The 112,897-nt window shown below is 42.3% G+C and overlaps 10 protein-coding genes across 18 annotated transcripts in view; 3 read left to right on the plus strand and 7 right to left on the minus strand.

The window, feature by feature from the left end:
• The first annotated feature begins 574 nt into the window (after positions 1–574).
• LOC119011071 (calcium-binding mitochondrial carrier protein Aralar1-like) lies at positions 575–10,296 on the plus strand. Of its 2 annotated transcripts, none has more exons than XM_037083886.1 (18): positions 575–680; positions 1,457–1,510; positions 2,441–2,586; positions 3,752–3,867; positions 4,272–4,411; positions 4,530–4,676; positions 5,573–5,711; positions 5,834–5,927; positions 6,092–6,176; positions 6,285–6,366; positions 6,482–6,640; positions 6,725–6,777; positions 7,100–7,180; positions 7,699–7,839; positions 7,931–8,069; positions 8,588–8,746; positions 8,848–8,938; positions 9,268–10,296. In XM_037083886.1, the coding sequence occupies exons 1-18, from the start codon at positions 669–671 to the stop codon at positions 9,476–9,478; spliced, it is 2,049 nt and encodes a 682-aa protein (XP_036939781.1). In that variant the 5' UTR covers positions 575–668; the 3' UTR covers positions 9,479–10,296. The 2 variants fall into 2 exon arrangements, with proteins under 2 accessions (XP_036939781.1, XP_036939782.1); XM_037083887.1 differs by lacking the exon at positions 575–680 and adding an exon at positions 873–897.
• A 362-nt stretch (positions 10,297–10,658) lies between these two features.
• Positions 10,659–17,934, minus strand: LOC119011072 (dynein, cytoplasmic 1, intermediate chain 2a-like). 4 transcript variants are annotated; one of them, XM_037083889.1, is made up of 17 exons: positions 17,778–17,934; positions 16,029–16,137; positions 15,811–15,943; positions 15,215–15,299; positions 14,727–14,789; positions 14,385–14,512; positions 14,207–14,296; positions 13,883–14,045; positions 13,696–13,795; positions 13,437–13,562; positions 13,176–13,322; positions 12,964–13,077; positions 12,735–12,868; positions 12,483–12,627; positions 12,249–12,389; positions 11,883–12,008; positions 10,659–11,714 (listed from the first exon to the last, which is right to left on the minus strand). In XM_037083889.1, the coding sequence occupies exons 2-17, from the start codon at positions 16,134–16,136 to the stop codon at positions 11,613–11,615; spliced, it is 1,905 nt and encodes a 634-aa protein (XP_036939784.1). In that variant the 5' UTR covers position 16,137; positions 17,778–17,934; the 3' UTR covers positions 10,659–11,612. The 4 variants fall into 4 exon arrangements, with proteins under 4 accessions (XP_036939784.1, XP_036939783.1, XP_036939786.1 ...); XM_037083888.1 differs by having other exon boundaries at positions 15,215–15,350; XM_037083891.1 differs by lacking the exon at positions 14,727–14,789.
• A 1,003-nt stretch (positions 17,935–18,937) lies between these two features.
• and3 (actinodin3) lies at positions 18,938–28,637 on the minus strand. Of its 2 annotated transcripts, none has more exons than XM_037084732.1 (5): positions 28,539–28,637; positions 20,832–20,895; positions 20,591–20,635; positions 19,923–20,071; positions 18,938–19,825 (listed from the first exon to the last, which is right to left on the minus strand). In XM_037084732.1, the coding sequence occupies exons 2-5, from the start codon at positions 20,893–20,895 to the stop codon at positions 19,169–19,171; spliced, it is 915 nt and encodes a 304-aa protein (XP_036940627.1). In that variant the 5' UTR covers positions 28,539–28,637; the 3' UTR covers positions 18,938–19,168. The 2 variants fall into 2 exon arrangements, with proteins under 2 accessions (XP_036940627.1, XP_036940626.1); XM_037084731.1 differs by lacking the exon at positions 28,539–28,637 and adding an exon at positions 21,272–21,305.
• Positions 28,638–28,697: 60 nt separating this feature from the next.
• Positions 28,698–40,621, plus strand: pcyt1aa (phosphate cytidylyltransferase 1, choline, alpha a). 2 transcript variants are annotated; one of them, XM_037084729.1, is made up of 9 exons: positions 28,698–29,066; positions 31,944–32,057; positions 33,189–33,288; positions 33,485–33,601; positions 34,067–34,218; positions 34,459–34,537; positions 37,057–37,199; positions 37,308–37,496; positions 38,208–40,621. In XM_037084729.1, the coding sequence occupies exons 2-9, from the start codon at positions 31,944–31,946 to the stop codon at positions 38,424–38,426; spliced, it is 1,113 nt and encodes a 370-aa protein (XP_036940624.1). In that variant the 5' UTR covers positions 28,698–29,066; the 3' UTR covers positions 38,427–40,621. The 2 variants fall into 2 exon arrangements, with proteins under 2 accessions (XP_036940624.1, XP_036940625.1); XM_037084730.1 differs by lacking the exons at positions 28,698–29,066; positions 31,944–32,057 and adding an exon at positions 32,628–32,779.
• A 301-nt stretch (positions 40,622–40,922) lies between these two features.
• On the minus strand, positions 40,923–53,506 carry LOC119011531 (AP-2 complex subunit mu-A). Of its 3 annotated transcripts, none has more exons than XM_037084726.1 (13): positions 53,339–53,506; positions 51,763–51,884; positions 47,344–47,609; positions 46,896–46,978; positions 46,327–46,332; positions 46,002–46,137; positions 45,144–45,288; positions 44,813–44,830; positions 44,147–44,266; positions 43,832–43,967; positions 43,634–43,731; positions 42,944–43,055; positions 40,923–42,164 (listed from the first exon to the last, which is right to left on the minus strand). In XM_037084726.1, the coding sequence occupies exons 2-13, from the start codon at positions 51,834–51,836 to the stop codon at positions 42,030–42,032; spliced, it is 1,329 nt and encodes a 442-aa protein (XP_036940621.1). In that variant the 5' UTR covers positions 51,837–51,884; positions 53,339–53,506; the 3' UTR covers positions 40,923–42,029. The 3 variants fall into 3 exon arrangements, with proteins under 3 accessions (XP_036940621.1, XP_036940622.1, XP_036940623.1); XM_037084727.1 differs by lacking the exon at positions 53,339–53,506 and adding an exon at positions 52,150–52,168; XM_037084728.1 differs by lacking the exon at positions 44,813–44,830 and having other exon boundaries at positions 53,339–53,503.
• A 747-nt stretch (positions 53,507–54,253) lies between these two features.
• Positions 54,254–70,030, minus strand: LOC119011530 (segment polarity protein dishevelled homolog DVL-3-like). Its single transcript, XM_037084725.1, has 15 exons — positions 68,901–70,030; positions 66,864–66,933; positions 64,034–64,149; positions 63,417–63,529; positions 62,698–62,830; positions 61,875–61,965; positions 61,694–61,763; positions 61,318–61,457; positions 60,689–60,765; positions 60,237–60,304; positions 59,950–60,099; positions 58,195–58,326; positions 57,608–57,775; positions 57,246–57,449; positions 54,254–55,568 (listed from the first exon to the last, which is right to left on the minus strand). Exons 1-15 carry the CDS (start codon positions 69,059–69,061, stop codon positions 55,210–55,212), a joined length of 2,052 nt encoding a protein of 683 aa, XP_036940620.1. The 5' UTR covers positions 69,062–70,030; the 3' UTR covers positions 54,254–55,209.
• Positions 70,031–70,837: 807 nt separating this feature from the next.
• copb2 (COPI coat complex subunit beta 2) lies at positions 70,838–77,458 on the minus strand. The gene is made up of 22 exons (XM_037083714.1): positions 77,300–77,458; positions 76,702–76,839; positions 76,467–76,553; positions 76,178–76,304; positions 75,893–76,041; positions 75,559–75,705; positions 75,205–75,304; positions 74,959–75,101; positions 74,611–74,810; positions 74,389–74,499; positions 74,208–74,296; positions 74,008–74,114; positions 73,756–73,899; positions 73,443–73,573; positions 73,109–73,316; positions 72,737–72,847; positions 72,435–72,649; positions 72,172–72,310; positions 71,878–72,015; positions 71,691–71,768; positions 71,419–71,571; positions 70,838–71,280 (listed from the first exon to the last, which is right to left on the minus strand). The coding sequence occupies exons 1-22, from the start codon at positions 77,300–77,302 to the stop codon at positions 71,185–71,187; spliced, it is 2,814 nt and encodes a 937-aa protein (XP_036939609.1). The 5' UTR covers positions 77,303–77,458; the 3' UTR covers positions 70,838–71,184.
• A 1,002-nt stretch (positions 77,459–78,460) lies between these two features.
• Positions 78,461–97,300, minus strand: LOC119011202. The gene is made up of 12 exons (XM_037084144.1): positions 97,152–97,300; positions 95,387–95,532; positions 93,704–93,887; positions 92,096–92,181; positions 89,505–89,919; positions 86,933–87,090; positions 86,358–86,536; positions 85,531–85,632; positions 80,862–80,964; positions 80,235–80,413; positions 78,662–78,763; positions 78,461–78,529 (listed from the first exon to the last, which is right to left on the minus strand). Exons 2-12 carry the CDS (start codon positions 95,496–95,498, stop codon positions 78,476–78,478), a joined length of 1,674 nt encoding a protein of 557 aa, XP_036940039.1. The 5' UTR covers positions 95,499–95,532; positions 97,152–97,300; the 3' UTR covers positions 78,461–78,475.
• Positions 83,052–88,343, minus strand: rbp1.1 (retinol binding protein 1, cellular, tandem duplicate 1). Its single transcript, XM_037083718.1, has 6 exons — positions 88,204–88,343; positions 87,875–88,063; positions 86,933–87,090; positions 86,358–86,536; positions 85,531–85,632; positions 83,052–83,748 (listed from the first exon to the last, which is right to left on the minus strand). Exons 3-6 carry the CDS (start codon positions 87,003–87,005, stop codon positions 83,698–83,700), a joined length of 405 nt encoding a protein of 134 aa, XP_036939613.1. The 5' UTR covers positions 87,006–87,090; positions 87,875–88,063; positions 88,204–88,343; the 3' UTR covers positions 83,052–83,697.
• Positions 97,301–100,261: 2,961 nt separating the features above from the next.
• Positions 100,262–112,897, plus strand: part of clstn2 (calsyntenin 2) — a 149,545-nt gene continuing 136,909 nt past the window's right edge. Inside the window, exon 1 of the mRNA XM_037083713.1 lies at positions 100,262–100,416. Within this exon, the coding sequence (XP_036939608.1) occupies positions 100,341–100,416 (76 nt within the window). The 5' untranslated portion in view covers positions 100,262–100,340. The remainder of the gene's footprint in view (positions 100,417–112,897) is intronic.

Here is a 112,897-nt window from a genome sequence, read left to right on the forward strand (position 1 = left end):
TGCTGTCTGGGTTACCCTGGGCATTAATAACAGCTAAATTGACCTGTTCCTGTGCTGTTTTATAGATGTTTCATCAAGGACAGTCAAACCGGTTGGCTTAAACTTAGTCCCGCCTCTGATGACGCAGGGAGCCAATCACAGTTCACGATTAATCGGTGGCAGTTAAGGTGGCCAATCAGACTCCAGGGGTGGCCCGCGGCAACCACTCCCCCCCTTTGGTTACGCCTCTGCATCTAACAGATGATGTAGGCGATGGTGCAGTGCTTTTATTTTGTAGAATGGTGTGTTACTCTCATGCAGAGGTTTAGGTGCTTATTCTTAAACTAACGACATGTATTTCCTGTGTGTGTGTGTGTGTGTGTGTGTGTGTGTGTGTGTGTGTGTGTGCGCGCGCGCGCGTTACGTATGGGGAATAGGATACAGTGTTCCTTCATCACATCATAACCTCATTATTACACTCTTGTAATTGATGATTGATGATTCAATGAAATAAACGGGACTGAATTAAACTTGTTATCGCTATTATTATCGCTTATATTTTTTATGTTGGCCTTTTGTTTTGAAGGGCTGCTCGGTTTCGTTTTCGTGCCCTCGCTCTACTACACGCGTGCACCGATGGCCTGCGTCGCTGCGACTCGCTCGCGCACTGTACGTGACGTCAAACCAGCATGGCGGTCAAGGTGACTTCGGCATCGCTCTCGTAGCGATTTTCAAACCTTTCTTTTTGCGCATATCTGCATGTCTTCCGCTCGTTTTCTTGTGTGGGACTTGTGCCGGGTAGACGGCGCGGGGCTGTCCGGGCAGGGCGCCTCGGATGCGGTGTGGTCTGAGGCTCTAGCATCACTGGGCTAGCCGCCGCCGCCCGGCTGGCCTTGATGAGGCATCCACAACCTCAAAGTTAGCGAGATAATGCTAAACCGCTATCGGACTAGCTAACACTGCTGAGATAACAGAAAACAAAAACAAACAGCGACTCTAGCTGAAGTGTCTCTGTCGATTTGCTCTCGTCCTCTGGTTTTGTAGCCGTTTCAGATCTTAACATGTCATTGCCACGGTTTGTGTCCTCTTCCTGTGTGTGTGTGGTTTGTGCTTGCTAGCCGGCTACCCCAGTTGTAACCTTACTTTGAGCTAATCTGTAGGTTTAGCTTGTTTTCTAGTCGATTGCTTTTTGGGGGGGTTGCCTGCCTAAACTCGTTCGACGTGATGTTTTTAACCCAGGTGTAGTCGTGAAGCCGTGATGTAGGTTATATCAGGCAGCAGCTGGCTGTTTCTCCTTCACAGCAGTTGCTGTTTCAAGGAGACTTGAACCCCAAAGTAGTTTGCTTTCATTTCTGCTTCATGTTACTTGATGCAGCTTGCTTTGTTGCTTTTTTTTTTTTTTTTGCTCGTGTGACAAAACGCACCTTCGCATCATGTCTTACTGTGTATTGTCTTTTTTTTTTTATTTTTTTTTTAGGTGCAATCCACCAAACGTGGGGACCCGAGTGAGCTGAAAGCAGTCTTCCAGAACGTAAGGTTTGATTTCATCCTAACACAGTCGGATTCACGTGTTTCTGTAGTAAAGCTCGGTGTCACACATACTGTATCTTCTACATATCCGTGTAATCAGCTGGTTGTAGAGAGCAGCTCGCCCCAGACTGTCTTCACTGAGTGAATGAGCTTGTAAGGTTGTCATGAGGTTTGAATTACAGCATTAGCCACAGTTAAAGGTCCAGCACAGGCTGCTGCTGTTGCATTAAAAACACAAATGACTGTGACTGAGTGGCCTGATGGTGAACATATTCATAAGTTTGCCTCACGTTATTGTCGAAGCTTTAATATAATGTTTGTTGACTGAGCAGCAGCAGCAGCTGTTGATGGAGGGATTGTTTTTAAATTCAACATCTGCTTTTCTCAGTCTCTGCTTTAATCATCATGTCATGTAGAGGGAAAGATTCTGTCTGGTTTACAGGAAATATGAGCACATTGTCTTTTTATAAGTAGATCAGTTGATAGAGCATCAGACATTTAATGTGAGAGTCCAGGTTTAAAGTCCCTGATCAGGCTGAATTGGCAGTTGCAATAAGCGGTACGGTCTTTTTAATGACCATGAGATGTTCACGAGTGACCACAATAAAAAGGGATTTGGTTAACCTTCACCTTGCTCCACTGTTTACTTGCGTGGCGAGCGAGTGACCGGCTGTGTGATCGTCGTGTGGGCCAGCAGTTGTCTGTACGCTGATGTGCATAGGTCAGATAGCTCAGAAGCTAAAACCATAAACATCAGTGCGTGTGTGAATGCTCATGTGTTTTTAAGTATGGGCCGGTGTCATTCTGCCATGTCACTCCGACACTGCAGGACCAGTGACCTTGGTTGTGCAGTCGCAGCATGAATCCCCAGCACAGCTAGGAAACTTTGGTGGCTGTTTATTGTATTATTTGTCGTTGTGTGTCTCCTCAGTATGCCAGTGTATCGGACAAAGATGGAGAGAGGTTCATGACCCCGGGAGACTTTGTCCAGAGGTATCTAGGACTACACACGCAGATCCACCACAACCCCAAAACTGTACAGCTCATTGCTGCTGTGGCTGACACCACAAAGGACGGGTACGTACTGAAACAGAAATGATATACACACACACAATTACACACAGCTTATCATCACTAATCGACAGTTTGTTGAGCCATGTCTGATCAATGCTTACAGTTATAGCCACTTACAGATAAGATAAAACCCCCAGTGACACCCATTTCCCTGACTGCTTGCTTACGAGGCAGTGTTTATTTTAGGAGCTACTCTAGTTTTCGTCAAAGAAATGTCAGCATTTTTAGTCAAATTTTGGTCAGTATATCGGCTGCATGTTTGCAGACTTCTTCAAACAATCCAGTCAAGTTTATCAGGCTTTTGTGTAGTTTGTACCCACAAGAACTACCATTACAATCACACTAGTGTTGAAACAATCAGTTGATTACTATCCCTGCCTGGCCTTAATGCTAAGAAAATATACACATATATCTCACAAATAAAATGCTGTGTAACTAAGAAACAACAGTTTGACTAGATAGTAACCAATACAATGACGTTTTTTCTGGTGAAGACAAGTGAAAATGGATTGAGCATAATTACAAGCTGCTTGTAAACTAACGATGTTAGAGCAGCAACATGTAATGCTCCTTTAGACACATTTCTCCCATGTGCTTCACTACAACAGCAAGACAGTGTTGTTTCACTCACGTGCTTTGAAGGTGACGTAAGGACGTCAGACCAACCAACAGTGGCCTGAATCAAGTTTCATTCATTCATCATTTTGTGACGGCAACCGCAAAACTTTTTCCTTGAGTAAAACTGGCCTCCAGCCAGGCGAAGCCAGCAAGGTTGGCTAACAACTTTGACACAGCTGACTTGCCAATAACACTGACTTGACATTAATAAATACTGGCTCAGTTAATATTAGAAACTCACCAGGGCAGTAATAGTAGAGTGGTTGTGCAACTTCAGCTCTCCCTTCAGATTGTGTGCTTACTTCCCACTTAATCTTTAGCCACAAGTCATCTCTCTGTCTCTTTTTACTGCACTGTGTTTTTCCTTTTTTGCCAACCAAAAGCATTCACGTTGTCACTGACTTTGGGGCGGCATCACACGTCATAACTCACAGTGTATTTGTGATGAAATTTAACTGTTTGAGTATTATTTGAGTATTCCTTCCAAAGTGTTTAACAGTTTATCTTTTTTGTCCCCCCTCTTCCACGACATGCACACCAACAACTGCAGGCTCATCTCGTTCCAGGAGTTTCTTGCATTTGAATCAGTGTTGTGTGCACCCGACGCTCTCTTCATAGTAGCCTTCCAGCTGTTTGACAAGACCGGAACTGGAGCCATTTCGTTCGGTACAACACAATTTTTCTGTATTTTTGCATGAGCTTTGATTTCAGTTTGCGCTAGTTCAATGAAAACAACAAGTATGACAGTGTAAATGTTTTACACTTGTAAAGGAAATCCTCTAGTTTGATTGAAGCACAGTGAAGCCCTCCCTGATGTGTTTGTGTGCTGCATCATCAAGGCGGTGCAGTGTGCGGAAAGAATTTGCTAATATGACATAGTTAACCAGATTACTCTGCGTCTAAGTCATTACACATGGATCTTTTTTACATAATCACTCATGCACTGTTTAAATCCAACTGAGCTTTCTTTCTTCTGTCACACACAAAGCTTTATGTTATGTCATTTGTCAGGAAGTTTGATGATTGGTCCTGTTGGGGAAAAAAAAAATCTATTTGTATTTGTGCTGCAGAGAATGTGCGGGACATCTTCAGCCAGACCACAGTGCACCACCACATTCCCTTCAACTGGGACTGCGAATTCATCCGTCTGCACTTTGGGCACGACGGCAAGAAGGACCTCAGCTACCTCGAGTTCACCCAGTTCCTGCAGGTACGTTGGCTATATACGGACACCCACTGATCAGTGTCAAGTTTTTCACTACGTCTTTGAGGTGACTATATTTACACTCAGCATTCTGGTGTCATGTGTTTTTTTTTTTTTTTTTTAGGAGCTGCAGCTGGAGCATGCACGCCAGGCATTCGCCCAAAAGGACAAAGGCAAGAATGGCGTCATCTCCTCCATGGACTTCAGTGACATTATGGCCACCATCAGACACCACATGCTCACACCGTTTGTGGAGGAGAACCTTGTCTCAGTGAGTGTTTTTCTGCGTGAGGGGAGCTAACTGACAGAATAATTTGTCACCACCGAGAATATTCACATCTAATACAAGAGTGTTATTTCCAGATAAGCACAGATGGTCCAAAAATAATTTTCATAGCTGGAAGCTCCCTCATTTCAGTTCAAACTAAGCTGTGACATCTCCCACTTTCTGGAGTAGCAAATTGTTAATAGTTCAAGTCAAACTGGGACAGAAGGTTTTTCGTGTGCCCCAGAAAACGATAAACAATACTTATATTTTGATCATTCGCAAGTGGCAATAGAACTCACTCACAGGTTATGAAAATACACACACTCAGCTGAAGTAAATCCTCATCTGCTTCCAGTCTGGGGTTATTAGCCTACAGGACAATACTGGCCACTTTCACCTCGGGTCTTTCTAATTTGAATAATCTTTTAATCTTTGCTCAGGCTCTGCTCAGCCCAGCTCTCTTGTGTTCAGCTTTTTCTACACATTACTTTAATTTCGGACACTTCGTGACAAAGCTGCAAGTGGTTTTATCCCGATTTCCCTTAGATTCTAGTCATATAATGGTTGTAGCAATAAACTGTTTTCTAGGTATATTTAGATTGAGATTTTCTAAGATGGTTGTCCTACCAGGAAAACCCTGTATTTTTGCAACTCTACACACAGTTATATACCCTTCGTCTTAGGATTTGCATCAGAGGAATACATTTGATATGCAGTTGAAATCTTTTTGGACAATATCTTTCCTGTCAAATTTTTGTTATTTAGTCCATCTATGCATGAAATTAAAAAAAAAGTAAATCAAGTTCTGTCTCTGATGATAGTGCACCTTTTAATATTAAAAAAAAAAGAAAAATTTTGGTCGGATCAGTGCCAGACGTCCTTTGCCTTTTCTCTTCCAGGCTGCAGGTGGCAGCACCTCACACATGGTTAGCTTCTCGTACTTCAATGCCTTCAACTCCCTCCTGAACAACATGGAGCTGATCCGCAAGATTTACAGCACACTGGCCGGCACGCGGAAGGACACGCTCGTCACCAAAGGTGCTCAGATTGTTACATTACCATGATGTTGTATCTTTCACAGCTAAAATGCTTCAGGAGTGTGTCATAAATGTCAGTGTGATCATAAAAGGTCATTTTCTTTTACCTCTTTCTCGCTGCAGAGGAGTTTGTTCATGCTGCCAACAAGTTTGGTCAAATCACTCCCATGGAAATTGACATCCTGTACCAGCTGTCTGGCCTGCACTCCCCCTCTGGGTAAACACTCACACTGCAACTCTGATAAATCATGTGATAGTCAGTGTGGCCCAAATCCTCTAATTCACCTCCGTTTTCTTCATGGATATTTACTAGAAAATATAATGATCTGTGTGAGGACGGGGATGTAGATAATGGGGAATTTAACATCTGTGTTTTTTTAGGCGCCTGAATCTTAGTGACATTGACAGGATAGCTCCATTAGAGGAAGGATGTCTGCCCCATCACCTGGCTGAAACCCAAAAACAGGTAAAACAAGGATTTTTTTCTTTCTCCCTTTCTCATGGGAAACAAAAATGTACATAATTGTTTTCTTAATATTAATTCACCATATTCCCTTGTGTGTTTTCGTATCAGACCCATGGGGACCCTTCCAGGTCTGTGTTGCTCCAGGTTGCAGAGTCGGCCTACAGATTCACCCTGGGCTCTATTGCTGGAGGTGAGTTATAATACAGCCAAAGACAGATGGCTGGCTGAAAATGCAGCTGCAACTGACATATCTAATTTAAGGCGTAGTATTTATTCATATTTATACTGCGTGTGTGTTCACAAAGCTACGGGAGCGACGGCCGTGTATCCCATCGACTTGGTGAAGACTCGTATGCAGAACCAGAGGTCCACGGGATCCTTCGTCGGAGAGCTGATGTACAAGAACAGCTTTGACTGTGCTAAGAAGGTGCTTCGTTACGAGGGCTTCTTCGGCTTCTATAGAGGTAGGACTGTCGTACTCCTGTCTGCCCTGCAATACTAATGAAATAAGATTCTGCTGCCACTCAATCCTCCATGCTTCCCAACAGGTCTGGTTCCTCAGCTTATAGGTGTGGCACCTGAGAAGGCTATCAAACTCACAGTAAGTACACAACGCATAATAATCTGCCGCCCGCTAGTTGCTTTGTTTGCACACAGTGGTAATAATGGGTTGTTTACAGTGGAGTTGTCGACAAACACGTGCACAGTTTAATTAATTAAAAGCAAATCAGTGAAAAATTCTCCACCAGATTAAAAATACAGCGAGAAGAAGCTTAAATCCAATTTAAAAGTTTACAGGATAAAAGACATCACATTTACTAATTTAGGGCAGATTTTACAAAAGCAAGACGACACTGACTGATTCTCAGTTTTCCTCTGGATTGTCTTTGGTCTCATGCCGGCTCTGTGTTTGCGTCCAACAGGTTAACGACTTTGTAAGAGACAAGTTCACTGACAAAGACGACACTATTCCTTTCTTTGCTGAGGTTCTCGCCGGTGGCTGTGTAAGTGTCAGATTCATAACTATTTGTATGCCGCTTTATCTGTTTGTGAATGGATAGAAGAACTCAAGCCTAGAAAAAAATGCACATTTACCACCTTTAGGTAAATGTGCCTCCCTAGATGTATGTCGTGCATGGAGTCTGTTTATCAGTTGTATTAACTTGCTTGCAGAGTTGCAAGTGACATTACTAACAGTGGACTGCAATGCTGATTGCATCCAGAGTTAAACTGTCATTGTCCAACGCAACATGTTTTGTTTTCTGTTTTTGTTTTTTGATAGCGTTGTTCATCCTTACACACTTTGGCCCAGCACACCTTACCGTCCGGGGAAATGGCAAAGTAAATGATTGATCAGGATCTAATTTTTTTTAATTTATTTATTTTTTTACTATTGACACTTACAATGGATAAAAACTTGGCTCCCATCCCTCAGCTGCTTACATGTGAGATGCAGAAGCAGTGAATTATTTTCTCTTTGAATTAATTGTGTGAATAAGCTCCTCTCCTCTCATTTATCCAGGCTGGAGGCTCTCAGGTGATCTTTACCAACCCTCTGGAGATTGTGAAGATTCGCCTGCAGGTGGCGGGCGAGATCACCACCGGACCTCGAGTCAGCGCGCTCAGCGTGGTCCGTGACCTGGGCTTCTTCGGCCTTTACAAGGTAACTTGTCATTGATCGAGTATTCATGCACTCCTTGCTCTTCTAAGCACCGTCTCATACAACTGTCTGACTCCCTTCTCTGTCTAACCAGGGTGCTAAAGCATGTTTCCTGAGAGACATCCCCTTCTCAGCCATCTATTTCCCGGCGTACGCCCACCTCAAGTCCCAGTTTGCTGACGAACAAGGCAGGCTGGGAGCTCTGCAGCTTCTCACTGCTGGAGCGATTGCAGGTAAATTCAGATTGTGACAAAAAACAGCGTGTTCTGAATGTGCTCGTTCGGAACATAATATTTTATAAAGGACTGCATAAGAGAAAATGTTGCCATTCAGCTGAACCCATGGCTGTGAACTGGATCATTAAATGCCAATAAACAAGCTGGTTAAAGTTCTTACTGACCTCCCCTTAAAGTTGCTATAAGGAACTTCAATTTTCTGTTGATTCTGGCAGCCCCTGGAGGCAAAGTGAAACAAATACACTTTGTTTTAGTGTGTTACAGACCTCTCAATTCATCTGCAGATAACAGCACGAGAAATAGTTAAAATTTCTTGCTTATCTGACCCAATGACAGGAATTAAGAATAATAGTAATACAGAAATTGACAGTCTTCTTGCCGATGGTCTCATTTGGTTATGATCAATATCAAAATGAGACTTTAAGATAACCATGTAAAAGCTCCTTTTATGTTTAAGTCATAGACTCCTGTTTTTCACAGGTTTGAAGTAACATCTGACTTCTTCCATTTCCCAGGTATCCCTGCCGCCTCCCTCGTGACGCCTGCCGATGTCATCAAGACACGTCTGCAGGTTGCAGCGAGGGCCGGACAGACCACTTACACTGGGGTCATCGATTGCTTCAGGAAGATCATGAGAGAGGAAGGGTTCAGGGCTTTGTGGAAGGGAGCTGGAGGTGTGTGTTTGTGTGCAGCAGCATGAAGAGACACAATGCATCGCAGGTCGTTTTTGCATGTAAAAAAATATTGAATCTTTTTTTCTCTCTCTTTTCTCCAGCTCGTATGTGCCGGTCTTCTCCTCAGTTTGGTGTGACCCTGGTGACTTATGAGCTCTTACAGCGGTGGTTCTACGTTGACTTCGGTGGACAGTAAGTTTAATTTTTTTTACTGTATTTTAACATACAGTAACAGTTTTCAGTTTAACTGAAACATTAACATGGAGAGAGGTTTGGGGAGCACATAAGAGAATGGCAGGTTTAGAGTACCCTGGAAGGATTAATGGCCTGTATAGAAAATGGCCTGATGCCATATTTGATTTCATTTTTGCATTCTGTTAAATGGGTGTCATCTGCAGTACCTGTTATTATACCCAGTCTGCTGGACATATTTTAAGGTTAATTTTAACTACAGTTTTTTTAATATTGGAATTGGCATTACATCTGTGTTATAACCATTCCCTTCTCTTTCCTATCTGCAGTCGTCCAACAGGATCTGAGCCCACACCCAAGTCCCGCATCTCCGAGCTTCCTCCCATCAACTCCGACCATCTCGGAGGCTACCGCCTGGCCGCAGCCACCTTTGCCGGGGTGGAGAACAAATTTGGCCTTCACCTCCCTAAATTCAAGTCCTCCGGCGTGGTTTCCATTCATCACCCGGAGCCGGTCACTGCCACACCACCTCAGGCCTAGTACGGCTCTGAATCTCCATATCACTTTGCCATCCCTCTCCTTCTCTACCAGGAGCCAGACACTTAGATAGATACACGAACGAAACACACACAGTTAAAACACACTCCACACATAGGGGCCGTAACAACACCAGCCCCTCCCCAGGGTGAAGGTGTGGATCCACTGGTCCCCCGCAGCCAGTGATGGAGGTGGAGCGCTGGCTGCAGCTGTGGATGTGACGGAGCAGACGGCGTCAGGATCAGAGCACTGACTGTGTTGTATCTTCAGTGGCTGTACGCTCCTGCCATCTCCATCTTTTGTGTTCTTTTGTCTAAAACGGAGCTCCAGGCCCCCCCCCCCCATCTCTTTCTCTCTCATGAGTAGCTGATATGATTTTTATTCTGTTTTCTGTCTGATACTCAGTGTGAGTAGGACTTCTCTTATTGGACGGTGGGGATAGCAAATATTAGATTGGTCAGCATGGTGTGTGGGGCTTCACCTTTGATTAGTCCTGACAAAGGGGCGATATACTGTACATATTGTATAACTGTACGGAGGCAGCACATCGACAGGAAGCAGTGAAGAAAATGTTACAAGACAAAGATCTGTAACATTCGGTCAGTATCATTATACAGCACCTATAATGTTACGGCAGCGCGGGGCCTTCTGGTCCTGGTCTCTGAGAATCTCTCTTACTGATGTACAGAAATTTTCAATTGAGTGTTTTCTTGATAAAACAAGAATCATGAGCAGAGAATTAGGTATTAATAAATTAAATGTATCTGAATTCAGTCATTGTATTTTATTGAAATAAATCATCCATATGGTTTTAATTTTAACAATATGTCTTTGAGTTTTATTCCAATGGAAAAGTGCAACCATTGACCGTATCAGAAACAGTAACAGGAAAGAGTACAGTACAGTTAAGTCTAAGCAGAATACTGATCTTGTTCAGATTATATCAAATATGGTTGCTACAGTGCATCTTTAAGCTCATTTGTAAATATTTAAAGAGAAAGCATTTGAAGCTGAAGTTTTGTCTGGTGAGGTTGGACTGCTGCATCCTGGAGGGAATGGATGGAACTGGATGGAAAAGGAAACTCAAATCATGTCCTGTGATAAAGATGAGTTTCCAACCTCAGCTTTACATCTAAAACTTCATGTAGTTTATTTAATCCTCTTAAAGAGGACAAGTCAGGAAACCATTTGTTCTTTTTTTTACTACTCGTTACACAGATTCAGAGTATAAAAACGAATCACCTTTGGTACAGAAAAAAAAACATCACTTTTTTTTTACTGTACTAGTGTTGATAAATTCAAGGCAAGTATAGGAACAGATTTTGCCTGGTACAAAGCTTGTAGTGCGAATTTTAGGAATGTACTACTCAAGCTCTTAGTACAAAGCAGCATTTCTTGAAACAATACACAAAATATTTAAATAAGTGCAACCACCAGAATAAATATTAAATATTGTAGTGGTTAAAATGTAAGAATGACACACCTCTGCACAGGCCAGAGTGAGAATGTGTAAGCATATAAGCTGTTTTTTTTTTTTTAATGTCATCAAATTCAAGTACTGCTGAGGATAGAGAGGATCTGATAGTGATATGTCAGCTTTTTCTCTTTTCGCTCTGCTGACACACACTTTAAAAAGCCGTGTGCACAAGTGTGTCTGGAAAAATATTAAAACATGTAAAAACACTCAAATGGTAATAAAAAGGTGCAGGTACAAAGGTTTGCATATTTAAAAAAGAACTGAGTTGGTTGAGGCCTCAGGAGAAGAGCAGTTTCTTGGAGCCCTGAGGATGTTATCAAAGCTAGAAGTTTAGAGTGGACAGACACGTCTACATATGCTGAAAAACACATCCCTGTATATCCCTCTGTCAGCCGAACTTTCAGTCACTTGACTTCTGTACAACTACTGCTACACCTGACGTTCATTGTTCCTACAAAATGTACTCTAAAACTCTTCGAGACACTTTTCAAAACACTTCTAAAACTCGTCTAAATCTGTCTTTTCTATCCCTTCTAGCTCTGCACGTCTCCTCAGGCCAATTCATGTTGTCGTGGGTGGAAAAGCTGGAAGCCAGTGTCGTGTAGTGTGCTTTAGGTGTGTTGGTGTATGAGCAGGGCTGTCAGTGTGGGGTTCGGAATATCAGACGTTGGCCAGTTCCTCCGCTTCATCTCGGTTCTCGTTGATCTCGGCCAGCGTCCTGACGAAGCGCGTCCACTCGTCGGCCTTGGGCACGCAGATTTGCTGCAGAGAGACAAAAGAAGGACGCGTCAGAAGGTGCGTGAGGCAAGATTTTGAAAGAGTGATGTCAATATCTGAACCAAAATCGTTTGTTTTCAGATGTATAACTGAGGGAAGCTAAATCTAAAATCTCATTAAAGCAGGATAGTAATATATGGGATGAAATCTCACCTCGCCTACATCATAGACCTGCACCTGCCCCTCCGAGTCCCCGGTGGCAATCTCTTTGCCAGAGTGAGCCCATCTCACACGGTTCAGTGCTGAAGCCCCGTCCACAGACACACTAGCAGTGGGAACCTTAAAAGACAAACAAATAAAACACCAACTTACAAAGAGGCAGATTGACAGATGGTCTGCAGGGGTGCCAGTAACTTGTTCATGCTGCAGGTGCAATAATCCTAGGAAATCTAGCTCATGATACTATATGGATATTTTCAAAGATCTTCTACATGAACAACAACCCTTTAAATAAAAGCAAAATGTGTCTCCTTTATTGGTTGAAACAAAGGTCTTTCACTGCATTGCGTATGTGCATACTTCTGTATCATTGTTGAGGTTCCACAGGTCCAAGCGTCCAGCCAGGTCCACACATGCAAACAGAGCAGGGTGAGTTGGAGACCACATCGCATCGTAGACGTAGTCACAACTGTCCTCGAACGAGTACAACGGACGGGTGCTCTGAGCAGACGAACAGGTGGAGAAATGGATCAGAGTTAACAAACATCACCAGTAGTGCAACTAAAAGAGTGATTGTAACTTTAAATGTGTCACCTTAGTGCTCCAGAGTTTGACAGTCCAGTCAAAAGAGGAGGAGATGAAGAGATGAGAGAAGTCGACAGGTCCTCCAGCACTGTGACAGCTCAGCCCGGTCACCGGACCGTGATGGCCCTCAAACACCTCAGTGATTCCCGCCTTACTGTAACACACAGCCATGAAAACATCTGTCAGGACAGGACTTCTAAACAAAAATCTGTCCTGAGGAAATAAAACTTGCACTGAGGACACAGGTCAAACAGGACTCACCTGCCGTGGCGACAGGCTGTGTAGACAGAGCCGTCCTCGCTCCCCACCACAAAGTTGTTCACGTCAGCCAGAGGAAAGGCCATGGAGGTGACGGCCACCGCTTTGCTCTGTTTGAACACCAGCTCCAGACTGTCCTGCAGGGAAAACATGCGCAGCCTTAAACACTCCGACCAAGCAACTGATATTCACGACGGCGTCCCCGTTCATCGTCCATACAAGTTGAACGTACCTGCGGCTGGGAGAGCATGTCGAGGCTCCAGGAGCACATTTTGCCATCAGTGGAGATGCTGATCAAGTTGTTGGCGTTTTGGGTTCCGACCACGTTCACACAGTAGACTGGGTGCTGGACACAGCAGAGGAGGACAGACAGAAGAGTTAGACCTGCACAAGATGAAACGCCGTGTGTGTTAACAGTAAGGAGTGTGAGCTCCAGTGCGTCACCGTGTGTGCAGCTGCAGACAGAGGGGTTCTCTGAACGGGGGTGCGTTTGTTGCTCCTGTTGTCCCACAAGACAATCTGTCCCGAGTACGTCCCACCCACCACCAGGTTGGGGTGAAACTTTGCAAACCCGGCTGACATCACCTCTGACTGGAGGAAGAAAGAATACGATTTAAATGTATCAGCTTTCGCCTAAATCTTTGTTGTATTAAGCTTAAAAGAATGTCTTTAATGCCAGTGGTTTGTTGGGCTGTGGTTTTGTACCTGGCAGTGGAAAATGTACTCAGGTGTGCCTTTCTTGTACTTCAAGTTCCAGACCAGTGCCACTCCGTCGGGCTCATGGGGAGCATCCTCATTATTGTTATATGAAGCCACCAGCAGCTCCGGATACTGAAAGGTAGATGGATGTCGTTTTTAGATGCAGGAAGAAGCAGTGACACTACGAGTCAACACAAAGGAAAAAATAGAGCCCAAAGGTTCAACAGGAAGCGGTTAAAGCTCCTGTGTCTGCGCTCTGACCCACCTGAGGAGACCAGTCGAGACAGGTGACCACTCTGTTTTTAGTCCAGCGATCATCCGCAAACTGTCTACACAGAACCAGCTTTGCACCGGCCTGCAAGTCACTGGAAGGGACCGAAAGAAAAGAATTATCAACCATGCCTATCCAACTACCTATCTACAGAAAGTGATGTTTTTCTCATGGGCCTCACCCTTCCTTGTCCTCCAGATCTCTGCCGCTGTAGTCGAAGCAGACGTCCACCTGCTCGGCCAGAGCTCTCTCCACAATTCTGCTGCCTCGCTCGAAAAATGACAAGAACTCCTCGGAGTGCAGAACCTGCAGCTTCTCTTCCTCTGTCAGCTCTTTGGGACCGTCTACACAGATAATACAGTATAAGGGAAATCGGGAAAAATACACAAGAAAAGATGTTGCGTATTGCTGGAAAGATTTAAACCGGTTCAAACTCATTATTTAAGGCAGACAGGAATAAAGAAAGGTAGTAAAAGCAAAACATTTTAAGCCATTTCTGCCTTACCCTCCTCCTGCTGTTCACCCTGTTCATCTTTCTCCTCCTGGCTGTCCTCTGCTGGTGGAGGAGCAGCGACCTCCTCATCCTCTTCCTCATCTAGAACACACACGCAGATTTGATTGAGTTTTTATTCAGTTCCGATCCAGTCGGGGAAGAGGAGAAATCGGGTTTGTTTTTGCCTTACCTGCTTTTTGATCGGCGTGTGTCAGCACCTCGGTGGGTGTCTGTGTTTCTTTAGAGTAGGACACCATTTCCTTTGGGACAAACTCCACCTGGGTCACTTTGGACATGCCCAGCCTCACAGCGCCACGTCTACACACACACACACACACACACACCATCGTCGAAGTAAGCACACACGCAGATTTGCGATACAAATCAAGAACTGAATGCAAATTTGACATGAAGAGACATAAACGATGATATACAGATAAAATACTAAACACATTTAGACAAATCTAAGATGGAACCACAAAAAACTGAATAAAGCTGGAAGACAAGCTAAAGGAGAGAGGAGGAGCAGTACCCCATGAGCTCAGAGTCGGAGTGGAGTTGCAGAGTAGAGGGGTCAGGATCCCAATGCAATGTCCTTATACAGCCAAACCACCAGACGGTGTTAGTAAGAGAGAGACAGGACAGACAGAAAGGAAGAGGAAAACAAGAGGATGAAAACAAATGCAGAACACGGGCAAAAAGGTGAGACGTTAAAGATGGGGAAAAACAGCAAAAAGAGAGGAAGAAAGACCGAGATAAGAAGTAGAAGAAGGAGAAGAAGAAGAAGAAGAGGAAGAAGAAGAATTGAGTGCATGTTAATTGAGAAACATCAGCGTGCCGGTGAAAAGGCAAAGAGGAGAGACATGTCAGAATTCATCAAGAATATTTCACGCGTTAATAGACAAACACCTGGGCATGCAAGTACAACAAAACATTACATTAAAAAGCAACCCATCCCCATCTCTCTCTCTCTCTCTCCCGCTCTCTCTTTGTCTCTCACACACACACACACACACAGACCTTGGTCCTGCGTTTCCGTCGCCAGAATCTTGGCTTCCTGCATCGCTGCCCACTGATTTGTTGGAGGGAGACATGGGGGCGGGGACTAGGTAGTGAAACAGACACGTATCTTCTGTTACTACCCTCAGGGGCTGAGCTGTGGTCGCGTGTGTGTTTGTGAGTGGGATGAATGTGTGAGTGAGTGAGTGAGTGAGTGAGTGAGTGAGTGAGGGTGAGAGTCAGTGAGGGAGGAAGTGAGGTATGGAAGAAGTGTGTCGATGAGTGAGTGAGTGAGGGAGTGATGCATGCAGTAAGGAGGGGGTAAAAAAACACAAAAAGGACAGACACAAGGGGGAGAGAAGAGAGAATGAAAATAAATGGCAGGCAAGGTTTAGGTGTCATGCACAACAGTTATATCAAATGTTCAGATATTGTGCGAGGTGGGGGTGGGTGGCGTGGGGGTGAGTGTGTGGCAGTGACAGAAACCAAGCCAGACAGCAAAGTTAGAGGTGACATTTATAAAACACTGCAGATCCATCAGGAAAACGACCAGAAAGTGATGGGAGATAAGTGAGGGTGAAAGGTAAGTAAAAAGACAAGAAGCATGCTGGTTTTACCGTGAGGTATGTCAGGGGTGATGCCGACGCTCTGCAGCAGAGCCTCCGCCTCCCTCCTCTTCCTCTCCAGGTCCGAGTCTTCGTGGCCGGCAGAAGAACCGCCGCCCGACTCGGCCCCGCGCTTCGAGTCTCCCTGCAGAGCACAGGACAGAATAAAAACAAAGCAGCGGCCTGGCAGGTTCTTCAGCTATACATGAAAATGCAAGCGTTCGACTTACATCCTTCTTCTTCTTCTCCTCTTCTTTTCTCTTCTTCTCCTCTCGAATTTGAGCGATCCGCTGTTTCTTCCTCTCCAGCTCAGCCTTCAGCTCACTCTTGTCAGACATGCTGCAGGAGGAGAGACATTGCAGAGGACAATGAAGAGGCTCTTTGAGAAATGCTCCACTGCTCGCTTTTGTTTTTCCCCTTTAAATGTTGAGCAGTTATTTGATTTCACTTTATTTCATATATTTGCTCACAATAAAATGCCCTGACCAGGACCCTAAACTAAATTATTAAGTTTACAGGTGTTCAGTAGAACTACAGTAAACCAAAAATTCAACTATCAAAACACAAAAACACATATCCCAATTTCTTATTATTCATCTGGAGGACCAGAGTTAAACCCTGACTGTTGGTAACATATGTACAAAATGTTCTTGAGCATTGCAGAGTCTCATAAGCAGAGCCGTTACTGTTCTGTGATTTAACATGAAGTCTGGGATCCCTGAAATAAAACAGTATTGTAATAACATTATGATAATGGTTTTTAATTTCCTGTGAGACCATGTGAGCATCCAACAAACGATTTATGAAAAAGCTCCAAGGAAGAAGATGGTTGTCTAATTGCAACGGCTTTAAAACTACACTGCAGATCTATTTAGGAGCTGAAATCATTAGCTGATGACCTGGTTGATCAAAAAAAAAATCAAAACGAAGTACTTTGATAACCGACTAAGTTATAAGCAATATATTCAAGCAAGAGCAACGCACACAGTCTGCTTTTTATCAAATGTGAAGCTTTTCTTTGTCATACATGATAGTGATGGTAGTTTTGGGCTGTTTGTTGGACAAATCAGAGCATTTGAGACAAAGACAACAATTATTATTATTGCAGAAGAACTCAGCAAATCAATCTGGTTGGGTGCCTGTGTTAGAAAGGTGCATTCAAGGACTGCAAGGTCACTCAACACACATCAGAAACTCTGCACAGCAACAGCATACATCTGAGTTTAGGGAATTTGTGCTTCGCCTTGTGACTTTTTCAGTATGGAAACCACATCTATCAGTGCTGCAAGATCCAGATTGTGATGTTGTGACTGTGCAGCATCAGGAAGTAGCCCTGGGCCTGTCATCCTGGAAACATGTGAACACCGAGCAGCTGTGGATAACAAAGTCCTCTTTATCTGCTTTCTCCATAATGTCACGGCTAGCCATTTATATTGGGAGTGTATCATTCCAGAAATAAAAACACTAGCTTAAAAAAAAGGTAAATATGCCTGCTTTATTATAAATGCTGAAAACACATGTTCGTTAATTATCATGTTTTAGCTACAAGTTCAACATGTCAGCTGCTAATTTACAAACATTCATATCCAAACTAATCCTGACAAGATTTGTGTCGTGAGTGTCTGTAACAAGATGATCCAACACCTCTGTGTCAGATAATGATCTAACCAAGCTATCGTGTTCACTTCCCCCTCAGTTACTTCATTATAATTCCATAATGTACTGAACGCCTCACGTTATGGGTCAAGAATGTGTCAAACATTTGTACAATCTCATTAACGGCTAACTACATTGTCGGCTAGCTAGCTATCTAGGTAGCTGCGTTAGCATGCTAATCTCCATGGCAGCCGGCGGGCCTGCGGTTATAATAAGCGACTAACGGGAGCACCGCAAAACCAACGCCCGACACTGTCCGCTGCACCGCCCCGCTCACCGACACGGCTAACATCTACACGGGTATAAAAAGCACGTCAGCATACCTGATATCAGATGTTGGACTCAAGCAGGCAAGGTGACAAGAGAATCCAGTTTCCTGCGCGTTTAGTGTGAATAGAAGTGATGATGGTGGAGCCTGATGATGCTGGAAGAGGACAGCAGTTTACTTCGCTGCCTCCTTCTTCTTCCCCGGCGGCGCGTCGCACAACAACCGCTGCGGTGGAGTATCACCGCCCCCTGCTGGTGGAGGGTGGGAACTGCACCTGTCAATTATTAATTTCTGTTTAACACATTTTAATACGTTTTACATCAGTAAAAACATGCCTTTAGTTTCACCTATTAAGGCTACATTTCGGTTATTATATGCAAAGTTTATATATATATAGTTTATATTTACACAAGTACTGTTCTTAAGTGCAATTTTGAGGTACTTGTAATTCCATTTTCTGACATTTTGCACCTTCATAGCAACTTCATCCCATTCTGGAGGAAACTGTTAGCTGATAGCTTTAGTTATTAGTTACTTTGCAGAGTGAGATAACTAATATAGAATTTAAAATCATCTAATAAATGTAGGTATTATCAAATATTAAGATATCCGATGCACATTAATGCATCACTTATTATAATCCAGCATCATAAATATTATTCTGAGGTAGGCGGATCTGCACTTTTACCTTAATTGGGCTATTTTGTGTATATTTTTGTATTTTCTAATGCTGTTGCACTAAGATTTTGAATGCAGTATATTGACTGTTAGATGATGGTATTGATACTTTCAATGTAAAATAGTAAAATATTAGAGCTCTTCTATTATTACTGGCTCGTTTGAGGTGGAGTCAGTTTTAGCTGCTCCTGTCATTTATTTCTTAATATTTGATGTATTTTTTTTCTTCATCTTATAAGATACTTTAACTGCACATATTGGAGAAATGTGACAACAAATGTAATGAGGATCATTAGCTTGTTTGTTTCCAACCTATTTGTCAAACAAATGTTAAGAAAAAGTAAATAACAATATACTGCAAAGATGCAATTTTATTTTGGCCCTATAGATAAAAACCTCTACAGTTACCAGTGTTGTTGGCCTTCTAAATGTGTGTGTAGTTGACAGTTCCCTGTGTGATTTTATTATACCATTTATCTTTTCCTATGCCAACACCACAGAACAACACAGTAACATAAATTATATAATCACACATATTTGATACCATAATCATCTTTTATTGTTTCTGTTCCATGCAAAAGGTGTTTATTGTGCATCATAACCACTCGTACAAACAAACAGAGAAGAACGAGCGGTTTTCATGTCCGTCCTGAAAAACATTTGATGATTTTGCACGTTTTGACGTTTTTTTCTTTTTTGTTTTTTGACGTGGAGTTGCTCACAGTCCTGCCTTGGTACGCTCTCGGGGTTTTTGTTTTGCAGTCTGACTTACTCTTCGGGAGCTGGGTTGGCATACTGAGAGGGGTCATAGAGGTCACGTTTGAAATCATAAGGGTCAAAGTAAGGGTAGAGGGGTTTCTGGGGGGCTGCTGCTGCGGGGACACTTTCCTCTTTCACCACTTTCTCTTCCGCAGGTGCCTCCGGTGCAGGCGTCTCCTTGACCGGGCGGGGAGGGTGATCGATGAGGCAGTCGGGGTCCCAGTATGGGTCGCAGTCATACTCCATAGCTTTAGCAGTGACGGCAGGAGGGGGAGGTGGTGGGGCAGACTTTTTAGGAGCAGGAGGTGGTGGTGGTGGTGGGGGAGGAGCAGCAGCTTTTATCTCCTCCTCTGTTTTGGGCCGGCAGGCGGGGTTGTATCGTGGGTCACACAGCACTGGAACAGCGCCTGTTGGCAGATAGACGATCTGAGGTTTGCACAGAGGATCTTTGGGGTGACACAGATAGATCCTCTGGGCGTTCTCCAGGGGGTCTGGTGTCGGAGCAGGCGTGGTGGGAGGTGGAGGAGGCTGGGTGGTGGTAGTCGGGGCTGCTGTGGTAGTCAGCACACCCAGGACACTTTGGTAACTGGAGGCATCCGGGCCATAGGTCAGCTCCAAGTGACGCATCTGCTGATACAACATCCTGATCTTGTCGATCTCATAGATCTGAGCAGAGAAACATCAGAGAGGGGAAATAGTTTAGCTGAATTGTGAGATCAGAGTTGAAACACAATGTAAGAATGTCAAGTCAAGCTCAACATACTCCTTCAATGTGTCCAATACTGTTATAGAAGCGGTAGTAGGACTGGAAATCAGGATTGCCTCGATACCATTTTGGGTCAGCGCTCCTCTTGGGTCGAGAGTTAGTCAGGAAATCGTGAGCCTGAGCAGAGTCGATGCTGACCGAACTCCCTGTGGAGGAACACAGAACAGGGTAACATGGAATCTGTTATGATTTAAAGCAACAACATGTGATTTCCTGGAGTAAGAAAGTTGATTGTTGACTCTCAAATACAGACAGCTTGAGTCGGAGTCAAAGATCTTTCTCCAGGAAGTTTTACACTTAAAATTTGGCAGGTACTTCGTTTTTTAGTCACTTTTTTTAAGCCCTAGGAAGGAGCTAGTGGGATTATGTAAAGTACATTTACTCCACAACTTACTGTAATTTTTACCTCACATCTTTTGTCTGACAGCTTTAGTTACAACTTACTTTCCAGATTATATGTTTCCACTCTTTCTTTTCCAATAAAACACATGTATCATCATAAATATTCATATAAAAACATCATACATGAAACTAAGATAACTTTAACTATCATGTCTTAAATCGAAATTTGGTTTGTAACACTACTGTGTATGATTTTATCTGTTTGATTTTTTACTTTCTATATCTATATCTTACAATATGCAAGAAGGTGGTTAATTACATACCTCCAGGATTCTTAACTTTCACCAGTGATGTTGCTTCGAGCAAACCTGGAGGGACGCAGATCATTTATTAGATTCTAATCCAAACATCACTTCACTCTGCAGAGTATTACACAGCAACTAAAGGAGGCGTTCAGCTCATGACCAGTGATATCAGCAGCTGCAATCCTCCATTCAATCCTCATTCAAGATTTTACTGGTAAAGTTTGAGCTCCTGCAAAAAATGCAATCAACTCAGACACACCTGGCAGTAACAGCAGGTAGCACAGCGCCCTCGACAGGGACACCTGGGAAATCATCCTCAGCATCTGCAATTGCAATATCACACAAAACCCTGATTATGTTTGTTATTTTAGTCATTATTGAGTCTCTCACCACTGCTGCTTTCACAAAAAGAATATTAAAAAGGATCCATACTGAGTGTTATCTAATGTCCCGTGAAGTCATTTCTGGACCGTCCATGTTTTTTAAATACAGCAGCTGTCTGTTATTTAATCACAAACCCTTTTGCTGTAACATTTGCAGATTATCGTTTAAATGTGTGGATATTTTCTGCATCATTGCATGCAAACTGCTAAAAATTCAATGCAAATGATGCAGAGCAAAGGTTGCACTATGTGAACACTTCTACTTTCAAACCTGCCATGGCTTCAAAAGTGAAATATAAAAACTAAACCTGCTCACCTGCTGTTGCATCTCCCCAGTCGTGGTCTAATCTGCTGCACAAGCTAACTTCTTCCTAAATACTGATGTTTGCAGTGGGGACTTTTCATTGGCTGCTGAGCTGCCAAGTAGGCCGACCTCCACCCCTCACGCATTTTGTGTTGAGACGTGGAAGAGCTCATTAGCACACTGAGCAGGAAACAGCAGTTAAACACACAACTTCAAACAAAATGTGACTCCTTGTAAAGCCACAAGAGTCGGCCCTACAACAGCAGGACACCGACTGGGTGCACAGACTGTCCAGCTCGTTCTATAGAAGTCAGAGTCCTGGATAAAGCTATCAGTGCATGTAGGTATAAAGCATTCAAGAACACAACATTTTCCTGAGCTGAATGTATTTTTCTGCTGGTTTATGCACCAGATATACAAGATTTGGTGACATGCACTGTGCTACGGTAGCCTAACTCTTGACAAAACATGCCTGGCAGGTAAAAATTAACCCTCTGTCCCAAAACAGCTGGATATGTCCTTTCAACTTTGGTCTCGGCCAGCCAAAAAATAGAGGGGGGAGCCGTGTCAACTGCTGTTTAAGACCCCAAGAAATATGCAGGAATTATGGGCTTGAACACCAAGTCGATGCAGCACAGTCTGGGAAACATTGTGTGGAGACTTCAAAACGCCACTTTTATTAGTTTACCTGTTAATGACTCATAAACGTTCAAAATAAAGTTAATATGTGGATAAATGTATGAAACCAGAACCACGTTTCCCTTTAATACTGTGTCTTTCCTGTCTTAGAATGGAGTGTATAGTCCTTTTTTTCTAAACATTGAAATGATATGGATAGACTATTAATCAATGAATCATAAAATATAAAACTGATTGCTATATTGAGAGCAGAGGTTGAGTTAAGAAGTCTCACAGCCTGATGAAAACAAGCTGCTTTGTAGTCTGGTGGTACAGCAGATGTATCTTTTTCCATGCAACCTTTATTTAAATCTTTAAGAATCATTGAGGACACTTAAAACAAACCAATGCACGCAAAGATGATCACAAGAAAAGCTGTCGCGTCTAACAGTTATAGAGGCCCACCTTACCTTTTCATACAAGACTTCAACTTCTACAGAGGAGCATTAGAAATCTGACTGCAAGCATCACAAGTTGGCGTGATTCGTGGACAGGAAGTGATTGAAACCGCCCAGAGTGTCTACAGGGCGTCCGTGATATCTGTGAGATCATATCTGTTTTGTTAGCAGCATAAAGGGAGCACAACAAGCATTTTATTATCAATGTGTTGTCATAAGCTGACAGCATTGCTGGACTCCTTCAGTCATCTTAACCCATAAAATGTTTTGACTGGCTCACCGACTAGATCACGAAATCGAACGCAGTCCAATGTGCACCTCAGCTCAGACAGGCTCAACATTTCTTTAGCTGACTGATATTTGCTTCATTACATTCTTTCGACTGGCCCGCCTGCTCAGTTGTTTGTCATTTCAACAGTGGAGCAAATTCTATCCTGCAAACCAGCAGGTGAGGCTGCAATCAGAGGAGACAGGGAGTCTATAGCACTCGCACCAGGTGGCTAATGGTGAAGATCATACTGTAATTGCTCTGCACACATGACAAAAATAAAAGGGTGAGGGTACCTGTTACTGTCAAATGGTATACATTTATGTTAGCTGTACTCGGAGACAAGCAGCCGCCTCGTGAGATAAATCAAGTTGTTTTACAGAAGGTGCATTAACATCATGTAATGCTGTGACGGTATTATTTTTTCCAGGATGAAATGTGTCAGACTTTCTTATATTGTCAATGTATAATGAGTTATAGAAAAAAAAACAAATGAAGCCGTGAGTTTAGTGCTTGTTAAAGTGAATCTGGATGAGTTTGACAGTCAAGTAAAGAAATGAACTCTCAGAGGAATTAAATGTTATGCTGTAATGTCTATAAAAATTGGTTTACAATGAGATTCTAAATCGTATCTCAGTCTTTTGTGGTGGATAAATGAATCACTGATTGAATGTGACCCAGAATCATCCTCCTTGGTGGCCTTAAACACTTCTTAACAGCAGAAAGTCACCTTTGATCTCTGTTCTTTATTAAAGTCAAACCCATCATGAAGGAGACCACGCGCCCGCTGCATTACTGCAACATAAAGCAGCGCTTGTTGCACAACTTTACCACCTCCAGGGTATCAATTATCTGAGCCTGTGCCCCTCTGATCTTCAAGTGAAATTACACCTTGTCCTGGAGCTCTCTGCAGGACTCAAGAGTAATGTTTGCAGCTCTATAGCCTTCATTCCTCAGCTACATGGTGCCTCTGGGCTGTCCTTCCTCCTGCAACTCAGCCTTGACCGCGAAACACGCCACGAATATCAGCCACATTACCACCGTGCATGTTTACGTGTCAGAGCTCCTTCAAGCTTTGCAGATAGTTGGATGAAACCTATATATAATATGCACACATGTATTGCAGTAATCCCTCAAATGTGGTTGTCAAACCCATGTGACAAAGATATGTGACAGAGACCGGATACAATTAGTAACATAATACAATTTAGCTATTGTCTAAAATGCCATCAGTGCACTAATCAGTCAACATTACTGGGAATCAAGTTTACATTAAGTAAATCTTTCTCAGCATTATAATTTTTATAAACAAAGTTTTCATATGTTGCATACTGGACACCATATAGGCTGATACTGATGAGCCAATATCAGCCAACAGTACTGACTAACCAAAACATCAGTTCGGGTCAAATAGGCCTTTAAGGATTTTACATGAAGCATGTGATTATACTTTGATTGTTTTTAAAGACTAATAAAAGGGTGAATTAACCTCTGATTTGCATTCATAAAGGATTGTGGTCACAATTGTGGACACACTAGCATTGCTGACATAAAACTTGTTACCTGTGCAAAAATTCCCAGCAGCACTGAGAATCTCCCAGTGGCACTGGCAGGTAGTGGCACCGTATGCACTACCATTTACAGTTTTAGAGTCTGGAAGTAGAGCAAGTATGAACAAGGCTGGATGTATTCGACAGGACAAACGAAATACTCTGGCAACGCGCACAGGGGAAGACAAAGACTTTATACCATATGTGTCAAACTGATCCAGTAAAGGGCCATGTGGCTGCAGGTTTTCATTCCAACCAAGCAAGAACACACCTGATTTGGATCAGGCGTGTTCTTGCTTGGTTGGAATGAAAACCTGCAGCCACATGGCCCTTTACTGGATCAGTTTGACACTACTGCACATGAAGAAGGGAGGCGCAGGTGAAACAATCAAGGATCAGGGATGACGTCAGACCGGTGACACAAGAGGAAGTGCAAGTGACCTGAAATGAGAGGAGAGTTACCTTTCAAAATAAAACATGAAATTCTCAAGACAAAAAAACCCAAGACAGGACATTCCTCATTGCGGTGTGACACAAATGAGTAAAACCCAATACTTAGATTTAGCGAGATCTGTGCCACTTGAGGTTGCCATTATTTCTTTATTTATTTCTTCTCTTCGGGTGTGCAAAGAATCTTGGGATATGTGAGGGCGCTAAGGATGCATCCTCCAGAAACAGGTAAAAGGAGGCCACATTTGTGCACTGCGTTTGAAGGATCCTTCGGATTGGGACAGCCTTCGTGCAGCGTTGGAAGGATGCAAACCCTGAATTGAGACACAGCAAGAGACACACAACAGAACACACAGCAGAGGCACAGGTAACAAAGGTCAACATGAAAAAAACCCCACTTTCTAAGAAAGACATTTATCTGGCCTGATTTTACATCTTTTAGCTGACATTACACCACCCTCACAACTTTCACACAGAGACTGCAGAAAGTCAAAAATATCACACCAAATAAAAACTGAAGCAAGAAACAAGTGATACATTCAAAATACAATATAGATAAGGCATTGTACAAACATATTAAAGAATATTCTTTTTACATACAAAAAACATGCTGTGTCACTCTGCTGTGAGGTAGAGGAGACAGGAGCATCTGATGCTGTGACACACCCTCATGGGCAGGTACAGTTCAATCTCAGCCGCCCTGCTTTGATAGTCAAAACAAAAACCGGTTGTACAGGAGTTGGACAATTCATATAAAGGAGTATTTTCACGTTGAGCTGTTTCTACATTTCTTAAAGTAAGTACATGATTTTGATTTTTTGAATGTGGTTTTTGGCGGGATAGCAGGAAATGGGATGAGAGAGAAGGGGGATAACTCAGAGCGAAGGGGCTGCAGGTCAGACTTGATGCAGGAATCCGGAAGTTGAATTTACCTTTTGCCTTTTAACCTACACCTTTTAAGACATCATTATTATTGAGTATTAAAATCTTTTACCTGGAAAATGGCTTTCAAGACATTTTAATACTTTTAAAGGGCCTTAATTTTCACTAAGCTGATTTCTAAACTTTTAACTTACTTACTTAGTTTAGTAAGTAAGTAAGTAATAAAAATGATTTATAAAAGCACATTTATAACAGTTCACACTGACCAAAGTGCTGTACATAGTGCATTCAATAACTTTACTTTTTAGCTCCCGCATACACCCTATATATTTACTAAATAACACATTAATTAATACTTACGTTCGATGTAGTCTTCCGTATCCGCTCGATGATTCCCGGATGTACACCTCTCACAAGATGGCGACGACGGTGGGTAGTCGAGATAATAGTAGTCGAGATAATAGACAACACTCGTTGGTACAATTCTTTTGAATTTGTGGGAAGAAAAACAAATAGTCTTTCTAAACAGCTAGCGTGAGTGTATCACATAGAGGAAGACGGGTTACACGGACCGTGAAGCTCGTACTCCACCTGTCGAGAGCCACGTGTTCCACGCGTGTTACTTAGCCAACTACACAAAAACATAGGTTGTTGATTAAAATCAAACCAGCCTGCTGATTATTGATTTATAAATATGGGTTTCAATTGTAAATGTAGATAAATAAATGAGTTATGAGTTAAATAAAGTGAGTTGTTGTAAAATGCTTTTTTTTTAATCAAATACCTTAAGTGCTACCAGTGCTAACGATAAGAACACACAGGTACATATATGTTGATGTTTTTTCTTTGGGGGTGGGGGGTTCATGCTATGCGGGTCCAGGTGAAGTCTGAACAAATGAGTCTTGAGTCTTTTGCAGATAATTAAACTCATGTATCTCCATGTATCTGCAGGTTTCTGTTGAGTGTGTTGGTTATACTGGTCGAATCATTTTTACCCATGAAACTCATGTATCACTAAAATGTATTATATTTATTTATCTTTTTATAATTTATTATACTGCAGGGCTCTGTTGAGTATGTTGTTAATACTGGTTGGATCATCTTTAGTGTTGAGTTTGCTACCATTCAGTTAAAAGTCACAAACCAAACATTCTCTTAGATAATGTAACCCACATGTATGTGTTTTTGCTCTTTACATGGTCAGGATGCCTATGGAGGTACTACCCCGGTACAAGACCCTCAGGGCTACTGCACTGACCATGTTCAAACTCAAGAGGAGGCCATGGAGTTTGAGTCTGCAGATCCAATATGGTAAAAAATTACTTACGGAAAAGTATTTTCAGTATTTTACTTGAAGGATCTAAATATTACTCACACCACTGTTCATTTGTTTATGATTGACTAGGCAAGTGACTGCTCAGTTCTTCATGGTCACTTTGGACGACGAGACACCGATGGAGGTAGATCAGCTGGAGCACAGGTATTTAAGTTTTATCGCAACAATATTTCCTCAAAGTATTAACTGAACTCTATTAATTACTTCATATTACATTGAGAAGTAATCATGATACGATCATCTGTTACCAGTTACCCTGATTACCTGTGGAATATTTCAAACACGTATTCTTTGAGCACTCAACTTTATTGATAAATAGACATTTCTATATTTCTTTTGCAGTTCAGTATCTTGCGCAAGGGAATTGCGGGGGAGCCAGGAATCAAACCAAGAAGTGCCTGATTACCCCCCGGACACATCTGGCTGATGTCTAGATCAAATAAAATATAATTCCCAATTTCCATCCATGAGCACAGTGTCTAATGTCAGTTAATGAGTCATTTTCCATTTTTCGTTCTCTGATTTTGAAGCGAAATATTGGAAACGAGTCGTTATCGATTTTCCAACTGGCCAGAGGAGTGTGGGGTGAGATACGCTGAAACAGAGATTTGATTTTCATTAAATGTGTTGGTCCTCCTGTAGTATGTTTTTCCCCAAGACATTATGTGAAGTCTTGGCCTCAGAAAAAACACGTCTTGGTCAGCAATATCCAGGCAAGAGCTTGTAAAAACAAACTCTATGCTATGAGCAGCTAAATGATTGTGATGAAGTGAAATGATGATAGTAGTGAACGACTGTTGATAGTGCTGATTGGAGTCAGAATCTTGTGCTGTGTTCATAATGGGTTTCACAGGGTAGAAATTTGTTCTTTATTCATAGACTCCACTCCCTTTGCTGGGTATGGCAGAGGTGCAATTATTTCACGTTTATTTTCAGTAATGTTCAAGTGGTAATAAACAGCAACAGGGTTTCCATGTTACTGATTTTAATTAGTCATTTTTATATCCACTGGTTTTACCTACTAATAATGACAATCATGGGGACAAGAAAATTAACAAAATCTGCAAATCATAATAAAACACTGCAACTGCCTGGCTGGCTTTTTCATAGAGCAGGTCTAAACTGTACTCTTTAATTTAATTAAAAAAAAAACTTGTATACTTACATCTACACAGCTGTATGTGCGAGGAAACAAAGAACATATATACCTACATATCTTATGATTATTATTATCATTACTATTATTAGCATATATATACCAATAATAGTAAAGATAATAATGGTAATCATATATATATATGTGTATATATGTGTAGTATGTATATGTATATATGTATATGTTCACTTGTACTGCACCTAAAAAAAAGGGGGAAAAAAATAAAATATATATATTAATAAAAAGTGGTGTTGGCACTAGTGTTAGTTTGCTGAGCATCAAGAGACAAGCAGCAAGTTTTCACTTCATCATGCCATGCTCTCTTATATAGATACATTGTCATTAATTCAATACTCACTATGATTTAACTGGCATCCAAATACATTTGTCAAACAATCAGAGAAAGACATTCAGGACATGTTGTGTTTTCGGTGAGATGTATATTTCAGTCATCTTTATATCTTTATATCTTTGTGGCATACTACTGTATGTGGTGCAGATCAGTGAGCAGAGAGGCAAGAAAACATTCTGTCAACATTATAAACATTTGATCTGAAATACCTTTTTGGGGATGCTTTGTAAAAACTCCAGTATGACGTTGACGTACGGTCCATAATCACCAGATGGACGTGTGACGTGTGAGTGACGTGAGATCCTCCTGCCACGCACAGAACCTCCACTAGGTGGCAGCACGACTCAACGACACCGGAAATGTCCCACTCGGTTTGTCAGTTTTGTAGTTCCTGTGTAGTTGACCTGTCAGCGTTGTAGTACAAGCTGTCACTGCTGATAATTTGTCCTGTCCTTCTGGTAGTTGCAGTTTTCCGCCAGCGACACAGCGAGCTCCAGGGCGTGGGGGCACACGGGATTATTCGTACTTAACCGTTGTTGCTGGTGTCAGCTAAACGAACGAGCTAACGGCTAAAGTTAGCTAACAAGCCAGACAGCCTGACAGCTAGCCTGCTAGCTAGCTGTCGACGGTAGCTAGCTGGGGTTTTTTTTTCCAGTTAGCTAGCTAACCTGCTGGCGGTACGACGCTAGGAAGCCGCCCACTCCTGCAAAGCAGCTTTCCGGACAAAAGAGTGAACGGTAAGTAGGTAGAAACTTAGAGTGACGGTCCAACGTCAGCTAACATCACTACCAGTGTTGTCTGTGTTAGTTAGCGTATTGATTTTAAGGATTTTTTTGCCTGAGGCAAAAGCGTCCCTTAAGCCGGGCTTTGACAGTTCAGCTGCAAAACCAGTCCCACCAGTACAACTCCTCAGTCAGCTGCTGTGGTTACTGGTTTCGCTTCTGTCACTACTTTTGATAACTTTTGGCATATTCCTGTCTCTTTGTGCTACGTTATCCGTGTGACCATTTGAAATGTAGGATAAAGCAGACATTGGGAACATTGTGTGAAATGCAGCTGAAGCATGTGGTTCTCAAAGTGTGGTCCTGGAGCCGCCAGGAGGCCAGGGATGGGTCTCTGTGGCCCAGCAGCAAAATGGACATTTGGTTTCTTCTCTTCATGATGTTTTATCTGTAATGTTAGTACAGGAAACAGAGTGCAAGTGTGACTGTTTGTCCACACTGTTACACCCACACACTACAGTTTAGAGTCAGTACTCAGAGCTGAAACACTTAATGATTAGTCAACAGGAAGTTAATTGGAATCTAATCTGAGCTATGATTAATAAGTAATTTATCAAGCATAATGTCAAACATTCTGTGGCTCCAGCTTCTTAATTGTGTGGCTGTTCTTTATTTAACATGATGTAAAAGAGAACATAATTGGGTTTTGGGCTGTTTGTTGAAACAAATAAGCAATTTGAAAACCTAACATTTGGCTCTAGTGGTCTACATTCACTATTGTCTGTTTTTGCAGAATTAATAATTAACTTCTAATGGAGAAACATGGTAAATAATTACCTAAGTTCTTGTAGCTACTTCATATCCAAGATGTATTCAAGAATAACGTGAGATTGGGGTTTTTTGAGAGATATGTTTTTATCAAGATAAGGTTTGAGGGGCTATCATGGCCCTCTGGTTAGTCGAGAATTGGCACTGCCTTTTTGTTTCTTTCTTATTTTAGCAGCCTGCTTCAGTAATCATGGTATCTGCTGCCCGTGTAAATCTTCTCTGTCAGAGTGTGAGAGGCCTGCAGGGCTTCTCACTCAGTGCTCAGCTGTTGCCAAGAGAATGAGGCAGGGAGTTGCTTGTGAAAGTGCCCGGAGTCGGATCAGGTAACTGTCACCGACGGGAACGTGTAGATCGTGTCGTCTATGTCTGGCGCTCATTGTACTGAGTCACACTGTAATAACTGACACAACAGCAGAACTATAGCCGAGGGCATTTAACACTTGAGAGAAGGCAAGATATTTCAAAAATAATGAAACATCCCTTTAATGACCTTTTGGCGTCATTGTTTGTGGTGCAGTGGTATGTGTGGAATGGGGCAGAGCCCTTACCCATAACACAGGAGCCCTTGTAATAGGATATCAGCGGGAGTTTGTATTCTTCCACTAAATTTGGACAGATAGGGTGAATGTCACATCATCACTGTGGATGGGATGTTTGAATGTGTGTCAATTTTTGCTCAGCACAAAGTCATGTGAGATTTCAGAGACTATTTCAGGTCCCAGTTCAGTTCTGCCAGGAATCACAGGACAGTTTTAGAGCCTCATCGCTGAACTTCCATTCCAGGTTTATTTGGTTCTGCAGGGTGAATTAACTGAGAAAAAAACAACTGTTGTGATGACTTATTTGGATCCGTATTAGCCAATACTGAGGTAGAAGCTAGTAAAAATCACATCATCATACAAAATGATTAAAAACCCAAAGTAAAAATACATTAAAACGAGGAATCTGCAACAATAAAACTACACATGGCAACCAAAAATACATCTATAGTGAGCAAAACCTTTGATACAGCTTAAAAAGTCAAAAATAAATATAAGGCATGACCAGGAAAGTTATTAATGAAAATATAGTCAGATATTATGAAGCAGCCCTTCTATCATTCTATCACTTTTAAACTCTTTAAAACAGTTTCACTCATTAAAAGTGTCGTTTTCTGATGGTGAACTATTTAATATTTACGTCCCTCTTTTAAAAACGGTACATGACCTTGATACATGCTGACTATTAAAGCTACAGGTAAGTGATTTACTTTTTTAGACGGTGTCTCTCAAGACCAAACTATTCTCATATGAATTCAGAAGATGATCAGCAGATCAATCAAACATTAGATTGATGAGTTATTTTTAGTCGTAATAAATGATATCCAATATATATCCAGCATCCTACACATTAAACAATTCAAAGGTTTGTTTTTGATACACTTGCTAATGGAGTTTTGTATGGCTTTTGAGCAAATGTACAAATTAATGTGTGCAGTCACAAGAAAGTAATCTAGCTGGCTGTTACGCACAAACAAAGCCAGATGAAGTCTGGCGAAACAACACGGGAACTCTTTTGCCAAATCTGATGACAGCGTGATCTCAGCCACACTCAATTTATGAAAAAGACCCACAAAGAATCTGGAGCAAAGGCAGGACATGGTTAACTTCTCTATGTTTAGAAACGACATGTTTCATGTTGAAACAGGTGGTGATTGCTTATTTTCTTTTAGCTGACCTTTATATGTTTGCCAGCTAACTAAACCCTTTTTATATCCAGTGTGTCCTGGTTGTTCATTCAACCACAGGACATACTTCTCTAATTCTCCCCCTGTGGCATTGGGTCAAAGTTGACTGAATATATGTCATCTGACATAACATCACTGCAGTCTAGATCTGCAGTATGTCTGTACAATATGTTATGTAACACTTACTTTAATTATGTAGCACAGAGTTCATGTCACATTCATATCACGGCACATTTTTTAGAGAAGATTAGTGTCTGTTTTTCCCTTTTTTAAAGATCAAATTACTGTCTGTGAAGTCTGCTGTGTTTTAATTGCATTTGTTTTGCCCTTTGACACAGATGGAGGCCCAGAGCTCCAGCGGACTGCTGCTGTCCAGAAAGAGGAGAAGAGATGGCTCCAATGGGGAGACCGAGGAGGGAGAGAGGCTTGGGAAAATCCCCAGATGTACTGTGGTGAGGCAGCTGAGTTTGTCCAGCATTTTCTAAATGCTCTGTGCACGTATGTACATGCATACCTGTGATGTACTGATAAGATGAAAATGTAGAACTTCGTATCTCACAGTAAACACGATAAACATCAGGAGTTTTTAGCGAATCTGCGAGGGTTGTAACGGTACACAGATGGCACAGTTCAGGTTTTGTTCAGCAAGGAAAAAGTAACAAAAAATCCTGACTTCAAGGCTAGGTATTATTTTTCATTTATTTCTAACAAACAGTGGAGCAAGTTTTTTTTAATTCCAATTTAAAAGGCAATAAAACACATGAGCAATTAAATAAATTGGCTGTAAGAGGCAGTAAAAACAATATCAGGCAAATAACTATTTGCAGATTCTAAAGAGGTTTTGTATCTAACTTACTGGAAAGCCACAGTAACAGTAAAGTTTTATTCCCTGATTCAAATGAGCAATTAGCAGACCTCAGGTGTTCAGGACGCTTGTTCCACAGGTGGAGAGAGTTGAAAACTTAAGCTGCTCCAACTTGATAACAGGCCATTTAAACCCTGAACAAACACTCTGGCATAGGTCGTACTTTCATGCAGGGCTGATACAAAACAAATGCTTGCTAAGTGCTTCATTAATGTCTTCAGTCCTGTCAGCTTTCATATCTAAAGGCTGCCTGAAACCAGCAGGGCGACATTTTCTTTATTCTTTCTTTATTTTTTTTGCCTTGCTCTGGTGATTGTCACACCTCGTTGTTACCGTCTGTTATATGTTACACACAACTGTGAAACAACACCGACACGCCGTCCTCCCTCCTCCAGTCTTTTTGTATTTTTTTCTTAGTCTTCATTTATTGTCTTGCTTTTGTTGTTTTAATGGTGGTTGGTAAGCAGCACTTAGATGCATTACCACCACTCACTGGATTGGAGTGTGGATCAGAACAAATATGATTCCGCCCACTGACATTTGACAGATGCGGTCATAATTTCACAGCCTGCACTGACAAATATATGTACCGTTACACCCCTTGAACCTTTGTTTACTACAGAGGCTGTGTGCATCATGTGTCAGAATTTACGTTGTGTGATAATAAGCGTCTTTGATCACTGAGATCTTCGTCTTCTATTCGTATGGATCCTTGTAGGGATTGAAGCATCCCGCACCTTTCGCAGATGAGCTGGAGCCTGCAGATGGTAAACCCTATGAGAGAGTCACCATGGAGCAAGCCAAGAGGGGAACACCACGTGAGTCTCACTGATGCCTCATGGTCTTATGAGTTCTTTAATGTTTGACTTTCTCCTCCTGTTTGTAACACATTCTCCCTTCTTTTATCAATATTTTATATCGTAGTATTAATTTCCTCTCACAGTACAAATCTAGATTACATCTAAACAAAAAAATATGTTTTCATCGCTGGATGTCTCGTGTCTCTCCGTCCAGCTGACAGGCCGGTGCGGGTGTATGCAGACGGCATCTTTGACGTTTTCCACTCGGGTCACGCCAGAGCACTCATGCAGGCAAAATGCCTTTTCCCAAATACGCACCTCATTGTTGGAGGTAAGTGTGAGTCTGTCAGGGTTTCACAGCAGTTTTATTAGCTGCTTCTGTCGTGAGTGTGAAACTCAAAAAAAAAAAATCAGAGATCAGTTGAGTTCCAGTATGAGTCTCATGACTTCTGACATCAGGGAAAGGTTAGATAACTGATACTGTATCAAGATAAAGAAAGCTAACTGAGGGATACTGTGAGTTATTGCTAGATATTATCAGGTCTATTTTGTACTCAGGAAAGAGAAATGGTGCAGTTTTTTATCGCAGTGCAGAAAAAAATAAGCCAAAGTCACATAAATGTTGACTACAGTGTTTTCTGCTTCCCCTTACGCCATCAGTTAAGTACATTTCAATCTTCAAAGATTCAAAAATCCTCGTACTTCCTTTTATCTTTTAATTTTGTTAAGAATTGAAATCACATTTAAGGCATTCAAGCAATAATTTCTGCATTTTTTCCCTTGTAACTATTTAAAGTGTGCAGTGATGACCTGACCCACAAATACAAGGGCTTCACAGTGATGAACGAGGACGAGCGCTACGATGCCATCAGACATTGTCGCTACGTGGATGAAGTGGTGCGAAACGCTCCCTGGACGTTAACGCCGGAGTTCCTCGCAAAACATCGCGTGAGTGGATGAAATAGAGAAATACCCTGAATTTAAAGGCAGAAATTATAATAAGAGTCGCTCAGTCTGTTAAATAATTGGCATCTTTAGTTGAGAGACAAACACTTTTATGCAGAATAGTCACCGTATCTGAACCTCTTTAACCTTTTTTCCCTGCGTTTTTTTTTGTGTATTTATGTTTTTGTACATTTTGTAGATCTGAATCTACTGTGTTGATGTGTGTTGTCATCACCTCACCAGATTGACTTTGTGGCCCATGACGACATCCCATACATCTCAGCAGGCAGTGACGATGTGTACAAGCACATTAAAGAAGCTGGTGAGTGTCAAAGTAACCAAGAGTTGTAGTGTGAGGCAGAGCGGGGCTGCTGATGACTTTGTCATGGTGCTGATGTGTTGTGTCCACATGCAGTAGTTGTGCAGTGGGGTGAAGAACAGAAATCAGTGCATGCAGACACACATGGGTTACATACAGTGGGGCAAATAAGTATTTAGTCAACCACCAATTGTGCAAGTTCTCCTACTTGAAAAGATTGGAGAGGCCTGTAATTGTCAACATGGGTAAACCTCAACCATGAGAGACAGAATGTGGAAAAAAAAAACAGAAAATCACATTGTTTGATTTTTAAAGAATTTATTTCCAAATTAGAGTGGAAAATAAGTATTTGGTCAGCTACAAAGAAGCAAGATTTCTGGCTGTCAAAGAGGTCTAACTTCTTCTAATGAGGTCTAACGAGGCTCCACTCGTTACCTGTATTAATGGCACCTGTTTTAACTCATTATCGGTATAAAAGACACCTGTCCACAACCTCAGTCAGTCACACTCCAAACTCCACTATGGCCAAGACCAAAGAGCTGTCGAAGGACACCAGAGACAAAATTGTAGACCTGCACCAGGCTGGGAAGACTGAATCTGCAATAGGTAAAACGCTTGGTGTAAAGAAATCAACTGTGGGAGCAATTATTAGAAAATGGAAGACATACAAGACCACTGATAATCTCCCTCGATCTGGGGCTCCATGCAAGATCTCACCCCGTGGCGTCAAAATGATAACAAGAACGGTGAGCAAAAATCCCAGAACCACACGGGGGGACCTAGTGAATGACCTACAGAGAGCTGGGACCACAGTAACAAAGGCTACTATCAGTAACACAATGCGCCGCCAGGGACTCAAATCCTGCACTGCCAGACGTGTCCCCCTGCTGAAGCCAGTACACGTCCAGGCCCGTCTGCGGTTCGCTAGAGAGCATTTGGATGATCCAGAAGAGGACTGGGAGAATGTGTTATGGTCAGATGAAACCAAAATAGAACTTTTTGGTAGAAACACAGGTTCTCGTGTTTGGAGGAGAAAGAATACTGAATTGCATCCGAAGAACACCATACCCACTGTGAAGCATGGGGGTGGAAACATCATGCTTTGGGGCTGTTTTTCTGCAAAGGGACCAGGACGACTGATCTGTGTAAAGGAAAGAATGAATGGGGCCATGTATCGAGAGATTTTGAGTGAAAATCTCCTTCCATCAGCAAGGGCATTGAAGATGAGACGTGGCTGGGTCTTTCAGCATGACAATGATCCCAAACACACAGCCAGGGCAACAAAGGAGTGGCTTCGTAAGAAGCATTTCAAGGTCCTGGAGTGGCCTAGCCAGTCTCCAGATCTCAACCCCATAGAAAATCTGTGGAGGGAGTTGAAAGTCCGTGTTGCCCAACGACAACCCCAAAACATCACTGCTCTAGAGGAGATCTGCATGGAGGAATGGGCCAAAATACCAGCAACAGTGTGTGAAAACCCTGTGAAGAGTTACAGAAAACGTTTGGCCTCCGTTATTGCCAACAAAGGGTACATAATAAAGTATTGAGATGAACTTTTGGTATTGACCAAATACTTATTTTCCACCATGATTTGCAAATAAATTCTTTAAAAATCAAACAATGTGATTTTCTGGGTTTTTTTTCCACATTCTGTCTCTCATGGTTGAGGTTTACCCATGTTGACAATTACAGGCCTCTCTAATCTTTTCAAGTGGGAGAAATTGCACAATTAGTGGTTGACTAAATACTTATTTGCCCCACTGTACGTACATGGTAGTTGCAGGTAAAAGAAACACAAATACTTGACAATACCTGTTTTAAAGGGTTATAAGGGGTGATGATTAAAGCTCTGATCACACAGAGACTTGTCACTACAGGTGCAGTTGCATTCAAAACGCCTTAGAAAGAACAGGGTGGACCTACACCTGTGGAGTAGGTCTGTGTTAAACTGAGCGATCAAGTCTAACTAACGGTGTGGTCACGCGCTCATGCTGAAAAGTTGAGAGAATTTTAACAGTTATGTGCATCTTAAAAGTGAGCAACTGACAATATGTCTCAATGTGATCGACCGTTAAAGGTGTAATTTAAATATATATTGTAAAAACATGCTGATGCTGAATTTGATGCCAGCGACGTATTTCAAACGTGTTGGAACAGGAGCACCAAAAGTCTGGGAAAGACTCATAAAACACCTGTTTGGATCATTCCACAGGTAAACAGGTTCACTGGTGATAGTGTAATGATTTGGAATGAAAGGTGCATCCTCTAAAGGCTCAGGCTTTCCCAGGTCAGATGGGGCGAGGCTCACCACTTTGTCAAACACATGATCGTATGTAGAGAATATGACGGGAACACTTCATCCTGCCGTTGTCAGTAAATACAGTTAATTTGCAGATAACTGCATTACAATCATTTGTGCCAGTTTTATCTGCTGGTTAGAGGTTTGTCTCTTCAGTTCATCTTCACCTCAGGCTGATGGACAGAGTGTAATTCTAAACATCTGAGCTTTTTAATGCCCTCCACAGGTATGTTCGCTCCCACCCAGCGCACAGAGGGCATCTCCACCTCCGACATCATCACACGCATAGTCCGGGACTATGATGTGTACGTCAGACGCAACCTGCAGAGAGGATACACAGCAAAGGAGCTCAACGTCAGCTTCATTAACGTATGAAACTTGTCTTTGGTTTGAATGGATGAGAAGAGAGCTTATAATGTAAACGTGGCAGTTACAGATTTCTTAACTTATTTTTGTAACCTGTCTTTCTCTTTTCAGGAGAAGAAGTACCACCTGCAGGAGCGCGTGGACAAGGTGAAGAGGAAGGTCCGTGACGTGGAGGAGAAGAGCAAAGAGTTCGTCCAGAAGGTGGAGGAGAAGAGCATCGATCTTATCCAGAAATGGGAGGAGAAATCCAGGGAGTTCATCGGCAACTTCCTGCAGATGTTTGGCCCTGAGGGAGCTCTGGTGAGGATGCTGGTTTTGTTATGTCTTTCGACATTGTTTAGTCCGGCAGTTTTGCAAAGAACACGCCCTTTATTTACACCGTAGTCTCAGAGGTAAGAAGACTTGCGACTTACCCTGACTTGCGTAACAGTGGCCTCTGCGCTGGTATGAGCTTAATAACCACTCACTTCCTTGAAAGCATGAAAAACATTCACACACCTAGAAACTGATGGTATGTTTACAGAATATGCAAAGCACTGTGCAACTGTACTGTCAGGTCACACACCACCAGCTGATAAGATTTCATAGATTTAGTTTGATCTGATTTTGTTCGTTATGAACATTTCTGAAAGAAAGTGTGTTAGCAGAGATGTTTGTGAATCCAGTTTTCCGCCCCAGTCTATCAACAGCTGCCCAGATCTGTTTGTCGAGTTTTTTTTTTTTTTTTATCCATATGAAAGTAAAACGGCATCCGCAACCAATTTCTCAAAATGTCTGACAGATTATCTCTAAGAAGCAGATGTTAAGCCTGTAATCAGTCACTGCAGGGTTTTATGATGAAACTCACCATTTGTCAGTGTGTCTCCATATCACAATTCTGTTGCATTAGTGCAGAGCAGAACTTGCATAATGTTACTAAACTACTTCTGCTTCTGCTACTTAAAAAAAGGTCTGAAGCGGGGTTTGAACTCCTCCTGTGTTTGTCCTCATGTTTCCGTCTCACCTCCACAGAAACACATGCTGAAGGAAGGGAAGGGCCGCATGCTGCAGGCCATCAGCCCGAGGCAGAGCCCCGACAGCAGCCCCACCCGTGAGGAGCGCTCCCCTTCTCCCACCTTCCGTCTCCCCTTCTTCACCAAGACCTCCCCGCCCCCCTCGCCTCCACCCCACCACAGCGGGGCCCGCGGATACCTCATCAGCGAGGACGACGACGAAGACGACGAAAACTAGAGCGCGTTTGAATCCTTCGCTTTCGTCTTGGGGGGGAGAGGGGCTGCAGTCAGTGCTACTGGTTAACTGATCTGTCGAGTCACGTGGTTTTCATCGAGCTCCTGCTTCCATTTTCCTTGTTTGTTTATGATTTTACTTTGAAATTTAGCACTTCAGTCACGTTCACTTAAACAGACAGTTTCTCCACCGCTCTTGTTTTTAACAGTCCTCATTTTTTCTTGTGTTAACGGTCAGTACAAGTTACCACTAGTCACCTGAGTTCTTTGAAAATGAATCTCATTTATTTCAGTCACTTTTGATGTTATTAGTCACTCACTGGCACTTAGGAGTTTTTGCAGGGGTTTACACTCGGTGCACTCTTCCGCCTGTGACGGTATTCTTGAGGTTGTCATTGTAGTTGAAGTTTTTTGTTTCTGTCACGGCTTTAGTGGAAGGGCTCGCAGGTTTTTGGTCACTTGTTGGAACAGCACATGTAGTTTGGTGAGCTGAGACCTCACATCAGAGACACTGCTGGATTTTCTCCAGGGGAGCTTTTTCAGAGCAGAAAACTGGACTTTACAAAAGATCTGCTCACGTGGGGGCAATATTCTGCTCGTATTAACAAGCAACCAACCTGGCTTTTTCTTTCTTTTTGTCTCTTAAATAACAGGGAAACTCCAGATTACATCAGATCTGAGAGTCGAGTGTTAAATGTCTACTTACAGCCGCTTTTCCCCACGTTCGTCTGCCTGCTTCGGGGGTTGTCAGTGTGTGTGTGTGTGTGTGCATGTGATGTTTGTGCGTGCAAGCTCTTACGTCAGCATGTTTGAAATGTCTTCTGTCATCATTCTCCACCTCGTGACAGATGTGGGTTCAGCTTTGACTTGACTGCATATAGTAATAAATTTGCTTTTAAATGTTCTTTGTCTGCTGACAAGATTCGGTCTTTGGAAGACTAGTAGTTTGAAACTGGACGCCTTTCCTGTGGCGTGAAGAAAGTCATGCAAGGACGACCCGTTTTAAATGTAGAAAATACTTATTTTTGTAGATTTCCTCTGTCCTTTCTTTGTCCTGTGTACAGATAACGATCGCAATCGTCCCTGTTTAGAAGTGCTTTGACAGTCGGAGCTGTGAATCAACATGAGCAAGGCTGGAGTATTTTTCTGCATCACCTGGGCCTGTAGGGAAGTAATAATATCCATCTGATACACATGATGACAATAAAAAGTATTACGTTTTTCACATAGCAGAGACGACCTGAGATCTGTCTTACTGCCCCACTTCTTATCTTTCGGTTAGTTGGAGCACAAACGGGATTGTTTTCTGAATACGGCCTCCTCATTGGCAGCACGCAAACAGCAAAATGTACAAGCCTGTCCCAAAAATATACCAATCCAAAGGTGAACCTGACGTGTCTTTTGGCAGACACGACTGCAGCATGAGGGGTCAAATAAAAAAAAAACAAAACTTCAGATCAACATTTTACGTAGCTACCTCCTCTTTCCCTAAACTGGTTCTGTTTCCTGACATGAGCACAAGGGACGAGCATTATTTTTCCTCTCTGATCGGAACCATTGTTGCAGCACCGAAGCAAAATGACTGGGTCAAATATTTCAGATTTTCTGGGCTCGGTGCGTCTCGTCTCAAGCGATCATAAAAGCTTGTTTTGTTTCTTGTACAACTGAAAAATGAAACATCACAGGTGGATCTGAAGATGTAACACAGTACTGTCAGATGACACTAACATAAATGCTGACGGATGTCGGATTGATCTGTTCCAGGCTCGGTTTCCCAAAAGCACTTGTGGTTTCAATCAGCCGACAAAGACTGCCTCTATTCTTGTGGGTATAAATCAGATTTTAAACGTTGGGAAATATCTGAAAAGGATTACCACAGTTGTGAAGTTGTGCGTTTAGTATTTAGCAGAGGAAATCTAGCCTAGATTCTGGTGCTAAGCTACTTTTGGGAAGCCTCGCCTTGATTCTCGTGGAATCTCTTCCCTTAAATCCTCAGTAAGCGCATGTCCACGTTACGATTCAAGGTGGCAAAGACTCGAGGCCGATGACGGCCACTACTACTAGATACAAATGTAAATGTTTTTAACAGCAACTGGTTTAAATCATGTCTTCTTTTACTGTTTGCGTTTATTTTTGTTTGTCTTGTATGTAGAGAGAGAGCAAGACAGGAAAAATGTATTAAACATGTTGGCCAAAGCATTTTCATGATCTTGACCAGTCATTGTCTCCTATAACTGCTGAGTAATGAGCTTTTGTCTTCCATCGCAGCAATCTTTATAATCTGTGGGCAGTAACTGACATTTTATTTATATAGTTTTTAAACAGTTATATTTGTCAAATGAATAGACAGGATGAAAACTAGACTAGAATCTCCCAGAAGCCATTGTTCCGACACCAGCCCCGCCCTCACGTCAGACAATATGAAGAGGAAACTGTGACACAATAGAATTATGGCATCCTTAAAATAATATGAGAAGAATGAAAACACACAGACAGAGCGTAGAGGAGGGGTTGGTTACATAGTCAGATTTTATTGGACAGAACGGTCACCAGGGCTACAAACATGAAGAAGCAGACAGTGACGAGGCGAACACCAGGGGGAGACCTCACCTCAATGCAAACACACTCCCAGAGCCAGTTTTCCCCACAGCAACTCGGAATCAAAATAGTGTGACAAAAGTTGATCTTAGTGCTTAACGAACAGGAAATTTGAGTCACGTACAAGCTTATCGGGATGACGGTCAAACCTCAAAACTGTCTGGAATGTTTCCCCCCGTTGTTTCAACTTTACTTTGACCTTAACTCACTGAATGCTGGTAAAACTAACCGCGGAAAAATAGCCATGGAGAGAAAACGATCTTCGGTTAAGTACAAAAACAGCTCGGCCACTTTCAGTCCCTTTCTCTTTCCTAACTGCCCGTAAACGCTGAGATGAGACTTTAGATCCAAACTGACCGTTCCCAAAAAACACAGATCAAATATCAATCAAGTCCACAATACAGAATCAGACAATGCATCTCAATTTGAAAGGGGAGGGGGGGGAGACTCTACTCAGACAGATTCATACACAGGAACTATATCAGGATTCCGCTTAAACCACAACAGCTACAAATCATCTTACCAGTGAATAGCTCTAGGAATTTGTGGGGGCGTCTAAAGTAACTGGAGACAAAATAGTGGAACAATAACACTGAATAAACACAACAGGGCACCCTTTTAAAAAGACACCTAAAGGTGCCTCCAGTCCTCTCCCCCTGGTTCCCTCCTGCATCACGTGTCTTCATCTCTCAGACACCAGTTGGTTTACAGGTTTACTCATCACTACGAGATATATACGATACAATGGTTCACATTTTGCATATATCTGTGCATTATATCATATTTACTTTTTTTTTTTTTTAATGATGTAAATTCAATCTCCAACACCTAGTTAGGAAGGGGTGAGGGGGTGGCGGTGGATGGAGGGGGGAGGGGAGGGGCTGTATGAGAGAAGCTATGAGGACCGAGGGGAGGAGAGAGACAAAGTAGGAAGGGGCAGAAGAAAAAAATCTTAACAAGATAGATGGGAGGAAAAGTGGTCAGTTCGCTGCCCGGAGGAGATGAACTTTTAGCAGCGAGTTTCGTAGATGCCGGAGCGGCCGATGTACCGCACCCATTTGATGACGTCGTGGTCACTGTAGTTGAGCTTAGACTCAAACACCTTCAAGTAGCGCACCTTCAGACCGGAGGGAGCGAAAGGAACCTGCGAGGACGGAGAGAGGGAGGTTACCAGGGTGTCTACAGGTATCAGACACTTTAATTCAATGCTTTTTGGTCATTTTAACCAAATTCAAGAGGTTTTTTGTTTCTGACCAATCATCCAGGCATCTCTTTCTGTAAAGTGTCTTACAAATATTAGTGGTCGTGGGTTTTTGGGCATGTTTCTTGAGTGTAGTTGCGTTGCTGGGCTTGCTGTCATGACTACGATCTCTCCTGTTGCAGGATCCGTCTAACACCATGATCCCCCCCCCAAAGATCTGGCAACACTGCTTGTAGGTATTCATACAGGTAACCAGCAGTAGCATATCTTAAAATTTAGGTTAATCTACACTTACCAGTCGACAGTTAGGTGCAAGTATGAAGTAAAGACAGTATTGGATTCACAATCAGTTTTTCCGAATCAAAATTAAAAGATGGAGAAATGAGATTCAAAACCTCTCAAAAATCAGTTTCCTCTAAATAAAAATAAAGTTTTAAATGCATTGTAAGTATAAAATGTAATTGAAGACATTGTTTCGTTTTCGTTTAAAGACCTGCCAACACTCAGGTGTCGCACATGTCGGGGCACGCCGGGAGCTGTACGTCACACAAATTCACAGTGAGCTCTGAACAGGAAGCGCACGAGTTAAGCACGCTGTGATTTGCCAGTATCACATTTGGGTGTGAGTGTCTGTGTGTGTGTGTGTGTGTGTGTGTGTGTGTGTGTGTGTGTGTGTGTGTGACACAGATGAACTATAACTATAACTATTAATGAGTTCTGACCTCAAAGTTCATAGAGATGGGAGGCCTGGCCCATTTCTTCTTATCGTTGGTCGGCAGCAGCTCGATCTCAGCGCTGATCTGAGATTCCTTCATCCCAGCCATGCGTTTGATCCTAAACACACACACACAAACGGGGAAGCTTTGGAGGCGTTGTAAAGATTTCACAAACATGGAGACAACGTTTCGAAACCCCTTATTACAATGAGTCAGAGTCAAGTTTAAAGGGGTTTGTAAAAGAGGAGAGGTCTGTGTGTCTGAGGTTAAACAAACAGAGACACCAAGAGATGCTGTTAATCATCAACTTGACACACACAGCATAGAATAGTGACTTTGTATCATAGATTACAACATGAAGTGGATGTAGCCGCCTTTATGTCACTCACTGGTGTGAGGACGTTCTGTAGCCTTGAGTTTGGCATTAAGGCACTGAGGATGTCCTGATACTCCCTAAAGCATACTCATCAATTTTACTATGAACAGAACCACAACGTACAATATGAACATCATGCTGCGATGGAGAAGACTTGAAACTAGTGACTGAGACCACAAACTCATTGCAGTGGAGTCTGACTGATAAAATGCAGGTTTAAAGCTCTTCCTCGTTAGATTCACTTTTCAGACCAGGCGTCACGTCCACTTCTATCATGCTGCCTGTGGTTTGTATGTGAATATACGGGCAGAGCTACTCACTTCCAGACGATGGCGTTCTCACTGGCCTTGTACTTGGCTTTTCCCTTCATACAAATCACCTGCACTCCGCTGGTGTTGAGGGGCGTTGGGATGCGCACCTGAAGAGACGAACATGAAGCCATCAGTACATTTGGTCGTGTTAAATCTGCGACGTGAGGAAGCTTCATTATCATCTTCTCGACATTAACGAGAGCTCACCTCAATTTTTTGGGCCAGCAGCGAGGGTTTGAAGTTGGACTTGATGACCACCTTCACCTCCAGCTTAGTGCGGCCAACCTCCCTTACCAGAGGGATGACTCGGAATGGCAGGATGATGTCTTTAGTGGTGCGATACCTGCAAGAAGGGGGGGGGAGACAAACCACAGCTCATGTAACAAAATGCATATATTTTATAATGTTTATACACACTTTTCTCAAAACAGTTTATACACTTTTCTGTCACACTCTGCTCTTGTCCTGACAGTTTGATAATTAAATGCTTTAAAAGAGATTTTAAAAAGTCCATCTACTGACCTCATGAGCTCATACTCTCCATCAGGGGGGATGAAGCTGATGCTACGCTCTGAGTCAAACTTACTGAGGCGCACACACTGGTGGAAAGTGCAGTCGTCGATGGCTATAGACTGCTTCCCACTGCCGGGAGAAAATACACATCAGAGACACACACACACAAAAGAGGACAAAAGATTATTAGATTGCCTGTTTACTATCTAAACTTATGTATGATAATTATGATCCCAATTGTTCCAAAGATAAAACTAATACTCTCCCTCAGCTGATGTAAATAGTCAAGAAGGAGACATTAAGATATGAGCACACAGAGGGACACGACTGCTAGTATCAAGACATGGAAACTAAAAAACATAAAGATGACACTACTGTGCAACAAAACAAATCACAACCCCCGTTAGGTGTTTGGGTAAAGAGTTAAAAAGTCAAGCAGGTGGGTGTGGGGTAAAGAAAACGAAAAACCAACCATTCCACAAAAAGGCAAACAACCACCGGGCAGTACACTGAAGAGTTAAACAAGGCGTGTTTGATTTGAATCGAGTGTGTGGGGAGCAACACTGCATGAGATGTACAAATTCTTAATGTGCTTAAGGGCTTAGACAAGGCAGGTGTTTGTGTGTCTGTGTGTGTTGAGGTGGCATAGGGTGAGGACACTTATCAGTACAGTACCTTCCTCCCCCTAAATCACTGAGGTACAGCACATAGAAAAGAAAGAGAGGGAAAGAAAGGAGAGATGCATCCAAAGGAAAGAAAAAATTAAAAAGAAATTGTAAAAGCCTGTCTTGTTGTAAAACAGCAAGACAACACTCATAACACAGACACGGGGCTAACAGACGAGGCGCTCTCTTAAAAATTGACAATTAATTTTTCTTGTCAGAGTTTTTAAGATGAAAATAATACAAAAAAAAGGACCAATTTGAATTAAAAAACAAAACAAAAACTGAACTGCAAATTATCTAAAATCATAATTCAAATGTTCTCTCTATTTTGTGTCGCTCACCTCTTCCCTGCTTCATCAGACGCTCCACCCTTGCCCTGCTTGTCGATAACAATCTTGTCGTTCATGCCGAATTTGCACTCGGGCATTCCGCTCAGGTAGCTCTTCATCACTACTCGGCCCGACACGTGGGCGCTCAGGACTTGGCCTGGACAGGAAGGAGAGAAGAATTAGAATTTATGGAGTCTAAAAATAGCCATGTTTCTTTGCACTTTGCTGTTCTGAACAGTTGGATTCTACTTAACAACTGAGCGAGTGCACAATTATCTGTATCTGTACTACCAGTGTAATTATCTGTACCCATGATCGGAGTGGGCAGGGATTAAATCAAATTGTTCATAGCATGTTAAAATGACACAGGCTATTATAACTTATTAAAAACTATTCATAGAACAGCCACCCAAAAGGGATTTTCCCTCATCTTGAGTACCATATACTAAAAGATATAACCTGGATGGGAAAAAGGCCTGTGTTATGAACTAAGCTCAACTGAGAAGGACATCTTTTTCTGTATCTGAGTCTCGCTGCCCTCTGCTGAACATGATGGTGTGATGGCACTGAAAGCCTCAGAGAAGCTACCAAATGGACTCTGTGGTAAAATTGTTTTGTTTTATCAACGCCGTCTATTAATGGGCCAATGAATGTGTTCTTGGGGAGAGGAAGTTCTCCACATGTTGGTTTCTGATGCACAGACTCAAGGCCCAGAGACATACAAGACAAAACTCTGAACAGCCGTCACTAGTTGTTCTGAATGATACAATTACAATAAATAATTCATGTTTGCAGCCCACCCCCAGTTAGGAGGAGGAGGAGGACGAGGAGGAGGAGGAGGAGGAAGGAGGAGGAGGTGTATGAACAGACCTTGTGGTGACATGAGCAGGTTGACGCTCTCCAGTACATCGAGGAAAAGCTCATTGCGGCGATACTTGATGCCCTCACGACGCCAGCCGATCTGCCCCGTCACCTGGCTGGTGATCTGAGACTGCTCCTCTTTTGTCTGGGAGAGAGGGAGAGAAACTGTATCACCACCAACAAAAGGAAAAGGCTTGACAGACTGACAAAAGAGCGAAGGCAACGAAGAGGAATCATTAGCACCACAGCCAGAGAGGAAAACTAATATGACAAGGTCCCGTACACAGACAAAATTAATCTAACTGAGATAGAATCTCTGAGTGTTGTTTATTACCTGGTGCTGAATTATGAAGAGTCCGAGAACACAACAAGGGAAAAGGAGGAGGAGAGAAAAACAGAAATAAATTAGACAATAAACAGACATTTTAGTCATACTTAAACTATGAAGTGCTCATAAAGTTTTGGCTTTTGTTGCACACAATCAGACAATAAGCAAATGTCACCACTCAGAGTCTAAAGCATAATAATACACCAAGGACTGGAAGCAGATCAGGATATATATCGTCATCGCCAGCCTAGTAAAAAATCTGCCAAATCCAGATCGAGCAAACCAGCTGCCTATAAAACAGTGTCTTTATTACCCGTTTTATCACTTGTGATTCGCCTGAGTTACACTGAGAGGTGTCTGTGATACCAAGTCCACCCTCTATAATATAAAGAATGTATATAAATCTAAAATCCAATAAAAACAACATCCTCTATAATTGCAATACAGTTCAATCAACACCATTTTAAAACCGTCATGAGGAAGTTAGCAAAGTTCATCTGTTAAGCTGCCAGCTGAATGTTTATCCTTCTTTTCTCAACACAGGAAAATGTAAAGACTGAACTTGTCTTACTGACCTGTCCCTTTATGCCCTGCTGGGTGATGAAGGTCTTCAGAGCGCCGGTCTCTGAGTTCTGGGGGTAGCCAAAGTCCAGGATCTCTGTACCAGCAAACATGGACAGATAAGTGTCAGGTGGAGAAACGAATCAGGTCATGGAGAGAGTCAGTGCTGACTGAGTGAAACGTTTTATTTATTCAACTGGGTAGACAAACACAAACTGTGTGTCTGATGTAGAATAATGATGCCACCGTCAATCAGCACGACCAGCCTGTTTGTCTCAGGTTAGCTGCTACTTACACAGAATACTTTAACACAAGTAACTGCTAAACTGTGGACAATAATGAGGACAGCAGTCGACTTTTAGCTAATTAAAAGTGGGCACTTCAATGTTTATATGCCATTGTATATATGATATTTTAGGTAACATGATTCGACATTCGGATCTGTTAATTATCGTCTCGTACCATCCAGCAGTTCGTAGATGAGCACGAAGTTGTTCTTGATGTTCTCCTCGCTGATCTTGCCAAAGTAGGCCGTCATGACGTCGCACATCTTGTAGAGGAACTCGAACACCATGGCGGCGTTGACATTCTGCTTAGTGACGGCTGCCAACCAGATGTTGGAGCGCTTGACGTGAAAGAAGCTGGTGCGGGCGATGTTGGTCACCGGGGATCGAACTTGCTGCCGGGCGTGAATCACGTTCACACGGAACGCATCCACCGCGTTACGCCTGAGACGGGAGGGTGAGAAAGAGAAGAGAAAAAAGAGACATTTGTTTATTTGTTTTTTTAGCTTTTTACATAAAGATCCCACCCTGTGACATCCTGTGAAAACACAACTAATCAGATATTCATCCATTTCAATAAATTAGCAAATAATCAAAACATTTTCCAACCAACTTGAAGGAGACACCTTGAGCTTGTGCGTTAAGACGTTAAAAAGGAGTGTTGTTTTGTGTAAATGGTGATAATTACCAGGAGGGAGAGGGAAAGCTCTGAGGGTGTAGCTCCACACCCAGGCTGCAGCATCCTAACTAACCAGACTCCATGGGAAAAAAATGTGTTAACTATGTTTGGCAAAATAATCTGGACTACTTGTTTATTGTCAAGTATTCCTAAGTATACCTTAGTGCCATGATGCTTTGGGGAAACGCAGCCTTGCTTAATGTGGATATATGAATAACAAGGCTTAGTGCAGAAGACACAGCACGTTCTAACAAGAAAACCAAATCCTGCAGAGAAACAACTCAGATGTCGACACCACCGACATCGAAGACTGTCGTCTACCTTATTTTAAATAATTAACAGCTGATATACTCTCAATATCCCTTTCTTAAAATGTAATAACTAATATGCTAATTCTAGAAGAAGCAAGTCTGCAGGTAAACAGTACTGTACCGCTTGTTCCCATTTTTAAAGTCACCATGAAGAAAAGAAATGTAGGGACAAACAAGACGAAACAATCAAGATGTAATTTCTACAATTTCAACAAAATATGAATAAACGTTCGCAGGTTTAGGAATTAATAACTGAACTCCTATGAGGACAAAGGTACAGTGCGTCAGCCATAATGTTCGTCTTCGTCCATTAAACCGAGAAGAAGTAGTATCAGCCAAAAAAGTAAAAATTCAACATATTTTCTTTCAAATCCCATTAGAGCTTTGTATTAAAGTAAATCATCAAAAACATTTTGAAAACAAAGATGATTTCAATGTATCTTACGTCAATCAAGGCCCACTTCTACATGTAACAGCCAATTAAATCAGCACAAAATGATCTATGATCTATATAATCTCTCAGTTTCTTTGTGATAAATCGGGGCACACTGAAAAGGATGAGAGGACTAAATTAATCCATGCTCAGACTACATGCTTTGGCACCGGTAGAGCCGTTTGTGAGCATCAATCTTCTGGTCGTGGCTGAATCTGCTGGCGTTCGCTGATCAGCTGTCGTTATCTCAGTATCTGGTGGTTTAATCGCCACTGTAATGTCATGACAGGTGACTCATGCTCGGAGGGAGTAACGGGAAGTTGACTGTGGAATCAATGGACATGCAGTTAAGGGGGTTTCAGAGGGGTCATTGATCGGTGGCCATGAGAGGGGAGGGTCATGGGTCATGCTTGATAGGCTCGAGCTTCTCTTACCTATTCCTACAGGGGCCAAGATGGACAGATGGAGGAAAATGGTGATACAGAGGATAGAGAGGAAAAAAGGATGAAGTAAAAGGAGAGGAGAGAGACAAAAATGCACAAGAGACATTTTCGTGCATCATGTACACAGACAAGGTGAGTAACATGGTGTTTATTATGACGGCATCACTGGAACGGAATACGTCAGCAGCATCATGTTGCTCTTTGATCGAAGTTGTTGGTTATCAGCAAAACAGAATAGAAAGTGAAACTTACATGATTGGCATCTCTCAGTTACACCTTCATTTAAGAATTCCCCATGAAATAATCCTACACTTCCTGTTCCCTTATCTCAAAAAAGTCAAAAAGGTTTTTGAAAGGGTTTTTTGATAAGATGAATTTTACAATTATGATGAACATGGACACACACATCTACTCACTAGTGTGTTCACTGGAGATGTAGGAAGCTTAGTGGTGTCGATGGCGAAGTCATATGACAGCGATGTAGTTCAGTTCTTGATCTACCGAAGAAGTGGTGTTCATTTGTGAGGATTATCTTGCTGAAGAAAACATGTAGCTGTCATGAAGTTTAGTTTGACACAATCCAATCCAAAATCCAATTTAAATTTACCATAGCCGTTTGTGTCAAAACAACCAGGGTGATGCTAACATCCGGATTAGCCTACACAAATGTGCCACCCCTGCAGCACTCCATTTCAAGAGGATGAAATTTCCAAGCACAACCACAGATGTCATCACAGCACTATAACACTTACTCTGCAGCAATTGGAGCAGCATAATGGGTAATAACCATCACCTGCTGGGACCATGTCAGAGACGACATGTATGGATTTTCTGGATTTATTCTGAATATGAACAGCCCTATAGCTCCTTCCATAATGACACCTTACAAAATAAGTTTGTCAAAGCTGTTATTAATAAGTCCTGATTTCAATCTCTGTTTCCTTTTAATATCTATCAAGCGATATTCGGTGGAACACGCTGTGCTGTGTCTTGAGAAGGAAGACACGAGCAGCTGCACTGGATTTGTGCTGCTGCTAGATAGGAAGGAGCAGCAATGATTAAAAATAACATGGTGACAATCACATTACTGATTACTAGCTACACAGGAAGGACAAAAGACGGAAAGGATCCTGGGACACACAAGGCTGCCAGTCAATTAAACAAACCTGCACACTCTGCATTCACTCAGTTCAAACAGACCATTTAAATGGTGTCTCAGTCTGCTGATGCAACTTGTTACACTGAACAGCTCTGAAAAACGCAGCACATACAACTCTGTTTCTGCCCTTTTCTGAACATCTAACCCAACAACAACAAAAACTGAAATGTAAAAAAATACTTCAAGAGTCTGAACAGAGAGTAACCCAATGACCCAGCGCTGCTGCTCTGTGCCCAAGTAACTGACACAAAGAAATCAATTTCCTGCGCCTGTGCCCTTTCTGTACCTTGCCAGCCTTCACTGTATAAATGTATAAGGCACTGGGGGCCTGGTGTGTATTTTGGAGAGATGCCTACCTCACCCTCAACTCAATCGCTCAATCTGGTTAACGCAAACAAAAAGAGGATCAATAAGAGTTTCAATCGACAATGTCTCACAAAGAGCTAAATAGGGACAAAGAAAGGAAGAAAATGTTTTTTCCAGCCACACAGCTTAGTTCCTGTCCTGATGTAGTCTTTAACCTCACACGTGAAGTTCCAGACCTTGACCACCATTTTTCTTTTACCATGTGGTTAGGCCACCGGCTTGGTTTTTAATCTCTTATCCCCAGCCTACTCTGGATATGACTCAGACGCATTTTAAGTCTTCCATCTTGGGCAGCGGGAATGATTTGCTTTTCGCAGATACCTATTTTTTTTGCCAGCAGCTTTGTATCAGCTCCTGCCACAGTTCTGTTGAGTTAAAGTCTCTTTTTATATTCACATTTATAATGAACCATTACAACTCACTTACTATTCTTTTTAAAGCCATTTTAACATACATTATTAAATCCCCATCCCTTTAATCAAAACTTAGGAATTTCTGTTCTTTGACATAACTTCATTTTTTCGTACTTTTCCAAGTTTAGCTGCAGATCAATAGATCACGGTTCCCATCTATGAAGAGGAAATAGGTGCTTGCTATCAGTACGTCATCGCTATACGGTAATACATTATAACTTGTGTCTTGTACCAACACTGAGGTCAATCTGGCAGAGCTTCTCACACAACTGCAGCTAATCTTCTAAAGAGAAGGTGTGGTTTGTTAAACACAAGCGCGAGTGAACCGAATCATTACTTAACACCGTGGGAAACCATGAAGGAGGATATCATTTTTTGCTGACGTGCATCATTGTCTGTTGAACACATGTTTTTTTTTTATTTTTTATTTTTTTTTAAATTGTACTTGTCTTGTACATCACTCATCATTTATTGGAAGAATCTTTTTTTGCAGGTTTTTATATTCACAGATTAATTCCGTCCTTTGAGTTGGTGACATTATCATAAATGTAATCCTAAATGTAATCCTGGCTTAGCTATTTTCCTAAAACACATTTTAGAGGAGATGACAAAACAGACAAATGTAAACTCCTTAGCTGGGGGGGGGGGGACATAATCCTCTCTCATCGCTTCGGAATCAACCTGTCCACACCCAGCGGGTCACGACCTTCCTCGCTGGCATGAAGTCTCTCCCCCCCAAACCCCAAATAACATGTAGGAACGTTACAGCAGCTTTGCGTCCCGTGAAACGTACCCAATGTCATCTCGGTAGACCCGGGAGATGAGGACCTCCCCCTTGTGGTTGTAGATGAACAATCCTCCAATCATTGTGGCTGCTTCTCAGTCCCAACTGGCCATGGTGAAACCAAACCCCGCCTGAGAAGAGACAGAAATGGGAGCGAGGGATTGCAGGAAGGAAACGAGGGGAAAAAAATGGGGTTATAGAGAAGTGAAAGCAGTGAGAAGTGAGGGAGAGAGCGACAGTACAGGGAGGCGCTTGTCCCTCACATCCGCTTTCTCTGTCTCCCCCTCTTAGTCACACACAAACACACACACAGAGACACTATTGCCAACTGAATAAACCCTGCAGCTGGCCCACTGTGGTGACTCATTTTTGATTCGTGCATGTGCATACACATACATGCATCGACTATCACTCCAGCAGAGGCTGAAAGGACTCCAAACACCACCACCCTTCACCACAGTCAATTCCTTGTTTTCCTTGAAAGAAAGATTAAGCAGATTAGCAGGATGTCACCAGGTAGCCAGCTACAAAAATCTGTTGCATTTTACTACGAGATGCAGCCTGGATGTGATCAGACAACACATGGAGTCTTACGTTAAACTAACACCTACAAACAGCGAGCTTTATCTGAGTGTAGTTGCTAGACTATTGGCGTTGTGTGTTTTATGACTTGGACCATCAAATCAGAGGAGTTTGCCCCCATTCAAGAAGGAGGCTTCTGGAAACCAGGAGGATGAAGGACATGCTTGAAATTCCTCGAAGACAAGAGGCCAGACACCCTAAAACACACGGCGCTTCAAAAGGAAGTGTACAACACAATCACACGCCCGAGATTAGTAAAGTTAATTCCCCATATGATCATAACCGAGTCGTGACGGAATAGACCGTGCACAAGACATGAGCGGGTTTAATCGCCCGTTTATTGGCCGAAGTCAAGATGTCTGCTCACTCGGGCCATTTTCCAAACGTTCATACATTTTTCATATTTGCTCTTTTTTGCCTCGAACAGTGAGGGACAGGTCTGCTCGAGACGCCTTGTTTTACACATACTTAAATGTCCACAGCATAGATGGGGGGGCTTGACCTTCAGCTAAGATCACAGTGATGGAGAATATACCGAGTAAGAGGTAGCTAGCTAATTTAGCTTACGATAGCAGGCTAGCTGGCGGCGGTGTTAGCGAACCAGCGTCGAGCCGTGCGGAATTTCAAACTGATTTCCGGTTAGAAGGAAACTCGGACATTTGACGACAATTCAACCTCTAACGCACCGATTATCGCCAGTTTACAAATTAAACAATGAAAGAAATGTAGTACAGACAGCCCCCAACAATGTGACCTCGTCATTACAGCGCAGAGTTGCCACATTGCGTGCTTTTATTTTGACGGAAAAGCGCCGCGTTTCCGTTATCACCGTTAACTGCCGCTGCTAGCTTGACGCTAGCCAACGGCACCGCAGCTAACGCCGCTAACGTTAGCATCGCTCCCGAGTGAAACGGTTTCGCCGGCTGTCCGACACCGTTACCGGGCTACTAGTTCGGTCGTTTTGGTGAGAAACGTGTACCCGCACCGACTCTGGTGAGCTTACCCTAGTTCTCTCGCGAACGCCACCAGTCTGTCGCTCCCCGTTTGCCTGTGTCAGGAACCAGCGGCTTCCCGGTTCACACACCCGCTAATTCCGCTCCTTCCTCCAGGTCCTCTGATAGCTGTCAGCTGACCCGCCGTCCTTACGCACAGCCGTTCCGCTGTGACAGGAAAAGGCGCGGCTGGAGCGATGTGTAAACCGCACCCAGGCCTTGTTATGATAAGCTTCATTGACTACTGGTCAATAATTATTCGCTTAAGTTTTGTCCATTAATATTTAAGTATGTCATGAGTATAACTGGCAGCACAGAGCGTTAGTCCCATTTTTTCATATGGATTTAGAGGCCATGTTGGCGTGTATCAAACTTGCTGGATTCATTGAGTAACACTGTGGTCTTCCTTTTTTTCTCTCTCTCTCTCTTTTAAATCTGGTGTGAATAACTGCTCTTAAACTCCCACTTTCAGAGAGTGGAAGCAAGAAAACTAATTTCCCAGCAGGAAAACAGGAAGTATGTTTGTCCTTGTGTGGGTGGTCTTATTTTAATATGTCCTGCAGAGTCCACCTTAACTTTAATTTATTTTATTTTTTTTGTCCAAGTTGAATCAACTCTACAGGAGTTTTTTCCGCCCCTCTAAACCACAGGGAACATCTTGCAAAGGGGTCATTCAGTTCTGAGGCTAAAACTAAAATGTACACAGCCTGATCCCCTGCACACACCCCGCAGCCCACACACACACATCTGTGCACCAGATTGTCTAACCTTCACATTCCTGATGTTGGACAGGCTGGAATCCACTGCCTTTAAATGCAAATATGACCTCAGGTACCGTGGAGGAAAAAAAAACACACGCACACTAGGCAAATTTCTGCTTCACAAACATGTGCACACACTCAAATGAAACACAACACAAAGCAGCATTAAGTCATAAAACTATATTTATAAATAAAAAGACATTTTTTTCCTTGATTAAAAGGTGTGAAAGACATGGTAAGAAATTTTTTTTTCCACTATACATTATCACAACACAGAGTCTGAAAATGCTCTGGTTAACGGATGAAAAATGCAGCCGTGTAGTGTAAAAATGACTCTTGAAGCTGGATGCTCATGTTTAGCGTTTGAAAAATGAAACTAGTTGTGACCAACTACGTATATAATAAAACAAATGCATTCTTACAGTAAGAAAGACTGCGATTCTCTTGCACTACATACACATTTGTCCATTTCTCTCTCTCTTAAGTCAAGCAAACATTTAAAAAGTCTGAATAAGGTTAACAGTTAGTGTTCATTTCAGCTTTCTGTCAGGGATTTTTTTTTCTTGTTAGAGGTCAGGTGGGGGGGACTGAAAGAACAGAAGGAGGGAAGAGGCTTCTTTCTCTCAGTTCAGACGTGAACAGGGGTGGGGGAGGACAGAGAATGTGAGATAAGGAAGGCAGAGAGGAGGGAAGAGTGAAAGAGAAGAACAAATGAAAAACATCCATGTAGAAAAAGCGCTGAGTCATCTTTCTCAGCAGTCCGTTTCCACTGCCTCCCTCCCTCTCCTGCTCTTTTGTCCTCACGCAAACTCTTCCCCACTGAGGAGCGGAAACTGAGAGAGGCGCTTTGGTTCCATCTGGAGCGAGGGGGGGGGGGTGTTTCTTCACTGAAGAAAGTATGGCCACTACTACTAGGAAGAAAAGCACACAAGAGGAGGAACATTTCTCTCTGCATACACATCAGGGGTTTGCTTCCATGTTTGCTTTTAGGATAGTGGAGTCTTGGGTTACAGCTTTTTGCAGTCTTCCCTCACTTCCTGTCCCATCTTGCTGTCCTTCTCAGCCTCACACTGACACGAGAAAGCCCATTCTGCTACTTTGTTATCGGCCTACAACCTTCGTTACATCACATCAACAAAGAACTCTCCGGCATTGCCCACCGCTAAGCGCAGGGACTGGCGCGAGGCAGTGAGCTCGGGGGGCACAGAGGCGAGCTCTCTGCCTGGTGGGGCGCCAGGTGCAGCTGTAGACAGATGTGGGGGCTGTGGTGGCAGGCCTGGGGGACCGTAGACGAGGCCAGCACCGTAGGCTATCGAGTGGGAGTTGGCACTGCGGTGGCTGAGAGAGCTGCGTACGCTCCGCTCACTTGGGGGAGCCACAGAGCGCTCGCTCGGAGCTCGGTGGCTCCTGATCTCAGTTTCACTGCCGCTGCCTCCAGACTTCCGACCCTCATTCTTACTGCAGTTCGAGCCACTGCTTCCTGTAGACACAGCAGAAGAGAAGACGATTGTTACCTGAGCGTAATGTAGAAACACATTAGTTTGTGTTTTGCTTTAATAAATGTGAGTGAGCTGTATGAGCCACTCACTCCAATATGAGCGTTAGTGAAGTGACCCAGTTTGTGGGAGACTCTCAGGAGAGCTGCATGACTAATGCAGACGTGGTCACTGAGCATTCACTGCATTTCACAGGCAAGACAGCATACCCATTACTGAAGGCAATTACATGTTTTCATTTTATTACCACAAACAACCTGCTTGCTTTAGAGGCAAATTCTTCAGACTGATCAATTTTAAAACCATAGCGGTTTCAGTGCTGAAGGGACCTTTATAACATTTTGAGAAGCAGGCCACTTCCAATCGCAGCCACAGACAAATGAAAAGACATATTTTATCCCTCTGCATCATTCAGATTGGTAGGTCTTGGGCTAACTCAGCACCGCCTATAAAATAAATAAAATGCAATTGTCCCAACTCCAAAAATCACGTTGCATCGTGTAAGCTAGTAAACCATACAGAAATAAATTCAGTGGTAGTGAGCAACACTAAAATGAAGACAACATGTTGAGATGTGTTGTGCAGTCAGTGGGCCCAGCTGTTCTTGCTCAGTAAATAACTGCATTGCGTAAGCAAACTGCTCCTAAAACCACAAAGTCTGCTCTTCTATTTCTACACATTAAATACACAAACAAACCATGTAAATAAAACAGCTTTGGAATATTTTTTACATTTTTGACAGAGCTCAACTGTTTCCCTCAGCTCTTTGAAGTAAGCTAATTTAAACATGCACTGGACCCACAACTGCAGAGGAAGTGTGGAGATATAAAAATGTGTCAATATTCTGATCTGGTTCAGGGTGAAACAGCAAACAAGATGTGAAACACAGAAAATGTAAGGAGGATTCCTTTACATCCTTCTGGGCCAAATGACATGTCAGCCATAGTATTTGTCTCCATAGGCTCGAAAAGTGCTTGTTAAAAGGTTTGTAGTTTGCTCCATCATAAAAATGCAGCTGTAGCCGGAATGAATTCATATCAGCTGCAATTATTGTGACTAGGGCTGAATGATTCATCAGTTTAACATCAAATTCAAGATTAGAAACAATGCAATTAGCAAATTGCAGAGGTTGCAACCAATTGTTTACAGACATGTCCTGTTTTTTTAAATATTTTTTTTGTTCTTGTATTATCATTATTTTAGTTAGTCAACTTTTGTCATTATGGTGTGTTTGATTATTATGTTCTACACCAATTAAAAAAACAAAACAAAACAAAAAAACTTGTTGGCAGCAACTGGCAGTTAATATTTAGCAACATCGGTCGAAAAAAATCACAATTAGATTTTTTCCACAAATCATTTGGCCCTAATTGTGACAATCATTCTGTGTGTCTGTGTTGCATTAAGAAACGCTCTGGAGCTCTGCTTGATATGTTTGGGGAAAACTTAGTGTTTGCAATAATCAGTGCAACATAATGATTGCAGCACTCAAATGTGTAGAGGGGAAAATGAATCTGCTGCCACTGGAGACGTCTTAATGGGCATCTTGCTACCTTTCTTGGGTAAACCTCATCACCAAAATCTGCTGTTAAGTGACGTGACTTCAAGCTCACCACTGCTTTGGAAAGAGCATACATAACAGTAATATTTTTTGCACTCACCGCTGTGCTGACTTCCTGCACTGCCGGCCCCTGGTCCACCATGGAAGGGCTGTGGCAGCTCATATGGGTGTGGAATGGGGAACTGGTAGGGCAGGGCCATGGGCCAGGGGGCTGCTCCAGGATGGGGCAGAGGGGGGAGAGTGTCCTGGTCTGAGGCGCCCCCACTGGAACCATCATGGTCGTGGAGAGACAGGTGGGTCATGTCTGAGGGAGACAGAAGAAAATAAATATTTAGACCAGAATCGTGGAAGCAAACTTAAAGTGTGTAAAGTTTGTCCTGCTGATCACAGACACAGATACAACTTAACAATACACACTTTGCAGATCTAAGCTAACCAAAGAATAGCTGGATGTCCACTTACTGCCGCAGAGGTCTCCAAAGATATAGTAACACTGTTCAGAGAAGGTGATCTTGTTGACGGTGTGTCGGATGTAGCCGGCCTTCAGCAGGTTACTGGCATATTTACGAGCTTCTCTGCGGTCCGAGAACCCTTCCACATGATGGAAGAGCCAGTCCACCACATCAGAACCTGAGGACATGAAGACAAAGACATCTCAGCTCCTGAACGAGCCACGCCGGCTCATCACAATCATCACTACTGTGTTATAGAGAATAATATCCAAGATGACTTTTATCATTTATGTTTATGAGATATTAATCTGTTCACAGCTTCTTTTAATTATCAACATGATAATGATGTGCAGCTTGGAACAATAAAGGAAAAATTGTATTAATAGATTATAGGGATGATTATAATGAACTCCTCATAAAAGAAACTAGTCATTCAATCAAACAATTAAAATCTCTGAAATGACACAAGAGGTTTCAAGGCATCACTTCACACATCACCCGACACATTAGTCTACAAATGAGGAATATAGCTGTGTGTGCACACTGATGAAGGAAATAACAAATGCTCAGCCGTGTCCTGTGCTTTCAAAGACATACCAATAAAGGCGTTAGCGATGGTTATCTTGAGCCACATCCTGTCCCGCACCTCCAGACCTGACTCTGGGCAGGCCATGGCCTTAGCGACTGTTGCCATGTCGCTGTGAATGGAGAGGTGGAAGTCATCGAATCCTGGGAAACATCAGAGGACATGCATACACGTTACCTCAGGAGCTGAACAACACACTCATTTCAAAGATGAAGTAGTTTGGGTCTTCATGTTTAACACCACTGATCCAGTTGTGAGGACAAAGAAATATCAAAATGTTATGGCACATTCGTTTGGTTTCCGACAAACCAATAGGACAACCATCAGTTATTATCAAAACAACTCCAAAGTTTGCCTCAAATGATATTTGGTTTCCTGTGGTCTCGACTGTAATTCGACCTCCGTTCTGTCCCAATCATGAATCAGACTGGATAAGGCAGCATCTTTGTTTGAGTTGGACTACAACCGAGTCGGCCTTGATAAAACCCCAACAAAAACCAGATCATAATATCATGTCCTCCCTCCAACTCTATTATACCATAACATATCATTTCAGCGAGGTTCACGACATTCCAGCTGATAAGATGTTTTTATAATGTGTTTGAATTTTCCTTTTGGTCTTCCTACTTTCTCTCAGCCAGTCTAATGTATCTCTGCTTCAATCAGTGATGAAAGCCTTGCGACTATCCCGCAATACAAAAGGGTATGAAAATCTTCTCTTTAGACTATTTCATATGTGACAGTTTAATATTCTGCGACAATTATTCATTAGGTTTTCGAAATCCTAAGAGGTTAAAACAATTTAAAGAATTTCAAACCTCTCGTTTAAATATTTCCAGTGTTCACAAACACACCAGTATTATTCCTCTCTCCCATAAACCTGACTTCCTTTTAATGTTTCTGTGCAGTGCAGGTTGTTGCAGGTGTGCACATTAACAACAGTCACACTCTTTGTGCAAAACACAACCTTTTAGGGGGGCCGCTCTGCATTATGTACAGCACTGCTGAGACCATTTTCAGTGGAGATACTCGTCTTGTCAACGTCAGATTTCTGACTGTTGAACATTGTTGGTGTAAAATAGTGAGCGTAGAAACAAGTTATTGTTCAGACTTCCAGGCACAAACTGAACATTTGTTGTTGGCCAGTAATCCCAAGATTATAAAACAAAATGCACTGTTAAAAACCATAAATTGTAACCAGACCTGCAAGGTGCAACAGTGTTAAAATGACCGTATGACATTTATGTTCTGATTGAAAAAAAAAAAAAATTCTACAAAATGTGAATCGTGTCAACATGTTCACAAAAGTGTGTCAGGAACGGAAAAAACTTCTCTCCAGAAGGAAAAAACATCACTGTCGTCTCCAAAGATTACAGAGAAGATGGGCGTTGTGAGTTATGGCTTAGTTTTGACAGCAGATGGACGCTGTGAGGCTGAACTCAGTAAATGCTGGAACAGAGCGCGGTCGCAGGAATGCAGGGAAAGGGCAGGGCCTCAGTGATCTACAGCAACTCTGAGATTTACTAACACATCTGAGGAAGATACACATTTTTACTGCAGTTTTGCAGTAGGTTATCAAGAAACAGAAAACACTGTACATGCTGTGAAACTTATTTTTAAAAAAGGGAGACTGTACAACACAGAAACAAACTGCAAGAAAGAACATGAGAAATTCTTTAGACTCAAGTAGATGGAAAACTGTGACTAAGATCCAACGTAGCTGGTTTTGAATTAACCAAGCAGCTGCAGGGGGTGCTGTGACTCACGTTCAGTCTCAGGGATAGAGCTGCTGATGGAGGAGCTGGTGGAAGTGACGGTGCTCATGGACGGGCTCATGCCGTACGCAGGGTATACCCCGGTCATGGCCGCTGTGTGGGACACCCACGCGGCTGGGTCAATGGGCCGGATTGGCTCACCTGTTGAATCAAATAGAGGGCGCGCAGTTACAGTTGGTGATCTCACCAGAGCAGCACACCTAAAGAGATGGCCTTGCATGTGTGAATGTTATTGCAATGAAAAAGAGAAAAAGGTAACAAGAGAAAGAAACACTTACTCCTGGGCAGAGCGAAGCAGCTCCGAGGGTTCGGGTCCCAGCACTTGGCCACGGTCAGAGTGATGGGGCTGGTGACAAAGAGACAAAGAATAGATTCAACTTACTTACTACTCAGATTCACTCATCTGCTTGTTTTTTGCTTTTCTTTTATTCAAGACTATTTCAATGCATTGCTGTTAAAAGTCCAATATGTAGCAATAGGCCCAACAAAAAAGGGGGCCACGTATCAGTAGAGAAACTCGTCACTGCTGCCAGTAAACTCAGTTAGCTGACTCATTGCTCAGAGCACCAGGAAGGTGTTGTTTACTATCCAACCATCACCTCTTGAGGTATAAACTGGCTGCGGGCAGCTTGTGAGCATGCTAACTTCAATAGATACATCTGCAACACAATAAATAGACATCAACATGATGTCAAAACTGTTATTTCTTCATATTGTGTTTGCCACTTACCCTGGTTTGTGCACTATGTCCCTCAGTACTCGAACAGCATCGTCATTGCTCATGTTCTCGAAGTTTATGTCATTCACCTACAAGGATAAAATGAGAAATAAAAACACTTTCACTTATTACAACAAATCCCCCTAAGCCAAGTCCTTCCTGGGACTGCTCAACATGGCGTGCCGTATGACAAAACTGGAACTGGGTCTTTGATGATTAATGACAATTGAAAGATCCAGATCCAGCTGGCCGACATTTTTTATCTTACAATATGAGTTAGATTACATTAAAAAAGTGGGCATGAGAAGAAGGGAAAAAAAACAGACTGCAGGACAACAGTTTGGAAAATCTAAAATTAGTTGCTGTGTTCTGAGTCACTGCCATGTGCGCTAATTACATTGATCTCAGTTAAGAAAGATGTTTTGTTTTTTTTAATCCTTTACACATGGAGATGTGAATCAAAATCCTGTGACTGGTTTCACATTACTAACTACTTTTACTTCACTGCAGGTGCTGGCACTAAAACCAAACACACACAGACTTTCCTGGTCCAAGTCCCAGGTATGCACAAACACACATTTTTCTTTTCTCTGTGTGCATCTCGTTTTCACTCTGTCTTTCACACACATACAGACACACACCTGCAACAGCATGTCCCCGGGCTCTATCCGTCCATCTGCAGCCACAGCTCCTCCCTTCATGATAGAGCCGATGTAGATTCCTCCATCTCCTCTCTCATTACTCTGACCCACAATACTGATGCCCAAGAAATTGTACTTCTCTGTGAAAAGGAACAAACATTGTTTACCTTAGAGTGAAGAGAAGCAGCACTGATGAAAGTAAAGACAAATAAAAAAGGAAAAATAATCTTGACCTGCATCAATATGGAACAAACTGGTTCCATGCATATTTTCCTACTGTGTGAAAGGAATTTTTCAATTAAGGCTCAGTGTGTGGCTCTGACTGGCTGTACTTGTCCCAACAAATCTAAAACTTCCACAAGACAAAGCCACTTACCCATGTTCAGAGTGACAGTGATGATGTTGAGGGACATGGTGGAGTCTGTGATGCTGCTGAATGATGAAGACTGGGAAGAAAAGAAATACGAGAAGAAGATTTAAGAGTCGTAAAATGGAGTATGGTTTTAAATGAGAAGTCTGGTGCTGGTTTGTAGTCCTGTACGTGAGTGTGGTCTCACCCGGTCCATATTGGAGGCCTTGGGTTTCCGGCGGCGGCGGCGGTGTCGTCTCATTAGACGAGAGGAGCTCTGCTCAGTGGAGCTGCTAAATCTGAACACAGGAAATGAAGATAACCATATGTATTTTTTAGAAATTATACAGATGTATGGAATGGCTGCAATACATAATCTCTTATTTATTGCTACACAATTAACTTTAATAAAGATAATATATATAATATAAATGAAGTTATGGGAAAACGTTTGGGACTGAATTCAACTTAAAAACCACCAGGAAGGAAAGAGAAAACCTATTTTCCCAAATGTAACTTGTCTAAACATCAAATTAAAGCCTGTCTGTCAGCTACCCAATAAAATGTGCTTTAAACACTGTTTCCATGATGGAAGTTGTGCTTGACCAACTTTAACTGCTTCTAAAACTACTATAAACCCACATAATTTGGAAGTTGTGATCTGACTGATAATAAAGCATTGGCTGAATCCAATTAGCAGAGGCTGGGTCAAAAATCCATTTCTTTATTTTATCAAGAGAAACTCGTATACTGATGAAGCTTTTATCCAGATTTACTAAAAGCTGTATCAACAGGAAAAACATCCTTAGAGATGCCTGGAGACTGAGAACAGCACAGTCTCTAAGTAGGTTGCAGAAATTTATATGGCTCCTGGAGGAGAACCCGTGGGGTAACCACAAGAACCACCAGACAATTAGGTTGTACGAATCTCTGCCAAGACCCTTCAACTGAATTTCCAGATGCATTCCTCAAACAGAAAAGACTGTTCTCATTGTGAACAACAAGCTGAGGAGCTACACATGATGTCTGACCTGCTGGTTGCGTCATCATCCTCTGAATCAAAGCAGGACGTAGACTCCAGCTCGCTGCTCATGAAGGACGAGCAGCTGTCATATTCGGGGCCCCCGCGTCCCATCGGTCGCGAGTAGCCGTTCTGCCTTCCACCTGCAGTGAGACAGCATCAGGATCAGGATGATGTATACGTCACGTGCATGGACATCTTTGCGTTTTGTATAAACAGGAAAAAGTTCAGACAGGGTTCGAACAAAAATTTCATGTTTCAAAATGTGTCTAAAAGTGATGCCGGAACAGTTTTAAGCTGTTTGAAGGGCTTTACAGAAAATCAAATCACTTTCTGTACCTTCACCACATTAAAATACGAGTGTTTAACATGAAGCCTGCTCAGTGAAAAATAAACCCTAAAAACTTCCATTCACAAACTGTCATTGCTTATTCATAAAGATCAGTACATCTTCACAACTGCAGAGCACCTACATGTTATTCTCACTGTGGGATACTGTTGCTTTTCTGCAACTTTCCTAGTTACTCAAACCATAGTTATCCAACCTCTGCACAGCCCTCACATGATTATAGGAATATGGAGAAGAGGATCTCTAAAGTCACTGAGCCTATACCATGGAATCAGTCTTTATTAAAGCTGAATAGAGCACAAGATAAATTACATCATGGAGATAAAACTGATACATGGAGTGCGATGTGTAAAACACTATGTAGCAAACATCTTTCTGACCGTGGTCGTTGGTGTGTTTCCGTCGCGGCCGCTCCCTCTCTCTCCTTTGCGACACCATGGAGCCGGTCTCTGTGTCATTGTCCAGACTGTCCCGACCGCTCGCTGCCTTCCCACTTCAGACAGAGATGGTGCACAGAAGCCAGAGTTAAGTGTTTAAAAAGAGATAGCTTTACACTGCATCATTATCAAAGCAAAGTTAACTTAACAGCCACTAAAACACACGTTAACTTTAAATGCTTCTTGTTATAATCCCATTAGAAATGGTGTTCAAACACTTTACACTTTGCTTTACTTGCAGATGGGAAAAAAACTGCAATTACAAATGCAGGAAATGGCAATGACTAAGAACTTAGAGAAATCAACTTGACAATGTCAATGTCTGATTAATTTACGGGATGGTTTCCTCCTGGGCAGTCACAAGGTATCATACTTTTTTCATCCAATTTGCCGTTTCATCTGTTACTGAGCTGATTAGGAAACACAGACCGACTTATTTAGGACACATGCACCGAGCCAAACACAAGTACAAATGGCGTCTCTCTCACATTTAAGACAAAATCTCCTTGTTGCACTCTAAAAGAAAAACAACAGAAACAATCTGTTATGAATATACTGACTGGTAAGAAGGTGGTCTTGAGTCTCCGATGCCCCCGGTCCTCTCCAAAGGGGGTGCTGCCTCTAAACTATCTGCCACCGAGCCTGCATCTGTGTTGGCCCCGTCTCCAGAGACCAGCTGTCAACAGACAGAGAGTCAGGTCAGTCACAGCCATGAGACAAACACTCAAGAGGGAAGAACACACTTGAAAGACATGGAGCAAGTGGGCAGCAGACCCACGTCAGAGCTGACAGTGTTTACAATACACTGCAGTCAATGTCTGGGTCAAATAGCCCATCTTAATGTCACTGCCTAGAGGCTTCTCAGCATTTATGGACGACAACGTCTGATTAAATGGAGCAGTTCTGTCTTTTGCTGCAAGCACACAGCTCTGCATAAGTAGCTTTGGATTCGAAGAGTTGTGAAATAATGGCTTTGTGCCAGGCGTTGTGATTTGTCTAACAGACATGTCGTCTAAGTTACCAAAGTGTGGGAAAAAGTGGGATCCAATCATCCATGACTGTGTTTTCAGAGGAAATTATACGAATTGTAACATTAGAATACTGGACTATTTATATTTCCGTCATTATTTCCTCTGACTGTGAGGACATTCCACTGAATGTTAGTCCTACTTACTCACATTTTTTTCCCATTCAGCCATGGATCTCGAGTTCTGCGGCATCTTGGATGTTGTCCATATAAGATATGAAGCCTGCACTTGCATGATTTGCGTGCAAAAACCGGTTTAAAGCTAACATGAAATCAGTGAGAAGCGGGCTCCACTACTAGCAGCTTGCGCCTAGTTAACTATTTCTAGCTGGGCTTTAATTCACCATCTTTTTAACAAGTGTACTGATATTCATGATATGGTCAATTAAATATTTAGTGAATATTTGTCAGATATTGCAATTAGTGGAAATGATTTAATTTCCCTCATTTTCATCCAAAAATCTGTCAAGGTCAAGCTGATGTGATGTTTGCTGGTCTGTACACAGCAAACATGTTTCTTACGTCTGGAAAAGACTTTGTAGATCAGAGCTGTGTTTTGTAACACATTTAGCCTTTATCAAAAACAAAGCTTCTTGCAATTTGGATACTGCACTTAGACTTTTAACTAATTACACAATCATAAGTAGGACTTACAAACTTTTTTTACTGATTAATCATTTGCAATATAAAAAGTCAGCTGATTGTGGAAAAAAAGCTCAGGAGGAAATGGTAACATCTTCAAAAGTCCAAATAACAAAGATGTTCAGTTTTCTAGACTGTGCCGAAATAGTGAATCCTCACATTGGAGAAGCTGAAGCCATCCAATGTCTTTGCATGTTAAGTGATTCATTATATCAGCTGTTAACATACACCATGAAAAGACCGGACCTTTTTGACTTGTGTCATCCCCTCAAATCAGACATAAGGTAAAAATGAAAAGGTTTGGAAAGACCATGGACAAAAAAAAATGACTCAGTTTGTGGGGTGACGGGGGCGTCTAAAAATGTCTGATTAATGTGTTTATCTGTGTGAGTGATACAGAATGTGAGACAGAAACTCTTAATGAAAGCACACAAGTGGTGCGTTAAACTATTCTGTGCTGTAACAGAGCAAAGAAACATCTATATAAGAGCCCTACTAATCATTTTGTTTAACCCCTTATCCAGTTTATACTGTTCTACTGTGTTTATTCTGCCTTATTTTCAGCTGACAGTTAGGTTTCTCTGTCATGAGGAGAGGGGAGAAGTGCATTTCCAGCAAGGCGGTTGAGGTGCACAAACATAAACTGAAAAAGAATAATCTTATAGAGACAATCTGTTTGTCAGATGACAATAAAAGTGTAACAGGCCAGATGAGGGTGGGGGCCCGTTGTGATGTGATGATAGTGAGCCAGGCCCTCAGACCCAGGAGGACAATCAATCAGGTCATCGAAACAACAGATGAACGCTGAAGACAAACACATGGACGTACTGTAACAGAGATAACATTTCATTGTACGTGGAACCTTTCAACAGACCCCCCTGAGAGATAACAAATTCACACACACACACACACACACACACATAGAAAGGGAGGACTTGGCTTTGAACCACAGCCAACCAAACCTCTAATGAAAATGACCACAACAGAGGGAAATCAAGACAAGCACATTGGAGTATGCACACGCGTATCTAGCGATAAGACTGCGTTGATGACTCAGAAATAAAACCTGTAATTATAACCACACTGCGCTAAATTAACCTAAATGCGTTGGCCTTTCACATCAGGACACAGAACACTCTTTTTCTCTCAACTTGACTCTCCCCACCCCGTGAGATTCAATCTTCTTGTTAGATGACACGCAGTGAGCCTCTTTGTTAGGTGGTATTTTCCTCTCTATCCTGTGATTTCACTTGCTCTTAATTCAATTTCAATGTCTACAAGAGAGGAAGGGAGGCCGAGCACCGGCACCAGATGTCTCTTGTGTTGTGGAGACAGAGTTATTGAGTTAAAATGATTTACTACATGCAAGTACATGTATGCAGCCCATGTGCTGCGTGTGGTGACTTTGTATGAAATTACTTAGAAAACCATTGCAGCTCTTTCTCTGAACACACACTTATAAAAACAAGATGCATGTGTGTGCTGCTGCTCAGATCATTATGTGATGATGACATGATGACACAGATGCACAGGGCCTCTCCCCGGAGAGCAAGTACGGTTGTGGTCACTAGTCAACAGATGGAAATCATTGTTATACACGCATGCACGCAGTTGCCACACAGCCACTTGACCGCACGAAGACAGTGAACACAGGCGAGAGCACAACAACAAAAAAAATTGAACAAATGAGGAAATCAGTCCCGGATGTATTTTGAACCTACCCATGACACGACGCGTCCATTAAAACAGGGCAGCTTAGCGTTGTCGTCAGATATTTCCTCCTTTACCACCCTGCAAAGAGAACAAAGCTCTGTTTCAGTAAACCATCACACACAAAAGCACTCTCAGGGCAATAAAACATGGGGTTGTATTTAGAGGCAATGGAGATGGACAATACTAACATCAGCAAGGATGGACACTTAAACCTGGGACAACCAATGCACATTAGTTTAAAAACACTGCCAGCAAGATGAACAACACTGCCTAAAGAGAACATCAGTGAAGATTAATACATAATAAATGTATTCCCTAAAACCTTTCTGCAAAGATATATATACTCCTTGATGCTTTCACCGGGCGCCAAGAAACAACGTGTTTACAGCAACAAAATGTAACTTCTGGAGGAAAGACAGCTGATTGTTGTGTCTCATCTCCAGGTCTTCAAATACTGATGTTTTGGGTTGGTGTCCGTCCCAAGCTGCCCACCCAAGACATCAGTATTTGACAGTCTGGGGATGAGACTCAACAATCAGCTGTCTTTCTTCTGGAAGTTTGACTTTGCTGCTTCAAGGAACCCAAGAAAGAATAAAAGCAACATGTCTGCATGCTAACTAGATGCAGACTTGGAACTAGTTGAATTTGGCTGAATGTGTGAGATATGTCAATCAAGATTTTACAGTTTAGCACTGCTGTGCAAAATCCCAGGAATCCTTGTCGGGGCAGCCAACATAAATGCATGTCAGAGGCAACCAGCACAGACGTGGAAACCCAGTGACACGAGGAGCTGGAATGAATTTGATCAGGAAATAATTATTGGAAATCATTACTGACTGTCTCTACATCACTGGCTGCTGAAAAAAGAGAGCTGGGTTTTTATAACAGATTCAAATGTTTGAATTGTCAGCGAAATGCGTCATTAGTCTGTTGAATCAGGTGTCAGATGGTACCTTAACAACGCCGGGTCAAACAGTCCAGAGGACAAACCAACTTGAGCCGACTGAGGCAAATGATAAGATTAGCTGCACCTTACATAGAGAAATCAATAGTGATGGTAAATGAGACTTCCTTTGAGAGTCTGGGGCAAGTGTGGAGCCCAGTCTCTCTCTATTCCAGTCTGACAGGTTGCTCAATGTATACCACAGCTCAGAGTAAAGGTTTCTATGGTTTCTTTACAAGATCCCAGCTCCACTCTTCACAACATGAATAGCTGTGGCTCCTTTCAAAACATGCCTTCCCCACTTGCAAATGTTTAAAAAAAAAAGTTGCTGCCCCACCCTAGTTTGAGTTAAGCCAAAAACAACTTAGGAAACCTGGCCTGAAATGTTTCAAAAAATAGTACATTTCCTCCTTTCTCCTTCTTCGTTTTAAAAACTCTGTAGGGCTGTGCCTGGAGGAACATAAAGCCTCTACTTTTGCAGCCATGTTTTAACACAAAAGGACACGCTCATAAAGCTGCCAGAGTGATGAACAGGGCATTCCTGTGTCCAACTCTGCATTCCTCGGGCTAATAGACAACAACAGCAGGGGCCTGCAGCCCTCAACGGCTACCTCCAACTGCCAGTTTAACATTCTGACATTAGCCTGCTAGCATAAACATACCATACATTAGCTCAACGGCAGTTGACAAGTAGTCACGTCAATACATAGATATAATTAACGACCTATGTTCTTTATTTTTATCTAAAAACTAGTTAAATTGTGATTCGGGGCTGTCGCTGGTGTTTCGCGAAGCTGACAAATACCAAACTTGGTCAGGCGAAGTCAAGGCACAAGACGCGTAAGCTAGCCACACGGGCAATGTAAACAAACGGGGGACAGGACGCTAAACAGACCAGCTAGCAGCGGCTAGCAGCTAACAAAGGAAACGCAATGGAAGTAGCTAGCTAATGATCGGCTGCCAGGTAACGTTAACCGATGACAACCCAGCTGGAGGAGGGTAACACCTAGCTAAATTAGCGTTAATCTAGCCGCGGTGAAAACACCTCTCCGAAGTCATATGCTGATGTTGAACACAATGAACCCCTTTTAACAGTTATTACCCGAAGTCATCGTCCATAGATTTGAAGAAGAATTTGTAATTTGGTTTCTTGAGGACATTTTTGAAGTCTGCCAGAGTGACTTTGTCCGCCGGCACCGACAGTTTCACCAGATACGGTGTCTCCTGGTCGTCGAGGTGGTAGATAATTTTGGTCTCCCCCATCTCGGACTGCGGCTAAGGCGAAGCAGGCAGGGTGCATCAAGCCGAGGGCCTGGCAGCAGGCTCCCTCTCGGGCCCCGACTCCCCGTGGCGCTGGCGGCGGCTGTGCCGTGGTCCTCCCGGCTCTCCCCGGCTGACCGACACGCTGCGTAGCCCTGGTTCTCTCTTTTCTACGCCAGCCTGCTAATGTGACGCCTGCCTTTCTATCACCAAAAAAAAAGCACCTTGCTCCTCCACGAAGCGTCCTAACACCGCCCGAAGACTGAATCGCGTTAATTCCCGTTTGTATTAAACTTCCAATGCGCCGCTGAAAGCTTGGAAATGCGTGGAAAACTGCTGGAAAACGCAGGAGAGATAAACAGTCTCAAGAGGGTCGGTTTTCTCCTCTCGCTAGCTGCCAAGCTCGGGACTTTGTTGCACACGAAACTGCACAAAAATTGTCCAAGCCTGTCTCGAAGGGGCGCCATCCAGAGGAGAGGAGGAGAGCGACAGCCTTCCCCGGGACAGGATCCCTGCTGCAGGGCCTGAGTCAACAGAGGCGGTCACACACAAGGGCGGTGGGCCCCTGCAGGCAGAGGATGGGAGGGCGGTAGGGACAAAAATCATATGATGTGAGAAGAAAAACACCTCAGAGATTGGTCATTTAGAAGAATAGAAATGTTGTCCTGATGTGATGTTTGGAGGAAATAAATCATTTGGTCGGCTTTATCTCCAAGGTGTTAGTTTCTCTCTATCTGTACACATTCATATTTCATTAATACGTTACTGACTTGGCTTCTTCCCCGGAGCCTCTCGTCTCGCAGGGTCCCATAGATGGTCGCTGACCCCGCTGCTGCAATGTTGTTTGACTTCTACTATCATTATCATCACTCTTGCTTTTATACTTTGTGTTATTACTATTAATATCTCTTTAGCTGTTATTACTGCTGTGATCCGCCTCGTCCCATCTCTCCCAAAGCTTCTCTGGCATTATACAAATAAAGACTGATTGATTGATAGACAGTGTTTTTGTGTTGTTGTTGTGCTTTCCAGTATAAACTGGGAAATATCAAGAAGTTTATTTCTTGTAGGATTTCGTCTAGATGTCCTGTGTATTTTAATTTTGAGACTTACTTCATAATAAGTACTTTTTAATAGTAACTCACAAGAAGAATGCAAATGTCCTTGCACTTAAACTGCACTTACTTGCAATTGGTACAAGTTAACCTTTGGAGCTAGTTCACCTCTGTGTCTCATTAGGTTGACTGGTCAGGGCAGCTGTCACGATTACTCCGCCTCAGGCCGCAGGGCAAACCAAGGCCAGTAGATATGATGTACTCTGCCTCAGACTCTTAACAGGCAGGCAGTGTCCTATTAGATTCTGTAACATGTGACCTAAGGATCACACAACTTGACATAGGAAAATATGGGTAGGCACAGTTTCTTGTTTAGATTCCAAAAGCCAATATAATCCTTACATGAGTGACAAGTAACCTTATTTAGGCATATGATAAGTCTCGTGAGTCTGGTAAAGGTTAAATACTCCCCATTCAGAAAATAGCCTTTGGCTGTGATTAAGGGGGCAGAACGGGTCGTCCAGTAATCGGAAGGTTTCGGGTTGGACTCCCTTTTCCCTCAGCTGCATGTCCAAGTGTCCTTGAGCAAGAGACTGAACCCTAAATCGCTCCTGATGAGCAGGTTGGCATCAGGGGCCTTTGCCATCAGTGTATTAATGTGTGTGTGAGAATGGGTGAATGTGAGACGTCCAGTGCCTAGTATATAACACTCTGAAGTCAAATGTGAATATGTACAGCAACCGCAGTTTATTGGACTGAATGCATTCTGATTTGACAACACAAAGCAAAGAGTAAATATAACATTTCACTCAATGGACAGTTAGTGAAACAATCAATTAATGGGATACAAAATGGAGTCTGAAATAGACATGATCCGTCTATTTACCTTCTGCAAATAAAACATAAGTGATATCATCATCATCATCATCTACTGTAATCTTGTCACTCCTGTTGGTGGACCATATAATATTTTTACGTACAAATACAAAAAAAGGGGAAAGGGGAGTTTGGTCTCTTTCTCTGTTTTAAATAGGCTCTGAATAGTGCTGTGGATCAGAGTGGTCACACGTCTCAGTCATCTAGAAAATCGTCATCGAGGTTAACGTCTGTGGTGTCGATGTCGTCCAGCTCCATGTTGTCAAGGTCCACTTCCAGCTCATCCAGAACCTTCACAAAAGGAGAAGCATATTGAACAAGAACAATTATTACTTTCTAAAATCAGATTAAAAAAAAAGTTGTAGATGTTAATCAGCCAGGCATTTTGAGAACAAACACTATATTCAAAGAATAAAGAACAAGGCCCACCTTATCTTTTTGTGAGATCTCAGGCTCTTCTTCTTCCTCTTCCTCTTCCTCTTCTTTGTCTACAGCTGTAGGAGCAGCAGGTTCAGGTGTTGCAGATGTCACAGCTGCTGCAGTGACGGAAGTTGGTGCCACTGACTCCTCACTATCCTGAGTCTGCAGGAAATACATTTTGATCATTACTGAGCACTGATTCCTCAAATTGTTGGTATAAAATCAGGTTACTATTATACCAAAGCTGGTGCAACAGAACATGTCTGATACTGCAGACGAACCTTGGACACATGAGGAATGAAGGTTCCTTTGGGCTCGTATCCCTGGGCCTCCTCAAGAATATTCCTGTCTTCATTGAGCTGAAAAAAGTTTGAGTTTGTTTAAATACAGGAGGAAGACTTGAGATACAAGTATAGAAATATTGTCTGCACAGAACACGACCACCTTATTTGGCAATTTAAAACTCACCGTGACAAGAGGATAATCTGTGGCAGGCCTGGTGGTGCCCAAGCAGGACTCTCGGAGGTAATGCTCAGCTGCAAAAGCTTCTTTCAGCCCGGGGAACAGATTCTCGTACTCTGTGGGGTCTGCTAGGGAATCGGCCGCCTGCAGCAAAGATTCAGAGCAATGCGTCACAGTCAGGAAGAAATATCCAGATATTCAACCTCATTTCATCTTTTTTTATAAAAAAGGCAAAACTTTTGGTCCTAAACAGTTACAGGTTGGGTAAAACTCCAAAGAATCCCCTGAAACAGAACTGACCTTCTGGTTGATCTTAGCCAGGTTCTCCCTCCACAGTTTAACCACACGAGACACCTGACTGGGCAGGTAAGTGCGAGCCAGGAAGGCAGCTTCTGGTAGTCGGTTAGTCTTGATCAGAAGCTCCAAACACTGATCAAGTCTGTGAAGAAAAGATGATATTTAGAACAGTCAAACATGATGGCCCATGTTCGGTGTGACGATACATATCTATTCCTAATTTGTCCACCAATGCGCCTTTTCAGTCTCATATATCTGGTACTCACTTCCCCTGCAGGAAGTAAGTCATGAAGGCCACGTTGTTCTTGCCGTCCCTCTCTGCCCCCTCGGCCAGCTTGCCCACCATAGTGGCGTTACCGGAGGCTGTGGCAAGGAGGAGCAGGCCGCCATAATCCTGGGCGTGGTGCAGGCACTCCTGGGCCAGGCCGAATTGGCACTTACTGATAGCCAGCTCTGCTAGCTGCTTCCACTTCTGCTCCGACTGCAGGGGATGGAATACAAATATTAGACATGTAGAGTGGCAGTGTTTTAGGGAGGAGAGAAAGATATAGAGTTAGTATACACTCACCTCGGCCTCCACAGCCAACTGGTAGGCGATCTTTAACTCTCCCAGCTGCAATGCCAACTCAAACCTGTGCTCTGGGTCTGTGGACACAGCCAGCGCCTGCTGCTTGAAACCCTGAAGACACAAAGAAATAAAACCCATCAGCATGCTACAAGCACAAAAATGACAATTAAAAACAAATTTGTTATCAGTTATTGTGGTATGATGACGCCACCAAACAACCTTATCATACAGATCTGCTGATGACAGAGCAACTTTACACTTCACTTTCCAGTCCGACCTTGAATCCAGTCAGGTACAAATGCAGATCTTCTGTTTTTAAACTGAGAAACTGCAGTAACATAAAAAAGGAAACAGACTCCTGTATTTTCTCACCTGTTTCTCCAGGAAATGTGCCACCCTGGTCCGCTGCTCTTTAGGAATTGTGGGCAGCACCTTGTCCGCCATTTGAAAGTCCCTCCTCATTACGGCAGTCTGGTACTCCAGGACGGAGACCAGCAGCGAGTAGCTGACAATGTTGAGCTCTTTGTCTCCCAGGTAGAGACGGTCATCTTTTGGTATGTAGCCCAGCAGGTACATGGTTCTGCAGGGAAAGAAGGCAGTGATCAAGTAAACTCTTATAGCTAAGCTGCTGTTTTTCTGGAATTTCAACTTGAAGTTTACACATTTCTTCAGAGAAATACACAAGCCAAACCATTTGTATTTGTACCTGTCAAGGTGAGCGATAGTGACAATCTCTCCTCCTACATAGTAGTTGAGCCTGTTCACAGAGCTGGTGTAGATGAAGCAGTCCCCTACCCACAGCCCGGTCTTTACAATCTCCTGGATCTCTCCCTGGACCTGGACATAAGAAACAAGGACACAGAAGTGAGACATGTAAAGTATAGTTTTTAAGTGAAGAACACTCCTCCGTAACACACATTAAGATTAAGAAGACATTTTTGTATAGAAAGTTAAAAAAGGAAATATAAAAAATCCTCTCCTATCAAAGGATGTGGAGGCGTCCCTACTCTCACACCCACCTCAAAGGCATCTTCAATACCATCCTCAGTCACTCCTTCATTGTTCTCTTGAGAGGCAGCTACTTTATCTGCCATATAACGCAGAATGAAGAAGGACTCCTCAGTAGCGATGCAGACCAGTTCACCAGAGTCTGACCAGAAGATCTGGCAAAATCAACAAGAGGGAAAAACAGTAAAGGAGAGAATGTGAGTTAGTAAAATTACTGGAGAACAGACTCAAACACGTTAAAACAAAAAGTAAGCCAGTCTTACGTGTTTGGGCTGGATCTCGATGCGACGGATCAGCTCTGTGTTCTCCCAGTCATAAAACGCCAGGCCATTCACTGACCTCACCCCAAGCAAGAAACCTCCATAGATTCCTGTAGGGAAGAGGAACACACCAAGTGAGCAATACAGTGGGAACTTTTCACTTCCAAAATCAGAAGTCTTCTACACAACAATGTTCACGTTACCTTCAGCTCCAAAGTCGGGCTTAAAAGATTTCTTTTCCTTGAAGTTTTTGAAGATTTTGACGATACTGTTGCTTTCTCTGATGGCATATCTGTTATAAAAGAGGAGTGCATCAGTAAAATATCAGCTCTCTGAGGGTATAGAGCAGGGAATTACCTCATCGATTACAAATGTCACACTTACTCAGATGAGTCATGTGCCCAGACAAACTCCTGCGCTGAGCCGAAGCTCTTGTTCCTCAAAGCCATTGCAGTATAGATGATATATTCTCCATCTCCGCACACCACAACAAACCTGGTGCACAAAAAAAAAGCCCAAAATTAGTGACGGAAATAAGATTGAAAATGAATCTCTAATCTGGCTACTGGAGACAGTCATGAGGACCTGGGCTGAGTGTATGCATACCTTCCATTCGGGTTATGCTGGATGGTTTGAGGGTAAATCTCACAGCTGCCCATGTCTTTGACAGCCAGTGGCAGCCTCTCTCCATCCTTGATCTCAGCGTCACCCATTGCCTTCAGATTGGCTTGCTGTACTTCACTGTGTTTGGCCCAGATGATCTTTCCGTTAGTGTCCATAGACATGGCCGGCTCCTCCCGACCCACCTACACAGAACAGGGATGGAAAGCAAAGCAGAAAGATGGAAAGTGAAATAAATTATGGAAATTCTGCAAAGCTAAATACTTGCAAATCTCAAATGTCACTTCTTCTAATAAAAATGTATTTTTAAATGTTGCACTTTCTTTGGCTCACCTTGATAATGATGCTGCCTTCATCATAGCCCAACGCCACATTGTTGGAGCCCCTGAGGCCGCACACGCACCACACTCTCTCCATGCCATAGTTCAGAGTGCTCTCCAGGCGGTAAGTGCTCGAGTGCCAGATCCGCACCGTACCTACAAAGGGAGGAGGTAATGTTGTATGAAGTCATAACAAATGAGGCCACAAGATGGTATGCTTTTGTACTGAGATATAAGGAGGAGTTGGATTACTGCTCACCATCCTCTGATCCAGTGATGATGATGGGCAGCTCTGGGTGGAAGCTAACACAAGAGACGTTCTGGGCGTGGCCCTCCAGAGTCTGAACACAGGTCTTATTCTACAACACGCAGGGGAAGACGGGAGAAACATTTATGGATCCTCACAAAGACAATGCAGCCGATCAGTAAGGAAAACATACATTCTTTCAAGAACTATCAACTCTTGAGTAGGCTATAATCACCTCATGAAACATAATGTAACTAAGTGACTAATGTTCAGCATGAAATTAGTCTGTGCACTGCTTGAGTGCTTGTTCGTTCCATTGCTTACTCTCACCTTTACCTGAGGGAAATTAATGGAAACATTTCTAACCTGGTAGTCCCAGATCTTGACTTGTCGGTCATCAGCCCCTGAGATGAGGTACGGCTTGTCTCCTCCACTGTAGTAGTCAATACAATTGACTCCTTTCTCGTGACCCTCCAAAGTGAAATTAGGAGACGAAGAGCCTAGCTGCCAAACCTGAAACAGGACACGTTTAAATTATATATACATGTGTGAAGCAAACATTTAAAAATAACTATAGTCATTAAACAAGCCGCAGTACTGCACTGCAGTGAGATCTGGGTGCCCCCTCAGTACTCTGCCAATAATGAGATAAAAATAGCAGCTGTAAAAGGTGACAAGTGCCAAAGCAAGCTGTCTATACCTTAATCGTCCTGTCCAGGGAGGCACTGGCAAACTGATTGTTGTCCTTGGGGTTGATGACAATCTGCATGACATAGTGAGTGTGACCCTCAAACACCTGGCTGCACGACCACTTCTTCTCCCAGTCCCACAGTTTGATCAACATGTCATCTGCGCAGAAACAGAAACCATTCAGATGCACTTGAGGACACCAGTATAAAGACACACTTGAGTTCTGTGACGGATAAATGAGAAAAGCCTGTATGGTATGTTCACCGATGAAAATATCATAAGTTTGCTAGCGTACCACTGCTGGTGAGGATGTAGGGCTGGGTTGGATGGACAGCGATGCAACGGATGTAGTCAGAGTGGGCCTCAAACATGTGGACTCGCTCCAAGGTGTTGTAGTTGAACACACGGATCTGCATGTCATCCTGCGCCAGGAGAAAAACAGTTTGAATATGAGACAAAAGCGTGCATATCTACACAGCATATAAAACAACCCAAATTAACATCATACTTTCTTTATACTGATGGTGTTATGGATGACAAGTGACAGAATTGTGTCCTAACAAAAACAAGTGGATGTAGCTCACCGCTCCAGTGATGACCCAGTTCTTCCTTGCCACAAACTTAGAGGCTCTGACAGGGAGGTCACACACTTCGAAGGTCTTGACGAGAGTCTGGAAAAAGAGAACAGTGGTTCTGGCTTTCTGCATCATCACTGCTATTACATGCTCATCAAGTAAATCTTAGATCAAACATGGACTTTTTACCAATCAGTCTATATTGTACAGTGTAGCTTTGTATAGGTGAATCATTGATCTGTACCTGTGTTTCGTGGTTCCAAACACAGACGCTGCCGTTGTACAGACTGGCCAGCATCCATGGCTCAGTTGGGTGAAGGTCCACACTCTTCACTCGGTCCGACCTGGCTGTCAGCCTCCGCTTAATGTCCAGCCTCAGAGGCTGAGAAGACAGACGGCGTCAGTGTCAAAACTCTCACTATGATTTACGTTAAATGTGGGCATATGGCGATTTGGTAAAAACACTTGACTGTCGCGTCAGTGTCAAAACCCGGAATAGTAGAGCAGGTAGTGACGCCAAAGTAACGGTTAGCATGCTAACACTGAGCCCAAATCATTCCAGTGTTTCAAATAATCCTACACATATACGTCCTGTAACAAAAATCATTCACTAACTGACCAAAAACAACTGTACGGACATACAAATCTCCCGACACACACGGTTAAAACTGTTAAAAGCCGTTAGCTTCAAGCTCTCATGCTAACTCAAGCTAGTTAGCCGCTAAGCTACTTACAATGGTGCATTATTATTATTATTTGACACTGCTAACGTCCTTCAAAAACGAACCGAATGACACGTACGGACTCATAACATGCTCTAAACTATGTTAAATGTCTCTTACCATGTTTTATCCCTGTGTTGTCGCAATAAGATGAGAGAAATGTGTTGTGGACAATTGCAATCCGGGGTCCAAATGTTGCGACTTCAGTGAACAGGGCACTGGATACTGACGTGGAAGTTCCTGGAACCGAATCTCGCGAGAGTTTCGCTGTGGAAGTGGTGACGTGACATGAAGGTTGATCAGCTGCGATGGAGTGCCACCGAGACAGGAAGAGAAAATGGTATGTTAAAGGTGCAATACGTAGTGCTGGGGAGGGGATTTTAATCAGAGGAGAAAAATCTTCATTGATTGATATTTTTTTTATTTTTATGCCTTAATAAACTAGTAATCAAACTCTCTATGTTTCTATGAATGAATAAATTGAATAAACAAACTGACCACACAGTTTCAAACTGTTTTACTTTGTTTATATATTTTAAATATTCTGAGTTTGTATTATTACCTCTTTGTTATTGTAAATATTAAAATTCAGAGTTTGAATTTGGATTGGATGTACTTTTGGATTGGATGTACTTTAAATCATCCTGTCAGTTTGAGTTTGTTTATTAGTCTGATAGTCGAAGTGGTAAAGTCAGTCACATCAACTAACTACATGTTGTTGATGAGGTGTCAGTTCTACTGTAAGGCCTACATCCATTAAAATTCTTATTATATTATCAGATGTAATCTCAGCCCACGTCCAACATACTACTATAGTTCTCCAGCAGAGGGCAGTTTAAGCTTTGCTCTATAAACTAGCCTCACACTGACCATATGCTTAGTTTAATATGAAGTGTTGCTGATGAAACTATGTGAAAGTTATTCTGAGAGTGAGTCAGTTCATTAGTCTTTTGTGCAGTGACTATTCAGGCATGCTGTAACTGTCTCTAAGGGAAGAGTGTTAAATCAATTACAAAGTTTTAGAAGGAAGAAATGCTGATTAGTTGGACTAGATCACCATCTTCTCTCTAAAAGTACCATCACTTTTCTTTTTCTAATGTTAGACCCTTAACAGCCAAACTTGCAGCTGACTCATGATATTAACACGTTTGTCTCTGCTCTTACACAACACAGTTTGTTGTCTGAAATGCACCTTTATTCTTTTTGTTCATCAGTTTGAGGAAAATGTGTTACTGTGCATCAAAAGAGACCTTGTTATCAGAGTAAATGAATACAAAAACAGACAATTTGGGGCTTTTATTCTTTTTTCTTGAACACCTGAAGACAAACTACATCTTCACACGTCAGCTCCTGTGAAAGAAAAATGAATCCGTTAATATCAGCAAGAGCAACAACTATAAAAAATTGTTTTTACCGATACTTTGGATCTGATTCAAATCCATCACATAAATCTGATAATCATGACAGATTCCATCAACCCACCAGGTATAGTTTGTCGTCTTCGACCCAGTGTTTCCAGCCACGGTTGGCCTTCTCTCCTTTCTGTCTGCACACCAGCTTGTCCCCCTCCCAGGTCACCAGACACTGCAAGACAACATGTATAGACAAACATTTAAATTTAAACTTTTTGTTTGTTTGCCTGTTTCATTTTAGTTTTGATTGTTTAAAAATGTTTAGCTTTAGTAGTTTTGTTAGTTTCAGGGTTATAACAATGTCAAGATCAGCGATTTAAGAATTTCAGAGTATTTAGACTCAAAGTTAGATTTGTAGGTACACAGTCTCATCTTCAGTTTGTATTATCGTTTCCTAATTGTAACTTTTTTTTGTCGTTATTGTTTGCAGACTTCCTTCTTCACCCTTTGACTGTCTGTCAGAAGTGATAGTGACCAAACGACTGAATGAAATGCACTGTTACTTTGTGTGAATCACAGATCTCTCTGGGTTTAAACATTGTTGCAAAACACTGGGATAATGGCAGAATGTACACAGCTCAAATAATACATATAACAATTTTCACATTTTAAAGCTCCAGTATGTAAGAATGGGCCGCCTGTCAACTTTATATACATACATTGCTAAGAAACAACAACTAGCTTACATAGGTCATATTATGGTAACTATATCCTGGTAGAATAGGTTCACATACTTTGATTAAATTGAATAAAAACAAATCTCATATGGTTCATTGCTGCAGCACCTCTTGCACATGCGCAGTACTTCAAGGGCAGGATGTAGCCAATCAGAGGCAGAGTAAGGCGGGCCATGCCGAGCAAGGTAGTGTGATCTAAAATAACGCAGCTACAGCAGTAGCAGCTGTATGTCTGCTCACTGACTGGAGTGTGTATTTCATAATAAATATGTAAATATTCATATTAATATAACACCTATTACATAGTGACACAGAAGTTTACGGGCAGGTGTTTCAGGGAGTGCAGGAGATGTTTTCTGTGGGAGACAGTGACTCCCTTTTAACTGGACTTTGGGCTTTTCCACCTTGCAGAACTTTTACATGCACAGAAATGTGACATAACACAATACCTGGAAAGGCAAAACCCCCAAAGCATTACATTTCCTTGTTAATATATTTTAATGAATTCTACTACAGTAAAAATACAATGCTTTGAATTTCCTGTTTTCCTTGTTGCTGGATGATCAACAGGTTAAAATGCCTGTGGGTAGCCGATGCACCAGTGGGATCTCGTTTTTTAGAACAAAGGAATTGGATGTCAGTGATATTATAAGAAAAAAGAAAAAAAGAAGAAGATGTTTCAGCCTCATTTCCCTGGACTGCTTTTTCAAAAGTCCTCCATCCATTGAGATTCAGTATAACGGTGCATCACTGCTAATCTCTGTTGATTTTGTCCCATCGGCACACCGCTGTGGATTGCATGTGTTTTCACTGATATCAAAGACCGGTCTTTGCCTTGACACACATAGATAACAACGTTCACATTATCATATAAGCCACAAAAAAAGAGGAAAATATCGCCTCATCAGATAAACTATCACAGACTATTGTCACTTCAAGGACTCTGCATACGAGAGGTCGACCCACCTTGATATTTCTGCTGTCTAGTCCCTTGGTGTACTCATCATACTCAACCCCAACAGTGAAGGAGCGCTCGTAATTCCTCAGGGTGCTCAGTGTTTTGATGTCAAACGTGTCTCCATTTTGGGTAATCACTTTAGTCTGAGACAGGGAGATGGCAATTTTCCTTGTAGCAAAGTCAATATCTAGGGCAGGAACGGAGAGAGTCTTGATTATACATATTATCCTTTTCAGAGCAGCCATATTACAGCGGACAAATCACATTTTTACGTGAATAGATAATGTGCAAGGTTTCAGTCGCTTCTGTGAGTGAAATTCAGATTTCTATCCATGAGCATGAATCATTCTACACAGACAAGGTATCATTTTAAAATCTGAATTTTTTTTTTTTTTTGCGTTTGATATCATAGTCTTCTGTGGTGAAATAGCCTCAGGGAAAACCTCAGTGCACTCACTCCACATTAAATCAAACAGTAACACACAGGAACACCGTTCACAGGCAGATCAAGAGAGCATGAAATTGGATGATTTTGTTTCTTGTGGAGCTTGTCCAACCTGTCACATCACCCTGTAACACAGAACTAAGATATCTCAGAACAAAAAGAAGTGCGAACCAAAGTGAAAGTTTCTTACTCAGCACTTTCAGATATTCCTCAAATTTGTCACTGGTTTCCAGTATCCATCTCCCATTGAAGTCTGCAGGCATGGTGTCAGCTTGCGACGCTGGTGTGTGTGTGTGTGTGTGTGTGTGTGTGTGTGTGTGTGTGTGTAGACTTTAGACAGTGCAGGAAAGTGGAGGGTGCAGGGAGTCCTGCAGCTTTTATTGGAGTCAGGGGCCATGAGGGCAGAAAAGTATTGATAAGTGAGTTTATAGCTTGAAGGCGATTGGCAGGGGGAGTCGTTTTGGCAGGGGAGGGAGCAAACTCACCCTTTTCTTTCAGCCTTCACACGGCCATTGGGGCAGGTTGCAAAAGGCATATGTGAGGGTACCCACACACTCCACCGCTCTCTCACATGCACTATTAAATACATAGTCTGTGTACAATGTACAGACAGGGGGAGGTGTTTTGTAACTCTGCCAACAGTGTGTGCTCACTTACGTATTTCTGAACTTTGTGTATCTGATCTTTTTTCTCTGGAAAGATCAAATACTGAGCCTGAAAAATGCCTGAACTCTGAGCATGAAGGTTAATAAAGTTCAACTGGTGTGGCAGTGAAAAAAAAATCAGCAGCGGTGACTCATTTTGAATTAAAATAAATAGATTACTTAAATGTGGGTATTGGTTCATATTTCCATTTCAGACGCTTAACGTTTTGATCATTGAGAAGCCATTAAAATGGATCTGTAGAACTTGTGTATTGTGTTGAAGCCAGTTATGTGTCTTAAGACTGTAACTTTAAGTTTTTCAGTTGTTAATTCTGTACTGTGATTGGTTAGAATTAGACACAAGAAACACTTGGTTAAGTTCCTCCAGTTCTGTTGCCACAAACACAGCTGAAAATGGTACCGTTGTCTACTTAAAAATACCCAGTTTTTGGTCCAAAGTCTCCGGTTTCACTCTTACAAGTGCTGAAATGCTCACATGCACGTTATCTGAGCATGATATGACACTTGTCAACCAGTAAATTTAACCACTTTTTGCAGATTATGTATGCCAACATTTATTTTCTAAGCATTACACTTGTAACCTCAGGAGGCGCCAAATCACCCAGGACCAAAATTTGAACAATTACAACTTTAACTCCTCGAGACAAGGTGTCATTCTCAGTGTCCAGTGTCCGTGCTTGAGGTAACAGGTTTCCATATCACACTCTGTAAGTTGAACATTGAACCGTGATTGGCTTGCATGCTTGTTGTGACATCACAGAAGGTCAGATTTAAGCAGAAAACAAAACTTTCCCGCGTCAACAAATGAATGTGAAAAACAATCTTCTCGTCTCAAACTCTGAGCATAAATCATTCTGCACAGTGAAGGGCAAACATCCAATTCAGCAAATAACAACACATTACTTGAGCAGAGGGGGTTTCATAAATAAAGTGACTGCTGTAAATTCTCTCCTTGCTGACCTGCTCGCCTGTTGATCGCTGATCGTAATGATATGATCTGACTTTCAGCCAGACAGCTCGTGCACTTAGTATAAACGTTTTGTTGAGCGTAAATGCAAATGCAGAATTTACTCTGGCGCCAGACTCTGTTTCGACTCCTCCCTGGGAGCATAATTTCTTTTAACCGGCCAAAGCAGGAGCAAGGAGAGATCAATAACTATCCCCTGGGGAGCCATAAATAAACAGAGTCTGCAGGTGGATGCTGGGGTGGAGGCGGGGTGTGCTTGCACAAGGAGCAGCAGGATGCAGAGGCTCAGTGTGAACAGCAGCAGCAGCAGCAGCAGCAAAGAATGAGCAAGTGAGTTGGACAGCTTATATAGACTGCCCAATTGGTAATGGCACGGCACAAAGTGAGCTGACAGATGAGCTGATTCAGAGCACAGCGTGACTCGCCTTGTCTGGCTGAAGCTCTGCGGGCTTCACTTCAGTCAATGAAATTCTCCAGCAGAGGCCCTTTTTAGATTGGCCGAGCGTGTCTGGAGAGGCATTTTTCAGACGGAGGGAGCCTCCAACACCTGATCTGTTGGCTGCTGGCCTGCGAGACGTCAGTAAATAACAACCAGTCATGTCACCTGTTTGTCTGGCATGTGGCTGACCTGCCAAAACAAACCATTTCATCTTCCACAAAAGTCAGGTCAACAAATCAAAACAAGAGGGAAATGGCGTGAAGTGTGACCACTCAGAGAGAGAGAGAGAAAAAAAAAAGACAAATGACATAATTGAGCACTGTTTACTTTATTGATTGATTCATTTTACTATCGATGGCGCGGTCTCAAAAGGAACCTGGAGGGATAAACACACACATCCTATCTGCTATCCATTCTGGAGACTAAGCAGTGGCAAAGCCCTCAATCATGTTCATAGCCTCGTCGTCTACCGCCCACCGCTGTCGTTCAAGAGAACTACACCAGGATTAACCCTTTTCAATTAGCTTATCACCGTTCTCTCTCACTTCCCCCACTGGTCAATTCAGCACCATCAATCTGGCTAACCCATCAGATCAGCTACACCTACAGTAGCAGTATGCATTAACCCGTTAATCAAAAGAGCACCCACCCTGAGACAGATATACAGTAATGCATCATGTGATGGTACGTGATGCACAGGCTGACCTCACTGGAATGACTTGTGTGATAATATGAATTGGCTTTGGCAGAGAATGGCTGGTGTGTTGGTGTTTTTTTGTTTTTTTTTTGTCAAACGTGACAAAGATAGCTTAGATTGTAACAGAGAGGAACAGGTGAGGGTTTGGCATGGACCAAAGGGAAGTCGGATGGTGCGTCGGAGGCGTGTGATGTGGTTGGTGTGTTTCTGGGGAGCGAGTGTCAGCCGGGGGCACCGTCTCGTTCCGCGAGCGCCATCTTAGCTCTTCTTGAAAATCTGATGGCAGACGACTCCTCCAGCTCTCAGCTCCTGCAGAGGACGGAGGACAGGTGAAAGCTGTTAAACTGACCAAAACTAAGAATCAAACTATGTATCTGCTGGATCATTGTCTATCTATATCTTTGTTTTTCTGTTTATTGTGTCTCTTTTTTGTTGTTATTCAGTCTTCGTCGCATTTACTAAAATTTCTTCCGTTGTAAAACCCTTTTGTCCTCTTGACCTCTCCTCCTCTCCTGACACGTCTTAACTTTTAATCATCTGATTTTATGTAACCTTACATCTTTGCAAGTAAAAGAAAATAAAAACATATACAAAATAAACACAGATTTGAGGATGACATGATCATAAGCCATAATTTTATCCCTAAATTGTAGATTTACAGGGGAAAAGAAGCTCGTCTGAGTCAGCAACAGTAACTATGTGTGAGGATGGGGCAGTTATCAGTAAAGGATATAAGGAGGCATTGGACTAACTAACTAAGTATATTTACTCCAGTACTGTACTTGGGTATTTCCATTTTTAGGCTTCTTTATACTTCCACTTCACTACATTTTGGAAGCTTATGTTGTACTTTTTACTTTGCACATTGCATTTTGAATCAATTTTACTTTATAGGCAATCAGAAAGACTTTTATCCAAGTAGTATTACAACACAATATCTCTATCTATCTTTTATTGAGGTACTTTTAACAACACCGACTACTCTTAGTACTTAAGTGTATTCTAAATCAATTTTTAGTCGAGTTAATAACTCTGAATTGTGCTCAATCATGAAAAAAGAGGGATTTTTTCAGAGCTCACGCACATTTCGACTCGTGCAAACACACAAATTATACCACTAGTTCGCGTGATTAAATGTAAACAAAAGTCGTCCTATTTGTTATTTTATTTCTCTCTCCACAACCGTCTGTCCACCCCTGGATATTAGCTCGCAGCCCTCAGCTTGAGAACCAATGTTGTGAAGCACTTCAGTGGTTTTCTGCCAGCAGAGGTCACTGTTTCTTTAATCTAAACCCTCCTCCAGCTCCTGGGACCCTCCGACTAATAACTAATTTCATGGCTGCTGATTGAAAACATCTGTTGGCATCACTTACACCAAATAATTTGGCAGATTATTTTTTTTTGCTTAGCTTTGATTTGCGGTAATCAGAGAGAGGGAAATCTGATAATGCTGAGCTAATGAAAATGGTAATGCGCTAGTCATTACTTTAAAGTCTTTTCAGATGTTAATGCTTTCATTACAGGCCACGCTGGGCCGCACTATGAATATCACAGAGGAGATGTTGAGAGGAGAAAAAAGTTAATGAAGTCCTTCTACAGACATTAGATTGGAAAAGTCGAGATAGTAACACGACAGAAGCGGATGCTCATACGAGCCGGATCACAGCGAGACGAGATGAGTGAGAATCTTTTCACTTCAAAACAAACACAAAAGTTTAATTTTTTACTTTTTTTTTTTCTTGTATCAGTCTTCTTGTTTGATCTGGAGGGGAACAGCTGAGAATCCAAATATATAAATCTGTCTTTTTTCCCTCATTAAAACAGACCTTTGTCTCTATGCAGATACATTATGATTGATTTGTCAGAACATGAGCTCCATTTTCCATTTTACTTTGCATTCAAGGTTTTCATGCACCTCACACAGCACACATCCCGGGGCTGGTGGGCTGATTCACGAGTCACAAGTAAAAAAAATAAAATAAAATAAAATATATGCACTGCACATACAGCGCTGAGAGGCATTTGGGTTTTGGATTAAAGTTTCCAAATTGCACGCATTAATATTCATGGCAGGAGCTGCTGTTTTCTCACCAGATGAAGCTCATCTCCGTCCACCCAGTGGGTCCAGCCTCTGCCTTCGATCTCCCCCTTCTGCACACACACCAGCTTGTCTCCCTCCCAGGTGATGGTGGTCTGCGTGGGGTCACAGGTCAGGGAGGAAAAAATGTGATTATGACACAGGGGTTAATTAAAAATATAACCATGTGGATCCCAGTTTCCTCTCGCACACACGTGTGGAAACATAAATGCTGAGCCAGAGGCTCCAAAATCTCTTGAAAATAATTATCCTGATAGAAATCTGCACATACAGGCGGACGCACGTGGCTCTTTTTTTTTTTTTTTTCTCTCAGCCACCCTCCAAACAGCTTATAGCTTATCTATAATCAGCATACAAAACAGGTTTTTCAAGAGGGACCACAGATAATCTTTGATCCTACTCAGTATGCGCGGACTCAATCTGATTAAAAAAGCGCGAGTCTTGACTGTTGCCTCTCGAAAGTTCTCCTTCTGCAGTATCTGATATCGGTCTTCATTACATCAGCTCCAGCGTGTGAGATGTGCGAGGGAAAGTTCTGTAAGGAAGTAGAAAGTTTCCTTTTTTTTCTTTTTTTTTTCATCAAATGGCCAAATGTCACTCCACCATATGCTCATTTCAATCTGGCAGGGTGCTGCCAAGAAAAGTAAGTTACACCCCTGCAGGTTTTTATACCACTGTGAGATGTGTTAATGCCACAGGTGCCTTCACCTGCAGCTGTAATTTCACTGAAGCGACTAAATGACAAGTTTCTCAAGAGTTTAAAAAAAAAACTAATGCATCATGGTTATTCCCTTCTGAATACATTTGTGGGAATACTCACCATGCATTTCCTGTCGTCCACTCCGGACAGATCCTCCTCGAACTCTTTGCCCACATGGAAGTCCATGTTGTAGTTTTTGAAGGTGCTGAGGGTTTTGATGACGATGTGGTCCCCGTCGTGCGTGATGTCCTTGTCCGGCTTCAACAAGGTGGCGATCTTCCTGATGGCAACGTTGACATCTGCAACAGGTCGACGAGGAAGGCGAGAAATGAGAGAGACACAGGAGAGGAGGAAGAGGAGACGCAGGTCGGTTTAGTGCATTTATACAGATTCAGACAGCTGCTGAAAAACACAGGTGAAGAAGTCTGTCTGACTGTAGCTATTGTTATTACACAAAGGGAATTGGAAGTATCACAACAAATGTGAATTTCTCTCATTATTGTACTGATACAATGTGAGATATGAAACACAGTACCAGATGGCTGCAGTCTTGCTCTACTACATATGAAATATGAGGCTTTTTACTAATAGTAGAGGATTATTTACAGGTTCACAATAAAAACTTTGACTGTAACAGATCCATACTGTCCCTCACCAGGCCTGTCATCCACTATCACCAGCTGAGCTCTACTCACCAAGGGCCTTCAGGTACTCCTCGAAGTTATCACTGGAAATCATTTTCCAATATCCGTTCAGATCGACAGGCATCTTGGCTGTTTTCTCTGCTGCTTTCCTTACTTCCAGTGATCGAGGAGGTCTGCTGTGGATGTCTACTTGTGGCTGAGTGCAGAACCTGCGTTCAAAAAGCCTCCATTTGAACCAAACTCGCTGTAATCCGATTATCTGCCAGGTTTCATTTTTTTCCATTGGAGAAGGCGTTTGCACCTCCCACTCCCCCTCCCTCTGCCGACTCCACGTAACCCCCTCAATCCTCACCACGCTCTCCCTACACATTGTATGCTGGGAAACATGTGGCTTGCATACATAATGTGTGATACACTTGCGCACTTTATGATGAAGAAATGCTTACTCCGCCTGTGTGGGATTAGGACGAACACACTTCCTTTTATTAATTGACACAAGAGTCGGTATGCAGAGTCCCACGTGTGGCAGATTTGGCTTGGCTCGGTTGTATAAGATGGAGCAGTTTAAATCAGTATTATAATCATGCTGCTGGGCCATCAACAATCACACTAATGGGGTGAAATGACACAAACATTGATCAGCCCGTGGATGCGGCTGAATGGAGCACGCAGTGTGGATAATATGCAGCGCAGGACAAAGGCAGAACCACCTGAGCTCGAAATGATCCAACTGGAACAATTAAAGGAAGCACAATGGAACTGTCACATCTTTTGTCTCGCTTAAGTAACTCAATTAATTTGATAATCTCTCTTTTGGGCCAGCTGCAGCTAGCCCGCTGTCTAAATCCTTCACTGACTGGAAGGCAGACAAAGATACACACACACACACACACACACACACACACACACACACACACACACACACACACACACACACACACACACACACACACACACAGCATCTTTCAAAGGATGCCAGTTAGTATCACTCACAGTGGCGCTTCCAGCCATCGGCCCCGGTGAGAAAACACCTCCTGTAGCTGAGCAACTGTCAGGATTACTTTAAATCCGTCGGTGAAAAAAAAATATATAAATAAATAAAAAATGCAGGCCACAGACACAGTGTGTGGAAGATGATGAGGAACCTGGACAGACCGACGACGAACTGCCACTGGAGGAGTGCTGCAGAGTAAACACCAGCTATGATTTACATGACAGAAGAAATTAAAAACAGGCTGCAGTTCAAACTTTCACAATGAGAGCGCAAACATGGCGGCAGCCCTGTTTAATTAGTATTTGCAACGCTGCTTTTTACTCATTACCTCCGCCAAGGAGTTTCTGTTCACATCTTTGTCCGTTTGTTGGTCGGTTGGTTTGTGGGCAGGATTTCACAAAAACCACGTTAAGGTTTTCCGCCAAACTTGGTTGGTGTGTGAGTCTCGGCCCAGAGTTGACCCCATTAAGTTCTGGTGTGGATCTGATCCAGGAATGTCTTTCTCACTTTCTTAAACCTGTATAAGATATAGTTATTCTACTAGGAACTGATCCCGGCATTTATTGTTTACATTTTTTGTTACTCTCTTGTTTTAAATGTTTATGATGAGTGTAATTTCTTACAGACACATTTCTTTCCTTCTTTGTTGGGATCAGTAAAGTTGTGTCTTATTTTATCTAGGCAGCCTACAGAGGTTTTGCATGGGGTATTTTAAAGGCTGACAGCAGGCCTACAAAATAAGTAAATAATAAAAACATAAAGGCTCCTCTATTTCTCCGCAATTCTTTACAACAAATATTACTGTTATTGTTATCATGAAGGTAGTTAGCTACCAGTTAGAATAAACTCTTAAAAGAATAAAAGCAGAAGGTTTTTTGGGTTGAACAAACACTTTTTTTTTTTAAATTTCCCAAAATATTGTGACAAGAAACTTGATATGAACTTGACATACTAGTTGTATTTTAATACCACTAATACAATTGAATTCAGTAGCATAGATTTGCAAATGTACATGGCATGATAATGGCCAGTTTTCAGAAGGTCGGGTCAGTTTACCTTGAAACCAGTACGCTGCAGTAACTCTAGTCTCCAAGTTGAGGACTTTATGTTCAAACCCTCTTATGGTGCTTTTGCAGCAGGGAATTTTTGGGCTTATTGGAGTGAGCTCATTATTTCTAAAAGGCTTACAGCCCTGCTTGGTTTACATTGTATACATTTCAACGGCAACCTGGAAAAAAACAGCCAGCCGGGTAAAATCATGGAAATATACAGGTTTTTATTCCAACACATCTGACTCTGCAATGCTGTGCAATGTGTAAAACTACAAAGGATGAGAACTGTTCATTCACACTGAAACAAAGATGAGGCTCAGTATTTGCAACACTTGATGTGTATGATTCAGAAAACACCACGACACCGTGTAAGATGACTCTTATTGAAAACAAGTGATGAATGGAAAACACATTTTGGTGCCAGGTGGTGTTTCTTTGCAGTCTTTTGCAGGTTGTGCTGCAGAGCAGTGGAAGGTAGCAGAGCTTCCAGTACCCTGAAGAGAATCACTGATCTGTGAGCTGAATTCACACTTCGACGGCTCCCGTGTTCAGCGCCGCGCAGCAGCCTTCCACCCATCAGTCATCCAGACTCTTCACAGGCTCTTGTGCCTGTTTGGTGAGCGGCCTCAGCAATGTGTCCTTATTCCTCCTCTCACTGTCCTCAGTATAGAGGTTGTGCTGGTCAATATAATCTATCACAGAGTCCGGGATCAGGTATTTCACGCTCTGCCCCCGTCTCAGAGCCCGGCGGACTTCGGTGGCGCTCGTCTCGTTTCTCACCCACTCCCTCACCAGGAAGATGTTCTGACGGTAACGCGAGAGCGTGTCCGAATCGTGCACGGCTCGCTCGGGCTGAAGCTCCCCTCGACTGACGCAGACGAGGCCGAAGCGTCTGGCCACCTCCTCCACGTGGTCGTCCAGCCACAGGCCGGGGATCTCAAAAGTGTCGAGGAAATCGGCTCCACACAGGAGCTTCAGCTCGGGGCGCGGGCCTGAGGGGAGAGGGGGGAATGAGATTTCCTTCTGCACTCACCAGGCTTTCTTTGAATATTTACCATAAGAAAAAAAACAAACAAACAAACAAAAAAACATGGTATGTCTAATAGATATATTCACAGAGGCTTCATTTAAATTCCTTCCTAAACATGAAAGATTCATTTTGAGTTTATGATGCTTGTTGGTTTAAAGAAGTTAAAAATATCTTGCCTCGCCTCGACCACCCAAATCATTTTCTTAATCTTCATAAGTAACCTGTACAATTTTGATTTCACCTTTCTTGGTTTCCTTTAAACGATTTGACCCAGAAATAGTAATTCAGTGATCAGCCTGTTTCACTTAATGACTTACAATTCAGTCCTTTTTTTCTGTGTTCTTTAATTCTGGGCACTATGGCAAAGAGCGACAATAATCCTTAAGAATAGCTGGTTTTGAAAACATGGAAACAGTCCAGTGACCGTTTGCCAACTGGCGGGTCCACAATCGAGCCTAAAATACTGCCGATCCCAGAGTGCCAAGACTATTCAGGAGCAAAATTCAATTATTATTACTATTATGATAAATGCTGAGAATATTCAGGAAAGGAAAGGAAAACATTTTGAGCAGGGAACTGGCAAATTCATAATCAGAATACGATGACTCAAGTTGGTTTTCCCCTTCTGCAAAGTACACAACTTAGATATTCATTTTGCTGAAAGCTAAAACAAATCATGAAAACACCAGAAACACAATTTGAACTGCAATTTGTGTTGAGAGGACTCAAAAAAGAATAACCTAAAAAGAAGATCGAAGTAGAAAACATTTTTTTTTCCCCCAGAGGAAATTAAATAATAAATGCTGCCTATCCTTTAAGTCTCTGTTGGATCTGCAGTTCTATTTGTCAGCAAACTTCTCATCTTTATGCACCGTTGTGTGATTGGCTCACCTCCAGTTACTCAACAACCATTATGTTCACACAAGCTGTAGCTATACATTTGTGAGTTTGTCCCTCCATTTGCACACATAGGCACACCCACAATGTCTCAGAAGGATCCATAATACTCTTTAACCACTGCTTTTTAGCACCACTGAGCACCGTTTGGGCTTCTGCTTTGCACATGTTGAGCACACACGCGCACATTATGTGGGATTAATCGAATCCTTAACCCCAACACTGATAGAGCTTGTTAAAGATGTGATAAGAGATATGCAGATTTTTTTTTTTTTTTTAAATGAAGCACTGTATGCTTTGTACAATAAAAGAATCTTGTTATTATGTAGGCTCTCATCTCAGAGTCTGCAGCCTCATTACTGGATCTGTGAGGGTGTACAAAGGCACCGATCCAGTGTACAATCTGAAACTGGTTTGATGTTACACGACTGATGGGGCTTGTTTTTGTTCCGGCAAAATTAAAAAGTAGCTGTGGTATAATTGAAACGGGGTTGATCAGTGATCCGTATGGACCCTGAACCATTTGGCGTGCATGCGAACCACAGATTAATTGCAAAAGTTAACGGTTATAGTGTGAAATACAGTTTTACTGCCATCGTTCATTTTTAAGGTAATCATTCCCTAAATCTCCCTGCAGAGTTGACGATAAAAGAAAAAGACGGATGCATGCTGTGTTCTACTCCGAAGTGTGATGATGTGGTTGAGGAAGAGCGACTGATTAAAAAGAAATCCTGCACACTTTGAGCTTGGATGTTTTTTTACTGGTGTAACGCAGAGAGACGGCGTGCTTTTCATCATAGAAGTAGATCCTAAAATTGTGACGATCATCACAACTTTGACAACATCTGCTGCCTTATAATGCTAAGATGAAGATGTTCAGTAGGGAGTGTGATAGCATGCCAATGTTTGCTAATTAGCACTACACGCAGCATACAGCTGAGGCTGATGTCATTAGTTTTGGACAAAGTAAAACCTGCTACAGAGGGATCATGAAATACACTAGAAATAAATCTTCTAGGGAGCTTGAATGTCTGTAGAAAATGTCATGGCAACTTATCAAATAGTTGCTGAGATGTTTTTATTCATATGAATATTTATGTTACATTGGCACCAAGGTGATGAAACTGAAATTGCCATCCCAAAAGGTGAAGAATCCGCAGCACAATGCCACGAATTAAGACCAAAGAGGTCCAAGAGTTTCTGAGCTGATCCCAAGTTCCCAACACAAAGAGTTTCCTTACTTGAGGAGTCATTGGAGTCGATATCGGAGCCGATGTAAGTTCCTGTGCTCCGCTCATACTCCTTCAGAATGCGGCCATAATGATACCTGAGAGGAAGACAGGCAGAGGGGTCATTTCTGTCATGTCATGTGAGGTTGTTACAGGTTGTTGTACACATGTGATATGTTACCTGTCTTGTTTGGGCGTAGGCAACACGCTTTGCACTGAAATTCTGTTGTACTCTGAGCAATGACAATAAAGGCATTCTATTTTATTCTATTCTAAACCTAATGCCAATAAATCCCTGTCAACGTGGGGTGAGGAGAGAAATATGCATGAGTCACTGAGGATCATGTAAAAAAGATGAATGAAAAACTTCACTGTGTTCAAGTAAAGCTTCTTAAAGGTGCTCTGGTACATGTGCGTGTATGTGTGTGTGTGTGTGTGTGTGTGTGTGTGTGTGTGTGTGTGTGTGTGTGTGTGTGCGTGCGCGAGGGCGTGTGACGTGGCCTGCTCCGGACAACAGGCCACTTCATGCCTGATCAGCACCCTTGTTGCGCAAACACTGCTTAGAGGGGGGGGGGTCAACTCATGAGGGGATTTGTGAGAAAATGGAGAGCAGGGGAGACAGAGAGAGTGAATAAACTGGAAGAAGTTCAGTGAAGAAAAGTGTTAGAGACGTCTTTGACGCAAGCCTAAATGTCGTACATGACATACAGCAGGTGTGAGAGGCAGATGATTAATCCCCTTTGGGCCAAACTGCAGAATTTAATTTCATGTTTCAACACAGTAAACTTCTGCAATATGGTGTGTGCCAATTACTCAGACATCTCTAATACACATCACCTCTGCCTGCCTCTCTTTACTCATATTCATGTCTGTCAGCCTTTTGCGACTGCACAGCTCCCACTTGTCCAGTGAATTTAACAGCCCGTGTCCCCGATTTCCCCCTCATGAAACACCCGGGCCTGACATGGGTCCAGTCTAGTCTGGCAGCTCCCAATTGACCAGAAACTGTAAATTAGCCTCAAAGGACCTGGCAACACTCTGTTAAATCAGTGGAAGAAGCTGGCATGCAGCAGGGCAGTCAGAGGAGAGGACATCCTTGTGAACTCTGCCGGTGCTGAAGTACAACTAGGACTTGTCAGTGCACAGCCCAAAAGAGCTTTTTATTTTTCTAGCTCAGATCTTACATGACAGGGCGAGTTTATCATGTCAGTGAAGTCATGATGATGTTCTTGAAACAACAGCAACATGGAGCTATAAGATTGTTCCCCGCTGATATTTAGGCTCCAATACTTTAACCAGCTGCACAAAAAAGGTCCTTGCACAATGTCAGGTCACACAAAGCGGCACAGCCTCTTCAATACTCTGCATGAATTACATTTTTGTGAGATAAATCTTGTGTCTGAAGCATCCTTAATTCTACAACGGAAGGACGGGGATTTACTTGCTGTATTATAAATATCCTGTGCAGCGGTGGATGTCATTAATGATGTACTGTGTCGACAGGTGACAGGCAGCACAGAAGGACCACCGGCTGATATCATCCTGCAGTTTCTCCTAATTGGACCGAGGCAACTGTCTCACACGCAGCCATTTAAACTCTGACGCGAACATGTTTTATACCTCATGGTGACCACAGTCTCTGTCCAGTCCTGCTGCTGGCTCTCCCATTCATCAACCCTGACCCAGTTGGAGCTCTGCAGTGCCAGCTTTGCCATGGCTATTCGGTGCTTAGCCAGCACCAGGCCTTGCTTTCCGTAGCCGTCACTCACTGGAGACACGATGCCACCCACCACCTGGTACTGGCCTGCAGGGAGAGAAGATTAATACAGTTTTTCTGGGTCATGACTGCCAATACAGACATGGAATATAAATCAGTAGTAATCTCTAAGAGATACTGATGTTAGTGTTATTACTGCTTTGTCAGACTGCAAATTTGGGGACAAATGCTACAACCGATCATTTAAAAACAAGGTGACGAGGGCGCACGTATCAAACCACATCACTGCTAGATGTATTATGTGTATTTGATTTGAAGGGGTTTAGGAAGAGAGTTAAACTATGAGTTTGACTAAAAGTTCAGTTCTTTTTATTTTGATTGAGGAATACAGATTCAAATCATTTTAATTGTAGTGTTTTAAAACCGAGTTGGAAACAGACCATTCGATGAACAGCTTCTGCATTCAGCTAGCTGGGATTTCCTGATTGGCCTCCAATTAGTCACCTGACGTGTTATGAGTACGGGGTCAAAGTGAAACTGTAAGAGCATTATTTATGTTCCAGTGCACTTATATGCTGCACTGTGCATAGATTCACACACCATCTTAGAGAGAATGGACCCAGTATAACTCTTAAGGTATAATCGTGTTGTTCTGACCATGTGACCACACCAGTCTTTAGCAGAGCAGCTTTGCGAATGAATGGACCTGGGTTTGTTGTAAGAAGACTGGGCCTGCTGACACCACATGTAACACAGCACAACCAAAGGTGACTGAGCTTAGAAGACATAAACAAGGAGCGCAACTCTGGACTCTGCAGCATCCGAAACAAAGACAATAAAATGATCATGTTAAATAACTTGCTTTTTTAAACAAGTCCCCATTTACTGCAGCTCTTCTACAATGAAGCTCCAGGAAACTTACCCTGAATTTCCATCAGCATTAGGGTGAGCAGATAATGATTCAATTTCCACCTTTGGGTGAACATTTCCTTCAAGCTGCATTAATCGATGTTAGGCCACTAGGAGGCTAGGACCCTTTATTGTTTCATTAAGTTTTTGCAGCTAATGGGTTAGCAAAGAGCCTGTTTTCACATGAGGGAAACACAAAGCAACAATAGCATTTAACTGGAGTTAACCTGACATATGTAAGTCTAATATTCATTTTTCAGTGAGCTCTTGGATTCAACTAACTTCTTCTCCAGCAAACTGTGTCTGTCGTCTGTTTGGAGCTAGATAAACAAGAGGCAGTAGGTTTGTCAGGGCTTGTTTGCTGGAAAGCTGGAACTGAGGTGGATGAGAGTCGGGAAACCTCACCATTAATTTTTTTTAGACTGTAAAAGAAAAGTATGAGCTAGAGTTTAAGAAGCCTGCAGAGCTGGGTCATAATTCTCTACAGGTTAATCACTGTAAGCAACCCCTCTCTCGCTGAACACATACACATTTGATTAACTGTTAATAAAAATAATTGGCAGCCATTATCGAGGAGCTTTTACAGCAGCTGCTTTGACCCTGAGGGGTTAACTGTTAAGTCAAATAAAACACACAAACGATTAGCAGACACAGTGTCTGTGAGGTCGAGATCTCACCTGTCCTGTGCATGTGGTCTCTGGCCAGCTCAAACAGCCTCATGTGCTGGTTGGTGATGGGATTAAAAGAGCCGCAGGCGAGCAAGACAAGTGGCACACGGCGGGTGGCCATCTTGGACAGCCACTTCAAACCACTTTCAAAGAAGCTAGGAGGAAATCAGAGGAGGGAGTTATTAACATTGTGAGAATTGGAATGCAAATGAGAGAAGACTGACGGAAGCAAGCAAGTACAGGGAGTCCTCTTCTCGAACATTATACAGGCTACAGTGCAGAAAAATCCGCATTTACTTTAACAACCAATTTGTCATTTGTTGGGAGTTTGTCATATCAAACAGCCTAACAATGAATGAGTACAGCGCTCGCATAGGTGACCCCACTGAGAGGAAACCCACAACAAAGCCATTCCTCACTGGGACGCACAAAGCAGTTAGGAGCACCGGCAAAAATATATGTGGTGGCATTCTGCCGGAGACAGACACTGGAGGAGGGGAACAAATGAAGTCGCACTTTGTCTTAATGCGTACGTGTTTGTGTAGAGAGCCCAAAGTGAAGTTAACAGCAGCATTACTCAACACACTATTTTGAAAGATGGTTTATTTCGGCCATCACATCTGACAGGTACCCAGCCAGGTACCGTACTTCACTTCTGTTACATAATTCAATAACCGATGTATATGTATACATATATGCACGTATATGTGTATGTATACAAGTGTCTATGTATTTGTGCTCTCTTGTATTCGCCGTCTCGCTTTAACTTCTTTTAACTTCTAACTACTAAATTCTGTATTGCTGCAGAGACGCGCTGGCCTACGCAGCTTGTTCTCCAGATGAAATAAAACAACTTGGTTTGGTGGAGACCATTATCATGATTTTACTAGTTTATCCAATGACAACAAAAATTGTGATGTATAATTTAATTTGCATATTAATCATGAATTATATCACATCATTAATGTCGACTTCCTGTCTGAACGTCACAAACTACTTTGTTCATGTAATAAAGACCAGTCATGTTACCACAAAAGTGTATGTTCCCTTGCAATATTTATTTATGGATGGATTTGCATGGCTGTTTTGCCTTCACCCATGATTTTAAAGACCCTCTACAACTGCTTTTAGTTTCCTGTCTTTGTCCTTATGTCATATTATTGTTTTTGTTGCTCTTTGGTTCAAATTAGAGCTACTTGCATTAAAAATACTATTCAAATGAGGTTTTTATCTTTAGGTATTTACTGAAGGACTAGTTCAGTGATTTCTGAGGTATTATGAATGAAGGTCAGTGCTCTTCTACTTCATGCAAACGTCTTCAAATAGAGCAGACAGTGAACAAACTGTCAGATGTTCCCTGACATTGACTTTAAATCCAAAGTAACTTCCTGTGTAGGGAAGTGGATGTAGTTCACTGCTGACAGGTGCAGGCTATCTTCAGCACATCAGAGACTGTCGCCATTCTCGTTAGAGCTAATGTTACGAGTTCACACGTTTGCCGTAATAAACACGTAAACTATGACCTGCTGTGACTTTTATATACATGGTTGTTACGATGTGATTTAAGTCGGAGGACTACAAACAAACCGTCAGTCGGTGTTGACATTGAACTAGCGGCTAACGTTAATTAGCCTAACGGTTAAAACTAGCTACACAGTGAGCGACACACCCACATTAGAGCGAAAGTATGAATGAATATAAACACTGGCACATTCAAATGATCGTACAGCAAAGTACACATTTAAAGAGCGGCAATGACACATATTTCTGTTACCTTATTCGCGCATTGTTGCTGTTTGGTAACGGTGTCACACTCTTTCCGCTCCCCCCGTCCCGAGGAGCTACGGCGCTCGATGGTTCCGCAGAGAAACGCCGACTCAACTACGACCCCTGGTGGAGAGGAGTGTGAGCACAGTGACAGAGCTCTCCATGGTGCTGAAACACACTGCACACACAGTTAACAAAGTTTTATTATTATTATTATTATTATTATTCACCAGAAATATGGCCAACATTATTATAATATCCAGACCTTCTTGTTTGAGACCTCAGACTGCTGACGATAATTCCTCTCCTGCAGTCTGTGCGACTGAGGACATCTTCCCAGAAGAAACCTACTAAAATCACCTCCATCTTCAAAGTATTTTATGTCCTTATTCATAGGTAGAGCTGACAGGAAATGGGATGAGAGAGAGAGGAGATGATAAGCAGCAAGGGTTCACATGTTGGGCGTGATCCCTGGGCTGCTGCAGCGAGGACAGACCCTCTGTACATGGGACATGCGCTCTGCCGACTGAGCTGCTTGGGCGTCCCAAACCTACTACACTCTTTAGCTGACCTTTACAGCGTTGCAGCATCAAACACCTACGTGTTCCTCATAACCTTTCCTTCCTTTGTTGTTCGCGGCTTGTCAGATGAAAAGGAGAAGCTTTGTCGAACACTAATTGACTGTCTGTAGTGCAAGCTGCCACTGATTACAAAATGGCTGTACAGCAAATGGTTTTTCCGATAACTCTGCTTTGTCGCAGAGGGACAAGAATAATATGAAGGTTCAGTAAGCGCCATGGCATTTCACAGGCCACTGGAAAACTGAGTAAGCCTGCTCAGTGCCAAGTGAAGACAGTTATGGGTACAAAAATAGCACATGCATACAAACTGAATGTGCATGGATGAACAAGTGGCCAATTTCATAGGATACAGAGGCCTTTTATGTTTTGAGTTTAGGTTCATTAGTGCAACGTGTCCAGGCTAAAGGGTGCTTTTCATTTGATAGCTTGGACTGTATCCATTAAATCCTCAAATGCCTTCATACCAGATAAAGTTTGTCTGAGCCAGACATCTGTGTTGCCACACTAGAATTATTGCAGATAGACAGAAAGGCAGCTCCCAGATTAATTTATTGTGATTGGAGGAACACTTTCTGATTGGCCATGCAGGCCTAGTGTGCTCTGACAGTGTCACTGGTTCAGTAGTTTGTTTGTATACCAATCAGACTAATCAAGATCTTAGGGTTAACATTCGGGTGTTTTTTTGTTTTTAAAGGTAACTTCAAGTTCCTATGGCAGTGAGCATTCAGTATCTTAATATGTGAGTCTATTTGTTAATAAGATGAATAATTTAGCAGTCATAAACTGCTGAATAATTAATGAGTCATAAACTGTTTGGGCTTGCAAGAGAACCTATAAAAAGTAGAAAGTCAAAAAGATAACCGGCCTGCAAGTGTTGAGAGTAAAATGTGCATTTGCCAACGCCATAATTTCTTCAGTGATGCAAGTGTGATTTACTCCCTTTGTCACCTGTCCTGAATGATTCCTGTGCTTGCGGTTCTGATCACAATTAGAAGGACAATCTGCTCATTGCACCATCTTTCCTGCATCACTGCTCTGCTGTAACTTAGCTGCCACTACCCATGGAAACAGCCAACTGGGAGAATCTGTTTGTGTAAGTGACTATGTGTGCATGTAAATGTGGTCCTACATGCCCGTGTGTCTCTGTGTGTGTCTGTTCTATCTTTGTTATCCTCTTAACTCACTTGAGGTCTGCCCTCCCTCCCTCTCTCTCTCTCTAATCCCCAGATCGCACTCCCACACCCACCAGAAGACGAAACATGGGGGAATAATTGAGGAACATACGGCCGTTAGAGAGAACCAGTGAATCTGCCACAGGGTGAAAACTGAAAGACTCAAATCTGTGAGGGGGAGTATAGCTGTGCTGTTTGGGCACTTGTTAGGAGGATACAGCTGGAAGAACATCATGCAGCAGCTGCTTCATTCGATTATGAAAGGAGTGATGCTGTAAGAAAATGGAAAAAAACCAAACCTGCAGTCGATGTGACTCCTCAATTAAAGTGATATCTTTCTGCATTTCCCAACTAACCCTGGCAATTAATGCAGGGTGACAGCTAATAAACTGACTCAAGGATGCACCGTGGCTGCTGACTAATCTGAATATCAAAATGTGTACCCCCTAATCTAATATCTAATCTGAACTCGTCTCTGCATGTATTATCATGCAAATGTTAGTTCTATAGATTTCTTGCTTATCCTTGCTTGTCTTTTTATGAATACTAGATAATTCCCCCTCTTTGGGGCTCTTAAATGATTCATGCAAAGCAGGAAAAAAAATAGTTTTTGGTCCAACAGGTTCCAATTAATAGACAGTTGGGCAGGAAATTGCTTTGTTTCATCGGGTCACAACCCGGAAAGCTTGCAGAACTTTAATGCATAGAATAACACGAGAATCACAGTATGATTAAAAATGTGTGTTTCATTCTTTCGAGAATGTCTGCGTGATGCTTTGCCTCACCATAGCTTGGGGTTTATTGAATTGATTTAATAACTGCAGCTGTATTCCTGCAATCATTGGCAGCTAACTGGCAGGCCTTTCCCGGGGAGGGGTGTCAATATCAATCACTTTCCCCTCTTAACACCAAACTAGCAGCACATTCACTCTCATCTCACTCAAGCACATCCTTTCTCCACATCTCTTCCCCTCATTCTCTCTTACTGAGAGTTTTCGTCAAGCCAGCTAGGTTTAACCCGAAAAGGACGGTTTTACTCTTCAACATAAAAGTCTAAAAAAAATGTTATACTCGAAAGAAAAATATTTCAGAGCACCTGTCATTAATTGTGTGTGAAATCGCGCCTTTAAGAATACGTTTTTTCACTCTGTATCATTTTGATCTCGTTTTAACCCCCTATTTTTGACATAATTCAACATGAACGGTCGGTTATGTTTTATTTTGAAAATTATTAACCGGAAAAATTGTTTTATTGATGCTATTAAACGTCAGCCTCTCTCTCTCTCGCTCTCCTTACTTACAGTACTCAGTGAATGTCTCTCGACCCAACGACCAACCCTCGCGCGCCCGGCCAGTTGAAAACATCCTCGCGCTCGGGAGCTGCTCCAGGATTCGAGAGAAGAGGATCGGACGGGCAGACATCAGCTACACGGCTCGACAACCATGCAGACACTCGGGCTCCCGGTTCTGCTGTTCTGGCTCGTCTGGGGCCACCACTCCTGCGCTCTTGGCGGCAAAGGTAGGAACACGAAAAAGAAAATTGTGGAAGAGAAATTAACTTGGCTTCGAAATGTTTCACCGGTTTTTTCGCGTTTGAGTTGCGCAAGTTGGCGACGGGAGCGACAACCGTTGAACAACTTCGTCGCCATTAAGGTGTTTTGTTGTTGTTGTTGTTGTTGTTGTTGTTGTTGTTTTCTTCATTTTTTGGACTGTCTCAAGTGAAGTTGTGCTAAATCTTCAGTAGCTAGTTGTTTGTGGTTTTTTTCGGAGGAAATATGACTCAGTTGTCAGTCAAAGTTACCTACTGGCAGAGAGGGAAGTTAGCAAGACAGGTGTTTAGTTTGGTGCTTCAGTTTCTTGATGGGATATAGAAAATTAAAAAAAGAAGATTCATGAATAACCGCCATTATAGAAATCAGAACCACTATTAAGTAATTGTTTGCTATAAGCTTCAAAATAACATGTACTAGTGGGAAAACACCCATGAATTTGTAGGCTAACATTTAGAAACCTTACAGTAAGCTACTAAATTGAATCTCTGTATTACATAAAATGAAAAGTATAAGATCCTCACAGGCAAGAAACTTGAACCAGGGTATGGTTGGTATTTTAAGCTCGATTAATGACTCAAGCCATGAAGTATTGATCAAGTACTTTGTCTATTAGGCTAACTAACATTAAGAACCCCCCCCAAAATATTAGATTTAAGGTCTGTATTAAAAGCAGGTTCTCACAAACAAGAAAGTTAAACTAGAAAATGGTTGGTATTTTTAACCTGATAGATTACTCAACTGATGTTTTATCAGATATTATTTAGAAAACCCATAAACATTTTTAATTTAGGCTATGTATTACATAAGATAATGAAAAAGCAGCAGGTCATAACAAGCAGAGACTTAAACTATGAAAATGGCTGTTAATTTAAGCTTGAAAAAAACGACATAAACGCTTAAGTAATTGATTATCAGACATGCTGTCAATCAACTGATCAACTTAACTGACCGATCGTTTCAGCTCTAATGATACCCACAACTCACCACCATTTCACTTACTCAATATAGGTATTCATATAAGTATTTATGTCACATTTAAAGATCTTCCCCGCAGACTATTATGTCTCAGAGGCAACCTTACATGCCTCAGTTGCTTTTGAAATGATTAACACCATAAACATAATATTTACGGAGGATATCAGCGGTCGTGTTGCCGGTCCTCATTGAGTGGTTGGCCAGTGAACTGAAGATGATTTCTGTCTACAATAATCGTTTTGTGCTCGAGGAGGGCAGCCTTGGTCAGGGCGTTGTATTCAATCACACACTCACCCTGTGATAGTCTCTCCTTCTCTCTCTCTCGCTCTCTCTCTCTCTCTCTCTCTTTCTCACACACACACACACACACACACACACACACCCAGCGTTGACTGGTGTTGCCTATGAAGGGCAGCGGCGGTTTACAGTGGTGTTAATTGGGTCTCTGGAGTGGGAGCGCAGGGCTGACTGGCTGTCTGCGCTCAACCAAACATTATCAGTTTTTTTCCCTGTTTATAAAAGACCTCCATATGGCTGTGAGCCATAGGGAGGGCTAACTAGGTTCAGACTATCTTTACAGAGGAGCCTGTTTTCTTTAGAGACCTTAATGACTCAGTTAATTGTCTCACTGAAAGGTAAATGCGATGTGTAAACACCTTGATTACTATATGCTACACGTACTGTATCCACGGTTATTGTTCCCTATGCAATGCACACGTTTTAAGAAATTGCTGAATTTGTATTGACTCGGTAATGAAAGCGAGTTAATCTCTCAGAATAATGCATGGTATTTAAGGACAGCCATTTCCATTTTAAAAGGAAGAGATCATGGCCTCTGTGTGCCGCCCGCCTGCCTGGATATCTGCTTGGGGTGTAAGAGGGACACCGGGAGTGAGTTTTTGTGTGTGTGAGTGTAGATTTGGTATTTACAAGCTCAGCAGAATACAGTAAACATGAGACAAAGGCCTGCTGCTGAATACCTTTACATAAGAAGTCAGGAAATAGACCGGAGCAGATGAATGCCAGAGAACACAGACTGAGAGGATTAGAGGGGCGCTGAAAGAGAAAGAAAGGGAGGGAAAAAAAAAAAAAATCGAAAACAAGATCAGATTTATGGGTGTCTTTTCAACAGAGCCGTCTAGCTGCATTATCCTCCCCGGAACATAAATCGTGAAAGCGATGTGGAACGCAGAAGCATAACTCAGGTTCTCCTGTTCTGTGCAATGACTGGTGAAACAATGTCTGACGGGAACTCTTCGGCCCATCCTGTCGCTCTTTTCCTCTTTACTGTCATTCATTTCCTTTTTCACTTTTGCTTTTCCTCTCTCTCTCTCTCTCTCTCTCTCTCTCTCTCTCTCTCTCTCTCTCTCTCTCTCTCTCTCTCTCTCTCTCTCTCTCTCTCTCTCTCTCTCTCTCTCCCCCTTTGACTTCACATCACTGTTTGGTTGCTTTGCTCCGTTGAGCTGATGCCATTCAGAGGGCAAATGTCACAGAGAGAGAGGACTGTTTCGTCATTCTCCTCCACACTTCTCTTTCCAAGCTTGAGCAGTCTTAGTCCTGATTTCCAAAGCTGATTTTCCCACTCTCTCTCTTTCTCTTTCTCCACAGCCATGGATTCAATTTCAAAGTTTTATGGGCTTAAGTGAGATGTATAAATGGTGACGCAGTCTTCTTTCTGTCTTACTTTGCCTTTTCTCATCTGGAGAGTGTCACATTCTCACTCTATCGTGGGTACCTCTATTACCGAACCCCTCCACAGTCCCATCTATATTCTCTCCCTTTCCTAGCCTGTCCGGACTTTTTCTGTCTTTTACTCCTGTTGTACCTTTTCTCAGCCTCCCTCCAACTTCTCTTCTGTTTGCTATTTGCAGTTTTGTTTTTTAAATGCTTCACAAAGTAGAAAAAATACATGTTTGCTTTGTGTTAAAAGATGTGCGCATGAGTTGCGATGGCAGGCAGTTGTGTTGAAGAAGACGGAGTACCCTTGTGCTTTGCACTGGCATTTATAAGTGTGCAGAGGATCGTCAGGTTTGTGTGCTGCTGGAAGTATATGCAAATGAGGGCAGATATGTAAATTAATGTCCTAATTTGGATGTTAATTACTCAGCACGGCTAATTATAATATGTCTGATGAGGCGTAAGGTGGAGGAGAGGAGCGAGAATGGAAGGGCTGCCATAGGATGATGTATGTGTGGTTATCAGAGAATGGTTGTGTTTGTTGTGTGTGTGTATGTGACAGACACAGAGAGAGGTGTTTGTGTTTAGGGCTGTGTGTATATGCCAGTATTACACCAGCTGGTCCAATGGCCCCGGTGGGGCTTTCTGGTTAGTGCTGCTCAATATGTGGTGGATAAACATTGCATGCAGTCCTGACTTCTGAGAGACACCCTCCGCATTCTCTTTCCCCCATTCTGTCACTAATGACGCGACACACACACTTGCACACCCGGTCACTCCTTGAAACTATCTGAGTAAACACTTTTTATCTGTTAATAAAGACACGCACATATTTTCCCCTTCAAGCTTCACCAGGTGGCTGATTGTCAGTGAATGGCTGCCGTGGTGCTCTAGAGGAGACAGAGAAAGTAATTTGGGAAAGGAACGAGCAAAAAAGAGGAAAAAAGAAAGAACACAATTTTTTTTTCAACCTTATGTAATGTGCCTGATGATTCTCTATAATTATTTCATCATATTCCTTTTACATTTTTATTTCATTTCGCTTTGTGTACTTTAGGGACACAAATGTATTAAACATTAGAGAAACCCAGTGTGCATTGTTTCCTGCAAAATGGCCATTCACTTGTAGGAGGGAAGGGTGGTATTTCACAACATGACAGTGAGGCTCGAAAATGAACTTCTTTTTCTGAATCACTTTAAAAGTTTGCCTACATAGTGTAGTTTTGATTGTCGTCCACTTTAATGCACACACACTGGCTTGCCTTTGCTCTCTCTTGTCTGCAGTATGTTTTATAAGTTGCTTCACCTCATGTTCTGGATTTTTCAGCCCCTGATTCCCTTTTCATAATAGGAAGCTTGTCATAAATTATGCAGCCTTTTGGAAACTATGAAAACCAATAGGGTGCTGAATGACTTTGCAACAACCAGGTGCACTTACAAGCTTTTATGAAACAACGGCGTACAAGGCCAACGTTAAATAGGAGAGGTCGCATCACAAACATTGCATTTATAGGAGGGATGTGTTATTAGAGAACATTGCTCTCCCTTTTGTTGCTGTGTGTTTCTCTGCAGAGCGTGTGAGAATGTCAGTAGATGAGAGGGGTAGAGCAAGGGCAGGTTGTCCACTAGTCAGCGGTTGAAGTTGTTCTCTCAGATAGCTGAAAGAATGAAGGAAAAAGTGCTGAAAGAAGTCTTAGTGACAGTTAATATACCTGGTCGGCCAGCACAAGCACAGTCTATGGGTGCGTTAGAAAATGCATACACAATGCAGGTGCCCTTGCAAAGTACATACTGTTGCCTGCGGTATGCATACAGTTGGGAAATTGGTTATGACAGTGGGCCTTGAACTTTTACACTTCTGCTCCTATATTGATTGAAGCCTTAGCACGAAATTTGGAGTATAAATAAAAGGCACTTAACACTCGAATATGTTTTCATCTGTCATTGATGGTGTCTGTCATTCTGAGCTGTCAAATGTTTGTTCTCTTGACTTTGTTTATACTTGTGAAACACACTGTGATGTATCTTTGGTTGCACGGAGGAATGTGTGTCGGAATAGCCAGACAAGAGTGCTGGCTTGCATGCTGCAATACTTCTTCTGGCACACTTAATAGAATGGTAGTATGTGTGATGGAATACAGGGTTTGTGTGGGTAACACTGGAATGAAACTCAATTCAATGGATACCAACTTTTAATCAAACGTTTGGGTATGAGTCATCAAATCTAGTAATATTTGGTGAAACAATGACATTCTTGCAGGATTTGTTGGGTCTTTACAGCCAGAACATAAGTGGTTACTGACCAGTGTGTTGTCTAGTGTATGTACTCAAGTTCAGGTTTGTCTCAAGCTTTAGTCAGTCCTACTTAAGGACATGTCATGTCATTAGTGGGAAGCATGAATTAACTCAGTGTAATGTTAAGGCTCAGGGGAGAAACCCTCATATCAACTTGGTGCAGCTGAGTCACAATCCGTTTGCCCCGCAGCTCCAACGGGTCTCTGTTGCATTTCAACTAAGGACTCAAACTGAGTCGAGCGTCTTCAGGCAGCCACTTTTCTAATGGTGTTTAAAACTGCTTGTCCTGCACACAGTCGAAGCTCATTTGTAATAGTACATGACACATTTTTTTTTATTGTTAATCAAACATTAATTACATCATACACAGTATGCATAGAAAATATCATTTTTAAACTCCCCCTCCATACAAACCCCTCTTGCAAATCCTTCTCCCCAGCACAGTCCCTCCAAAATTGCACACATAGCACTACATTGTCCCTGGTCACATATCTGGTGGTACAAATAGGTACAAATAAATAAAACATCTTTTATAACAAAAAAAATAAAAATAAACAGACAACAGAATCTCCCTTGAGCATTCATATTCTGGTGAACACTGGTGCAGAGGACCAGAATTCTCTATGCGTGAATGGAAGAAAAAGAAGAGCCTTTGTTGGTCACATACAAGCATACTAAATACAGTGCAGTGAAACTTCATTCTCTATATTCAACCCAATTCCTGAGGAGCAGTGGATAGCCACCGTACGGCGCCCGTCGACCGACACTTCCCACAGAAATGGCCATGTAACTATGGCAGGAGTAGGAGGAGTGTCAGCATTTGATAAGCAGAGAATGAGACTGTAACTCAGTTTTTCTGAATCAGTATAATTTCATTAATTCCACAATTTTATGTATATATATATAATATATATATATATATATATATATATAAACGAGGCCCATTGATTCTGCTTTTACATTGACTTGTTTGCTCTCGCTGACATTACAACTAAAACACAAAAAGATTGCCTTGTGTTGGCAGCAAGAGCACATCTCAGGGCAAATAAGAAGGAGGATGAGTGCCTCTGGACTATAATAGAGCCGAACATTTTGTCTTCAGGTGAGATATTTGTTTGTGCTTTTAGTCTTGTTAAGTCAAAGCATGCAAAACTACTGATTTGGAAAATTGCTGGTCCTCCATCAGGGTTTGGCTGAATAAAGCAGTGTGAACACAGACTGAACTAAGGCACAGTGCTTCTACTGTGTCCCATGAGCTGGTGTCACTGAAATGTTTTCTATTGTCTTTATGTACACAGGCCCAGCAATCCTTTAATAAACAATAGACGGCGGTCTGTTGTGAGTCATGATAAAGCCTGAAGTTATGAAGACATGCACCACTGCGCACTGTTTTAATTATAATTCCAATACAAACTTATTAGCCTGCTGTGTATTTGTACACCTAATAAAATGTGTTAACAGTGCAGTGTGTGCTCATGTTCAACCAAATAAGAAACACGCACAAATACACACATGCAAGCGCACCCACTCACACATTGATTGAGTCATCTCCTTCATCTCCCTTTCAAGTTGTCCTGTGTGGGCCAGGCTGTACGCTTTGAAATGGCTTTATATTTGATTTTTCTATTGCTTTTGATTCCCCCCAGTAGCAACCATGAAAGAGCCATGTATTTTCCACCATGAGATATGATTCTGGAGATGTTTTACAACCACAGGTTTGTGTGAGTGTTGGAGAGGTAGGCTACAAAGTGAAACTACATAGTGTGCAACATCATAGGTGCAACTGCAAGTGATGCCAAAGGGATTTCTTTTCAGTTTTCTAATACTTTGCCTACAAGGCGACGCAGTGTGTGACTGAAAAACAAATCATTTTTAAGACAACAAAGGAATATTTCGAGAGGAGACAGAACATCACTGTGTGTATCTGTGTGTGTGTGAAAAACAGACAGGAAAGATGAGTTTGTGTGGCTTTGCTCACACCTTCAGTCATGTTTGGATGCATGCACACACTCATGCACCTGATGTACCTGAAGCTAAAATTGCTGCTGAGGAAGAAAGGAATCACAGCAGGGAGGGAAAATGAAAGCAGGTCTTCAAGAAGAAAGGTTTTTAATTTTCATGAGTCATCAGTCAGATGAGTTATCTGTTTCTCTCCGTCTATCTTCCTGTTCGTACCTCGAGGACTTTCTGCCTCTACCACCCCACCTGTCTCTGTCGGTGTCATTGACTTTGTCTCTCTTTGCTTCTCCCCGCCTGGCAGCAGCACATTAGATATGAGGGTTTGGGTTTGTGTGTGTCGGAGCAAATATCCCTGTTTCTCCTCTTGGATCACTTTCATATTTTCATCTTCTTCATCCTTTGTAAGGCTGCCAGTCTTGAGCCTCACCTCACTACAGACAGCATGTTCTCACCTCTGCCATCGCCCTTCATGTCTCCTCTTTTGTACTCTGACTCGTCTGCTCCCTGTCCCCTCTCCTTCCTCAACTAGTCTCCACTACTGTTGCATTTGTAAATCTTTTGAAAGATGTAAGTGTAACTATGTGTTGCGGTGACAACGCTGCCTCCAAATCTGTGTTTGTGTGTGTATATTGTGTCTCACTGTGTGTTGCAAAATGCATCATAGCGACTTATTATGTACCAGTATGTCTACTTGAGACACCTACTAATTAGGTGCTTCATGCCTCCCTGGGTTAGTTTACATTTATAATCTGGTGCTATGTGGCATAAAAAGAAATGAAACTCTGTGTTATGGGCTAATTAAAAGTAGTTTAATTCAGCTGACTGGGAATGGAACATATGCCTCTATATATCTTCTTGTCATATAACCTAGAAACTGTTTTAGCTTAGTTTTCCTAATTTCCTCATTTAATTTTCCTCCTAAAAATGATCTCTTTGATGTAAGAGTAAAGTAAATACATTTTCATCGACTCAAATCTTACTTTCCTTAAGTAATCTACACTAAAGAGGGAAAAGTTATAAATTAAATAATGGTTTACCGTAATTAGAAATGGTCAGTATTTTTAATTTTATTCTTGTGTGTAGTTGTTTGTTGTTTAATTAAAAATGATGTGCAGAGACCAGTGGGAATAAGAGAAGCTGGTTCTTTTTCTGGTCTCTCTGGTCCTTCCCCCCAAAAAAGGGTATTTTAGAACAAAGCATGCTTTCTTCTTCCCATTTCTTCTTTTTTGTTGTGGTGTGTGTGATGTATTTTTTCGGCTCACCTTCCACATGCTCTTCATCTTTCATTGTGTGCAGCACAGGTGGGAGAGTTATGACATGTTTTTGGCAGGAAATGAATATATTAAAGAGGACAAGTCTATTTGTAGTTTAGTAAAATATACAATATACTTCATTTTGTTTTTTTGCTTTAGTAGAGGTCAAAATTAACATATTCTGACACAGTAATTGTCGTATCCTTAAAAAAAGGCTTCCTCATATTGTATCCACACGCTTATTTATTTACTTATTACTATGCACATCAAAACCTGCCATGGTTTAGCACCTGCTCAAATATTGACTTTTCCGAGTCACTGGTTTCTGTAACAGGAAGTGTTCTCCAGAGAGTTAATGACCTCATTTGTGTTATCCTCAGAGTATATTTCAAAGTATAATTTGTTGTGTGTGTGCATTTGTGTGTGTGTGTGTCTGTGTATGTGTGTCCAGATGAAATATGAACTGTGTGTATAGAGCTTATGAGGCCATTTACACTGTATTCCCATGAAATAAGTAGTGTGATTGTGAGTCACCTACTTCATGTTTCCCTGATCCATAAATTTTAGATGTGTCAGAACAGAGCCTCTATTTCCAATTTGTAATTTACTCCCCGTGTTTGGCTTTGTTTTTCCATTTGCAGTGTTTTTGATGTATAGTCTGCCGTTGCCCTCTGAGTCATTTGGTCCTCCTCCTCCACGCCACTCCATATGCTCATCTGACCTTTCAACCAAAACCTGCCTGCCGACTCCATCCTGTTGTCGGTTCTCCACCAAGCCTCTTAACTTGCGTACTCTCTTTCTCTCTGCCTCTCGTTCTCTGTTTTTCCCAAAGGAATGAGAACTGTTTTACCACCCACCACTCTTGTATCAGCAAATCAACGTTTCCCTTGTCACAACAGATGACTTTTAATTTTTACTTACTCTAGTGTGATGACATTTTCCGTTTATTTTATTCACGGTCCGCAGCTTTTTGCTATTACAACTCTGTTCCCCGTCAGCAAAAAATCCTATTAATCTTTCTGCAATTTCAGCATTGTTTTTTGCACAGTCTGATAATGGCGCTTACCCAGGTTTTTCCAGCTCATTATTGTTAATCGATTGACATTCGCAATTGCACATGCAAAATGAAACATCCCTTTTATCAGAAAGAGCTTGGCTGGGCCTTTGGGCATTACAGTATACAATATGCAGCTCACCCTCATATACGACACGCCTTTGTCTGAGGTGGTAATTCCACCTTCGAAGGGATAAGGAACAGCTGATAAGGTGCTGCAGGTTATAGGACAAGGTGTTAATAGTATTTTGTATTGTAGTGTTAGGTAGTATGATTATGTGTTTACGTAATTGGTTTGTTCATAAAAAGATAAATGAATCCTTATACACGCATCTGGAGAGTCAGGACGCCATTGCTGTGGTGTAATCGCAGTCTCCCTACAATATCTGTACATTTTAATGCAAGCTGTCATACAGTGTGAACAATTTTCAGTTTTTACCTTTGCTTTGTATTCATATTATTAACTAATTACAGCTATTTCCAAGAAATCAGAAAGACTGCAGTTCTCAGCTGCTCCAACAGTCTTGCAAACAACTTTGGAACAAAACTAAATATCAGCATGAACACAAGCACTCATTAAATGAGGAGTGCACTGTCTGAGACCATGGATTCCCAATGTTTGCAATAAGTGAATCAAGAATATTATGATAATTATTTATTGATTGATAAAAATGATAATAATTATCATTTTAATTCTGATCCTCTGTCAGTGACCTGTCATCCTAGTTGGCATTTTTGATTAATAACATAGTCTTGTATACCTTCCTCTTTTTAGCTGATGACTAATTGATTTGTTGACTCATTGTTTCAGCTCGATACGGCATCATTTTCTCAACAGCAAATTATAAGGAAAAGGAAAATAAACAACTTTAAATCCTCCCTCTTCTATCTCTGTCTGTCTCTCTCTCTGTTATGTCTGATTAAATGGAGGCAGCAGACGAAAACGTTTGTATTATGTTTTTTGCAAGACAGTGAAATGACTACTGTTTTTAAATAAACTTTTATGGATAGTTTTTGAGCGACAAAGACTGACTGATTAAAGAACTGATGGTCTCCCAAACAAAGAGCCCTGCATGAAGAACATCCTCCTCACTCTACCTGTCACAATTAACCCACGACTGAACTGCTAAATTTCTATTAAAATGCCAGGGCTTTGTGTGTGGATTGCTCACCCCCATATCTCTGTGGCACTTGTCCCCCGTAATTATAGTCAATTTTCTTCACAAGCACACAATGACTTTATTGTATCGAGTTGAAAAGACAGCGCCACCATACTGACACATCAGAGTGGAGTGCAAGAATTACTTCTGATCGAAGGAAAGACTTGAAACAGTCTGCCTCCTCGCTATGGCAACATACACTTAATATCATCCTCCAGAGACTAAATATTTTACTTTTCTCCGGAACACAATTGTCAGAATTGCGCTTTTCTCTTCCACATTATTGGATGAGTAAATTCAACTCCACCGACAATAAAAACTTTACAGCTTTCATTTCAGCATTTATGCCATCCAGTGGCAACATTGACTCTGTTGTTGAAATATGTTGTACATTTATAAAGCAATCGAAGTAGAGCACATTGCAATGAGAAATGTATCCTTCATAAGCCTGTTACATTGTGTTGAATATCAGTTATTATTCACCTTTAAAGCTTGGATTGGTTTTGTTCTGAACCTATGATAACACTTTATTACATGTCGCAGGAGATTGATATTTATTGAGAGAGGGTATCCAGTGCCCCAGAGGCATTTCTGTGAGAAGAAAGGAGGAGGAGTAGAGGGTCACAGATGAAATAACCCGAATGAAAGTGCATGGAAGTGAATAAAAGAGCACTGATCACACTGCTGATGTATCGGTTTGGGACGTATTAGCATTAAAACACATCATCAATCCTCTCTCCTCCCGTCCTCTCCTCTCTCCCCTTGTGACCGCTCACCCGCTGCACTTTATTTAAAGTAATTGGCCAGAAAATGGTCCAGAGTTGTCAGAAAGTACCCCTCTTAGCAGCTATAGTAGCTCCAAGCATGCTACTTAGGGATGTAACGGCTGTTTGCCTTTATTGGACATGAGTGTGTTTGTCTCTCTGCCTCCCTCCTTCGTACCTCCTCTCCCACAGCTGCCCTTTTCCCCGTGGCCCTTGCACTGACATCCTTCCTCCTTCACTCATGCACAATTAAACAGACACACATACACACACGTATATTCACTTAGCAGCTCCTCAGCCTCTGTAATAAGGCTGCTGTCCTCCCCAGTAATAGGGATCAGCTGTGAGAGGAGCAGTCCAAGATGGCAGCACCACAAAGCATCCGACAGATGCTTGTGGATGAGACAAATCAGGGAGAAGATGGCAAGCTTACTCCCCCTGTTAACCCCTCCGACCTTTGTCTCTCCTCCCTCTTTCTGCCCACTTGGTTGACTGATACTATTGGTTTGCTCACACCGGTAGCAACGAGGCCGAGATGTCATACAATATTTAAGAGCTACACTGTTTACCTCTCAAGGTGCTGTTTGCCTCTCTCAAGCATCATTTCTTTATTTAGACAGTAGCCCTGAGAAGCAAAGTGAAGGGAAAACACTGGTAATTGCTTTGGGAGTCATGACAGAAATTCAGCATTGTGGATTTTACCGACTCTTGCAGGCATTCTAGTATCATTATATCCAGAAGACACTCGTCTTTTACTTCTTTGTTATTCTGGCTGCCTTTGAGAAATGAGGACGATTTTGTGGCCATGGTGCGATTTGGGAAAAATATGAGGCAGTGATGCTGCCCTCTTTTGTTACTGCAGAATATGTAATTCATCCCTGTTGTCAAGATATTGATTTTAGGAGAAAAGTGATGATAAACAATGTTTTCTCTCTCAACCTGATCCCTGTGGTAGATTAAAACAAACTGCGGAGAGTAATGTGGCTTGGCTTATTATTAAATTCAGAAAATGCCCTCCATAGTCTTCTTGTGGCACTATGGGAATATAATACTCCAAATATATCACAGTCCCTCCTGTAGCGACCTCACCCACAATATTTCTTATGCTGAGAGATGACGTAAAAAACATGCCATGGAGACAATATTTGCAACACTGTGAAATTTCACATAAATGTCTATCGTACCTCGGAATTTACAATTCATCCGGGAAGTCTGAAGTGTTGAGCTGTATCTCATTATCAGATGTAGAGCGCAGAATGAATGTGGTTTGACACTTGTTGTCATGGCTTTCTCAATGGGTAATTTGCCCT

The sequence above is a fragment of the Acanthopagrus latus genome, chromosome 21, assembly GCF_904848185.1.
Source record: "Acanthopagrus latus isolate v.2019 chromosome 21, fAcaLat1.1, whole genome shotgun sequence".
NCBI classification, from domain to species: domain Eukaryota; kingdom Metazoa; phylum Chordata; class Actinopteri; order Spariformes; family Sparidae; genus Acanthopagrus; species Acanthopagrus latus.

Bases quoted from the DNA above. Each gene is read 5' to 3' on its own strand.
- LOC119011530 (XM_037084725.1), bottom strand. From the start codon at position 69,061: ATGGGGGAGACCAAAATTATCTACCACCTCGACGACCAGGAGACACCG. The intron at 66,934-68,900 runs GTAATAACTGTT...TTCTCTTTGCAG, and splicing joins TCTATGGACGATGACTTCGG to GGTGGTAAAGGAGGAAATAT. The intron at 55,569-57,245 runs GTGAGTGCAAAA...CTGTGTCTACAG, and splicing joins TGCAGGAAGTCAGCACAGCG to GAAGCAGTGGCTCGAACTGC.
- copb2 (XM_037083714.1), bottom strand. The intron at 75,706-75,892 runs GTATAGACAGCT...GTCCTGTTTCAG, and splicing joins CCCTGGACAGGACGATTAAG to GTTTGGCAGCTAGGCTCTTC. The intron at 73,317-73,442 runs GTACAAATACAA...CTTTCCCTGCAG, and splicing joins ACTATCGCTCACCTTGACAG to AACCATGTACCTGCTGGGCT.
- and3 (XM_037084731.1), bottom strand. The intron at 20,072-20,590 runs GTATGTAATTAA...GTTCCTCCACAG, and splicing joins GAAAGTTAAGAATCCTGGAG to GGAGTTCGGTCAGCATCGAC. The intron at 19,826-19,922 runs GTATGTTGAGCT...TTCTCTGCTCAG, and splicing joins GTATTGGACACATTGAAGGA to ATCTATGAGATCGACAAGAT.
- LOC119011072 (XM_037083888.1), bottom strand. From the start codon at position 16,136: ATGTCTGACAAGAGTGAGCTGAAGGCTGAGCTGGAGAGGAAGAAACAG. The intron at 14,513-14,726 runs GTACTGCTCCTC...GTGTGTGTGTAG, and splicing joins TCCGACTCTGAGCTCATGGG to ACGTGGCGCTGTGAGGCTGG. The intron at 13,796-13,882 runs GTGAGGCCCATG...GGTCCCTTCCAG, and splicing joins GATCTGGAGGACAAGGAAGG to TGACTTGCAGGCCGGTGCAA.
- LOC119011071 (XM_037083886.1), top strand. The intron at 3,868-4,271 runs GTACAACACAAT...TTTGTGCTGCAG, and splicing joins AACTGGAGCCATTTCGTTCG to AGAATGTGCGGGACATCTTC. The intron at 4,677-5,572 runs GTGAGTGTTTTT...TTTCTCTTCCAG, and splicing joins TGGAGGAGAACCTTGTCTCA to GCTGCAGGTGGCAGCACCTC.
- LOC119011202 (XM_037084144.1), bottom strand. From the start codon at position 95,498: ATGGCCACCCGCCGTGTGCCACTTGTCTTGCTCGCCTGCGGCTCTTTT. The intron at 89,920-92,095 runs GTAAGGAAACTC...CTCTCCCCTCAG, and splicing joins CGACTCCAATGACTCCTCAA to GCCCGCGCCCCGAGCTGAAG. The intron at 85,633-86,357 runs GTGAGTATTCCC...GACCCCACGCAG, and splicing joins TGGACGACAGGAAATGCATG to ACCACCATCACCTGGGAGGG.
- LOC119011531 (XM_037084726.1), bottom strand. From the start codon at position 51,836: ATGATTGGAGGATTGTTCATCTACAACCACAAGGGGGAGGTCCTCATC. The intron at 43,732-43,831 runs GTGAGCTCTCGT...TCGTCTCTTCAG, and splicing joins TGCTGGCCCAAAAAATTGAG to GTGCGCATCCCAACGCCCCT. The intron at 42,165-42,943 runs GTCAGAACTCAT...CCGTCCTCGCAG, and splicing joins CCATCTCTATGAACTTTGAG to GTTCCTTTCGCTCCCTCCGG.
- rbp1.1 (XM_037083718.1), bottom strand. From the start codon at position 87,005: ATGCCTGTCGATCTGAACGGATATTGGAAAATGATTTCCAGTGATAAC. The intron at 86,537-86,932 runs GTGAGTAGAGCT...GACCTGTTGCAG, and splicing joins GGAGTACCTGAAGGCCCTTG to ATGTCAACGTTGCCATCAGG. The intron at 85,633-86,357 runs GTGAGTATTCCC...GACCCCACGCAG, and splicing joins TGGACGACAGGAAATGCATG to ACCACCATCACCTGGGAGGG.
- pcyt1aa (XM_037084729.1), top strand. From the start codon at position 31,944: ATGGAGGCCCAGAGCTCCAGCGGACTGCTGCTGTCCAGAAAGAGGAGA. The intron at 33,602-34,066 runs GTAAGTGTGAGT...AACTATTTAAAG, and splicing joins TACGCACCTCATTGTTGGAG to TGTGCAGTGATGACCTGACC. The intron at 37,497-38,207 runs GTGAGGATGCTG...TCACCTCCACAG, and splicing joins TTGGCCCTGAGGGAGCTCTG to AAACACATGCTGAAGGAAGG.